General features: G+C 44.8%; 1 protein-coding gene across 1 annotated transcript; it reads left to right on the forward strand.

The window, feature by feature from the left end:
- Positions 1-45,021: 45,021 nt before the first annotated feature.
- On the forward strand, positions 45,022-93,881 carry SLC15A5 (solute carrier family 15 member 5). The gene is made up of 9 exons (XM_087722534.1): positions 45,022-45,385; positions 47,279-47,501; positions 67,482-67,651; positions 69,012-69,232; positions 69,980-70,166; positions 76,702-76,890; positions 78,868-78,999; positions 92,376-92,484; positions 93,734-93,881. The coding sequence occupies exons 1-9, from the start codon at positions 45,022-45,024 to the stop codon at positions 93,879-93,881; spliced, it is 1,743 nt and encodes a 580-aa protein (XP_087578660.1).
- Positions 93,882-144,179: the final 50,298 nt, after the last annotated feature.

Raw genomic sequence — 144,179 nt, forward strand, 5'->3', positions numbered from 1 at the left:
GGAAGCCCCCTGTTCAATTCTGAAGCTGACCCGAAGTTCAGTTCCCCCACCCACTTTTTCCTTTACCTGTCATAACCGAAAGCCCTATCAATTGTGAAGACAACTGGAAAACCCTCCCCTTGCCATAGAGTCTTCTAGTGGTGCACTGTGCTTCTCCCCCCCCCCCCCCCTGGAAGCTCCTCTCAAAATTGTGGCGCCGACCAGTGACGGAGCCGCAGCAGAGGGAGGAAAGAGCCACATGCGGCTCCAGAGCCGCAGTTTGCTGAACCCCTGGTCTAGGGTCTCCTGCTTAAACGGGGTGGGACTAGAAGACCTCCAAGGTCCCTTCCAGCTCTATTCTGATCGATTGATTGATTTGTTGGGGAGTAGTTATGGATTTCCAGAGAGGAAAAAATTGCATACTACAGGAACCAGGAGCACCACTCAGGTGACCCTGAGGACACAGATAAGCCTCCAAGTGCTTCAACAAACCTCTAAAAAGGATGGAAATGACCAGCTGTCTGCAAGGAATATAAATCCTTCCCTTCCCGCCCCCCCATCCTGTCAGAGCTGAAGAAGCTTCTTGGATGAGAAGCGAAAGTTCTTCAAAACGAAGAAGAAACAAGAAAGTCCAGTTTGCCTCCTGAAAAAGCACCTTTGGGACCTAACAGGGAGCTCTGATTGAGCTGGAAGGCAAACTTGCTGGTTGTGAAAGAGTCTTTTTCAACGTTGCAAAAGCCATCTGGTACGGTTGTTTATTCTCAATAAACAATTGGAGATTCTCAATCTTCCTGGCCGTGGTTGTCCCAAAGGTGCTTTTTCTTTTTTTCCCAAAAGGCACCTGGACTTTCTTGTTGTTTTCATTTGAAAACCATTTGTGAAACGTTTCCAAAGAACAAAAAACAACAACAACAACATGAAAATCCAGTTGCCTCTTGAAAAAAGCATCTTGCAGTTGTTTATGCAAGTTAGTGTGTTTAACCTGCCTGTCACATTTTAGTTTTGTTCATTCAAATTTGTAATTGTTGCTTGACAAATCTATTTCTATATATAAAACTGGCTGTTAACTCTGGACCCTCTGGAACAGCTCGAGCAATTTCAACCAAACTTTGTACACAGACAGATAACTTACTCTCTGGAAACTAATACTGTGGGGGTAAGACACCCCTAACACCCCTCGGGGGGTATGTTCTGCTAAAATACAGCCTGTTGTGCCTTACAGTGGCTTCTACTGTACTGCCATAAAATGGCTTCTACTGTGCAGAGCAGTGGAGTTGCCATGGTAACGGCTTCACAGTACTCCACAAAGGGGCTCCCTCTGGCAAGGGGGAAAATCCAACTGTTCTGTACTGAGAACGGTGGGTGATTGCCGAAGTAACTGAGGCAAGGACAGGAATAAAGGCTAACAAGTTTATTCCTTAACAATAACAAGCTAACAGTGGAAACCGTCTCCGAGACAGGCACAGCGCGGCTTCTCATCTGACAGCTCCCTTTCATACTCGGGGCTGTCAGATGGTAAGCCAATCAGCTGTCGGCTGTCTCCCGCCAATACACAACATGGTGAGCATGCTCAGAACGTGACACCAACGTTAGAAATTAAGGTGGTATTACTTTTCTTGATGCTTCTGGGTTATGAAGGAAAACATTTTCAGGGAACTAATTTAATTGTCACTGAAATCAGGGCTTTTCCTGTCCAATTCAGGATTAGGATAAATAAATAGCCAGAAATTGCTGGGTTATCAGATACTAGTAAATAAATAAAAATGTGTCTGCCCAGGTGAGCAGTTCATTAGAAAACAGTGGGACAATAATGATAATTCCCTTCCTTTTTTTTAAAAGAAAAGATCCTGTTTGTTGAGTTTTAGATGGGGGAACAGCCAAGATGTCAGAGAAGGAAAATCCATATAAAACAAGGTTCAGACATTTTAAACCCACGTTAATATTGGTATTGGACCTGGGTACTTGAGAGACCGCCTGCTGCCAATCACCTCCACTAGACCGATTAGATCCCACAGATTAGGCCTCCTCCGAATTCCATCCGCCGGCCAGTGTCGACTGGCGACTACCCGGAGGAGAGCCTTCTCTGTGGCTGCTCCGACCCTTTGGAACGAACTCCCCGTGGAGATTCGAACCCTCACCACCCTCCAGGCCTTCCGCAAAGCCGTTAAAACCTGGCTGGCCTGGGGCTAAAGAGCTGTTGCCCCCGTCTCGAATGGTATGACTGTTGTGTGTTTTTAAAATATGTATTGTTATGTTTCGTTTTTTTATTTTTTGTCTGTATCCCCCCTTCCCTGATTTGATTTGTTAGCCGCCCTGAGTCCCCTTCGGGGAAAAGGGCGGCATATAAATATAATGAAATGAAATTAAATGAAATAATAAAACATTTAACAAGCAGAGCCTAAAAATTAAACTCGTAAGCTACTTTCTCTCAATGACAATGTGATGTAACAGGGCAGATTGATTTAAACACGGAGCAGAGAGTGGTTTGCGTATTACTTATCCAATCTCATTGATTACACTATTGTGTAATAGTATTCTTGCTTCACCCGCTTTTAAAATTCTTTTATCTCCTCTGGCTCAGTTTCTTAGGGCAGGCCGTGACATGACTTTCAAGGCCTGTGGATTAATAAAGTTTTATATTCTTCTTTTACCCGCTTTTCAATATTTCCACTTGAACCACGTCCATGGGTGAAGGTTTGCAGAAAAGAAGAAATGTCGAGGAAAACTTCTTAAATCAACTGCCCCAAAGGCCTGGTGCCAAATAGAAAAGCAAAGTTAGAGCTCGCTATCCAGGAGGCTGTGTAGTAATCTGGTGAGATCACGAATGGATCGCTTCTATCCCCATTGCTTGATCTTGATCGGGAACATCACAGTGGCTCAGGGGCTAAGACGCTGAGCTTGTTGATGAGAAAGGTCGGCAGTTCGGTGGTTCAAATCCCTAGCGCCGCGTAACGGCGTGACCTCCCGTTACTTGTCCCAGCTCCTGCCAACCTAGCAGTTCGAAAGCATGATAAAATGCAAGTAGAAAAATAGGAACCACCTTTGGTGGGAAATTGCAAGAGCCGAGGTGGCGCAGTGGTTAGGGTGCAGTACTGCAGGCCACTTCAGCTGACTGCTATCTGCAGTTCAGCGGTTCTAATCTCACCGGCTCAAGGTTGACTCAGCCTTCCATCCTTCCGAGGTGGGTGAAATGAGGACCCAGACTGTGGGGGCGATATGCTGACTCTGTAAACCGCTTAGAGAGGGCTGAAAGCCCTATGAAGCGGTATATAAGTCTAACTGCTATTGCTATTGCTAAATTAAGGTAAGTAGAACAGCTGGGGGTGATGTGGGAGAATCCACTGTGCCATGCAATTTAGATTAGTTAGAAAGCAGGAAATCCGATGATTCTAGCTAATATAAATCACGCGTCACAGCTGATCGTCATCCAGCTGATCGTCGGAAATACCAGTTTGCTCAAACCGGTAGCATTTCACCCCTGCTTTGCAAAGAGAAAAAAAAATGCATCTATTAGCTTTCATCTGCTCGATTTTACAAACTTGCATTTAATTTAGAAATTCAATTTAAATAGAAATTCAGTGCGGCCTATGCTGGCTGAGACTTCTGGGAGTTTAAGGGCACCAGATTGGGAAGGATGTGTAATATTCCAGTTTGCCCCATGTGAGTTACATGCCTAGCCACAATTCCCTGGATTTAAGTCATGTTCCACACCGCAAAACATCATTCGGCCATAATCTATTGCTACAGCTGTCTTTCTGCAGATCTCGCTGAAAGATAAAAATGGAGGTACCCTCGGTTCTTTCACCCCCATTTTCCACCCACCCACCCACCGCTAGCTAAGCCCATTAATTAAGCAATCAGCATGACTAATCAAAACCATTTATCAAAGATTATGACTGGGTCTTTCTAATTGGATTTTAATGGGCATTTGCTCCTTGAAAAAAAAAAAAACCCTGTTCTCTGCTGATAGCATTATCTTAGATCCCCACGCATCTGCTTGTGAGAACAAAGAATTTCAGACAATTTGCCTGCGATCAAGCAGTTCCGGTGTTATCTCGCGCCCTGTCAACCTGCAATCTTAATTAAACATCATTCTCATCATATTGCTAGTTGTGACACAGTTATAGCTTTAGTAGCCTCGGTCTTTGATTCTGGGGTTTATTCAGGGATGGGCTTCAAAAAATTTAGCAAGGGGTTCTCTGCCTCGTTGCTGAGTGGGCGTGGGCATGGTGGGCATGGCCTAGTTGGCCTCCTGCACCATGGGGGAGTGGGCATTTTTACCCTCCCAAGGCTCTGGACTCCGGAGGGAGGGAGGAGGGAGAAAACAGCCTCTCCAGGCTCTGGAGGCCCTCTGGAGGCCAGAAAGAGGCCCATTTCCGGCCTTCCCAAACTTCTGGTACGTGCGTTTTTTGCCCTCCCTGAGCCTCTGTGTGTGCACTGCATTTGCCTGCGTCCAAAATGGTCTGTGTGGGGACTCCTGGGAGGGGAGGGGTGGGCAGGGCCAGCCAGGAGTGAGATTTGTGGGTTTTCTGAACTGCACAGAATCTTAGCAAGAGGTTCTCCCAGAGCCCGGCGAACCCCCAGGAGCGAACCCCTGGGTTTCTTGCAGAAATTTAGCTATGTCATTGTTCTGTTGTAAAGCCCTTAATAGCTTCAAGTTCTCTAGATACACTGACTTCAAATCCCAGATTTCCATAACCAATTTGGCCCTCCCGGAGAATTCTGGGAATTAAGGTTCTTATAGCGGTGTAAGGTTCCAGCAGTTCCAGCCGCTGAAATGCCAGAGTGACTCGAGATGAGGCTTGCAAAAAGTATGCGCTTTTATTTATGGCCATAGCAAAAGCTGGGTGACAAAACTATATTCAAAACATACGAACAAATGCATGTAAGGAATAGCCACCCCCTGCAAGAGCGGCTCGGAGTATTATATACATTTTAGGCAGATAGAAACAAAGTTTATCCAATCAGATAAAAAGATTCGTTACCAACGAAAAAATAAAAGCAGTCTTTTATTCAAGTTCCCGTCTGTGTCTACTTTATCTGCGGAGAATTCCTATAGCCTTGTGTAAGGGGGTGTGGCTGCTCCCCTTTGCCAAGTTGTTTTTCGGCAGAATGCTTTAAGGATTTATGAGCCAGGAAAACTCCCTAGTTTAGTTCCTTTATCTATGCAGCCCATGTAACAGTTCCTTCTATGTTTTCAAGAATGTCCCTAGCTTTGAAGCCAAGAATAGAAGCGAGACGCAGCAGTGAGACAACATTTACAGTCCAGAATTAAGATTCCAAAAAAAACTAATTTCAGACACTATGCAATTATATAAGCAGAAGTCAATATTGATTCATATTGCATCACGTACACCTTCAGCGGAAATAGAGAAGTGTTGTGGCCCGGCAGGAGCCACTGGAGCTGCCACCAGACTCCGACAGTGAGGGGCCCTATGAGTTGGCCCTGGAGGATGTGGAGGACCCTGGACAGGGTTCCGACTCCGAGCAGGGCGCAGAGAGACTGGTTGGCCACCAGGTGGCGCCTGAGCCTTGGATCAGTGGGGAGGAGACAAGAGAGAGCGATCCAGAAACCAACTGTGAGTTGTTCCGGGATGCACGCCATCGAAGGGTTACATCAAGAACAACTACGTAATTACAGGAGGTAATTATGCTCAGCTGATGGTCATTAAGCTCCTCTCCCAGACTATAAAAGAGACTGCTTGTGCCACGCCCTTCTTGTAGAAGTCAACGTTTGGGACTAAAGAGAAACGAACTTGGCAGGCTGGATTGCTGCCAGAGTTTGTTTGCATTGCTGCCAAGGTTTCTCGGACTTGCTGCCAAAGTCCTTATCGCTTTGTTTATTTGACTTTCAGCCACCGAGAGTCTGGACTTGCTAATTAAAGGACATTCCATTTTACGCTTGTCTCAGCTTTCGTTACTGAACGGAGGAGGGGGTCAGAACAGAGAAAATTGGCGTATCTCGTGGGCTATACCTCCATATTCACAAATAAATACAGGTAGTTCTAAACTTATGACCAATCGCTTAGTGACTGTTTAACACATCTCCCTCTGCTATTTACGACTCAATTCTGAAGTTCGGACAGCTGGCCCCTCCAGGCAGTCACATGACTGGAAGTCTGGTGCTCAATAACTGGCCGGCTTTGTGGGCATTTGCAGCATTTGAGCCATGGTGGTACAGTGGTTAGAATGCAGTACTGCAGGCTACTTCTGCCGACTGCTGGCTGCCTGCAATTTGGCAATTCAAATCTCACCAGGCTCAAGGTTGACTCAGCCTTCCATCCTTCCGAGGTGGGTAAAATGAAGATCCAGATTGTTAGGGAAAATAGATTGACTCTGTAAACTGCTTAGAGAGGGCTGTAAAGCACTGTAAAGTGGTATATAAGTCTAAGTGCTATTGCTAACCAGCCATCATGTGCCTTGATTTTCAATGGTTTTGCCAAAAACTGATATTTACATTCACTTTTTGGCAAAACTGGTCCATTTCAAACCATTGGTTAGCTTGATGACTGTGGTGTTCACTTAACAAAACCATTGTAAAAACAGTCACAAAAACCAGTTGGTCACGTGGGTGACCCCATTTATAATTGTCACAACTTACAACTGTGCTGGGCAGGCTCCATTACGGCTGTAAGTCGAGGGCTATCTGTATCACTCAGCCATTTCCTATAGGCGGAGTTCTCAGCATAAAATTTCTCTAACAACCCATTTCTTCAAAGAATGGAACTAAAGTTCTGTTTTTTTTTTTAAGGAGCAAATACATTATTTTTACTCAGCTGTTTGATTTCCTAGCCACTATAAAATCAAATGGGGCCGCGGTGGCTCAGTGGCTAGGACGCTGAGCTTTTCGATCAGAAAGGTCAGCAGTTCGGCGGTTTGAATCCCTAGCGCCAGGTAACGGAGTGAGCTCCCGTTACTTGTCCCAGCTTCTGCCAACCTTGCAGTTCGAAAGCATGTAAAAATGCAAGTAGAATATAGCAATAGCAGTGGACTTATATACCGCTTCATAGGCCTTTCAGCCCTCTCTAAGCGGTTTATAGAGAGTCAGCATATTGCCCCCAACAATCTGGGTCCTCATTTTACCCACCTCGGAAGGATGGAAGGCTGAGTCAACCCTGAGCCGGTGAGATTTGAACCGCTGAACTGCTGATCTAGCAGTAGCCTGCAGTGCTGCATTTAACCACTGCGCCACCTTAACCACTGCGCCACCTCAAGAAAAACAGGAACCCCCTTTGGTGGGAAGGTAACAGCGTTCCGTGTGCCTTCGGAATTTAATCATGCCGGCCACATGACCAGGGAGACGTCTTCGGACAGCGCTGGCTCTTCGGCTTTGAAACGGAGATGAGCACCGTCCCCTAGAGTCAGGCACGACTAGCACATATGTGCGAGGGGAACCTTTACCTTTTTGTATTGTCTTATTTATTTCCCTTCCCCTGTTTATTGTGAGCCGCCCAGAGTCCTTCGGGAGTGGGCGGCATACAAAACTAATAAACACACAACACAACTTACCTATAAAATCAAATAGATCTTGATGCCAGAGCTGATACTTTTTGCCCTGCGATTGTAAAATTTAACAAATTTGTGTTCTTGGGGGTGTTAACATTCATAAGTCCACCGTTCTTTGAACAGCCTTAAGTTTTGCAACTGTCTGGCTTGGTTGGAGACATTTACGCAGCCGGCTCTTCAGTTTCTCTCTTGCAAGCCCCGTTCGCCGGGCTCTCCTCCGTAGTGGTTCACTGATCTCATAGATTCTCATTACACACTTGCATGCACAGCCACATCTGCCCGTACAGCTCTACTTATAGACGGCCGGACACTCCGGGATGCCATAAAACAGCTCCTCCACAAACAGGGTGCTAAAGAGCAGGAGACACAGAACAGGCACAAAGGTTGGAAGATTTATCTCAGACAGCTATTAAGGTGGAATATATTAATCCATTGTACCCTGCTAGCCTCCTCCTCCTCCTCCTTCCAGGGCCCAGCAACCTCTGTAGCCAATTGAGAGTCATGATAATAATCAGAATCTGCTTAGCCAGCAAAGACAGAGATAGCTTAAAAGTGCAAGTATCTGTCTTCCCATCCTCACACACACACACACATACACACCAGCCAAAGATCCTTTTCACCCTGAACTTTTTTGCTAGCTTGCAGGAATGTGTCGTCCTTTCTCGAATAGTTACCAGGTTGACTCTTTCATAAAAGATTTCCTGCTGCCAGGTAGCATTGCTCCTAATGATTGTATGGGCCTGTGCTAGATATTAGTAGCCACGGGGGATATTAACTCTGTTCCTCCGTCCTCCCCCCCGCTTAAAAAGAAGCTCTGTGCGCTGCAAAACTGGCTTCTTTGGAACGACCGTACAAACGCTGAGCCAGAAGCACAGATTCAGCAACAGCAATAGCATTTAGTTTGATATGGGTAGTCCTTGACTTACAGCAGTTCATTTAGCGACGGTCCGAAGTTACAACAGCGTTGGGAAAAAAGTGACTTCGGCCTGTTTTTCGCCCTTACGACCGTTTCGGCATCCCCGTGGTCACGTTCAGATGGTTCGCAACTGACTCATATTTATGACGGTTGCAGTGTCCTGGGCCACGTAATCCTCTTTTGCAACCTTCTGAAGCAAGCTAAGTCCACTTAGCAACCGTCTTACTAACTTAATCCCTGTAGTGATTCACTTAACAACTCTGGTAGAGTGGAGCAAAACTCCCTTACCAAATGTCTCGCTTAGCGATAGAAATTTCGGGCTCAATTCTGGTCATACGTTGAGGACTCCTTGTATCCTGCCCCATAGTGCTTTACAGCACTCGCTGTGGATAGTTTACAATATGAGTATCGTTTGCCTATTGCCCCCAACAAACTGGGTCTTCATTTTACCAACTTCAGAAGGATGGAAGGATGGATCGTAGTCAGGATCGAGCAATAGGCTCTGGACAGAGTTTGCTTGCAAATACTGCAGATTAATTAACCGTACCACCAGGGTGCATAACATTTACACATTTTCCCATCATGCCATACTTATTTGTGCCAATATGTTTTGGGGAAGTGCACTGTCTCCTGGTGATTGGCCCAAAGTCCCCCAGTTATCTTTCAAGCTAAGGTAGGACTAGAAATCACTTTCTCCTGGTGATTGGCCCAAAGTCCCCCAGTTATCTTTCAAGCTAAGGTGGAACTAGAACTCACTGTCTCCTGGTAATTGGCCCAAAGTCCCCCAGTTATCTTTCAAGCTAAGGTAGGACTAGAAATCACTGTCTCCTGGTGATTGGCCCAAAGTCCCCCAGTTATCTTTCAAGCTAAGGTAGGACTAGAAATCACTTTCTCCTGGTGATTGGCCCAGTCCCCCAATTGTCTTTCAAGCTAAGGTGGAACTAGAACTCACTGTCTCCTGGTGATTGGCCCAAAGTCCCCCAGTTATCTTTCAAGCTAAGGCAGGACTAGAACTCATTGTCTCCTGGTGATTGGCCCAAAGTCACCCAGCTATCTTTCAAGCTAAGGTGGGACTAGAATTCACTTTCTCTACCTTGAACAGATTCATACCCTGTTTTCAATGACTTGGATATGGCTGCGTGCTCATTTATTTGTGTAAATATATCCATTAGTATGTCATCCACAAACCAACAACCGCCTTCTTCCTGAAAAACATCACACCTTCTGAGCAAGACGATCGGCTTGAGTTGCCTGTTCAGTTCATACAACGGTAGACCAAGTCCTCTCCTGTGAGTCAGCGAAGGCACAAAAATGCTTCCACTGTGTGAGAGTGTGTGTTGTAAGACTTCTTGAACTCTCAATGCAGGATTAACTAATCAGGGTAACCTTGCAAGAACATTATCTTTTCTGGGGATCTGGAGTTGAGAGGGATTATCTAAATAAATGCCAACAGATCAAGGTTTCCAAGTTGAGAAACTCGGGTAAGTATTTCAGTCCCTGGAGGATCTGTTCTCCAGGGAGAACACGTGGGTAGTAGGACTTTGGAGTGAACGAGATCTTGCAATCTGGCATTGCATCAGTGAGCTGAAAATTCCAGGTGCAGAAATATGTGTTAAGAAAACAAAATAGTAGTTAAGACATTCCAACAGGTTATGAATGACATTCCAGACATGGAGAGAGATGTTAACTCCAGAGACCCTTCGCAGTTTTATTCACCTAGTTTAAAACCCTACTCGCTCTTCTATTCTAGGGCAGTGTTTCTCAACCTTGTCAACTTGAAGATGTCTGGACTTCAACTCCCAGAATTCCCCAGCCAGCGAATGCTGGCTGGGGAATTCTGGGAGTTGAAGTCCAGACATCTTCAAGTTGACAAGGTTGAGAAACACTGTTCTAGTGTTTGGCAAAGCCATTTTCTTCTTGTATTAGCTAAACAGAGCTCCAATTTATTGGCTGGATACACCCTGTGCTTTAAGCCATGCTTTGCTTTGACCTTGGTTTCTGGCATCAATCACCATGATTGGCTTCCCATGTTAAATAAAGCCAACAAGTATGGTTTACAACTTTTATGGCTGGGTTCCAGGGGTGGGTTTCAAAATTTTTAGAACCTATTCTGTAGGTGTGGCCTGTTTTGTGGGAGTGGCTTGGTGGTCATGTGACTGGGTGGGTGTGGCTTGGTGGACGTGTGACCCGGTGGGTTATTGGAAAATGTGGTGAAACTCACTTAACAATGCTCTTGCTTAGCAACCAAAATTTTGGGCTCAATGGTGGTCATAAGTTCTCTTTCTTTCTCTCTCTCTCTCTCTCTCTCTCTCTCTCTCTCTCTCTCTCTCTCTCTCTCTCTCTCTCACTCACTCACTCTTTCTTTCCTTCCTTCCTTTTGTCTCTCTCCACCTCTTCCTTTCTTTCCTCTCTCCCACTTCCTTTTTCTTTCTTTTTTCTTTCTCTTTCTATCTTTGTCTCTCTCTTTTTTTTCTCTCCCTCTCCCTCCATTCCTTCCTTCCTTCCTTCCTTCCTTCCTTCCTTCCTTCCTTCCTTCCTTCCTTTCTTGTGTGTATCTCTTCCTTTCCTATGTGTATCTCCCTCCCTCCCTCCCTTCCTTCCTTCCTTCCTTCCTTCCTTCCTTCCTTTCTTGTGTGTATCTCTTCCTTTCCTATGTGTATCTCCCTTCCTTCCTTCCTTCCTTCCTTCCTTCCTTCCTTCCTTCCTTCCTTCCTTCCTTCCTTCCTTCCTTTTGGAACAGATTCCAAAAGGTATGCTAAATTTCATGAACCGGTTCTGGTGTACTGGTGCGAACCAGGAGAAACCCACCCCTGCTGGGTTCCCACACAGAGCAAAACTAGCATGGACAGAGGGCTGCTCTTAATAATTGTACAAAAACTGCTTTAGAAAGGGGGAAAGTACAACATAAAAATAATAGAAACGGTTCAATTAACAGTTGTAATTCCACATAGGCTAATGTAGATATTAGTCTATTAGTCTAGATGTTTACATAGGTAAAGGTTCCCCTCGCACATATGTGCTAGTCGTTCCCGACTCTAGGGGGCGGTGCTCATCTCCATTTCAAAGCCGAAGAGCCAGCGCTGTCTGAAGACGTCTGAGTGGTCATGTGGCCAGCATAACTAAATGCCAGAGGAGCATGGAACACTGTTACCTTCCCACCAAAGGTGGTTCCTATTTTTCTACTTGCATTTTTACATGCTTTCCAACTGCTAGGTTGGCAGAAGTTGGGACAAGTAACGGGAGCTCACTCCATTATGCAGCACTAGGGATTCGAACCTCCGAAATGCTGACCTTTCTGATCGACAAGATCAGCGTCTTAGCCACTGAGTCACTGTGTCCCTCCTGTTACGTGTAGGACATTGTAAAAACACATGTTATAAAGAATCATTATCTTTATTACATCTCCAATAAAATCCTCTCTTAGACAATCCTTTTTTACATAAATGTACTGGAATGCAATGAAGAACCAACGGCATAACTTTAATTGTCAGGGTTTTTTTTTCAATCTAAAAGATGGCAGGATGGCAGAACATAATTTTAATAGTTTAATTATTTCTTGGCGGCAAAAAAAACCAAGCTAGTATGGTCTTGGCTGGCCATTGGCAATTACTGGCAGAAAATAAGCCACTGAGCATGCTCCCCGTGCTTAGCAAGCGAGAACCGGATATGTGCAAAGGAGGGGCTTGGCAGTGACGTCACTGAGGTGCAAAGTTTTCCATAACTTGTCCTACTTTACTGTGGCAACCCCTGTGTGTAGCCAGAAGCCATGTGGGATTGACTTTGGAAGAAATTTTGGTTGTCCTCCTCCTCTTCCTCTTCCTCTTCTTCCGAAGAAGAAGACGAAGAAGACGAAGAAGACGAAGAAGAAGAAGAAGAAGAAGAAGAAGGAGAAGAAGAAGAAGAAGAAGAAAAAGAAAAAGAAGTAGTAGTAGTAGTAGTAGTAGTGATAGTAGTAGTAGTAGTAGTTTTACTCATCTTCTTCTCCTCTTCTTCCTCCTCCTCTTCTTCATCTTCTTCTTCTACTACTACTCCTCCACCACCACCACTTCCTCCTCTTCTTCTTCCTCCTCTCCCTTTCTCCTTCTCCCCTCTTCCTCCTCTTCTTCCACCACCACCTTCTCTGCCTCCTCTCTTCTTCCTCCTCCTCTTCCTCTCCTTCTCCTCCTCCTTCTCTTCTTCTTCCTCTCCTCTTTTTCTTCTCCCCTCCTTCTCCTCCTCCTTCTCTTCTTCTTCCACCACCACCTTCTCTGCCACCGCCTCTTCCTCCCCCTCCTCTTCCTCTCTTCCTCCTCTTCTTCTTCCTCTCCCCTTCTCCTTCTCCTCTCCTCCTCCTCCTCCTCTTCCTCCTCTTCTTCTTCTTCTTCTTCTTCCACCACCACCTTCTCCTCCTCCTCTTCTTCCTCCTCCTCCTCCTCCTCTTCCTCTCCTTCTGCCCTCCTCCTTCTCTTCTTCCTCTCCTCCTCCCCTCCTCTCCCTCTTCTTCTTTTTCCTCTTCCTCTCCTTCTCCTCCTCCTTTTCTTCTTCTTCCTCCACCTCCACCTCCTTTTCTTCCTGATCCCCCCCTCCTCCTCCTCTTCTTCCTCCTCCTCTGTCTCACGACTTCCTGAATGCTTCCCTCCAATCCTCAGCATTTTTGCTTGAAGGGGGTTTCACAGGGCAGAGGAAAAAATTGTGTAATCAACCCAGAAATGAAAGACTTTTTAAGGACAACCAGCATTGAAAGTGCATCCTTCTCCCAACTCAATATACAAAGGTGAATAATTAAAATGAAAACAAAAAATCTGATGCATCCTTTAGTCTGATTTTTTTTTCCCAGCCTTGGAAAAATAACAGATGAGTGAAAAAACACTATCTTATCTTTCTACATGCAGGAAAGGGATTTTTTTCCCTTTGAACACGATTGCAGGAATCACAGAAGCTTCGGTTCCAAACACTAAGCCAATTTACTGAAAAAGGAGATGGGTGGGGGGGGGGGGGGTTTCCTTGGGAATGTAACATTTCACTACATGGATAGGATTTCCCACATTTAAGGTTTCCCCCGTGGGATATTTTAAGGAAAAGTAGAAAAAGCGTATGCACATGCAAATACATAACAGGGCATTATTGGCTTTGAGTTTTCCTTCCATTGAGGGATTTCCATAAATAGATGCTGTGGATGCGTTTTGCAAAAATAATTCTGATCCTGTAATAGAGCAGATGAGGTACTTGGAATGAGGTCAGAAAGACTCCTTTAAGATTTACAGTTTTGGGACTGTCAGAAGCTTTATCCTCATCTCCAAGGTGCCGAGGTGGCGCAGTGGTTAGAGTGCAGTACTGCAACCACTTCTGCTGACTGCAGTTCTGCAGTTCGGCGGTTCAAATCTCACCGGCTCAAGGTTGACTCAGCCTTCCATCTTTCCGAGGTGGGTAAAATGAGGACCTAGACTGTGGGGGCGATATGCTGACTCTGTAAACCCCTTAGAGAGGGCTGAAAGCCCTATGAAGCGGTATATAAGTCTAACTGCTATTGCTATTGCTAAGAATAGTAGAAGCAACCTGAATTATGCAAACTAGAGAAACAGTAGACGATAGGCTGTTCAGAGATGGGTTTCACATAAGATTATAACCAGTTCACACCACCCCCACACGCCCACTTCATGACTTTGAGCAAAAACGGGCCCATTTATTCCCCCCCAAAATGGGCATGCATACCCTTTAGGAGGTTTGTAGAGTGCTCCTGGGAGGTGGGGGGGGGGCAAAACAAACAAAAAACGGGCCCATTTTCTTTTCAAAAAAATGGCATGCTTAGCTTTAGGAGGCTTATGGAGTGCTCCTGAGGGCTGGTGGGAGCAAAATTGAGCAAACAATGGCCCATTTTTTGCTTGTTTCTGCCTTCCCCAGCCTCCAGGAACTCTCTGAAAACCTCCTAAAGGCTCTGCACGGCCATTTTGGTGAAAGGGGCGGGGTTTCCGGGAGGCAAAAAATGCTGTATTCAGTGTATAAGACGCACCTAGATTTTCAGCCTCCTTTTTGAGGGAAAAGGTGCATCTTATACTCTGAAAAATACAGTCAATAAACTTGGTTTAAGTTTAGTACCATCTGAACTTGATATGAAGAGTATGCAGCTTTCTGGATGCTGAATTTGGACAACCGCAGTGGTGAATTTGGGTGAACACATGCCAGTCATGTTTTTCTCCTTCTTTTTGAGCTGCTGCCAGTTTCATTTCCGTCTTTTCCAGGGGCCAACCTTGGTGGAGACAGTTTAGGCATTATTTATAATTAACACAGAGCTGATTATCTCAAATGCATTTGGCCCAAGGTCAGTATAGAAATTTGGTTCGGTGGAGAGAAATGATGGATTGCTAATTACTTTGAATGAGGTCTTCCACCATGCTCACTGCTTTGCTGGGTCACTTATTATTATTACTACTTCCTACTTATCACTTATTATGTTTATATGGGAGGGGAAGGGGAAGGAAGCGGAGGTGGTGGCACTCAATTAATTCCTCCAAAGCGATTTGTATTTCTAACAGGCAACTTGACTGACAGCTGTAAAGACTGCATCTTTCACTGTTGTGCAGCATATTTACAGGTGATGTGGTTGCTGAAGATGGTCCGGAAACTTCAGTTAGTCAAAAGCGCTGCAACTATCTGGAACTGGAGACCCAGTTTTGGGAAGATTGCAATAGATTCCCTTTTTAAAAATATCCATAATAATGTTTTGAGCCTAGGCTTCCCGAGAGCATGAAGCAAACCCCTTGTCCCAACCAAACCCCCTTTTATTAATTTACTGTGAATTTTGCTCATTCACATCCAGCAAAGTCTTTCAAGGGAGGATTTACAGTCACAGACCTTATCTGGCTTGGAGAGCTGACAGGCCAATATCTGCAAAACTTGGCAAGGAGTCTCGAAGAGTCACGAACCAATTAAGCGAACTAATTGTCTCCTGCAAGCTCCACTCCCCTTTCGCTCCTCTTTTATTTCCTCTAGAAGGGGCCATTCATCGTCCACCTGTGGACTTACTCCCAAGTTGACCCCTGTTCTTTAGCTGTTCCCTTCATCTGCAACTCTGCGCATGTGCACACTGGGAACAGGCTCCAGCTGTTCATCTACCTCACTAATGTCTGACTCTGAAGGCAGCTGATAACTGGCATATGGCTCTGGCCCCCTCTCTGCCTCTGACACAGAGCCCCTCATCAGAGCCTTCCCCAGACTCCAGGTCTGGCCCATCTTCCTCCCCAACCTCCTCACTGTCGAATCTGCTGCCGCTGGCAGGCCACAACAAATAAATTCTTGCCCAGGAGAGATACCAATAGCATTTAAGTATAAGGAAGACTCACTGAATGACCCCTAGGATCATCTTCGGTGAGATGGGCAGCATGCAAGTTTGATGAATAAATAAAATAATGGTGTTTTCAATGATCTTCTACATATTACAAGGGAGGAGATTATGTGAACACCTGGAAGAAGAGGGTTGGAGGAGGCATATCATCTCATCCACGTCCCCCTAACTTCAGATGGAAAAAGAAATCTCAGTAGACCTTTTTGAGGTGTTCTCACCAGTACAATTCAGGTAAGGTTTATAGACCAAGAAGCCTATCGGTAGCCTCAGCAACCCCATTTTGGGGGGGTGGTATAACATGCGGGACTCAGTGGCTCAGTGGCTAAGATGCTGAACCTGTCGATCAGAAAGATCGGCAGTTCAGCATTTTGAATCCCTAGCGCCGCATAATTGAGTGAGCTCCCGTTACTTGTCCCAGCTTCTGCCAACCTAGCAGTTCGAAAGCACGTAAAAAATGCAAGTAGAAAAATAGGAACCACCTTCGGTGGGAAAGTAACAGTGTTCTGTGCACCTTCGGCTTTGAAACAGAGATGAGCACTGCCCCTAGTTCGAGAAATGTCTAGCATGCATGTGCGGGGGAACCTTTACCTGTAACATGCCAGTCATCTCACTACTGCATTCCGAATCAATGATAGCCTTTAACTCATCTCTAAAGGCTGCTCCATGTGCAGTTATTTAAATGCTCTTCCAACTGGTGACCAAGGCATGAATTACTGAAGCCAGAGTTTTCTTGTGGGGTTGTCACAACAGCTCCAAAGTTGAAGAGCGCTCCAAAGAGCGGTGAGCATAGTCTGTGGATCAGGAGTGGGTTCTGGCTGGCTGTACTGCCGGTTCGCTCGTGCGTGCGCTTTTGCGCGTGACCTAGATGCGCACTGTGCATGCATTAAATTAATTAATTAATTAATTAACAATTAAAATTGTTCTGCACATGCACAGAACTCCAAAACAAGATGGCAGCGGCAACTGGGGAACCAGCTCAGGGGCGTGGCAGGCCTGGGTCGCTGCCAGTTCCAACGACTCAGGCCGCCATACCTCTACCGGTTCAGCCGAACTGGTAGGAATCCATCTCTGCTGTGGGTACAAAATGCTGATGCTCCCAGAGTAGAAAGGAAAATTTTGCAAGATGACGTAACTGACCAGCTGGATGAAACCCTCAACCCCTCTACCCATAATCACATAGACACAAAGAGCTGATTATAACGTAGAATACAGGATAATAATAAGATTGGAAGGGACCTGAGAGGTCTTCTAGTCCAACTACCTGATCAAGCAGAAGATCCCAGACAATCTTGATAACCTCCAATGATGGAGGACCCACAACCTCTGGAAGCAAACGGTTCCATTCATTATTTGTTCTCACAGTCAGGAATGTTCTCCTTAATTCTAGATTGGATCCCACTTTGATAAATTTCCATCTGTTACTTCTCATTCTGCCCTCTTTGGTGATCTTCTCTGTAACAGCCCCCCAACCACTGAAAATACTTATACTAATATATTAGATATTGTACTATGTCTACCTGTAGTACGTAGTACAATGTCTAGTATATTCCTACTAACTATAATGCTCTCAAGGGTAGCTAAGTAAATTCTTTGAGGGATCTCACAAGCAAAGCCCTCACAGGGACACTCTTCGTTTGCTTTATTATTATTTGATAAATATAAAACTTTTATGTTTGCAAAACTATCCTGGGAACCATTCTGCCATATTTCATGTGCCAATTGACCGGTGAAATATTCCCAGTCAGTTCAAAGATGACTAGGGGACTGGAGGCTAAAACATATGAAGAACAGTTGCAGGAACTGGGTATGTCTAGTTTAATGAAAAGAAGGACTAAGGGAGACATGATATCAGTGTTCCAATATCTCAGGGGTTGCCACAAAGAAGAGGGAGTCAAACTATTCTCCAAGGCACCTGAGGACAGAACAAGAAGCAATGGGTGGAAACTAATCAAGGAGAGAAACAACTTAGAACTGAGGAGAAATTTCCTGACAGTTAGAACAATTAATCAGTGGAACAGCTTGCCTCCAGAAGTTGTGAATGCTCCAACACTGCAAGTCTTTAAGGAGATGTTGGATAGTATTTTGTCTGAGACGGTATAAAGTTTCCTGCCTAGGCAGGGGGTTAGACTAGAAGACCTCCAAGGTCCCTTCCAACTCTGCTATTGTATTGTATTGTAGTTAACCAGCGGAGCAGAGTGATCATATCAGGGGTGGGCTTCAAAAGTTTCAGCAACAGGTTCTCTGCCTGCTGGCTGGCTGGGCGTGGCCATGGTGGGCGTGGCCTAGTCAGCCTCCTGCACCACGGCTGGGGGGCATTTTCACCTTCCCCAGGCTCCGGAGGCTTTTCTTGAGCCTCTGGGAGGGTGAAAACTGCCTCCTGCAGGCATTTATTTATCTACCTCTCCCTCCTTGGGAAGTATTCTGTGCAGAATAGGTAACCCAAGAAATACTTTAAAAATAAGTTCCATTAATTGAAGGCACAAATTTATCCAAACTCTCCCAGACAAGGAATTCTAATCCTCTCTAGGTTTAAAAAAAAAAAAAAACCATGAAGCTGTCCTTGAGAACCATTTGTGGCACTTTGAGAAGAAGAGGCATTAAAATGGCTATTGCAAAAATGATTATCATCACGATTACTATCATTACACATCACTTCATTGACAGACCGGTGCCTGAAACATTCTGTTGAATACTAGCGCGGGAAATACGAACGCGTGTATTAAGGACTCCTTTCCTGATTGGTTCCCGGGCGGAGCCGGTTCAATCTTCACCCTGATTGGTCGAGCTACTCGACGCCCCATTGGCTCCTCGTTCAAACCCGGGGGTATAAATGTTTGGCGCGAACCACGCCACGTTGAATCGCAGTTTACTATGAGCTGAATAAAGTCACTTCCTCATACTTTCTTGTCGCGTCCTTCCCTTCGCTCCAAGATACAAAACTGGCGACGAAGGTGGGATCCCGATTCCCGCGACCACGGAGAAGAACAGCCAGCTGCCACCGCGTCTGAACCAGCTCGAACGCTATCTCAGACTGAGAACCCCGGCAGCGAACGCGAAATTTTCTCCGCCTTTCCTCTCTCTCTCTCCGCCTCCACACCACGATGGCATCGTCGCTTCCTCCTTTCGCGCCATTCGGCGTAGCCACCGGAGAATCATGGGACGGGTTCATGGAGCGGTTCGAGTGTTACCTGATCGCCTCGAAGAACCAGGCTCAGACCGACGAGGAGAAATGCAGCTTCTTCCTGTCCTGCTGTGAGCCTTCCATGTTCGCCTCTGCGAGAGCCCTGGCCGCCCCGAGGCCAGCCTACAAACTTGGGTGGGACGAGCTGATGTCCAGGCTGAGGAACCACTACGCTCCCTCACCCTCTCTATTTGCACGCCGTTTCGCTTTCCGCCGCCGAGTGCAAAAGCCCAATGAATCCATCAGCCAGTTCCTGGAGGCCTTGCGCACTGTGGCCGCCCAGTGTGATTTTGCAGACCTGGAGGAGAACCTCGCGGAGCAGTTTGTGTGCGGGGTCCGCGACATGCAATTGCGCAGCCGCATGCTCCGGAATCACAAAATCACCCTGTTGCAAGCCGTGGAGACAGCACGAGCAGCCGAACTGTCCGAACAATCCACGGCCGACATGGAACGCCTCCAGCTGAACCCCCCCCGCGCAAGCCGCCGCGGGGCCGTCCACCCAGATGCACCTCGTCGACGACCTCTCCCCTGCCGAAGACGAGGAGGAGGAGGAGGAAGAAATCGTCGGGCAGATGAGGACGCAGCCGAAGCGAAGGCCACCCCAGCAACCACCGGCGCCCGCTCAGCCAGCCGTAAACGCACCTTGCCGCGGATGCGGCGGCCGCCACAGCCGCGCAGCCTGCCCGTTCCGTTCTGCCGTCTGCCGCCGCTGCCGAGGAGAAGGGCACCTCGCCAGGGTTTGCCGGGCTCTCCTGCCAGCCCCATCGTTCATGCAGCCCAGCGACCAGCGCCAGGCATCGCAACCGCAACGCCGCCAACAGCCACGTTCCGCGAGGCGAGCTGAGGACTGCCATTCAACCTACCAGCCCTCCAGCGCCGACTGCGTGGTCTACCAGGCATCCCACGTTCCCGCTGGTAGCCGCAAGATAAGCACCGCCGTCCGACTCGAAGGTCAGCTTTGTCAAATGGAGGTGGACTCCGGGTCTTCCCGTTCTCTCCTATCTTGGGCTTTGTTTTCCCGCCTTTGTCCCGGGGTTCCCCAGAGCAGATTGCGCCCCGTCGGGGTCTCCCTCCTAGACTACCAGGGAAATGGGATTCCCACAGCTGGGATATTCCACATCCGGGTGGAATACGGGAATTTCAAGGGGAAGCTCCCAGTCCTAATCGTCAGGAACGACCTGCCCGCTCTCCTGGGGTTGGAATGGTTTCCCGCCTTGGGCCTCACCATAGAAGGGGTGCACAGGGTAGTTCCCCTCTCCGCAGATAGCGTCCTAGACGAGTTCGCGGATGTGTTCGATGGGAGATTGGGTTGTTACAAGGGCACCCCCATTTCCCTCTGCCTTGATCCCCAGGTCGCTCCCGTTAGGCTGAAGGCAGGGTCCCTTTCGCATTGAGAGCAAAGGTAGACGCTGAACTGGATAAACTTATCGAGCAGGGGGTACTCGAGCCCGTAGATCACGCCCGTTGGGAAACCCCCATAGTCCTTCCGGTCAAACCCGACGGATCGGTGAGGATATGTGCCGACTACAAGTCGACCATCAGCCCAGACCATCGTCACCCATCGCGGGGCCTTCCGTTGCCGCCGCCTACAATTCGGTGTCTCGGTTGCCCCTGGAATTTTCCAGAGCCTCATGGAGCGGTTGCTCCATGGGCTCCCAGGCGTCGTTCCCTACTTCGACGACGTCCTGGTCGCAGCCCCCAGCCACTCGGAACTCCTGAAAACACTGCGGGAGGTCCTCACACGTTTTAGGGAGGCAGGACTGAAATTAAAACGCAGCAAATGCGAAATTGCTGTTCCCAAAGTTGAGTTCTTGGGGTTCCTCATTGATGCCCAAGGCATCCACCCCACTCCTTCCAAGGTTGCCGCCATCAAAAACGCACCCGCACCCACCTCTAGGGCGGAATTACAGGCCTTCCTGGGGCTTTTAAACTTCTACGCCCCTTTTATCCCCCACAAGGCGTCACTAGCTGAGCCGCTACACCGACTACTGGACCGGTCAGCGGCCTGGAAATGGGGTAGCCGTGAAGCACACGCGTTCGCGGCTATAAAGGATATTTTAACTTCATCGGCAGTCCTAATCCAGTACAGCGATAGGATGCCTCTAATTCTGACTTGCGACGCCTCCCCCTATGGCGTAGGGGCGGTTCTGAGCCACATCCTCCCGAACGGCTCAGAAGCCCCCATAGCTTTCTATTCCCGGACACTCTCCTCCACGGAGCGGAACTACAGCCAAATCGATAAAGAGGCCCTGGCTGCAGTCTCCGGCATTAAGCGGTTCCATGACTACCTCTACGGTAGGAATTTCACCCTGGTCACGGATCACAAGCCCCTCCTGGGGCTACTGGCGGGCGACAAGCCAACTCCCCCCATTTTGTCCCCCCGCATGACTCGGTGGACGGAGTTCCTAACAGCGTATTCGTATACGCTGTTATACCGTCCGGGCAAACAGCTAGGGCACGCAGACGCTCTAAGCCGTTGCCCTCTGCCAGAGACGGACACAGCCCACGTGCCCGCGCTCTCTGTTCTGTCCATCGCCGAATCCGACCTCCCCGTCTCGGCCGCGGACGTTGCAGCCTGCACAAAGGCTGACCCCGTCCTATCTCAGGTTGCTTCATGGGTTTTGAGGGGGTGGCCCACAGAAAAGGTAGCGGAAGAATTCCGCCCATTTAAAGTGCGACAAGCCGAACTCGCCCTTCACGGGGGGTGTCTTGTCTGGGGGGATAGGGTAGTGATCCCCACAGCCCTGCGGGCACGAATCCTGCCTGCACTCCATAAAAACCACCCAGGCATAGCGCGAATGAAAGCGTTAGCCCGTAGCTATGTGTGGTGGCCCTTGCTAGATTCCGAAATCGCAGATTATGTAGGCCGATGTAGAATATGCCAAAATTCTAGGCCGAATTCCCCCACAGCCGCTCCTCGCGAGTGGGAAATCCCTAGAGGTCCATGGTCCCGTTTACATATTGATTTCGCCGGCCCCTTTCACGGCCGAAACTTTATGATAGTGGTAGATGCTTACTCTAAGTGGGTGGAGCTGGTAATCATGACCTCCACCACAGCGGAGAGTACAGTGAGGGCCCTGCGTAAGATGTTCGCTACCCATGGGTTACCGGATGTGATAGTTTCCGATAACGGGCCCCAGTTTACCTCCACCACGTTCCAAGAATTCCTGGCCGAGCAAGGAATCAGGCACGCGGCCACAGCCCCCTATCACCCAGCTAGTAATGGCCGGGCGGAGCGCGCAGTGCGCTCAGCGAAAGAAGCCTTGGGCCGCATGGGCCAGGGCGACTGGCAAGAAAGAGTGGCGGCTTACCTCTTGAGCCAGCACTCCATACCCTGCCCAACGACGAATAAAAGTCCCGCGGAGCTCTTGATGGGTAGGAGATTGCGAACACCCCTAGACAGGCTCCATCCACTTTACGCAGGGGATCTGCCGAGCAACCTGGGGGCCCTCCCTTCCCACGCGTTTAAGTTAGGGGATCCTGTATGGGCCCGCTCTTTTTCTGGGGATCCACGGTGGGTTCCCGCAACCATCACAGCCCTGACTGGCCCCTGTTCCTTCAGGGTCGGCCTGGCCGACGGAATACAATGGAGGCGCCACGTGGACCAATTAAGGCGTCGTCTTCCCGCGGAAACAGACGGCCCAAGTCCCTCAGACACCCGCTCTCAGCCGGAGCCACCGTCGTTGACTCTTTTCCCTACGGACCGTTTCCAACCGGGGAACGGGAGACAAGCCGATGCGAACTTTCCAAACAGGCGCACCTCACCCGGCTATTCCCTTCCTCGAACCCCTTATCGAGACTCTGAACCTACACCCCTACCGGACTGCACGGAGCCGCTACCGGACACTCCGGCCGCCACGGAAACACCGCCCCGGACAGATGGACTTCGGGCACGAGGCCCGGGGCCAGCGCTCTCTCACGGGACCGCACCGCAGGTTCACCGCCCCACCACAGACACGCCTCCGCCGGCGGCTTCCCCCCCGTCGACGGCCGCCGGGGAGCCACGAAGATCGGGACGAGAACGCCACCGTCCCGCCTACCTACAAGACTATGTTTGCCCTTCCTAAAGGAACTCTTTGACTGGGGGGGGAGGGGTGTTGAATACTAGCGCGGGAAATACGAACGCGTGTATTAAGGACTCCTTTCCTGATTGGTTCCCGGGCGGAGCCGGTTCAATCTTCACCCTGATTGGTCGAGCTACTCGACGCCCCATTGGCTCCTCGTTCAAACCCGGGGGTATAAATGTTTGGCGCGAACCACGCCACGTTGAATCGCAGTTTACTATGAGCTGAATAAAGTCACTTCCTCATACTTTCTTGTCGCGTCCTTCCCTTCGCTCCAAGATACAAAACATTCTCCTTCATTTGTTGTGCTCAGGGCTGACAGAACAGGCTGCGCATGGAAGGAAGGGGCAGGCAGCACAATCTACGCTTGAACAGGGAACGTACCTCGTCATTGTACATTGGTGAATGAGAATACATGATGGGGAATATGCTTATTCTCCAAGTTTTGTTGAGTGGTGTGCCATTTAAAAAGTAGGGTGTTTTTTTTAAAGGAAAGTAAATGGAATGGAAATGGAATAGCACTTAGACTTATATACTGCTTCACAGTGTTTTACAGCCCTCTCTAAGCGCTTTACAGAGTCAGCATATTTTCCCCAACAATCTGGAAGGATGGAAGGCTGAGTCAACCTTGAACCAGGAAGAATCGAACTGCCAAACTGCATCTAGCAGTCAGCTGAAGTAGCCTGCAGTACTGCACTCTAACCACTGTGCCACCTTGATTCTATATGGAATGGAATGGAATAGAATAGAATGGAATAGGGAATGGAATGGAATAGAATAGAGAATGGAATAGAATAGAATGGAATAGGGAATGGAATGAAATAGAATAGAGAATGGAATAGAATAGAATAGGAATAGGAATAGAACAGAATAGGGAATGGAATGGAATAGAATAGAATAGGGAATGGAATGGAATAGAATAGAATATGGAATGGAATATGGAATGGAATATGGAATGGAATAGAGAATGGAATGGAATAGAATAGAGAATGGAATAGAATAGGAATAGGAATAGGGAATAGAATAGAATAGAATAGAATAGAAGCTGGAAGGGACCTTGGAGGTCTTCTAGTCCAGCCCTCTGCTCAAGCAGGAGAACCTATACCAGATTAGACAAATATCACCCAGATAACCAGATTAGACAAATAACAATACAAATTGCTCATATTCACAAAAGTAATTCCTTCATGCAATGCAGAACTCTATTACAAAAAATATTTGAAAAAAAAAACAAGTTAGATTGGGCAAATTCAGGGGTGAAATCCAGCAGGTTCTGAAAAACCAGTAGCGGAATTTTTCAGTAATTCAGAGAATTGGCAAATGCCACCCCTGGCTGGCCCCAGAGCGGGTAGGGAATGGAGATTTTGCAATGTCCTTCCCCTGCCACGCCCACCAAGCCACACCATGCCCACCAAGCCATACCCACAGAACCGGTAGTAAAAAAAAATTGAATTTCACCACTGGGCAAATTGCAAATTAAAATGTATGCGTGTATGTATAAAAATCAAAGGACCTATATATTAGCTCAAATATTAGCTCAAATTTGAGTTTAAGTTTAGTAAACCAAGATTTCTGGAGAACGGAGAATTCTCTGTGGTATAACACACCTGAATATTTTCCTTATGACTTTTGTTGCTTACAATCATGTTGCGCAATGAAGTCTAATAAAGCATTCTTAAGTGAAGCAATCTTAGGAGGGTTGATTTGGGCTTGTGACTTCTGCACAGTCAGCACCTGGAAGCTTTGGCTGAGGAGAGCTTTTTCTTAATTTTGGCTCCTGCACCATGCCTGTCCTGTGGCAACTAACCCAACACAGAAAGCTAGGTGGATTTACTCCTGAATAGCTTTATTGCCATGAACTTTCTGAGAGTAGTCAAGGATTCGTGTGAGCAATTCGCTGGAGAACATTTATGTCTTAGAAAGTTCAAAAAGACCATAACTTGCCTTGTAACTAGGGTGGTAGCCATATGCTAGCAGGAGAAAAACAGAGCCGTGAGATTTATCTGTAAGGTAAAGATAAAGGTTCCCATTGCATATATGTGCTAGTCATTCTCACCTCTAGGGAGCAGTGCTCATCTCCTTTTCAAAGCCAAAAAGGCAGCGTGGTCCCAAGACGTCTCCGTGGTCATGTGGCTGGCATCACTAAACACGGAAGGCGCACAGAACGCTGTCACCTTCCCATCAAAGGTGGTTCCTATTTTTCTACTTGCATTTATACGTGCTTTTAAACTGCTAGGTTGGCAGAAGCTGGGACAAGTAACAGGAGCTCACTCTGTTATGCGGCGCTAGGGATTCAAACCGCCAAACTGCTGACCTTTCGGATCGACAAGCTCAGCATCATAGGTACTGAGCCACTGGATTAGGATTTAGGATTTATTTCATTTATATGCCGCCCTTTTCCCCGAAGGGGACCCAGGGCGGCTCACAACTCAGTCAGGGAGAGGGGTACAGACAGGGGATAAAAAGACAAACAAACAATACACAATTTAAAAACACACAACAACCATACCATTCGAGAAGGGGGGCAGAAGCTCTTTAGCCCCAGGCCTGTCGGAATAGCCAGGTTTTAAGGGCTTTGCGGAAGGCCTGGAGGGTGGTGAGGGTTCGAATCTCCACGGGGAGTTCGTTCCAGAGGGTTGGAGCAGCCACAGAGAAGGCTCTCCTCCGGGTAGTCGCCAGTCGGCATTGGCCGGCAGATGGAATTCGGAGGAGGCCTAATCTGTGGGATCTGATCGGTCTGTTGGAGGTGATTGGCAGCAGGCGGTCTCTCAAGTACCCAGGTCCAATACCATGAAGGGCTTTATAAGTGACGACTAGTGCCTTGAAGCGTATCCAAAGACCAATAGGCAGCCAGTGCAGCTCGCAGAGGATAGGTGTTACGTGGGTGAACCGAGGTGCACCCACGATCGCTCACGCCGCTGCATTCTGGACAAGCTGAAGTCTCCGAATGCTCTTCAAGGGCTGCCCCATGTAGAGCACGTTGCAGTAGTCCAGTCTAGATCCTGCATCCTATTATTATCTGTAAGACCAGCAGAAAATTCCATACCATCACGAAATGTCAAGCCTAGGATCTGAATGCAGGACAAGGAACAAGAATGGGAGGGGGGTGGTTGGCGGGAACCCCACCAAAGTCCAGAATAGTAGAATGTTTCTCATGGAATCCAAAAACCGTGTTCTTACATAGCCTCAAGTGCTAGTGCGGTTTGGTTAAGAACACAGCTGCCCTGCCTTGTCATTGCCTTGGCTCAAGTTTTCATAATTGCATTCTTAGGTTACACACCCTGCCAATATCTGGCACCTCGTTATCTTAACTGGGACTCCCTTGTTCAGACTCATTGTGACCTGAAGCTGCTGCATGTAGTAATAGTACTTAGACTTGTATAGCACTTCATAGGGCTTTATAGACCTCTCTAAGTAGTTTACGAGGGACGCGGTGGCTCAGTGGCTAAGACGCTGAGCTTGTCGATCAGAAAGGTTGACAGTTTGGCGGTTCGAATCCCTAGTGCCGTGTAACGGAGTGAGCTCCCGTTACTTGTCCCAGCTTCTGCCAACGTAGGAGTTTGAAAGCATGTAAAAATGGAAGTAGAAAAATAGGAGCCATCTTTGGTGGGAAGGTAACAGCGTTCCGTGCGCCTTCGGCATCTAGTCATGCCGGCCAAATGACCACTGAGACGTCTTTGGACAGTGCTGGCTCTTCAGCTTAGATACGGAGATGAGCACCGCCCCCTAGAGTCGGGAACGACTAGCACATCTGTGCAAGGGGAAACTTTACCTTTACCTTTAAGTGGTTTACAGAGTCAGCATATTGCTCCCAACAATCTGAGTCCTCATTTTATCGACCTCAGGAGCATAGAAGGTTGAATCAGTCTTGAGCTGGTCAGGATTGAACTCCTAGCAGTGGAACTCAGAGTTAGCCTGCAATACTGCATTCTAACCACTATGCCACTACGTTTCTTGTATTATTATTTGTACAGTGTTTGTGTGTGTGAGAGAGAGGGGGGGGAGAGAGAATGTGTTTCTGTACAATGAGGGCAGTGGTGGGTTTGAATTTTTTTTTACAACCTCTTCTGTAGGTTTGGCCTGCTTTGTGGGAGTGGCTTGCTGGTCATGTGACAGGCGTGGGAGTGGCTTGCCAGCCATGTGACTGAGTGGGTGTGGCCAACTTGTAAAATGTGGTGAAACTCACTTAACAACGCTGTTGCTTGAGAGAGAGAGAGAGAAAGAGAGGGAGGGAGGGAGGGAGAGAGGGGGGGAGAGGGAGAGGGAGAGGGAATTGTATTATCACATCTATGCTTCAAGGAACCAGCGTTCAGCCACTGATTTTCAGAATGAAGGACAGGCAGTTAATTCAAGGAGGCTTCATGTAAAGAGTTACTGAAAACTCCTATCTTTGTGCTTCCATCTAATAAATATAGGGAATCCTCCAGTTAACATCATTTAGGGACTGTTCAAAGCTACAATAGCACTGCAAAAAGTGACTCACAATTTATGGCTGCTTTTCACACTTAACAGTCGTTGCAGCATTCCCATGGTCATGTGATCAAAATTCAGATGCTTGGCAACTGGCATGTATTTGTGACAGTTGTCATGTCCTGGGGTGGGATTCAGCCAGTTCGTACCACTTCGGGAGAACCAGTTGTTAACTTTCTGAGCAGTTTGGTGGAACAGGTCGTTGGAAGAAATCATTAGGGCAGAGAACCGGTTGTTAAATTATTTGGATCCCACCACTGGCCGTGTCCCAATCATCTTTTGCAAACCTCTGACAAGCAAAATCAACGGAGAAGCAAGATTCGCCAAGCAATCATGTTACTATCTTAACAACTGCAGTGATTCCCAACTGTGGTGAGGTAGGCCATAAAATGGGGCAAAACTCACTTAACAACTGTCTTGGTTAGCATCAGAAATCTTGGGCTCAATTATTGTAAGTTGAGGACAAGCTGTATGATGTTGACAACTGCATCGTTTAGTGACAGCAGTCATCAATCCCAATTGCTTTATAACCCAAGGACTACCTAAAATGTAGTGGAATCTCCCACCCAACCATTAATTCGTGAATTCCTTATGCCAGTGCTTTGGGTTTATTTTTTCAAAAAAAAGAATGAGAAATTCTTCTATTAGCATCAATGCAGGGGGGGAAAATTCCACCTCTGTAAATGGCAACAAACTAGATTTTGGTAGTTTTCAGTGGTATCCAGGTAGATTTCTCCAAATGGTTGCCCTCTAAATGTATTGGCCTACACTTCCCACTGGAGAAGAGCCTAATGCTGGGGAAGTTTGAGGGCAAGAGAAGAAGGGGACGGCAGAGAATCAGGTGGCTGGATGGAGTCAGTAAAGCAGTTGGTGTGAGCTTAAATGGACTCCAGAGGATGATACAGGACAAGAAGGCCTGGAGGAATGTTGTCCATTGGCACGTGATGGGTCAGACACGACTTTGCAACGAACAACAACATTTCTCGGACTCCCCAGCCAACACTATGGGTGTTATAGCCCCAACCCGCCTGGAAGGCAAAAGGTAAAATGAAGGCTAAATGAATTCTATCCAGATTATTTTGCCGTCGAATCAAATGATGCAAGGATAAGCTAGCTGCCCTTGAAACCAATATTCTGTGTTAAGCCAGAGAATTTACCTGCTATCTACGTTAACTGGCAAAACTGGGTCCGTATTAAAATGTGTTGCTTCTGTGTGTTCAGAGGTGTCATTAGTAAAACCATCTACATTAGCAGCCTCTGACGGAAGGCCAATTATACTGTCAGGCTTCCCCGGAGAAAAACCAGTCAAAGACAATCAGCGTGTTTCAGAAGTGTTAAACACTTTGCAGAACTGCACATAATCAGCCTGGTGTGCAAAGAGGGGGGGGAGAGAATGGGGTAGAGGGAGGAGAAAGTAGATGTATAGTTTCTTCAGCAAAGAGAGCACGTTGGAGGCTGCTGTACCCCCAAACCCTGAACTACAGGAAACCTTTTTATTTCTGTAATGTGGATCCCCTCTACGCATGCTGCCTGCACATCAGGGGTGGGTTTCAATCGGTTCGCAGCAGTCCCTGCGAACCGGTTGGTCGGCGAACCCAGAAGTAAGTAACTTCCGGGAACGGCGAAGGGCTCACCCGCCTGCCCGCGCTCCTTACCCGGTTTTGAAGAGTTCTGCGCTTCCACGCATGCGCAGGATGCATACAGCGCCTGCGCGATCCTCGAGGAGCAGCTGGAGCATCGCACAGACGCTAGTACGCATGCGTGCGCTGCGCGCATGCACAAGGACACCACCGGCCCCGTTCCAACCAAACCGGTTGGAACGGGGCAAGAAACCCACCCCTGCTGCACATGTTGTGATGGTGCTAGGAGTTAAGCAGAGGTGGTATTCAGCCGGTTCTGACTGGTTCTGGCGAACCGGTAGCGGAAATTTTGAGTAGTTCAGAGGTGGCAAATACCACCTCTGACTGGCCCCCATCGATTCGTCTTTCTTCAGAGTCCCAGCTGATCGGCTGTGTTTTCTTCTTTTTTCTTTAAAAAAGTTTTTTTTATATATTTTTTGTTCTCTATATATACATTCACATAATTATTATTAGAGCCGAGGTGGCGCAGTGGTTAAATGCAGCACTGCAGGCTACTTCAGCTGTCTGCAGTTCTGCAGTTCGGCTGTTCAAATCTCACCGGCTCAGGGTTGATTCAGCCTTCCATCCTTCCGAGGTGGGTAAAATGAGGACCCGGATTGTTGTTGGGGGCAATATGCTGACTCTGTAAACCGCTTAGAGAGGGGGCTGAAAGCCCTATGAAGCGGTATATAAGTCTAACTGCTATTGCTATTATTATTATTACATTCATAATTTTAATACATTTTTCATTCCATTTATAGAATTGTAATATTCCATTCGGGCTGTTTTGCTTACCATCTCTCACCTATTTTGACACCACCTTCTTCTCTTTTCCTTTTCTCCCTCCCTCCCTCCCTTCTCTACTTCTTTCCTTCCTCTTTTCCCTTCCTTCCTCCCTTATCTCTTCCCTCCTCCTCTCTTCATCTTCCCCTTCCTACCTTCTCTCCTTCTCTCCCTCTCCCTTCCATTTTCCTCTCCTCCTCACTATCTTCCTTCCCTCCTCTTCTCCTCACCTCTCTTCCTTTCTCTCCCTCTGTCCCTTCCCTACTTTCTTCTTTCCTCCTCTCATTTCCCTTCCTTCTTCCCTTACCTCTCCCCTACTTCTCTCTACCTCTTCCCATTCTTCCCCTCTCTCTTTCTCTGCTTCTCCCTTCCCTCTTCCTTTCCTCACCTTCTCTCTTCCTTCCCTCCTTTTCCTCTCTTCCTCTCTTCCTTTCTTTTTCTATTGCTGCAGGTATCTCTTCCAGCTTTTAATTTCTATTTTCTTGGGGTGGTATTTCCACAAACCCAAAAATCTTTGTATATCATTTCTTGTGTTTTTTTAAAAAAAATAATATTTTCCTTTTTTGGTCAGACAAAAACAGACAACAAGTAACACATAGAACCTTCTTCAATCACGTACAGCATGTCGTTTGGTTGTAAAGTTTTTGTGCATCACTTCCATAGTCCTCACTTTCAAATGTATGTAAGATCACAAATTATCAACTCATTTCAAATAAATTCTCGTATCATCAATCCAGTATATTATAAAAAAAATATTATAATTATTAAACATTCATTTGACTATAAATTGCTGTTACATCCTTTTATATGAAGTATCCTAAATTTGAGATAAAACTATATAATAGCATTCCATTCAATAACATTTCATCTTTCTAACATATTCTAAATAAAAATTGATTATATTTAATAACAAATACTTTTAAGTCTACTCTCGTAGTCCTCATTTGCAATTTGTATAAAATTTCATATCCTCAAACTAGTACCAATATATGTATTATTATCAATATTACTCATTTATATGACTATATATAATACTCTAAATTTAACTAAGTTTGACTTAATTTTTATTATAAACTTTCACTACATCAATCTGTATCTTTCCAGTAGTAGTGCAGTTTTATATCTCGTGTCATTTATGGAATTAATATTCTGGTTGTTTTCTTAGTGGGTCTTTTATGGACTTCTTTTCGCAGCTTGTTGCTCATTGTATATCTTATAAGCACTCGAAACCTTCCATCTGTTCCTTTCATCAACTTATCTTTGGTTATCACCGATGTTTCAGTGAAGATTTTTCTCCTTACTTCCATCAAAGGACTGCCCAGTGGCAGAAATATCGACTGCGATTTTGGAGCTCCAAGATCGCACGTCGTATCGTTGCTACATCAGCTCTCAGAAGGCTGGGTCTTCTTCTGTTGCCCTGAACAGGAGAACGGAGCTGGAAAGCAGGTTAATGGGGTAGGGAGGGAATGTGGATTTTGCAGTATCTTCCCCTGGAGTGGAATGGAAATGGAGTTTTTGCAGTATCCTTCCCCCAGGAGTGTGGAGGGAATGGAGATTTTACAGTGTCCTTTCCCCAGGAGTGGGGTGGGAATGGGGATTTTTCACTATCCTTCCCCCAGGAGTGGGGAGGGAATGGGGATTTTACACTATCCTTCCCCCAGGAGTGGGGAGGGAATGGAGATTTTACAGTATCCTTTTCCTGGAGTGGGGTGGGAAATGGAGATGTTACAGTATCCTTCCCCTGGAGTGGAATAGAAATGAAGTTTTGCAGTATCCTTCCCCCAGGAGTGGGGAGGGAATGGAGTTTTTGCAGTGTCCTTCCCCCAGGAGTGGGGAGGGAATGGGGATTTTGCAGTATCCTTTTCCTGGAGTGGGGTTGGAAATGGAGATGTTACAGTATCCTTCCCCTGGAGTGGAATGGAAATGGAGTTTTTGCAGTATCCTTCCCCCAGGAGAGGGGAGGGAATGGAGTTTTTGCAGTATCCTTCCCCCAGGAGTGGGGAGGGAATGAAGTTTTTGCAGTATCCTTCCCCAGGAGTGGGGAAGGAATGAGGATTTTGCAGTATCCTTCCCCAGCCACTCCAACCAAGCCAGACTACACCTACCAAGTCATGCCCACAAAACTGGTAGTAAAACTTTTTGAATCCCAGCACTGGAGTTAAGGATTGCAAGGCTGCATCTGGAGACAAAGCAGCGAGCTACATCTACACCTTCCAGCTGATATCAGTTCAATTACAGAGGCATCATGTTCCCCCTATGAAGCATATTTCTCAATAACAAACCATATCAGAGAGCCTGAATGGCTTGAAACCAACTCATTTTCACCCCATTTCTCCTTGGGAAAGATAATGGCTAGATAGAGAACCGTTAATCTCATTTGAGAACACAGAAGAATACATTACTCTAAAATTGACTTAAAGTTGAGTCGTAATTCCTATTTAAACTACATCTTTATAAAATGTGTATCCGAAATCCACTGTGGGGAAGAACACCATTTATTATGTGAAGTAACTTTAAAAATAACAGAATTAGAGTCAGGAGAATTCAGGAAGAAACTGTGACAGCTCCCCCCCCCCCCCCCAGAAAGACGTGATAGTACTGCTTTATACAGTACTGCACTAGTGAGGCTACACTTGGAATATTGAGAACAATTTTAGTTGCCACAATGCAAACAAAATGTTCAGATCTTAGAAGGTTTGCAGAGAAGAGCAACAAAGATGATTAAGGTTCTGGAGGTTAAATCATATAATGGACAGTTGAGAGAGCTAAGCATGTTTGGCCTATCAAAGGCAAGGATTAGGGAGGACATGATAACTGTTATTGGAAGCAATGTCCATCTGGGTTCAGTCCCAAGTGGGAAGGAAACATGGAAGCATGGAGAATGCTTGCAAAGTTGGTTTAATGGTGGACAGGACCACATGGTTTGAGATCCTGGGCAAAAAAAGAACACGGAGTGGAAAGATAGATATATTTATACACTATCTTCGGCCCTGCCTTAGAGTTTCCTGTTCCTGTACAAGAAATGTATTTCATTGGCTGTCAGACTCCCAGGGGGTGGGGCTCTTAGCCAGTGGTGAGATTCAATTTTTTTACTACCAGTTATGGGCATAGCTTGGTGGGTGTGGCATGGCATGGCTTAGTGGGTGTGGCAGGGGAAGGATACTGTAAAATCCCTAATCATACTGTAAAATCCCCAATCCCTCCCCACTCCAGGGGAAGGATACTGTAAAATCCCCATTCCGACCCCACTGCAAGGGAAGGATATTGTAAAATTTCCATTCCCTCCCCACTCCAGGGGAAGGATACTGCAAAATCCCCATTCTCTCCCGATCAACCGGGACTCGGGAGGCAGAGAATAGATGGGGGCGGGGGCCAGTCAGAGGTGGTATTTACCAGTTCTCTGAACTACTCGAAATTTCCGCTACCGGTTCTCCAGAACTGGTCAGAACCTACTGAATGCCACTCTGGTCTTAGCTAACTTTGTAGGCTGTCTGTGTCTGAGGCTTGGTTGAGCTTTGCTGGGTGACGTAATCTTCCCAGGTGCCACGTGGTGAGATGGGTAGAGGGCTAATCCTATCATGTCCTGAGGGCCATGTCTTAATCCCATCACCCTGGGGTTGAAGGAGAGGGGTAGGGAGCTGCAGAGAGCTGCTTTGTCTTTAAAACGTGTTTCTCCTTTTCTCATCCAGATATAATATAAAAAAGGCAGATATAATATTCGGCCTTTTTAATATTTCCTAGAATATTTCATTCTCCTAGGAGGGGGGTGGGTGCTACACTGTCTTCCTATACTTGACAGGTTGTCACAGAGAAGAGGAGATTGTCCAAGGCACCAGAGAGCAGGACGAGAAGCAATGGATGTAAGCTTGTCAAAGAGAGATCCAAAGTAAGGAGAAGATTCCTGCAGTAAGAACAAACATTCAATGGAATAGTTTGGCTCCGGAAATTATGGAGGTTTTCAAAAACAGACTGGACAACCATTTAACCAGGATAATATAAGGTCTTCTGCCTTGAGCAGGGGGTTGGACTAGGAGACCTCCAAGGTCCTTTCCAGCCCTATGATTTTATGTTCTAAACATATTCCTAGTCTGGCTATTTATCCCTCACCCAACTCACCCCAAGCATTTTAGGAACATTTCTCTCAAACAGACAGAATCTCTTTGTGTTTTGTTCATTCAAACACTTTTTGAACACAAACAAATATAAGGTAAAGGTTCCTCTTGCACATATGTGCTAGTCATTCCCAACTCTAGGGGGCGGTGCTCATCTCCGTTTCAAAGCCAAAGAACCAGCACTGTCCCAAGACGTCTCCGTGGTCATGTAGCCGGCATGACTAAAAGCCGAAGGCGCACGGAACGCTGTTACCTTCCCATCAAAGGTAGTTCCTATTTTTCTACTTGCAGTTTTACATGCTTTCAAACTGCTAGGTTGGCAGAAACTAGGACAAGTAACGGGAAGTCACTCCGTTATGCAGCACTAGGGATTCGAACCTCCGAACTGCTGACCTTTCTGATCTACAAGGTCAGCGTCTTAGCCTCTGAGCCACCCCATCAACAAAAATATATACACATAAACACACATATATACACATAAGTGGACTATCACTCATCCACATATCAATAGCTACTTCTAAAAATGGACTCAATCCAGCAACATTAATTGTAACAGAATTCAGATTCGTTTGAGTTTGCAGCCACAGTGACAGCTGGAGAACCTCTTCTGAAATCAAGTGTCTTTGGACAGAGACATGCTTCTTTTGACAAAACACCAAAGAACATCACACTGAGATGCAATTTGGTAGGGTTTTACAGAGGTCATTGTTTAATCACCTGGTCAAGATAGTAGAGAGAATTCTGTAAACAACTTTTAGCACATAGCCTTAGCCCAGGAAGAATGGATATTTTCCAGACAAAGCTCTGATCAGCATATCTGGGAGGTGAAATAGAGAGAAACAGTGGGATTGTCACAACTCTGTAGCAGGGGTGAAATTCTCTTCAGTCTGCTACCAGTTCGCTTCGCATGCACATGCGTGCCAAACGAGCGCTTTGGCACACCACAGGCGCTAAGAAGCATTTTCTGAGTCTGTGACGGTAAGTAGAACAGTGAGGGGGGGAGAACAGCTGTGCCATGCGATTTACATTCGCTAGAAAGCACAATTTCCTGCTTTCTAGCGAATGTAAATCGTGCAGCACAGCCGATTATCACATAGCTGATCGTCGAAACTTTTTAAAAAAAAATTAAAGCATTTTTTTACTACCGAACCCGTAGCATTTCACCTCTGCTCTGTAGCAGACAAACCCTTCAGTCTATCATATCCTTAACTCCAGGAATATAAAATGTGCGTGGATGCATAGATTTGTCCATGAGAGTTCAGTGTATTTAATATTCTCTAAACTCTACCTTTGCTTTTCCACCAAGATGCTTGCGACTTTCCTGACCTTATGTTCAGCTTCACAGCCATCCTGTAAAATGGATTAAGTTGAAAGATACTTTAAGTCTGGCTGAAAATCAATTAGTGAGTTCTGCTGATGAGCAGGGACTAGAAGCTGGCTCCCTAGATATTCTTTTGCAGAAATTGATGTTCTTTCTACTACCTCATAAAGGCCTCTTGCAAGTAGTTGGATTACAGAAACTTGGATAGACAACTGCAAAATTGTTTCTAAAATTCTAGCTTACGTGATGATTTTCTCCTAGGGAGAATCGCATTTGAAAGCATTCTCTGCCCAGAGAGTTTGCACACAGACTGCTTCAACCTCCCCACCCCCATCCTCCCAAAAGCATTCAGAGAAAAGTCAATTTTCAGTGGAGAAGAAAGTTCCACTTTTATCAGAAACTAGTTGATAACCCAGTGTTGCCTGGGTATTTATTTATAGGGGGGAAATATCCAGACCAAACATAATTTCTAATGTTGGATTTTCCCCCTTACCAGTGGTAGCTCCTTGTGGAGTACTGTGAAACCATTACCATGGCAACTCCACTGCACTGTACAAGAAGCCATTTTATGGCAGTACAATAGAAGCCATTTTAAGGCACAACAGGCTGTATCTTAACAGAACACACACCCTGAGGGGCGTTAGCGGTGTCTTACCCCCACAGTATTTGTTTCCAGAGAGTAAGTCATCTGTGTACCAAGTTTGGTTGAAATTGCTCGAGGCATTCTAGAGTTATACACACACATACACACACACACACACACACACACATTTATATATATAGAGAGAGATCAATTGCTCTTCCTGCACTGTGCAATAGTGTTTGCCTAAGGAGGGACTAGAAGTCACTGTCTCCTAGTTTCTAGCCTGGTGCCTTAAACCTCCACACCAAAGTGGGTCTCAAAGGGGTATTACGCCTTTGTTCCTACTCAATGGTACAACAGCTGTGTTCAAGCTGGTAGATTCAAGAAATGGAACAAGAATATAATTCATTCCCATATCTACCCATGAACTGACACCATGTCAAAAATGTTACATTTATAGTACTATATTGGATAGTACCTCTATCGAGAAATGGATACCCTAATGTTATGTCCTAGCCTCGGAGACATGGCTTCATCTCCAAGGCTCGCCATTGGTTGAGACGTGCCCGTGTGCCAGAGCGGGAGAGTCACCGTTCTCTGATTGGCTAACCGCGGGTCTGCCTGCATATAAATTGCTGTCAAGTGGGAACTGTTCTTTATCTTGGGTTCTGGAGTTGCTGTTTTGTTAGCTGTTTAATAAAGCCTTGTTAGCCGAGCCCTGCCTTGCCTCAGTCATTGCCACCCATCGAATTTAATACCTAACTTTCCTGAGGTTGCTGAGTTATAGCTCTCTGCATCTCTCACTGACCCCACTAAATTTTATTTATTTATTTATTTTGTCAAGCATGTATAAGATAACAGATATACGTATAAACCTGATTATGAATACAGGAAATGGATACGAATAAGTGGGGACAGTAGGACAGGGAGGGTAGGCATGTTGGGGTGCTTATGCCCGCCCCCTTACCGACCTCTCAGGAATGGGGGTGAGGTCGACAGAAGACTTTCTAAAGTTAAAGTTAAGGGGGTTTGGGGATGAAACCACAGAGTCAGGTTGAAACCACATTCCAGGTGTTGACCACTCTGTTGCTGAAGTCGTATTTTCTGCAATCAAGTTTGGAGCAGTTTACCTTAAGTTGGTATCTATGGTATGCTCGTGTATTGTTGCGATTAAAGTTGAAGTAGTCATTGACAGGTAGGATGTTGTAGCGGATGATTTCGCATACAATGCTTAGGTCAGAACGAAGGCGGTGTAATTCTAAGTTGTCTAAGCCCAAAATTTCAAGCCTGGTGGTACAAGGTATTCTGTTGTGAGCAGGGGAGTGGAGGGCTCTTCTCGTGAAATGTCTCTAGACTCGCTCAATTGTATTAATGTCCTATATGCAGTGCGGGTTCCAGACAGATAAGTTGTAATCGAGAATATGTCTAACAAAGGTTTTATATGCCCTAATTTGCAATACAATATTATCGGAGAAGAAACTTTGCAAAATTAGGTTAACAACTCTTAATGCCTTTTTGGCAATGCTGTTACGGTGATCTCTGGCACTTAGATCATTAGAAATGAGTACTCCAGGGTCCTTGACAGAGTGAGGCACATCCTCACTCTGTCATAAATGTTTCATAAATGAAACTTCTCTGTTCGGCAACATGTGGAAGGCTCAGATTCCCTATCCCAATGTTATCTACTCAATAGCAATCCAGGAGTTTTTCTGCTCACTGTAATCTGTATGTAATGTAATCTCCATGTAATCTGCTCACTGAGCTAACAACTCCTAGGCAGCACAGGTACGTAAGGCTTATTGCTAGAGATTGCTAAGGGTAAAAAACAGCAATTAAGTTAGTGAATATTGTAAAAGACTCAATTAAAGTTTTGAACTATCTTCATTGTCTAGCAGCATCTCCCTAAACTTTTAGATTGAGTCTTCCTCAACTTCAGCTAAAGAAGCCATACACCAAATCTGGAACTATTTAGCAGAGCATGTTTACCATGGAAATATAGTTAAAGAGATTTTTTTTCTCTCCACCCTAATCAAGGGATGCGATGGCTCAGTGGCTAAGACGCTGCGCTTGTCGATCAGAAAAGTCAGCAGTTTGATGGTTTGAATCCCTAGCGCTGCATAACGGAGTGAGCTCCGATTACTTGTCCCAGCTTCTGCCAACCTGGCAGTTCGAAAGCATGTAAAAATGCAATTAGAAAAATAGAAACCACCTTTGGTGGGAAGGTAACAGTGCTCCATGCACCTTTGGCGTTGAGTCATGCCAGCCACATTACCACGGAGACGTCTTTGGACAGTGCTGGCTCTTCAGCTTTGAAACAGAGATGAGCACCACCCCCTCGAGTTGGGAACGACTAGCACATATGTGCGAGGGGAACCTTTGCCTTTAATCATGGTTATTCTACATTACTAGCAATGAGCAGCTAGAAACAAACCTAAGTAAATTAATGTTTTATTTGTAAGAAGTTTGTGATATGAGAGAGAGGGGGGGGAGAGAGAGAGAGAGAGAGAGAGAAAGAGAGAGAGAGAGAGAGAGAGAGACCACACACTGTACTTTTTTAGTAGATAAGAGGATGGAGAAGAACCTTGAGTACTTTCTCCCATTTACAATTTGTCATAAGGTTTTTTAAAAAGTAATCTTTCCAGATGATAAAGCTGGGTCTAATTTGCCCATTAGTGAAAACAATGTCATAAAGAATATCTGCCGACTGCCCAATATAAAACTCCACCATGCATCATGAAAAATAATCGCAATGCAATTACCTCTGAATTATAGAAACATCAAATAGGTGCAAGTAAGACAAGAACTTAAGAATATATGAAAAACTGCCTGCCACAGATATAATGTATATGTTTGCTTTGAAGCTAAAGAAGAAGGCGATAGAGAAGGAGAAATAAAAGTAGAACAACAATCAGATGCCAATAAAGAGCATAATGGAACCTTTCATTGTATCTTGCAAGATAATAAAATAATGGCCGAACATTGATATGTGCCAACACTTTACTAGTATAGCATGCATGCATGCATGCATACATACATACATACATACATACATACATACATACATACATAGGGTGTGCTCATCATGCTTGCCATCGGTTATCTTTTTTATGTTCTGTTGATTTTATTGTAATTTCTTTAATTATTGTTAGCTTTCCAGGGTCATTGAGAGTTGGGTGAGACATTTAATAAGTGCAGCAGCTGCCAAAAAAGCCAACACAGTTCTAGGCTGCATAAACAGAGGGATAGAATCAAGATCACGTGAAGTGTTAATACCACTTTATAATGCCTTGGTAAGGCCACACTTGGAATACAGCATCCAGTTTTGGTCACCACGATGTAAAAAAGATGTGGAGACTCTAGAAAGAGTGAGCAACAAAGATGATTAGGGGACTGGAGGTTAAAACATACGAGAAACGGTTGCAGGAACTGGGTATGTATAGTTTAATGAAAAGAAGGACTAGGGGAGGCATGATAGCAGTGTTCCAATATCTCAGGGGTTGCCACAAAGAAGAGGGAGTCAAACTATTCTCCAAAGCACCTGCAGGCAGAACAAGAAGCAATGGGTGGAAACTAATCAAGGAGAGAAGCAACTTAGAACTGAGGCGAAATTTCCTGACAGTTAGAACAATGAATCAGTGAAACAGCTTGCCTCCAGAAATTGTGAATGCCCCAACATTGGAAGTCTTTAAGAAGATGTTGGATAGCCATTTGTCTGAAACGGTATAGGGTTTCCTGCCTAGGCAGGAGGTTGGACTGGAAGACCTCCAAGGTCCCTTCCAACTCTGCTATTGTATTGTGATAAATTATTACAGATGGTTGTCATTTCATGGCTATTCATTCAGTGACCATTCAGAAGTGCAAGAGGAGTTGAGAGCCGAGGTGGCGCAGTGGTTAGGGTGCAGTACTGCAGGCCACTTCAGCTGACTGTTATCTGCAGTTCGGCGGTTCAAATCTCACCGGCTCAAGGTTGACTCAGCCTTCCATCCTTCCGATGTGGGTGAAATGAGGACCCAGACTGTGGGGGCGATATGCTGACTCTGTAAACCGCTTAGAGAGGACTGAAAGCCCTATGAAGCGGTATATAAGTCTAACTGCTATTGCTGCATCCCTGTGGTCACCTGATCACCATTTGCAACCTTCACGGTCAGCTTCCCACAAGCAAAATCATTGGGAAGCAGGCAGGAGGTCATGAATGACGATCAAATGATCTGATGACCTAATGACCATAATTAATAATAGCAACCAGAACTGCTGCCACTGCTGTTGAAACATGTCATGGTCATGTGACATCCTGCTTTATGGCTGCATTGCTTAGTGACCATTGCCAATCACAATCATTAAGCAAGAAGTTACCTCTATTATTTGGGCTGTGGTAGCTCAGTGGCTAAGACGCTGAGCTTGTCGATCAGAAAGGTCGGCAGTTCGGCGGTTCGAATCCCTAGCGCCGCATAATGGAGTGAGCTCCTGTTATTTGTCCCGGCTTCTGCCAACCTAGCAGTTTGAAAGCATGTAAAAATACAAGTAGAAAAATAGGGACCACCTTTGATGCGAAGGTAACAGCGTTCCATGCGCCTTTGGCATTTAGTCATGCCGGCCACATGACCAGGGAGACGTCTTCGGACAGCGCTGGCTCTTCGTCTTTGAAACGGAGATGAGCTCCGCCCCCTAGAGTTGGGAACGACTAGCACATATGTGTGAGGGAAACCTTACCTGTATTATTGTTGGTCACACAGCCAGATTTTTAGACTGGATTTGGCATTTTTCACCCTCTATTGAGCCTTTCCCAAGGTCCTCGGGTAGACAAATCTTGTTTGAAGGGTCTTTGATGCTTTCTGAGCTTGCTTGTTTTCTTGTAGACGTTTCATTACCCTAACTTGGTAACATCATCAGTGTTAGTAAGGAATGCAGTTTGCTATCAATTTATATTCTGGTGTCTTGCCTTTCTATGTGGGTGGGGACGGCCTTAGGAATTCTTTGGTTGGGCTGTTTACTGCTGGCTCTTTGGCAGTTCCTTGAGGTATTGCTTACTTGATTGTTGGCCTGAAGTTGGGTTCCACCACAAAACCGCGTTCGACTAAAGCGTGCTCGACGAAACCGCGTAGCTGACGTCATCACAGCGCGACGAAAAAAGCACGTTGTAAACGCTAAAGCTAAAATTAACCCCTAAACCTAAACCTAACCCCCCTAAACCTAATCCTAATCCTAAACCTAACCCTAAACTTAACCCTTAACCTAACCCTAAACCTAACCCTAAACCTAACCCTAAACCTAACCCTAAACCTAATCCTAACCCTTAACCTAACCCTAAACCTAAACTTAACCCTTAACCTAACCCTAAACCTAACCCTAAACCTAACCCTAAACCTAACCCTAAACCTAATCCTAAACCTAACCCTAACCCTAACCCTAACCCTTAACCTAACCCTAACCCTAACCCTAACCCTTACCTTAATTTGAATCGGCTTGCTTTCAAAGCGCTATTTAAAGCACCCTTTTTTTCCGTGGTTGCTGTTGTCGCCCTGCTGATGACATCAGCGACGCGGTTTAATCGGGCGCGCTTTAGTGGAGCGCGGTTTTGTCGTGCCACGTGAAGTTGACCTTAGAGTTAATCTTTGCTGATTACTGGTGGATTACTGGTAGATTACTGTTGTTTGATGGTGTTATAAAGTAAAGCTTCTTTTTGCAATTGATTGATGGAAATATTGTCAATGTCCGGCATTGTTCAAATGGTGCTCTAATTGTTTTGTGATTGCACCCAAGGCGCTTATCACTATTGGTACTATCTTTGCTTTCTTTTGCCATTGTACTTCTATTTGCAACATTGGTGATTTTCTATTATGGTTCATCCAATCAGCCCAGTGCTGGGTTCCGGATCCCGGTATGGTTGGAACAGGCTCGCCATCGCCCACATGGATGCGCACCATGCGCATGCATCGTATCAGCCAGCGACGCCTCCGCAAGCGTCCGCGACATTCCAGCTGCTCATGCACAGAAGCTCCAAAGGCTCCAAAGGACAGGTAAGGAGCTCGGGCGGGCAGGTGGTCCCTCCGGAGCACCATACCGGAACTGTACCCTGTGCTCCGGGCAGGCTCCGGTACACTCGTACCGGGCCATACTGCCTGCAACCCACCACTGAATCGGCCATATGTTTAGGCTGGATTTGACGTTTTTTATCTACCTATCAAGTTCTTCCCAAAGACTTGGGATAGGGAGTTTGTTGTTGTTTTGAGAGCATTAAAGGTATTATATGTTATATGGCCGTGGTCATACAATATGCTAACATAGAGCATAGAATAATAGAGTTGGAAGGAACTTTGGAGATCTTCTAGTCCAATGGCTAAACTCACAAAACAACAAGGCAACCTGAAGCAATCCTATTACGTCCTCCAGTAATCAGAAAGGAACTTTATATAGTGCAGACATCTTCATTGCCCTGTTTCCACACCTTTCCCCCTCTTAGTTTACACCAAACTTCCAAGAATATTACACAACACCTGAAAACCTTGTTCCTGGAAACACAATAAATCATGCAAAGAGATTCTGAGTTACAGAGTGTCTTAACTACCGGTCCAAATTATTTAAAAACACCCATGCTCTAAATCTGAAAATTCCCTTTGGTTGAATGCTTTTGCTTTCTAATATTCCAACTATCTACTGCAGTCTTCCACAATATTTTGTAGTAGTGTCGTCTATAGAACATTTCCTTCTGTTGACTTAAATAGGCTAAATGTGTAAAATGCAAATTCTTGGGGAACTAAGTGACTCTCCCTCTTTGATGACTGTGCTGTGACCTTTGCATATTTATCTAAAAGTGTGTCGTGTTGTGACCAACGGGATCTACTTGCAAGTAAGTGGTCATTAGATTTCTCCCATGGAGCTAAGTGTCTCCAGGGTTGGGCCTCAGAACATGCTACAGAACTGAAGGCTCAGCAGTTGGCCACAGACGAGGACGGGCAGGTAAGTTAACACTAACTGTTCTTAATTGAATTGGATTGTCATCTCTACCATCCCAGAATAGATTTGCTGGCTGGCAGTAATGGGAACTGTTACCTAGGAAGAGTTGAGCAGCTTGGAGTAGACTGCTTGCAACATTAAGAGTAGAAGTTATCCAGGCACATTTGTGTGATTGATAAACTGGGTTATAAATCAAACACAGAAATCAGTCAGTTTGGTGGGATTCACAGTACTCTAAACAAAAACCGAACAAGCTACCTTAATATATATTTTTAGCCATAATCGGATAAACAAGTGAGCAGGTTGAGTTTATTATTCAAAAAGTGTTAACTTTATGAAAAACCATCACCCGGAGTTTACAAATATTCTTTGCACAAAATACAAGAGTTTAAATGCCTAGCATTTAGTTTTAAGGTTATAGTTCAAATTAATTCCAGCTGAAGCACAAATCAAAGATGAAAAAAAAAAGATGAGATGTGTGTTTTTCTCACAGGAAGAAGTCTCGTTCATAAGAGGGGATGCAGATTAAGAGGCTGTCTTGCAGATTATTCAATCTATTTTAGCATAAAATAAATTTACCAGGTTTGTGAAAAGAAGTTGAAGAAGAGATGTGTTGTTGGTTTTTTAAAAAAACAACTGTTTAATTTAGCCAGCCTTTTTGATTTGTAAATCATGGTTTGTCTTTTTACCCACATCTGTATGCTGCCTATGCTTTGCATTACTGGCTGCATTATCATTTAGCTTGTTGCACAAACCCCCTGGCCTATGCAGTGGACTAATTTATGGCTTAATAGGTTGTGTGTACCCAGCCAATTATGGTTTATTTTAAAAAAAAAAAAACATGGTTCCCTAAGCAAGTTTTTAAAATGTGAATTCAGAACACAGTGTTTCCAGTATGATGGCTAGGAACTGTGAACCTGTTGTCTTGTTTCACCTTAACTGAAGTTTGCTTGCTTTCTTGTAATAAATAGACAAAATGAATGATGTGAAATGTTGCAAACAGGTAACGTCTCTGCAGTGGTTTTTTTTCTTAATCTTGGCTACTCTAAAATGTTTGGACTTCAAAGGCTCAAAATTCCCTAGCTAGAATACTGGCTAAGGAATTCTGGGAGTTGAAGTCCGTACATCATAAAGAGGCCTAGGCTGAGAAACTGCTTTAAATATTAATGCATAGAAAAAAGCCTTAACTTTTTGGCCATCAGGGACCGTTTCTATGGAGGCTGGTTTTTCCACAGGGGGGCAGGGGGTGGGCATCGTTTCATGCACTGCCAGGATCCTGCACATGTGCAGATTGGGCCTTCTTCAATTGTGCGGCCTGGTTCTGTTTCTACTGCAGACTGACACCATTGATTTTACCTATAAGATATTTTTTTTCTGGAAACCTCGCAAACCGGGTTGAGATTAGAACAAAGTTGCAAGAAAGAAATATGTATATATTTTGGTTTGGAGATATCCCAGGTGATTTTCTTCATGGCTTCCAAACTTTTCATTAGCCCTTTGCAATTATTTGGAAGAAGGTTTGTTGATGAAGATCCTACTTACTACCCTTAAATCTAGCGGAATATAGTTTTCCCCCCACCCACCTCCTAATTAACTTTCTTATCTGAATTTAACTAAGAAAATAGCAAAATGTAATAACGATAAGCTGTTGTTCATCCTGTAATGTGTATCCATCACATCTTTATCTGTTTACTTCCAGTTTCATTCGTGGCTGCTTAATTAAAGCATCGGAATATTAGCCTCATGTTATTTTCTCAATCCTAAGACTTGAATTTTGCGGAGGTATTTTATCTGTAACAGACAGATAAAGTTTGCTGCACATTGTATTGGATTCACATAATTTTAATCGGCAGTTGTGGTCTGGAGGTAGGTGGAAAAGAGGGCACAGATCATGTTTGCCACCTAAAAAGCTAATTAAACAGGGATGGTTTTTTTTGGGGGGGGGGGGGTTGTTTTGCTTTGTTTTTTTACAAAAGTTGCGCCGTCCACTAAAATTAATACCAATGTTTTGAATCTGGTTTTTTTAAACAGATTGAAAATAGGACTCGCTCTGAAAATTGTGGCCGAGGATGGAATCTTACACAAATCTCTCACTTAGGTGTTAATTATAGAAGAGGGTAAACCGAAGCACACACATACACATAGACACGCACACACACACACACAGACACACAGACACACACGTTCCGTTGCTCACTGCAACCTTCAAGTCATGCCTCTCGTAGATTTAAGACTCCGGCAGGACGAACAGCTTCTAAATCATGTTTCCAAGATTGAAAGAAGACCAGCCAATGCTCCCCTTGGCCTGGCTAGTTCAAAGTTTGAGAAAGAATTCCAGGCGATGGTTTGCTTACTCCTGGTGGAACTGTGCGAAAAATTTACTTTCTACGGCATCGTCTGCAACATGATTCTTTTCTGCACCATCAAGCTTGGCTATCACAACTACGAAGCCGCCATGCTCAATGTTTGCTTTGCTGGGGCCTGTACAGTGGCCCCAGTTTTGATGGGCTGGCTTGCTGAGCATCCAGTGGGACGGATCAGACTGGTGTATCTGTGCGCCGTGCTACATTTTATCGGTAGGTATCACTTTTGGGGGGGCACCTTATGGTAGCTGGCGGGTTATTTCCAAATGTAGATGGTGTGCAAATGAGGGCTTTGTAAAACCTGAATGTTTCTGTACCAAATTGAGACATTTTGAGAAATGGGCGTGTGCTATATTTTGAAATGGTATGTATGGCCTGTTTTTAATTTTTTTTTTTACATTTTGTTTGGAACATGCATTGCATTCATGCTATGACAGTCATCTAGACCATAATGGATGAAACTAATGAAACTAACTGGCCTTGAGACAACAAGATTTATCAAGTTTGAGGAAATCCAAACTGAGGTCAGATTAAGCAACAGCTCCCAGGGGCATTTTTTTTAAAAAAATAGAATGGCAGGTTGCCTCAGCTGGATGGCTGCTTGGAAGTGTGCTACCTATTGACATTAAAAAGGACAAAGCTTTGTTAGGTAAGTTCCCCGTTGGAAGAGCGAGTACGTTCAGCGAAGCGTTGTGAGAGCTGTGTTGGAGAACACACAAACCAGCATACAGAGACACTGCAGTTTAAATAGGCTTTTACTTTCGAGGAAATAGAGGTATCAGAGTCCATCAAACAGTCCAAGTCATACACGGATAAGACAGTCAGTCATCAACGTCTCTCAATAAAGGGATAATCCAAATAACATACTCCAGTATCATATAATCAGTTCAGTATTCAAAGTTTGCTAGCAGTTGCAAAACTTACAATAGCTCACGGCACTTCCAGCTTCCAAAAACACTCAGATCAGATCAGCCCAGCATCTAACAAACAGAGACCTACAGTCGTTCTGGCTCCCTCTTATGGCCGATTTAGGAAAACAGCAACCAATCACATTTTACAGTATGATTTAAAGAAACAGGTACAACATTGTTACATGGTTTATATATTGCCAACCCAACCATTAAGTTTATATTCCTAACAAGCTTCAACTGAGATAATTGAGTAAATTGTATCTTCTGATTGGCAAAGTCTACTCTGGCAACCATTTTGTTAATGCCTAACCTCATTTGAAATGCAGATAGTCCTCGACTTACGACCATATTTGGTATCATTGGCTTCCCCCCATTGACTTTTCTTGTCAAAAGTTGGCTGGTAAGTTTACAAATGACAAATCACATGATCCTGGGGATGTAAATTGTAAATGTGTAAATACATGCTGGTTACCAAATGCCCAAATTTTAATCACACGGCCGTGGAGATGCTGCCACAATCGTAAGTGCGTAAATAACTTTTTTCAGGGTTCCACCACAAAACCACGCTCGACTAAACCGCATCCGACTAAACCGCGTCGCTGACGTCATCAACAGGGCAACAACAGCGTGGAGACAGAAGCACGCTGTAAACCCTAAACCTAAAATTAACCCCTAAACCTAAACCTAACCCCCCTAAACCTAATCCTAAACCTAACCCTAAACCTAATCCTAACCCTTAACCTAACCCTAAACCTAACCCTAACCCTTAACCTAACCCTAACCCTAACCCTAACCCTTAACCTAACCCTAAACCTAACCCTAAAGCTAACCCTAAACCTAACCCTTACCTTAAGTTGAATCGGCTTGCTTTCAAAGCGCTATTTAAAGCGCCCTTCTTTCTCCGCGCTGGCTGTTGTCGCCCTGTTGATGACATCAGCGACGCGGTTTAATCGGGCGCGGCTTAGTCGAGCGCGGTTTTGACGGGTCACGTTTTTTCAGTGTCATAACTTTGAATGGTCTCTAAACAAATGGTTGTAACTCAAGGGTTGTCTTAATTCTTTTATAGGAGTCACCATGACCTGCTCCCAAAAATTATGAGGCCCCCTTACCATTTGAAAAAGTCTATGTTTCGTCAAAACGTCCTAAGATGACATGTCTGTTTTATGCTTTCAGATGTTCCTCTTTCTTTCTGCAGGTACAGCCTTGTTACCTGTGGTGGCCTTCCCTTTTGAGGATTTTTTCATAGATAAGCACTACGTCCTCCACACTTTGGCTAAAAAGAAGCAGGAAGCCCTCTTCTACGTTGCGTTGTTGGTCACCTGCCTTGGCTCTGGGGGAATAAGAGCCATTGTGTGTCCTATAAGTGTTTACAACCCCGAGGAACATGGACCAAAAGAGCTTCTGTCCTTCTTCAACTGGTCAGTGCCATTTGCAGGTGATACAAATGGTCAACTGTGGGAACGGGTATCATTTTGGAAAAATCTGAAAGTGGTTTGTTTGTTGCAAGCTGTGCCAAGATTTCACTTTTGCGTTTAATTATCAAAGAGGGTAAATACCATGTTTCCCCAAAAATAAGACAGGGTTTTTTATTCTTTTGACCCCCAAAATAAGTGCTTGGCCTTATTTTTGGGGAGGTCTTATTTTTGAAGTGCAGGAGATGGCGAGCGTGGTCATCTCATGGCTACTGCTGCGTTGCAATATTTTCAGGGAGGGCTTATTTTTGGGGGAGGGCTTATTTTGGCCCATGCGCTGAAAAGCCCGATTGGGCTTATTATCCAGGGAGGTCTTATTTTGGGGAAAACAGGGTAGTAAGGTCCAATGATCGCTGATGAGCCGATTTATCACAGAATCCTAGATTTAGAAAGACCCTCAAAGGTCATCTAGTACAAATTCAGGTTCCTTTAAAGCACTTTAGACAGGTCTGTTTGAAGATCTCCAATAATGAATGCCGTGGTGGCTTAGAGGTGAAGACACTCGCCTCCCATTCAGAAGGTTGAGAGTTCAAGCCTAAATAGCGGCAGAGGTTTCTCTATCAGGGCACAGTAAAGAGAAAATATCTGCTGTGAACTCTGCATGGCATCAGGAAGGGCATCTGGCCAGTAAACGCCCAGCTCCATCTAGTTGCCCCAACTCTACCCCGAATTAAGAGATTACAGGGTCATAAAAAGGGAGGGTTTTTGGGGGTTGAAGTTCTCCAAAGAAGGACATATCACTTCATAAGACAAGGTTTTCCACTGTTGACAGGTCTTATCGTGAGAAAGTTCCTCCTAATAACCTAACCTGGAATTTCTCGGGCAGAAGAGAAGAGATCCACTCCCCCTCTATATAAAGGCCTTTAGATTTCTGAAAACTCTATATTTCCCTTCGGTCTTCTCTGCTGCAAAGTAAGCAGGCCCACTTCTCTCTCTCCTCCTTTTCAACATCTCCATGAAATCATGGGGTCAACTGCCAGTTTGGGATTCGGTACCTTGAGTACACAGGGGATGCGATGGCTCAGTGGCTAAGACGCTGAACTTGTCTATCAGAAAGGTCGGAGGTTCTAATCCCTGGTGCAGTGATGGTGAACCTTTTTTGGCTCGCGTGCCAAAAGTGGGGGGAGTGCAGGGGGGCCGTGTGCCACACCCATAATGCTAATGCTCCACCCCCATTTTTGACGTGCTTTTTTCACCCTCCCCAGACTCCAGAGGCTTTATAGGAGCATGGGTAGGGTGAAAACAGCCCCCCCGGAGGCTCTCTGGAGGCTTCAGGGAAGCTCCAGAGCACGAAAAACCAGCCCTGTGGGCAAACCGGAAGTTCAGGAATGGACTTCCAGTTTGCTCGTACGGCCGGTTTTGGCCCTCCAGAGCCTTCAGGAGGCTTCCCTGAAGGCTTCAGAAGGCAAAAAACGACCATACGAGCAAATCGGAAATGACTTCCAGTTTTTCTGTAGGGGCGTTTTTCGTCCTCCGGAGCCTTCAGGGGCCTTCAGGAGGCTTCCCTGAAGGCTCCGGAGGGCTAAAAACGGCCCTAAAACCGGAAGTCACTGGCCAGCGCGTGCATGCTGGCCAGCTAACAGGGCAATGCCTCATGTGCCCTGACAAATGGCTCAGCGTGCCAACTGTGGCACGTATGCCAAAGGTTCGCCATCATGCCCCTAGTGCCATGTAACGGAATGAGCTCCCATTACTTTGATCTTTTGATCTTCTAGAACACTCAGATTCTTTTCACATGTACTCCTGCTTGGATCAGTCTCCCCTCTGATCTTAGCACAATTTTAATTGCAAAGTTAAGGCTCAGACACCGCAGATGACTGTTATCTTCATACTTTGTTTTACACTGAAACAAAAATTTAAAAACCCCACAAGTGCAATAAACAGAAAAAAGAGATAGAAAGCCCCATGGTTAGCAGAGCTCAATCATATATTTAGTACAAAATGGGTGGTTGGCTGGATACGTTTAGCTGTGACCGAAACCTTAACAGAGTAATTCCGGTTAATTGGAGAACATTTACTTTTAAAGTTCTAAAATGTTTTATTGCAAGTCAGAGCATTTGAAGGAAATTCAGCTGGGGAGCGTCTGTGCTTTCTTCTCTGCAGAGAGACTGGTGAAAAGAATGTTTGTAGGAGAGAACTGAGCTATTAAATCACATCTATGATTTTCCTAGCAAAGGTGTATATCTATTTTTGGAAACGGAGGAGTTACTGAAAAAGAGAATAGCCAAGGCAATGCTTGTTTGAGAAAAGGTGGGAAAAAGGAAGATGAAGAATTGCCTAAAAGTGGAACTGAGAACAACTTGCAAGGGAAAGGAAAAGAAATAGAAGGACTAGGGGAGACATGATAGCAGTGTTCCAACATCTCAGGGACTTCCACAAAGAAGAGGGAATCAAGCTATTCTCCAAAGCGCCTATTGCCCCCCCTTCTTTGTGGCACCCCCCTCAAAACCCTGTTTTGTGACCTGCCTATCACACTCTTGGGCAAAGCATGTGAGCCATTTCCTCCTTTCAGTTGTCCACAAAAGTACATCTATAGTATGTAGATGCAGATAATAAAGTTGAAAAAAAAGGTGAACAACATTTTTACAGAACTATAGATACGTTGAGGCTGGTTGAAGCCGGGCATGACAAGGAGTGGCTGGGAGGGGAGGGGCCAGGTGTGGCGCCCCTCGACGTGAGTGATGTCGAGTTGGTCACGCCCACCCAGTCACATGACCAGCAAGTCACGCCCATCAAGTCATGTCCAGAGAACCAGTAGCAAAAAAAAAATTGAACCCCACCATTGATCCTGAGGGCAGGACAAGAAGCAATGGGTGGAAACTAAACAAGTAGAGAAGCAACTTAGAACTAAGGAGAAATTTCCTGACAGTGAGTACAATTAATCAGTGGAACAACTTGCCTCCAGAAGTTGTGAATGTTCCAACACTGGAAGTTTTTTTAGAAGATGTTGGCTAACCATTTGTCTGAAGTGGTGTGGGGTTTCCTGCCTAGGCTGGGGGTTGGACTAGAAGACCTCCAAGGTCCCTCCCAACTCTGTTATTCTATTCTATTATATTATACTCTACTCTACTCTACTCCAGTGTTTCTCAACCTTGGCAACTTGAAGATGTCCGGACTTCAACTCCCAGAATTCCCCAGCCAGCGAATGCTGGCTAGGGAATTCCGGGAGTTGAAGTCCGGACATCTTCAAGTTGCCAAGGTTGAGAAACACTGCTCTGCTCTACTCTACTCTACTCTACTCTACTCTACTCTACTCTACTCTACTCTACTCTACTCTACTCTACTCTACCCTACCCTACCCTACTCTACCCTACCCTACCCTACCCTACCCAACCCTACCCTACTCTAAATATTGGATGCACCCTTCAGTAAAGTTTGCAGTTATTGAGTTCATGAATAGCAATAGCAGTTAGACTTATATACCGCTTCATAGGGCTTTCAGCCCTCTCTAAGCGGTTTACAGAGTCAGCATATTGCCCCCAACAATCCGGGTCCTCATTTCACCCACCTCGGAAGGATAGAAGGCTGAGTCAACCTTGAGCCGGTGAGATTTGAACCGCCGAACTGCAGATAGCAGTCAGCTGAAGTGGCCTGCAATACTGCACTCTAACCACTGCGCCACCTTGGCTCTGAATGTTAATTAACGTCTGGGCCAAGGAAAAGAAATAGGAGTTTCTATAACTGTATACCCATCCTTGTTTTTCTGGCTTGGATAAGTTGGAAACAGCCCAGGTTTTTCTTTTTTTAAAAAAAGAGAGATTTACTCATTTGAGCAGGAAGCCTGAAGATCCTCCCTAACTGGGAAAAGTACCTTTCTTCTCTTCAAAGGTCTGGGCGCTAATGAGGATCTTTATTTATTTTTATCTCCCTTCATTAGGAGTCTTGTTAGCAAAGCCAAGTTCTCACTTCAGAATAGCCTCTCAGGATATTGTTGGGGTGTAAACCAAAAACTCCTTTTCTTTTTCTTTCTTGGGTGTTGTTTTTTTTAAGCAGACAAATCGGATGCGACTGGATAATTTTTCATCAGTGTGGGAGATAGCAATTGAGGTGACCAGATGTGGTGCCAACAGCAGGTCTGAAATAGCAACTTCAACATCAGAAAAAAGTTTCACAATAGAAGAATAACAGAATAACAGAGTTGGAAGGGACCTTGGAGGTCTTCTAGTCCAACCCCCTGCTCAAGCAGGAAACCCTATCACCATTTCAGACAAGAGGTTGTCCAATCTCTTCTTTAAAACTTCCAGTGTTGGAGCATTCACAACTTCTGGAAGCGAATCTTTCCACTGGTGAATTGTTTTAACTGTCAGAAAGTCCTTCTTAGTTTTAGCTTGCTTCTCTCCTTGATTAGCTTCCACCCATTGCTACTTGTCCTGCCTTCAGTTGCTTTGGAGAATAGTTTGACTCCCTCTTCTTTGTGGCAGCCCCTGAGATATTGGAACCCTGCTACCATGTCACCCCTACTCAGGAGTGTGTTTCTCGCCCCGTTCCAACCGGTTCGGTTGGAACGGGGCCGGCGGCGTCCTCGTGCACGCGCGCAGTGCACGCATGCGTACTAGCGTCTGTGCGATGGTCCAGCTGCTCCTGGAGGATCGCGCAGGCGCTGTATGCGTCCTGCGCATGCGTGGAAGCGCAGAACTCGTCAAAACTGGGTAAGAAACGCGGGCGGGCGGGTGGACCCTTCGGCATTCCCGGAAGTTACTTACTTCCGGGTTCGGCGACCAACTGGTTCGCGGGGACCGCCACGAACCGCCTGAAACCCACCTCTGCCCCTACTCCTTCTTTTCATCAAACTAGACACACTCAGTTTCTGCAGTGTTGCCCAGGATTGAACTGTGGGGTCCTTGTTGCTCCCTGACCTTCGTTGTTTTGCTGCAGACATTTCATTACCCAGCTAGGTAACATCTCTGATAACGCTACCTAGTTGGTAATGAAACACTTGCAAGAAAACATCCAAGCTTAGAGAGCATCCTGGACCCCCACAAAGTAGACATTGTAAAACCGATAGTCTGGTCTTCTTTTTGGATTTAAACAGGAAGGTAAAAGTCAGCATTGATGTTATTTGGTAGCAATGTCTTAAGCAACATCTGCAATTCCACACATGTAAACATGGAGGAGAGAAATTATTCACATAAGACAATTGAGTAATAGAATAACAGAGTTGGAAGGGACCTTGGAGGTCTTCTAGTCCAACCCCCTGCTCAAGCAGGAAATCCTATAACCATTTCAGACAAATGGTTGTCTAATCTCAAATACCTCCAGTGTCAGAGCATTCAGAACTTCTGGAGGCAAGTTGTTCCACTGATTAATGGTTGTAACTCTCAGGAAATTTCCCCTTAGTTCTAAGTTGCTTCTCTCCTTGATTAATTTCCACCCATTGCTTCCTGCCTTCAGGTGCTTTGGAGATTTCTTTCTGGCAGCCCTTCAGATATTGAGCCCACTGTACATGCTTGTAAAGGCTGATGGCTGACTGTTTTGTTTGAGATGTATGTTTTGCACCAGTTTCAGAAATGGAGTGGTGTCACAAAGGAAATTTCTCCCCTCAGGTATAGATTCTCCTTTAACAAAATCCAGGAGATCATCTCAATAACATGGGGAAAAGAGCATTCCATTCCTACTGTAGTTTGAGATATGACCCAGTCTCATCACCATCTTTACCATGGTGAATTTGGGAGAAGAGCACAGAAACTTAGAAAATGTGCTCTATTGACGCCTGAATACATTTTATTATTGAGAATTAAAACTTCAATGAGAATGTGCTACTTTTTATTTCCTTGGAGAATGGTTTTACTGGGTTTAGCTTCTTTATTCCCCTCCACCAGCCCTCCCAATTACTTTGACATATCTCCTTTGGAAGAAATCCGTTCCTAAATATTGCAGCTGTACCGAAGGGAAAAAATATTGTTTGATTCTTCCCAGCAAATTCTTCCTCCTTGACCTACGCAAAAGAAAGAGAACGAAAGAGAAAAGGCTTCCTTTTTAAAAATTCAATACTGGGTTTTAATCCTTAATTAGCAACATCATTTTGATTAAATAAGACTCCAGAGAATTAAGGCTGAAGATCCATCTAAATGGTTGCTCGGGAGAATTTATTGTACTGCAGTCCTAGTAATTCAGGAGAAGGTGGGTTATTTAATCAAAGTGACATTTCCTAGCGTTGATTACAAAAGAAAAGATTAATTTTTATAAAATAGATCCTTGAGGTAATCCGAACAGGGTGTTGTAAGAGTTTAGGCTAGTTGGAGAAAGTCAGGTGAGAAAATGAATTTATGTAAGGATGGATGGGTGGGTAGGTGAGAGGGAGGGAAGGAAGGAGGGAGGGAAGGAAGGAAGGAAATGATTGTTGATGGATGGAAAAAGGAAGACAGGAAGCAAAGAGGATGGATGGATGGATGGGAGGGAAGGAGGGAGGGAGGATGGAGGAAAGGAAGGAAGGAGAGAGGGAGAGAAGAAAGGAAAGGGAGGGAGGGAAGGAAGGAAGGCAAAGATTGTTGATGGATGGAAAAAAGGAAGACAGGAAACATAGGGGATGGATGGATGGGAGGGAAGGAGGGAGGGAGGGAGGGAGGGAGGGAGGGAGGGAAGGAAGGAAGGAAGGAAGGAAGGAAGGAAGGAAGGAAGGAAGGAAGGAAGGAAGGAAGGAAGGAAAGAAAGAAAATACTGTTGTAATACAGGTAGTCCTTGACTTATAACCACAATTGAGACCAGAACCTCTGTGGCTACATAATGCAATCATTAAGTGAGTTCTGCCCAATTTTATGGCCTTTTCTCTGTGGTCATTAAGCAAATCTCACAAAGCAAATCCAGTTTCCCCCCACTGACTCTGCTTGTTGGAAGCACCTTGGGAAGGCCAAAAATGGCGATCATGCAACCCCAGGATGCTGCAATTGTCGTAAATACATGCCAATTGCCAAGGCTCCAAATTATGGTCACATAGCTGCAGGGACATTCTTCGGAATCGTAAGTGCAAGGACCAGTTGTAAGTCACTTTTTTTCAGCACCTTCATAATTTTGAAGAGTTGTTAAATGAATGGTCATAAGTTGAGAACCATCGGTATTATTTTTTATTCTTTTGGTGCTTTGAGTCAGTGTTGGCTCCCAGTGGCTGCTGGGATTTTTCATACTTATTGCCATTGCTGCTGCTTCCTAGGTTTGAGAGAGAGTAAGTGGCCCAAAGTCACTCAGCTGGTTTTGTGCCTAAATTGGGACTAGAAATCATGGTCTCCGGATAGCTAACCTGGTACCTTAATCACTATTGTCTCTCTTCATAGTAATAGAATTAGCCAAATACAGCTATATCATTGATCCCCATCCCTTGTTGCTTGAAGTAATCTCTCCCTGACTCTATAGTTCAGGGCTGTGAAACTCACGGCCCGCAGGACACATGCGTCACATGCTGGCCAGCCCCACGCCTGGTTTAGTGAAGGTTTAGTGAAAGTCCCGATAGGTCACGTGATGTCGCCGTGACAATGCGAGTTTGACACCCCTGCTATAGTTGTTGATTTGCATCTCTTACATTAGGTGTCAGGGTTCCAAATAGCATCCAAAATTAAATCATAGTCCAAGGCAAAGTACTCCTCAATGTTCCAATTTATTAAGAGAGACATGTTGGCACATCTGGGAAAACCCAAATCTGAAAACTTCCTGGGTTTTTCCAACCAGTTGAAAGTTCATGATCATGTCCCCACACCCACAAGTCCATCACATGGTCCAATCTCCCACTGCCACGCTGGCAATTCCACCCATCCAGTTCCGGTCAGGCTCAGAGGTGTAGAGACCAAAAGATGACCTTGATTTCTAGAAAGGAATTTTATTTTGACAACAACACATTCTACTCCTTACTATTCCCCCTCTCAATTCCCCGCTAATGAAACAGCATAGTAAAATAAGAGAGAGTGTGGCAGGCCAAAGATCCAGGAAGGAATATGACTGCAGGCCTGACATTAGGGTTCAAAAGGGACAGTCCACCAAAATCTCTTCTGTGGCTCCTGGAACCCTTCTCTATTTTGGGTGGCCCTCTCAATTGAGGTCTCTTTTGCATTTTGGAAGGCGTGGCAAATGCTTGCATTATGTTCATTATGTTCAAACCCCCTTATCAAAATAGTCCTTCACCCTGCCCTTCTTGCATTATTCCCCTGAAACTGGCCTGGGGAGTCAGGTTCACCAACAAATGCGCGCCCGACAAAAGTGTGCCGACAAAACCGCGGCGAGAAAACCGCGACATCGAAATCGCGCCCACAAAAGCACGCCGACAAATGCGCGCCGACAAAAGTGCGCCTTCAACAAGCAACGCGAAAACAACATAATAACCCTAACCCTTACCCTTACCTTAACCCTAATCGCGCTTTCGTCGGCGCAGTTTTGTCGGCGCGGTTTTGTCGGCGGGCTTTCGCTGGCGCGGTTTTGTCGGCGCGGTTTTGTTGGGTCACGGGGGAGTCATATTGCCCCAAATATGGAGATAGCATATGGCAGTGATGGCAAACCTTTTTGGCACCGAGTGCCCAAACCAGATTGCAGGCGCACTGGAGTACCGGAAACCAGTAGACCAGATGGCCCGGGTGCATACGTATGCCATCTACCTGTTCTTTGGGTTTCTGGCATGCACATGTATGCCAGCCAGCTGGTCTTTGCATGGATTGGAGAGCCAGAAAACCAAAGACTAGGTTTTATGGAACTCAGTAGCCTCGAAATGCATAGAATTATATTTCAGAAGTTCCCGAAAGTTATTGGAATAGCAGTCCAATAGACTGTGTCTGAAAGGAACCAGGTTAGGGAGAGCCGAGTTCAAGAAAGGTTAGGTTAGCTTCTCAGCTGGTCTTTGGGTTTCTGGCGCTCTGGCGCACGCAAAGACCAGCTGGCAATGGCGCGCGTGCCAGTGGTGGGATTCAGCCAGCCCGCACCTACGCAGGAGAACCGGTTGTTAACTTTCTAAGCAGTTCGGAGAACCGGTGGTTGGAAGAAATCTCCTTTTGTTTTCTTCCACTTTACAGGGCTAATCCTGCAAGGGAGGCAGGAGGGAAACATCCTGGTGTTGTTTCTAGCCTAATCTTTATTGCCCTGCTTCCAGAAACTGCCTCTCCAGTTAACCCTTGTTACATTGTATCAGCTAAGGCGAAGCGCCCATCCACGTGGGTGACGTTAAGTTGGCCATGCCCACCCAGTCACATGACCACCAAGTCACACCTACCCAGCTGGTCATTAGGGGAGAGAACCGGTTGTTAAATTATTTTGACTCCCACCACTGGCGCGTGCCCACAGAGAGGGCTCTGCAGTCGACCTCTGGCATGCATGCTATAGGTTTCGCCATCATGGGCATATGGTCCCTAAACCTGTTAGTTCCACATGGACCTATGCTCCATGAAAGTATACAAACTCTCTTTAAAGCCATCCCCATTACTTGGCCATAAGTATGTCTTGGGTAATGAATTCCACAGATTAATTATATGCCGCGTTGAGAAGTATTGCACCTAAATCTATTTCCAGTCAGTTTCATTGGCCATAAATGATGTAGGTTTATTTAGGGAAGACCATCTCTCCGCAAACCATTTACAGAGCTTTGTCATCCTTCCTCGGAGCTGATTAGTTAAAAACATAAGGAAAGGAGAAGTAGAAGAGAAGAAGGGTGAAAAAAACACAAGCTCAGGCACCTCTTCTTTAAAGGGCTATTTCTTAGGACAGTGTTGGAGAACCTTTGTGGCACCGAGTGCCCTATGCACATGCGTGTTGGAAACCGAAAGAGCAGCTGCCCGGGGCGCATGCACACAGGGGGAATATGATATTTCAGTTTTTGGCACGTGCATGCACACCTGCCAGCTGGTCTTTGCGTGTGCATGCTTGCCAGAAACCAGAAGACCGGGGGGTTGGTGCGCATGCCTGCACTGGAAATCAGAAGATCATCTTCCCGGTGCGCGTATGCACACCGGCGGCTGCTCTTCTGGTTTACGGCACTCCCATGCACGTGAAGACCAGCTGCCCTGTGCACCAGAACCCGGAAGAGCAACAGGCAACGGCTCACGTGCCCAGAGAGATGGCTCCACGTGCAACCTCCGTCACGCATGCCATAGGTTCGGCATCACAGGATGACAAAATGTAAGGAAGAAGCCTCCGGAGTACAAAAAACCCCGGCCCTATGGGCAAACCAGAAGTTCGGGAACGGACTTCTGGTTTGCTTGTAGGGCCAGTTTTAGCCCTCCGGAGCCTTTGGGAACCCTTCTAAAAGCTCCTGAACGCTCCGGAGGGCTAAAATCGGCCCTACGAGCAACCCGGAAGTGACTTCTGGTTTGCTCGTAGTGTCATTTTTTGCCCTCTGGAGTCTTCAGGGAAGCCTCCTGGCAGCCCCTGAAGGCTCTGGAGGACTATAACCAGCCCTACGAGCAAACCAGAAGTCTGTTCCTGAACTTCCGGTTTGCCCATAGGGCTGGTTTTTCGCACTCCGGAGGCTTCAGGGAAGCGTCTGAAGCCTCTAGAGGGCCTCCGTGGGGGGAAGGGGAGGATGTTTTTGCCCTCCCCAGCCTCCTATAAAGCCTCTGGAGCTTGGGGAGGGCGAAAAAAGCACACCAAAAATGGGGAGCACTGGTCATGTACGCATGCATACTGGGGTCGTCTGCAAAACATGGGTGTGGCACGCCTGCGCATGAGCCCCCTGCGCTCCCCCCGCTTTTGGCACGTGAGCCAAAAAAGTTGCACCATCACTGTTATAGGGTTTCCTGCCTGAGCAGGAAATACTAGAAGACTTCCAATGTACCTTCCAACTCTGTTGTACTGTTATATTCTGTTAAAACGCCATCACGCATGATAGTTTAGTGCAGGGGCCTGCAACCTTAAACACTCAAAGAGTCACAAAGGTCCTAACCAGAAGCCCCCCACTCAATTCTGGAGCTGACCGGAAGTCCGGTTCCCCCACCAGAGAGTCTCCTCCTAGTACGGCATCCTTTCTCCTCTATCTGTCCTAACCGAAAGCCCTATCAATTGTGTAGCCGACCGGCATCAGGGAGCTGCAGCAGAGGGATGAAAGAGCCACATGCGGCTCCAGAGCTGCAGGTTGCTGACCCCTGGTTTAGTGCAATCAGGGAATCTAACCGTTGTGTATTTTTTCCTTCCCTTCCTTTAACCAGGCAGTACCACTGGCACTTTCCCCCCTCTTCTTTTATTTCTGGAAGGTGTGTGTGTGTGTGTGTGTGTGTGTGTGTGTGTGTGTGTGTGTCTAAATGAGAGGAAGGAGCGATGAAGATCCAGCCTATGTTGAATTTGACTTTTTAGAAAATGTGTAATTGCTTTGAGTTTTGGGGGCCCCTGCACTGCAAGGCACTATTAATCTAACTTCCTGTCTTCTGAGGTCCCTATTCTGGGTATACCTTAATTGCTCACAGCTTCACTTGGAGACATCATTATTTCCTTCTAACCAAGCAACAACCAGATAATAGCTGGGATGTGAATATATATGATATTAATTGGAACAAAAGAAGCCCCCTGTTAGGAAATGGGAGTGGATCAAATGTTTAGCTAGCGGGAAATCAACAGTTCTAAAAAAGTTGCACTTTGTGTGTGAGTTGCTAGTTTACTCCCTCAATCTGGTACCCAATAGAGATTCCTTATGGCCTACCTTCGCAAATGGATTTGTGTGTATGTGAGTGTGTTTTGTAACACTACAACTGTTAGATTGCAAATTGGTAGCGGATAAATGGAAAATCAGTAGAAATCAGCAGCGGTTGAATGCGTAAGTTGAGTACAGTCTTGTTAAAAGAAACTAGACACTCAGTTGTTCCATTCTGTTTTTTTTTTTCTGACTATAGCTGGTCCTTGGTTTATGGCCATAATTGGGCCCAACATTTCTGTTGCTAAGTGAGATAGTTTTAAAGTGTGTTTTTCCCAATTTTACAGCCTTTTTGGCCACGGTTGTTAAGTGAATCACTGCATTTGTTAAATTAGTTGACATGGTTGTTAAGTGAATCTGACTTCCCCATTGCGTTTGCTTGTCAGAAGGTGGCAAAAGGTGAGGACATGACCCTGGGATCAAGGGTGGGTTCCTGCCGGTTCAAACCTCTTCTATAAAACTACCATACCATTTAGAATCAGTTCCAGCTCCCTCCCCCCGGCCCATCGGCACCACGTTTGCCCCGCCCACGGCTCACTGATTGGCTGGCTCACCAATCGCCCCACCCACCTCTAAGAGTCCTATCTAAACCTTAAAGTCTTACAGCTGTCAAGTTTGAACATCCCTGGGCTTTTTTTTTCTAAAGGGTTAGGGCTGCAAGGGTCTTGTAACTTGACAGCTTTAAGACTTGCGTTCTTCAAATGCCAGTTCCTGAGCCAACATTTTGGTTTCTAAGCAAGAACGTTGTTAAGCGAGTTTCACCACATTTTACAAGTTGGCCATGCTCAGCCGGTCACATGACTAGCAAGCCACTCCCACTCAGTCACATGGCTGGCCAGCCACCCACCCAGTCACATGGCCAGCAAGCCACTCCCCCAAAGCAGGCCACACCTACAGAAGAGGTTCTAAAAAAATTTGAAACCCACCACTGCCTGGGACACTGCAACCGTCATAAATATGAGTCAGTTACCAAATGTCTCAATTTTGATCATGTGACCATGGGGATGCTGCAAGGGTCATCAATGTGAAAAATGGTCATAAGTCACTTTTTTCAGTGCTGTTGTTATTTCAAACGGTCACTAAACGCACTGCTGCAAATCAAAGACTATCTGTAATCATTCTGGATTGTCTCCCTTTGAGATCTGTTCACTTTATTCTGATTTGAATTCTAAACTAAAAAAGGGAAGCCAGTATCCATTTAAAAAAAAAAAACAACCCTCTTTGAAAATTGAAGTGGAGAGTCAGACTAATGTTTCTCAGTCTGGATGACTTTAAGATGGATGCCAGCTGGGGGATTCTGGGAGTTGAAGTCCACCCATCTTAAAGGGGCCAAGGTTGAAAAACACCATGTACTTTCTTCAGGATGTAGGACTGTAAATGCTTTGGAACAAAGATCATTTTTTTCAAATTTTATTTTATTTATTTATTTGTATTTATTAGGTTGTCAAACACGTACAAGATAGCAGATATGAACATGGACATGAACGAAGGAAATGAATACAAATAAATGGGGACAGTAGGACAGGGACGGAAGCAGGGGTGGGTTCCTGCCAGTTCTCACCTCTTCTATAGAAGAGGTTCCATAAATCTACAGTGCCGTTTAGAACCGGTTCCAGCTCCCTCCCCCTGCCCGTCCGCACATCATCCAGATGAAGAACGAGAGGAGGAATCCTGGGAGTTGAAGTCCACAAGTCTTAAAGCTGTCAGGTTTGAACACTCCTGGGATTTTTTTTTCTAAAGGGTTAGGGGTGCAAGGGTCTTGTAACTTGACAGCTTTAAGACTTGCGTGCTTCAAATGCCAGAGTTTCTGAGCCAACATTTTGGTTGCTAAGCAAGAGTGTTGTTAAGTGATTGTCACCACATTTTACAGGTTGGCCACGCCCGCGTAGTCACATGGCTAGAAAGCCACTCCCACGCTGTCACATGGCTGGAAAGCCACTCCCCCAAAGCAGGCCACACCTACAGAAGAGGTTCTAAAAAATTTGAAACCCACCACTAGACAGAAGGCACACTGGTGCGCTTATGCATGCCCCTTTTATGGACCTCTTAGGAATGGGGTGAGGTCCATGGTAGACAGTTTAAGGTTGAAGCTGTGAGGGTTAGAGGATGTAGCAACGGAGTCGGGTAGAGTATTCCAGGCGTTGACCACTCTGTTGCTGAAGTCGTATTTTCTGCAATCGAGTTTGGAGCGGTTTACCTTGAGTTTGTATCGATTGTGTTTGCCCGTGTATTATTGAGGTTGAAGCTGAAGTAGTCATTGACAGGTAGGGTTGTAGCAGACATTTTTTTTAAGTTTTTATTTTTAGACAGACATAGACAAACAAAATATAAAACATAAAGCCATCTTCAATTACATGCAGTGTGTCGACTGGTTACAAGGTTTTTGTGCATCCTTTCCATAGTCATCATTTACAATTTATGTGAAATCACATATTATCAAGTCAAATATATACGTATATCTTATTATCATTGTACCATATTTATTTAACTATCACTATTATTCCTTCATTTTAAATGAGATATTCTAGATATTGGATTCATTTATATTATAACAATTCATTACATCATCTTAAATCTATCAAATAATAATATATCTTTGTGTTATATTCTGTATCATTCTATTATTCTTGTATTTATAACATTCTCTAACATCTTTCATTTCCATGTTTTTTTATCTAACCACTGATAAAATAAATCCCATACCTTATAAAATTGTTTATCTTCCTGTTCTCTAATTTCAAATGTCAATGTACTCATTTCTTGAAGATTTCTTGTACCCCTGAAGAGCATTCGGAGACTTCAACTTGTCCAGAATGCAGCCGCGCGAGCGATTGTGGGTGTACCTCGATACACCCACGTTACACCTATCCTCCGCGAGCTGCACTGGCTTCCAATCGGTCTCCAGATACGCTTCAAGGTGCTAGTTATTACTTATAAATCCCTTCATGGTATTGGACCTGGGTACTTGAGAGACCGCCTGCTGCCAATTACCTCCCAAAGACCCATTAGATCGCACAGGGTTGGCCTCCTCCGGGTTCCGTCTACTAGCCTCAGGGAAAAGGGCGGCCTACAAATGCAAATAAACCTAGCCAATGCCATCTGGCTACGACCCGGGGGAGGGCCTTCTCTGTTGCAGCTCCGGCCCTCTGGAACGAACTCCCTGCGGAGATTCGGACCCTCACCTCTCTCCTGGCTTTCCGAAAAGCCGTTAAGACCTGGCTGTGTCGGCAGGCCTGGGGTTGATGAGCTCCCTTCCCCTCTCGACAGGTGTGGTTGTTGGTCATTTTAAACGTTTATTTTGTATTTGCATGTTCCCCTTCCTGTTGGAGTTGTTCGCCGCCCTGAGTCCCTTTCAGGGAATAGGGCAGCATATAAATAAAATGAAACTTCAAATTTCAGCACATTCCATTATTTTATGAATAACTTCCTCCTGCGTTGGTATTTTCTCATTTTTCTAATTTTTAGCAAGTACAATTCTAGCTGCTGTTAACACATTTATAATCAAATATTTCAATTCTTCAGACAATTTTGTGTACTATACTTAGGTCTTACTACAGGAGGCACAGTTCCAGATTATCCTTTTTGATTCTGGCACACAACATTTTTTGTAGCCGTTTATATTATTTTTCTTTTACCACCTTCTCTTCCATGGTTAGTGAATTTTCAATTTCTGTTGTTGCCAAGGGTGGATATACTAATCAAGATACTAAATGAAAGAGCACTTACTTGTGCTGCTGTGGGCCTAAAATACATGTGTAACAATTCAATGTGTTAATGCTTATCTGAGCTACTCATTCCCCATTATCTGTAAGTAGAAATATTCGGTGAGTTAACAAATCCCTATCTTTGCGAGATTGAAAGTTTGAGCAAATTCATCCATAATCTGAGAGGGAAAAGTTGTGATTCCTCATATCATAGTATATAAATCTGCCCTACGTGAAACCCACACCTCTGGGACAATCTGGAGTTGCATTTACGTGTAAACTGAGGAGGCCCCAAAGAGTGATAACTCAAGAAGAGGACAGAATCTATGCATGCAGATGGACTTAGATTCAATTTATGACTTCTCCAGGTAAAACTGGGAAATGCCCTCCTCTGAAACTTTGTCCTTTTTGCCAATTTATGTGAACAGCATAAAGGTACACAAATTGTAACTTTTCACAAAGTAGATTTCCAGTGTCCTAGCCACTCTGCAGATTTATATTGCATCATTATTTCTTCTGTGTGGATTGCCCCGCTACACACACACACACACACACACACACACACACACACACACCAAGAATTCTACAGGTGTGTATTCAAACCCCCAAATATGTACTCAGAAAGTAGTCCTATTGAACAGGTTGGATTCCAAGTTCAGCACGTCAAGAATCACTGGTTAGACAAATCCAATGAGGACACGCAAAGTCCAGGAAAGCAATCCACGAGTCAAAACGGGTCAGGATAGATTGGCATGAGGATACAAGGGCTGCACTACTGTCACCTATTTAACCCCATCCCAAGGACTTGAGTGAACACGGCACATTGCTCCAGCAACACTCAAGTCCTTGCGATGGGGTTAAATAGACGACGTTAGTGCAGCTCTTCACGAGAGGTGAGGTTGCCTCCTCACAAGTAGTCTACCTGATAGATGTTGTGCCTGCCACCTCTCCACTGTACGTGTCCTTTGATCGGGAGGAGATGTGGACACGACCTCCTCTTCATTGATAATGGGCGGCACCTCCTGGCCAATTTGCTACAGCTGTGGCTTGCCTCACTCAGCTTCAGCCAGTCACTCATCTGATAGACAAGGGGTGTCAAACTCGATTTCATTGAGGGCCGCATCAGAGCATTTGCATGCTTTCAGGCTGCTACGTTGGCAAGCGTTGGGGCAAGTAATGGAAGCTCACACCGTCACACGGTGCTTGGGTCTCAAACCCAAGCTGTCAGCTTTCTAGCTGGCAATCCCAACATTTTTCAAGAGCCGTGGTGGCGCAGTGGTTAGAATGCAGTACTGCAGGCTACTCTTGCTGACTGCCGGCTGCCTGCAATTTGGCAGTTCATATCTCATCAAGCTCAAGGGTGACTCAGCCTTCCATCCTTCTGGGGTGGGTAAAATGAGGACCCAGATTGTTGGAGGGCAATAATGCTGACTCTGTAATGTTTAGAGAGGGCTGTAAAGCACTGTGAAGTGGTATGTAAGTCTAAAATGCTATGCTAACCGCTGAGCCATCATGCCCCCTGGGAGCTCAAGTGGTGGGCATTTTTAAGAAAAGACTGGACAACTAATTGTCCAGCCTTGGGCTGAGGGTTGGACTAAAAGACCTCCAAGGTCGCTTATGATTTTATGAGGGTGAAGGTTTGTTCTCTGAGCTTCTGGGTTGCTTTCCAAACATTTTGTTACCAATCTAGGTAATATCTTCCCTAGAATTTAGGGGATGTCAGTGTCAATGATCTTCTGTTTACAGGGGTTTCAGGTGTGAGTGTGCCAAGTGAGGTTCTTATGATGGATCAAGCGTGAGTCATCAGTCAGTCTTTTGATGGGTCTTGTGATAAGGAGATTACCTCAGGTCCGGGTCATTGAGAGGGGAGCTGCTGGAGGGACTTGCTTGAAGGTCGGTTGAGGGAGCTTGGTTGAGGGTCAGTGCCAGTGGTGGGTTCCGGATCCCGTTCCAACTGGTATGGATGGAACGGGCCTGGCGGTGTCCACATGGATGCGTGCAACAGGTGTGCACACTCGCGCAGTGCGCGCATGCATCTTAGTGCCTCCGCGACGTTCCAGCTGCTCAGTGCTAAAGACTTAAAAGAGCGGTAAGGAGCTTGGGCGGGCGGATGGGCCCTCCAGAGTACCGTACCGGAATGGTATCCGGTGCTCCGGGCAGGCTCCGGTAGTCCCGTATCAGGGCGTACTGTCTGCAACCCACCACTGGTCGGTGCTGTCTCTGGTTGACTGTGTGGTTGATTGGGATTCTGAGGGGTTCATAAGCTGGTTGTAGGTCAATGTCTGTTGTTGGAATTGCTTTTGGAGTGCCAGGCTTCAATGAACTCATGAGTGTGGCGAGTGATAGTGCGGCTGATGATTTTTGTGTTGCCCCAATTGAAGTGGTACTGTTTGGTGTCAGTATGGGTAAAGATTAAGGCAGTGGTGGCTAACCTTTTTTGTCCTTGTGTGCAACAATGCTCCCGCATGTGCCCACACCCATAATGTAATGCATGCATGACACTTCCCCCATATGCCTCGCCCCCTGCACGTACATGCATGACCCCCCCCTTCCCCCCCATGCATGTGCGTGTAATCCTCCACCCCATTTTGTGCCTAGCAGGCCTCCCTGAAACCTCCTGGGACCAAAAATAGGGTGCCAGCAGAAAGGGGCTACACACACACACACGTAGCCCGTTTTGGGCCTAACAGGCCTTCCTGAAGCCTCCTGGGACCAAAAATGGGGCCGGGGGGATGCAGCACCCCCCCACTGCCCCCACGCATGTGTGCATGACCCTCCCAGTCCACCCCACATACACACATATCATCCACATGCATGGTACCAACCCAAAAATCAGCTGGTTGGCAGGAGGCTCGCGGACATGCACGGTGGAACTTAACTGTGGCACAGCTGGTGTGCCCGCAGAAAGGCACGCATTTCACAGGTTTGCCATCACGAGATTAAGAATTTGCAATCATGGCTTTGACTACCTGCCGCTGTTCATGGATCCTGGTTTTTACTTGACGTGGAGTTTGTCCCAAGTAGAATTGGTCGCAGTGATTACAAGTTGATTTTATTTCTACTGCTCAATTCACCCCAGTTGGATCTATCATTATTCCATTCCTCAACTGCTGTCTGTATTCTCTTTGGCCCATTAGGCAGCTATGTGGCTCTGACTCAGCCACTGCCATTCTGCTCTAACAAGATGAAAGATAGTTTAGTTCAGTGTTAATACCCACCGGGGGATTCCCCCAGTCGCTCGTCTTCCAGCATACAAAGATTCTGTCTTGACCTTTTGGCGTCCCTGAAATGCTCTTGATCTAAAATTACTGGGGTTTTAAAAACCACTTTTGAATTATGTCTGTCATTGTGATAAAAAGAAAAAAGAAAGAAATCCAACCGAGGTCCAGTGAAGGCCACCTGGCAAAAATCCTTGGTGGAGAAATTGTCATGTGAAAATTGTAGTGGGCTTGTTCCCGCCAGGATGGAATAGGGAATACAGGTGGCCCTCGACTTACAACCACAATGGAGCCCCAAATGTATGTTGTTGTGAGGAATTTGTTAAGTGAGTTTCCTCCGTTTTGCAACTTTCCTCGTCTCATTTGTTAAGTGAATCACTGCAGCTCTTCAATTAGTAACATGTGTCTGGGTTCCAAATAGCATCCTCAAGAAAATAAGAATCCAAGGCTAAAGATAACTCAAAGTTCCAATTTATTAGAAGAGCCATGTTGGCACATCTGGGAAAACCCAAATCTGAAAGTTTGCAGGTTTTCCCCACCAGGTTGAAAGTTCAAGACCCTGCCCCAGCATCCACATGTCCATCACATGGTCCAATCAGTCACTGTCCCAAAGAAGATTCCTCCCAGTGACACCCTTCCAGGTGCCGGGGTGAGATGACCTTGATTCTCTGAGAAGGAATGTTGTTATGACTACAAAGCTCCCATGCTCTATACTAGGGATGGCTAACCTTTTTGTTGTTGGGTGCCAAAAATGCAAGTGCAGCTGTGCGATAGCACATGTGTGCACCCATAATACAAAGCGCCCCCCCTACATACACATGTGCGCACAACACCCCCACACTCCCATCACATGCGCGCCACACTGTTCATCTCCAAACTGAGCTTGGTACTTCCTCTGTGAAAACAGCCTCCCCCAGCTCCCCGGAGGCCCTCTGGAAGCCAGAAACAGATTGTTTCCGAATTCCCGGTAGGCCTGTTTTTCGCCCTCCATAGACTCCGGAGGCTTTCCTGAAGCCTGGGGAGGGTGAAAAAGGCTTCGCCCAGCCCTTTGGAAGGCCAAAAATCAGCTGGCCAGCTCACGTACCGGCAGATATGGCTCCGCGTGCCATGAGGTTCGCCATGAGGGCTCTATACAATCCCCCCTCCCAGTTTCCCACAGTATAATATGTGGCAAGCTTGAGGCCAACTGTAAAGGATGGCTTCCAAGCTTGACAACATGGTTGTTAAGTAAATCTGGCTTCCCCATTGATCACAAAAGGGGATCACGTGATCCCGGGATCCTGCAGAGCATCGGCTTGGGTTTATCGTATTCAGAATTGCACTGCGGTTTCCATTTTTGAAAGGAACCAGCTACTTCTCACACATTTTTTCATTTGTCTCTGAAAATAATGATTGTTGCCATTTCCTCTTACAGGTTTTATTGGTTGGTCAGTCTCAGTTCAGCCATTGTCTTCATCAGCATTTCATACATCCAGCAGTCGGTGGCTCAAAATCTGGGTTTTCTTATTCCGTTCGTTTCCGTCTTGATGGGACTGATCACAATTCACATGGCACGTAGTGAAATGATTTATCAGCCCCCCAGAGGTAAGCAGTTACATGATATGCATCATTAAATCAATACAATGCAATGCAATGCAATGCAATGCAATGCAATGCAATGCAATGCAATGCAATGCAATGCAATGCAATACAATACAATACAATACAATACAATACAATAGCTCTCTTCAGCCCCCAGGACTGGCCCGTGTTCCTCCCCAACCTCCCCAAGGCCACACTTGGAATACGGCATTCAGTTTTGGTTGCCAAGATGTAAAGTTGACACTCTAAAAAAGAGTGCAGAGAAGAGCAACAAAGATGATTAGGGGATTGGAGGCCAAAACATATGAAGAATGGTTGCAGGAACTGGGTTTGTCTAGTTTAATAGAAAGAAGGACTAGGGAAGACATGATAGCAGTGTTCCAATATCTCAGGGGCTACCACAAAGAAGAGGGAGTCAAGCTATTCTCCAAGGCACCTGAAGGCAGGACAAGAAGCAATGGGTGGAAACTAATCAAGGAAAGTAGCAATTTAGAACTGAGGAGAAATTTCCTGACAGTTAGAAGAATTAATAAGTGGAACCACTTGCCTCCAGAAGTTGTGAATGCTCCAAACACTGGAAGTTTTTAAGAAGATGTTGGATAACCATTTGTCTGAAATGGTATGGGGTTTCCTGTCTTGAAGGGGGTTGGGCTAGATGACCTCCAAGGTCCCTTCCAACTCTATTATTCTATTCTATTCCTCATTGTCCAATTCTGCTGCCAGCTCCACTGGCGGGCCATAACAAGCTACTCCCATTTCTAAATAGCTGAATTTAAAACCTTGTTTTAGCTGCTTCCAATCAGATGACTTGGCTAGAATTCTCTCTCAAGACAATAATTCAAGTCCATAAGTGACCTTAAAGAAATTGCCAAGTTCTATTTTAAAGACCTCTCTCTCTCTCTCTCTCTTTCTCTCTCTCTCTCCCTCCCTCTTTTTCATATGTGAGCCCAGCATATCTCAAGCAAGGCAATGTCTTTGTTCGGCTATAATTTTGACAATTGGCAGTTGACCAAAGATTGAGGTAGGGTTGGGGAGAATCATCTAGAGTGCCATATAGCCTTTTAAACGACTGTAATTAAGTAGCATAGATTAACTCAAGGTCAGAGGAGAACACGGGAGCCAAGATTTAAAGGGGAAAAGTTACAAAGGTAGGAAAGGAATATTGCTTATAAAACATACTTTAGTCAATTCCTACAGTTTTGTTCCAACATTCCAGGCCACTAGAGCCACAAACCCTGACCTAGTTTCTTTACCAGTTGAAATCGGCCAAAACTTTCAGAGAAGAATGCCGACTGCTATAGCAGCAGATTCAGTCTTGTAAAATCTGTGTTGTAGATTATTAACTCCCCTGTCTTGTCCTTAGGTAGCTGCCTGTTGACCGTCTGTGGCATAATCATCAATGCACTGAAGGTGTGTTGCGTACAATGCCGCTATTTCAGTGGGAACGTGGCCAACTGGCTGGACCACGCCAAGGAAAACTATGGAGGCCACTACACCGAAACACAAGTGGAAAACACAAAATTGCTCATCCGTCTCTTTCCTTTATTTGCCTTCCAGGTCCTTTATAGATCGTGTGTTATGCAGGTGAGTTAATTTCTGTATTTTTCGGAGTATAAGATGCACAGGAGTATAAGACCCACCAAGGTTTTGAAGAGGCAAATTTTTAAAAAAAGTTTTTGCACTCTGCAAACCTCCCCAAAATGGCCCGTTTTTCGTGAAAACAGGCCTGTCCCCCCCCCAAAGGCATGAATAGCCTTTAGGGGGCTTGCAGAGTGCTTTTGGGGGGGGCAAAAACAAGCAAAAAGCAGTCCATTTTTTGTGAAAACGGACCCATTTTTTTGCAAAAAAAAGGGGGGGAGGGCATGGATAGTCTTTAGGAAGCATATAGAGTGCTCCTGGGGGCTGCGGGGGGGTTAAAATTGAGCATAAAATGGCCCATTTTTTTCTCATTTCTGCCCTCCCCAGCCCCCAGGAGCTCTCTAAAAGCCTCCTAAAGGCTCTACACGGCCATTTTGGTGAAGGGGCAGAGTTTCAGGAGGCAAAAAATGCTGTATTCAGTGTATATGACACACCCAGATTTTCAGTCTCTTTTTTGTGGGAAAAAGGGGCGTCTTATACTCGGAAAAATACGTTATGCTTTTGTTTCAAATTCGATTCCGTTTGGTTCAGATGCACACTCTTGTCTCTTTAATTTTAGCATGCAACACATATCCCTTCAAAAATGGAGGTAAACAACAAACAGAAATAAAACCCCTTTATTTTCTTTCTTTTCCATGAGTGGAAGGAAGTTGGATCACCAACCAGACTAAAGCATTTCTCTTTGCTATTCAGATCCCATCCGGATATAATATACAGGCAATGAATTCCAATCTGAATTTGAATGGATTCCTTTTGCCGATCGCTGCCATGAATTTAATAAGCATCTTGCCATTTTTAATTCTGGCGCCCCTTCTGGAGTGTGTCAATGCTTGTTTAATGAACGCCAAAACAAGTGGATGGTATCCAATGATCTGTATTGGTGAGTACTAAAAAAAAATGGTGCAAATTATTACCGGTAGTCCTCGATTTACGGCCACAGTCAAACCAGAATTTACTGTTACTAAGCAAGACAGTTGTTAAGTGAGTTTTGCCCCAATTTACAATCTTTCTTGCCACAATGTTTAAGTGAATCTGGTTTCTTCATTGACATTGCTTATCAGAGGGCCACAAAATGTGATCACATGACCCTGGGACAATGCAATTGTCATATATATATATATCCACATACCTACCTACCTACCTACCTACCTACCTACCTACCTACCTACCTACCTACCTACCTACCTACCTACCTACATACATACATACATACATACATATATATATATATATATATATATATATATATATATATATATAGTGTGTGTGTGTGTGTGTGTGTGTGTGTGTGTGTGTGTGCGTGCGTGCGTGTGTGTGTGTGTGTGAAATATCACTCACTCATCATGAAATCTCCAGAATTGTAAAGCCTACAAACTTGAAATTTGGCACAAATTTTGTAGCTGTGCATCATTAGGGGAGCTTCATTATTAAATAGCTTCTGGTAGTTAAATAATGTATTTAACGCATTAAGAAAGTATTACGATGTTTTTATTTATTGAGCATTTCATTTGGTCAACTTTTTTAAAGCGCTCGTGGCCATTTGTTAAGTAGCCTATGGTGTGCAGAAATATCGCTTCACTTTATACTATTGTTTGCAAATTCAAAATAGAATAATCCACGTAACAAGGTGCCCTTTTTATGGCCCAAAGCCAGCAATAAAACATTCAGAAGTTAATTACAATCTCATAAATCAAATCAGGGTCTTATGTGAAACCAATTGATATATGAAGTCCCAAACCCAGAGTTCCCCTTCCACACATGCATAACATTACCATCAAAACTCATAGGAGAAATCTTTTGACTGAGCAGGGATCCCAGACTGGATAGAGATAGTAAAAGGTCAGAAATCAAATCTGCAATGCCCGGGCAGATGCAAAATTAAAACAAGGGACTTCAGCATCTGTCCACGTAGGTGACAGCACCTTGAAAGCTAAAGGAAATTGGCTAAGCAGGTTCAGATCCAGCTAAGCTTTTGAAAAGCAACCATTAGGAATCCCAGAGGTGCTTTTTCCAGAGCCAACTGGACTGTGTTTTCCCTTGAAGACGTTTCGCTGCTCATCCAAGAAGCTCAGAACTGAAGAAGCCAGAACTGTGGTCATATGGCCAGCCCCATGACCACAGAGACGTCTTCGGATAGTGCTGGCTCTTCGGCTTTGAAACGGAGATGAGCACCGCCCCCTAGAGTCGGGAACAGCTAGCACATATGTGTGAGGGGAACCTTTACCTTATTCATCTCCAAAAAAGATGAATACTCCAAAGCAGTATTCATCTCCAAAGCCAAAGAACTGGCGTTGTCTGGAGATATTTCGACAGTCATGTGGCTGGCATGACATCACGGTACAGCACAGAGCGTACGGCAGAACACGGAAAGCTTCTACCTTCCTGCATGCTTATATGCAGTACATATTCATCATCTTGCATTGGCATACTTTCCAACTGCTAGGTTGGCAGGAGATGGGACAGGTCATGGTAGCTCGCTCTGTCCCATGTCTTGTATTGCCAAGCTATTTGGTGATCTAAGACTCAGCGTCTTTACCACTGAGACACAGCATCCAATGGTGGGTTCCGGATCCCATCGCAACCGGTATGCTGCGACGGGGCCGGGCGTCCACCATGTGCATCCACCACTTGCGCATCACCACCCTGCGATGCTCCAGCTGCTTGGTGGAGTGTCACGCAGGCGCCATACCCTGCGTTCGCATGTGCCAATGGCCCGGTTGGGTCAAATACAGGTAAGGAACGTAGGTGGGTGGGTGGGCCCTCCAAAGCACCGTGCCAGAACAGTACCGGCAGGCACCCAGCAGGCACTGGTATGCCCATACCAGGGTGTACGGGCTGTAACCCACCACTGACAATGTCCCTCTGAAAAGACAAATGCAAAACAGGCATTAAACTGTTCAGCTTTTTCCATCACCATGTTGCTATCTTCTCCAACCATCAGCCCTGACCTGTGTTTGGTATTCATTGCAAGACTCAGTCCTGATCTTCTCCATTCAGATTTGTATTTGTATTTGTATTTATTTGTCTTGTATGCCGCCCACTCCTGAAGGACTCCGGGCAGCTCACAATAGACAAGGGAAGGGGGAGGACTAGACAAAGACAACACTTTAAAAACAAAACCGCAACATTCACAATTTCCGCTGGGCTGGATGTTTCACAGGCCCCCCGGCCTGCTGGAGCAGCCAGGACTTGGTGGCTTTGCGGAAAGCTGGGAGGGTCGTAAGGGTCCAGATCTTGACAGGGAGATCATTCCAGAGGGCTGGAGCTGCAACAGAGAAGGCTCTCCCCCGGCGGGTCACCAGCTGACATTGGCTGGCGGATGGAATCCGGAGGAGACCTAACCTGTGAGATCTGATCGGTCTATGGGAGGTAATCGGCAGGAGGCGGTCTCTCAGGTACCCAGGTCCGATGCCATGTAGGGCTTTATAGGTAGCGACCAGCACCTTGAAGTGGATTCGGAGACTAATGGGTAGCCAGGGTAGCTCACGGAGGATAGGTGTGATGTGGGTGTACCTGGGTGCACCCACAATCGCTCGCGCTGCTGCGTTCTGGACTAACTGAAGTCTTCGAACACTCTTCAAGGGCAGCCCCATGTAGAGCGCATTACAATAATTTGAGGTCACAAGGGCGTGAGTGACTGTCTGAAGGGCCTCCCGATCCAGGTAGGGTCACAATTGGTGCACCAGGCGAACCTGGGCAAAGGTCCCCCTGGTCACAGCCGACAAATGATGTTCTAAAGTCAGCTGGGGATCCAGGAGGACTCCCAAATTGCGAACCCTCTCTGAGGGGCATATAATTTCACCCCCCAGCCTGAGAGATGGAATAGTTGGCCAATCTTTGGGAGGGAACATCAGAAGCCATTTGGGCTATTTCCTGAAATCCTGCTTTTGGGATATGCCCCTCTTCGCTCATTTCCAGCTGTGGTATTGGCTACTTGTAAAGTAGAACAGCAGCTCCCAATTTCTGCTTTGGAGATGACTTCCTGTTTGATTGAACTGGACCTTTGGAGTGCTCACCCTGCTTGAGCTGCCTCCCATCCTGCAGTGCATCTTAGTTAGAAATCAACATTTCCCGTATCCCTCCGTTTAATTTGGCAAGCACGTAGCATGTGGCACAGCTAGTGCCGAAAAGACAGGAAATATTAATCTGACTAGAATTAGCCTAATTAAGTTTGTTGTTAAGCTTTGCGCAAAGTAGAAGCACATGAAACAGCAGGTGGCAATTACTCAGGATTTAAAATAAAATAATGTCTCAGCTGAGCTGCAGAAAAGAAGATTTGGATAATGATGCTGACAATTCTTTCAGTTACATGTTGGCCTAGAGCAGGGGTGTCAAACTCAATTTCATTGAGGGCTGCATCAAGGCTGTGGTTGACCTAAGGGGGGGGGCGGGGGGGCATGGTCGACTCGGTAGGCATGGTCGACTGGCTGGGTGTGGCTGGCAGCAGATTCAGTGGTTGGGGAGGAACATGGGCCAGTCCTGGAGTCTGGGGAAGGCTCAAACGAGGGCTCTGCATCGCAGGCAGAGAGGGGACCAAGCCCATCTGGTAGTATTTGCTGCCTCTGGAGTCTGATATCGGCGAGGAAGAAGAACAGCGGGAGCCTGTTCCCAGTGTGCGCATGCGCAGAGCTGCCAGAAGGCAAGAACAATTAAGAAAACAGGGTCGACTTGGGAGTAAGGCTTGGAGATGACTGGCCCCTCCCATAAGACATAAAAGAGAAGCGAACGGGACATGAGCTTTTGCAGGAAGCAATTAGTTCATCTGGTCGGTTGAAGCTTTGAAAAGTTCTGTTTGACTCTGTGCTGAGTTTGGCCTTGCTCTGCATTTCGCAATTAGGTCTCTGGCAGCGTTTCAAGGGAGACAAGGTGGGTGTTTAGCAACATTCCCCTGAAAGACTGTGGCAACTCGAGCAGACATCTGTCGGAACCTTCACAGACTGTTTGTGAAGCCTTGCGCACTGATAATAATTTACAACTGTATAAATAAAAGAAGCTTTTTAGGACCAAGATTGTGATTGATGCTTTATCCAGAAGCCTAGGTCAGAACAGAAGCGACGCTGGCTGGCCCCTTACATTTTCCAGGGCAGCCCCGCGGGCAAGATCCAAACACATTGCGGGCCGGATCTGGCCCTCGGGCCTTGAGTTTGACACCCCTGGCTTAGACTCTAATGGCACTGCAAACGTTTGAAAGATTTAGTGTTTCACTTGGTGTCACAGAAGAGATATCGGATGTCCAGATTCTTCTTTCTCTGGTCTCATTGCAGTGGTGGGTTTCAAAAATTGTTCGAACCTACTCTGTGGGTGTGGCCTCCTTTGTGGGAGTGGCTTGCCGGCCATGTGACTGGATGGGAGTGGCTTGCCGCCCATGTGACCAGATATGAAAATGCCGACGACACTTGTCAGAACCACCTTAAATTACCTCACACACAGCACTGGCATGCATAAGAATATGATGTAAACTTGTTTTTTAAAAGGCATCTTTGGTTTGCGTTAAAACAACTTCAACACACGCAATGTTCTGATTGCACCACAAACGCAGTAGTCATCCTTACCTTTCACAGAGGCCCTGAGTTTTATAAATATGAGCATGATAGTGTAGAATAATCATATCCAAGGACCAGTGGTGGGTTTCAAAAAAGTTTGGAACCTGCTTTCTGTGTTCACTGGTGGAACCCCTTCTAACCGATTCGGTAGATTTGATGAACTGGTTCTACCGAATAGGTGCAAACTGGTAGGAACCCACCTCTGTCTCATTGGTAGGGTACACGGAGTAATTTATAAGTGTGCATGAATGAGATGCTGCAGGCTGGTGTTTCTCAAATAGCAATGCTGGCTGGGGAATTCTGGGAGTTGAAGTCCACGGATATTGTCGAGATTGACAATATACCTCGATGTACAGCCAGATTTGAGTCCCAGATGACTGTTGCTAAACGACACATTTGTTCAGTGAGTTATGCCCCATTTTACGACTTTTCTTGCCACGGTTGTTAAGTGGATCACCACAATTGTTAAGTTAGCCACACGGTTGTTAAGGGAGTCTGGCTCTCCCGTTGCATGTGCTCGTCAGAAGGTCACAAAAGGGGGTCACATGAAAAAACCCCAGGACATTGCAATCGTCACTAATATGAATCAGCTGCCAAGCGTCTGAATTTTGATCACATGACCATGGAGATGCCACAACAGTTGTACCTGTGAAAAGAAATGGTCATCAATCATTTTTGTGAGTGTCATCGAAACTTCAATTGGTCTCTAAATGAACTTTTGTAAGTCGAGAACTACCTGTACAAAATGGCAGAATGTACATTCCTTTCTTAAAAGGATGAGTGCATGGCTAAAAGCAGAGATGGTCCTGGAATGGCTGCTGTCTGAATTAAATAGAAACATCCGTGGAAACCTGTCCATGTTGAAACCCACATGTGTGTAGCGAAGTGCAAAACACCTGTTCCTGTTAGTCTACCCTGAATGTGCTACTTGGAAAATAATTCCATGGTTGTAACCTTTATTCTAGAGGCCTAAAATAACGCGTTGCACTAGCCTAAAATGATATTTTAATTCATAATCTTAACATATAATGGGTGGAGCTAAAATAATTGGAGTGAGAGGGATGGGAAAGGGCTGGAAAAGGCAGGGACGATAGACGTCAAAAAACAAGAGGGAGAAGATGAGTTTGCGGAATCAAATCTAGGTCAATCACTGGGACCTTCTTCCAAGCTTTTGAATTCGTGCTGGAGCCCATTCTCAACATCTCTGTCAACTTCTCATTCTGATGAATGGGAAGTTCCTTGAGTATGGGCTCCAGTACAAGTTTGAAAGCTCAGAAGACTAAACCTTTGGTCCCAGTGACCAAATCAGATTGGATCTGGCAACATTATCCTGAGACACGTTTATCTGCCTTCTCATTCATAAGCAGAGGTAGTATTCACCCAGTTCAGACCAGTTCACCCCAAAATCGTGGGTGGCCCTCCCGCCCCACCCCCAAGTTCTATGTCATCCTACTTAGGCATGTTTTGAGGCCGGGAGCATGCATGGAAGGGGCAGGCGCGAACTTGCATGGTGAACCGGTAGTAACAAAATGTGAAACTCACCGGTGTCATAAGATGAGTTTGTTGGCAGATGATCTCATAAATTGGCAACTTGGCCCTTTTATGACTTGTGGACTTCAACTCCCAGAATTCCTGAGCTCACCCCTGAGTTCTAGAAGAAGAGTCTTCGAAACCTGTAAATGCAATGATGATTTAAAAACTTGAGGTCTAGAAAACCAGGCCTCTCTCTTTTCCCCATGAAAGTTTTGGGGAAATGTTTTGGAATTTTTAAAAGGTCAGTTTTCACGGAGCATGGTATGCGCAATTTTTATTACACTTTACAAAGTATATATTTCTATCCAAAATTAATTGTTCTTTGTGTTTGACGCTCAGTTGTAGGTAACACCTCTGCAACTCTTTCCATGGCGGTTGCTGGTTTCTTTGAGCTACGTCGGAAGCATTTCCCTCTGGTTGAACAGACTCTTTTCGGAAAAGCTCTCCTTGTTTCTTCCATGCCGTGTCTCCATCTGGCTCCACAATACCTCTTGCTTGGCGTAGCAGAAACTCTGGTGACACCTACCTGTAAGAGCCCTTTTTTTCTGTTCCATTTCCTCATCTTCACATCGACTGATTTAAACTCAGAATGACGCTCTGTTTTGACCAGGGACTGTTGAGGGATTTTTTTACTGTTCTCCTCACCCTGGTGTAGAAAGTTAGCACCCACCCGTCTCCTAAAAAAATGAAATATTTTGAGAAATATTAAAAAGGCAGAATATTATATTTCTCTGGATGATCAAAGAATAGAGTAGAGTAGAGTAGAATAGAATAGAAACAGAAACACAAACAGAAACAGAAAAAGAAACAAATAATGGAATGGAATAGAATAGAATAGAATACAATAGAATAGAATAGGGAAGGGAAGGGAAGAGAAGGGAATAGAGAAGGGAAATGAATGGAATAGAAATAGAAATGGAAACAAATAATGGAATGGAATGGAATGGAATGGAATAGAATAGAATAGAATAGAATTAAAACAGAAACAAATAATGGAATGGAATGGAATGGAATGGAATAGAATAGAATAGAATTAAAACAGAAACAAATAATGGAACGGAACGGAACAGAACAGAACAGGACAGAATAGAATTAAAACAGAAACAAATAATGGATTGGAATGGAATAGAATAGAATAGAATTAAAACAGAAACAAATAATGGAATGGAATGGAATGTAAGGAAAGGAAAGGAAAGGAAAGGAAAGGAAAGAAAAACAGGAAAGGAAAGGAATAGAATTAAACAAACAAATAATGGAATGGAATAGAATAGAATAGAATAGAAGAATAGAATAGAATAGAATAGAATTCTTTATTGGCCAAGTGTGATTGGACACACAAGGAATTTGTCTTTGGTGCAGATGCTCTCAGTGTACCTAAAAAGACAAGATATATTCGTCAAGAATCATAAGGTACAATGATAGTCATAGGGTACAAATAAGCAATCAGGAAACAATATCAATATAAATTGTGAGGATACAAGCAACAAAGACAGTCTTGCAGTCATAAGTGGGATGAGATGGGTGATAGGAACCATGAGAAGGCTAGTAATCCAGTGAATGGTTTGACAGTGGTGAGGGAATTAGTTGTTTAGCTGAGTGATGGCGTTCGGGGAAAAACTGTCCTTGTGTCTAGTTGTCTTGGTGTACAGTGCTCTTTTGAGGGTAGGAGTTGAAACAATTTATATCCAGGATGTGAGGGGTCTGTAAATATTTTCACAGCCCTCTTTTTGACTCCTGCAGTGTACAGGTCCTCAATGGAAGGCAGGTTGGCAGTAATTGTTTTTTTCAGCAGTTCTGGTTATCCTCTGAAGTCTGTGTCTGTCTTATTGGGTTGCAGAACCAAACCAGACAGTTATAGAGGTGCAGATGACAGACTCAATGATTCTTCTGTAGAACTGTGTCAGCATCTCCTTGGGCAGTTTCAGAGAACATTTCCCTGCCCCCAGCAGATGTTTGGTGCCAATTAAGAAAGACTAAGCCAGCCTATCTACAAGACAAAAGATCTTCAGCTCCAGGATGATGGGATTATCCTTCAGGGCAAAGCCATTCAGCCACAATAGGAATTGCCCAACAAGCCCCTTCAAGCTGCATGGAGATTCCTGGGAAGGGCAGGATGGAGTGGGCGTGGCCAGCCAGTCCTTGCAACTACCAGTGAAGCAGATGTAAAATTAGTATCCAGTTTGAACCGATCTGAACCGGCTGAATCAGGGGTGAAATTCAGCAAGTTCTGGAAATTTTAAGTAGTTCGGAGAACCGGCAAATATCACCTCTTGCTGACCCCAGACTGGAGTGGGAATGGAGATTTTGCAGTATCCTTCCCCTCCCAGGCCCACCAAGCCATGCCCACAGAACCGGTAGTAAAAAAAAATTGAATTTCACCACTGGGCTGAATCCCACCCCTGCTTCCTTTCCATCTCCCAATCCACCTCCCTAACCACTAGTCTGTCTCTCTCCATCCTTAGGATAGTTCTTCTTCATAATTATTTTTCCTCTTCCATTGCAAAGGTGTCTTCATCACATTCCGATTTCTGCCAGGCCAAATTCGTGGGGTTGCCATGCAAATCTTGACTTTCTTCAATGGAGCTGGTTGCATCATGGGTGCCTTCCTTATCCAAACAACTTACATTGGCTCACAAGGTAAAGCCCATAAATTTCCCATATATTTAGTCTCTGTCCTGATCTCAATAGCCTTTTCCACTTTTTTTCCTATTGTTTTCTTACATGGGGGATTGCCCTTTAATGAATCCTAAGTGCTTCGTTATAAAGAAACAGATCAGTTCCCATTCGCTTGAGTTAGGGGCATATTGTCATGAGATCTTTTCGGGAGCTCTCTATGTGTCCAACTTTCTTTAGTTTCTGTTCCTATCCATTCTGCACGCGGTAATGGTTATCAGTCCCCATGCAAATATTTTGTAGCATTTATAGCAATAGCACTTAGACTTCATGGTGCTTTAAGCCCTCTCTATGCTCTTTAACGGGACACAGTGGCTCAGTGGCTAAGATGCTGAGCTTGTTGATCAGAAAGGTCGGCAATTTGGCGGTTCGAATCCCTAATGCTGCATAACAGAGTGAGCTCCCGTTACTTGTCCCAGTTTCTGCCAACCTAGCAGTTTGAAAGCATGCCAAAAAAATGCAAGTAGAAAAATAGGAATCACCTTTGGTGGGAAGGTAACAGTGTTCTGTGTGCCTTTGGCATTTAGTCATGCCGGCCACATGACCACGGAGACATCTTCGGACAGCACTGGCTGTTGGGCTTTGAAACGGAGACGAGCAGAGTCAACATATTACCCCCAACAATCTGAATTCTTGTTTTACTGAGCACAGAAAGGATGGAAGGCTGAGTCAACCTTGAGCCAGTGAGAATCGAATTACTGACAATCGGCAGAGTAGCTTGCAATACTGCATTCTAACCACTGAGCCACCACAGGTCCTGAACAATTTATGCTTGTATGATTTAACTGGAGCACAAACATGTCAAAATATTTCAAGTTCTGGTAGCGTTTTAGGACCGCCAAGACTCGCTTGCTTGAGAGATGGGCGACCATGTGAATGTGACGAGTAAATCATAAATAAAATTATCCTCTACACCAGTGATGGCTAACCTTTTTCTGAAGGTGTGCCAAAAATGTGCATGCGCGTACTATTGGGAGTGCACACATACCCACCCACCCGTGCATGTGCGCGCAACCCCCCATGTGTGTGTGTGTGGGGAGTTTTCATCCTCCGAAGGCTTTCCTGAAGCCTGGGGAGGGCCAAAAACAGCCCAACCATTCAACCGGAAGTTTGGGACAAACTTCCAGTTGACCCATTTGATTGATGGCTGAGAGAGGGACTTGAACCTGGTTCTCCTTAGTGCTAGACAAGCATTTTAACCACTACACCGCATTGTCTGTATTTGTAATCAACCCTTAATTACTGCTCATCACCAAAGACCAACTCTATCTCTCAAATCAAATTGGGAAAATGTTCAAAACCTTCCACATTATTTTTCTGTCCTCTTTCGCATTTTCCATCTCTTTTATCTTCTTCTATTGGCTGCCTAGCTGATTGTCCCATTATGAAAGGAATAAGATTAATAATCATAGGATGACCATCAGATGTGAATGTTCAATAAAATTCCTACAATAATCTGTTGGTCATTCACCCCAAAAAAAAATGTTTTCTGCAGCCAAAATGAAGACAGGTGGTTTTTCCTTACTTCTTTTCGAAGTAGCATCGGACCTGGGTACCTGAGAGACCGCCTCCTGCCGATTACCTCTCTCAGACCAATTAGATCGCACAGGTTAGGTCTCCTCCGGATTCCATCTGCCAGCCAATGTCGGCTGGTGACTCCCCGGGGGAGAGCCTTCTCTGTTGCAGCTCTGGCCCTCTGGAACGAGCTCCCTGTTGAGATCCGGATCCTTACTACCCTCCCAGCCTTCCGCAAAGCCACCAAGTCCTGGCTGTTCCAGCAGGCGGGGGGGGGGGGGGCTCAGAAGCATCTACCTCCACGGAAATTGTGAATGTTGGTTTTGTTTTTAATATGTTGTCTTTGTCTCGTTTCCCCCCTTTCCCTTGTCTTTTGTGAGCCGCCCGGAGCCGCCCGGAGTCATCCGGGAGTGGGCGGCATACAAGACAAGACAAATAAATAAATAAATAGCTATTCTTATCAACCATTGACCTATTGACCATTGACATCCATTAGAAATGCGTAGCAAAGTCTAAGAACCTGCAATGAATTGATTTTTTTTTTCATGATTAAGATGGGTCACTAATCTATGGCTGTATGCCTCATAATATAATGAATCATTCCAATTTTGAAAGGTAGAATAATTAATAGGAGCTGTTACAGAACTTTTTAAAAAAAATTCTCCTCTGAAAATGAATTAAAAGCCCTTACATTACACTCCCAGAGCATAGGGTGGGCAGAAGGTTTTTTTTTTAAATGCATTTCAGCTTTTTTTTAAAAAAAATGTTTGTGCCAATATTTTTTCCTGGAATGACTTGTATTAAGCACATAAGATGATCCATTTCTAAAATTGTTATAAATAAATATAATCTCTTTAAGAGCAGATTGGGCAACTGTTTGTCTGAAATGGGATCTCCTGTTTGATCAGGGGTTGGAGTAGGACCTCCAAGGACATTTCCAACTCTGTTATTCTATTCTATTCTATATTCTATTCTATTCTATTCTATATTCTATTCTATTCTATTCTATTCTATTCTATTCTAAATATTGGATACACCCTTCAGTAAAGTTTGCAGTTATCGAGTTCATGAATTTCTATTCTATTCTATTCTATTCTATTCTATTCTATTCTATTCTATTCTATTCAGTTATTCTGTTAATACTTTTAAAAGGACAACATAGAATGCAGTCAAAACAAGAAATAAACACAAAATCAACCACAGCAAAAAATTCCAGTGGAATTTTTTTTTTTTAAAAAAGCAAACTTTTGTTTAAAATAGTCTGGTTTATCCTAGAAAATCCTGAAATAAAATTTCAAAACAACGCAATTTAGATCATTGTTAAATGCAAATAGGAATAGAAAAAATATTCTTATTAAAGACACAGAGCTTGTCAGCTGAGCTTGTTATTGGCTTGTCAAAGAGGTGGTATTCAGCAGGTTCTGACCAGAACCAGTAGCGGAAATTTTGAGTAGTTCAGAGAACTGGCAAATACCACCTCTGACTGCACACACACACACACACACACACCAATCTATTTTCTGCCTCCCGAGTCCCAACTGAAATGGGGATTTTGCAGTAAACTTCCCTTGGAGTGGGGAGGGAATGATGATTTTACAGTATCCTTCTCCTGCCACGCCCATCAGGCCACACCCACCAAGCCATGCCACATGCACCAAGCCACACCTACAGAACCGGTAATAAAAAAAATTGAATCCCACCACTGCCTTGTCACCAATAAATGTGTACTGGTATGTCCTAAAGGTTGTGGCCAAAACCTGGATCACCCCAATAGCAGTGAAAATACGCTGAAGTTTAAAAAGATAAAGGATTTGGACAAAAATTAATAGATGTTTAAAGTCTTGAAGAGTTAAAATGTCTTCATCTGATATAGAAAGGATAGCACACTAATAATCTAAATCACACTATACAAACTATTCCACATTACTAGCAGTACGTGAAGATAATCTACAAATAAGTGTTGGTCCATGAAGGGTGTATATCCTTTTTTCAATTACCTCTTTTAGCTGTATAAGCCCACCTTTATTTTGTACAATTCAAGGGCAGTTGTAGAAAATCAAGCAGAGCTGGGGGTGGAGTGAAGAGTGGGATCAGCCTGGAATCATTACATTCTCACAAATGTTCTATGTCCAACCCCTCTTGACTTCTCTTGACCCCTATCTCTTGCTCATATAGTGCTGACCGTTAGTTGATGGAATCCTTTTGTATAGGCATGAGCAATACATCAGCTTGACTGGAACTTAACATGTGGTCTGCATTCTTCATACCTGACAGCAACGCACATAATGCACCTGCCTATTTTCTCCGCAGCATCAACACTTCAAGGTAGTTTGGGCTGAGTAAGAGTGACTGGTCCAAAGTCATCCATTTAGATTGTGTGCTAAGAGCAAAATAGAACGGCCATCCTCCTAGTTTGTACCGTGTTTCCCCTAAAATAGGACCCACCCCAAAAAGAAGCCCTATCATTTTTTGAATGCATGCGCTCAAATTAAGCCCTACTCCCAAAATGAGCGCTAATTAAGACCCCACCCACCCCGAGGTGCAGGGGCTGAGGCAAGACGCACAGGTAAAAAATAAGCCAGGGAGGGCATGGGAGTGTAGACTGCCTTATTTACCAGGCCTTGCACACCCTTACACCAGTAATGGTATTGTATTCTCTTCACCACCGGTTCGGTAGCAGGAGCACGTCTGGACATGAGTGATGACATCAGGGTGGGTGGGCGGAGCTTGTGCTGTCACCACAACCGGTTCGCCTGAACCAGTGCAAACCGGCAGCATACTACCTCTGGCTGACACCGGCCTGGCCTTCTTCTGCAGCCCACTTCTTCTGTGGCTGCTTGCCACCATTTGCACATATTACCCCAGCTTCCATTTTGCCATCAGAGCCTTCCGGAAAACCCTCTACAGCCGATAACAGAGCTCCGAATCTGGACCCGGTCTTATTTTCGGAGAAACACAGTAGCTTCTCAAGCAGACAATCCTGCTTGAAGAAAAAAGCTTTTTGTTTTGTTTTGTTTTGCAACCTGTGTAAATCAATTAAGGAGAGGAAATGTCTTTCTTTCCTAAATATATGCCTGTTTTGCATAACATATTCTACTTTTCCCATAAATAAGAGACACTACTGTCATCTTCTGGAGCTTTGTCTCCGCCGAAATTCTTATGCGAAATTCTGGAAGTTGTTCACCGTCAAGTTGCAATTACAACATAACTTCGTCAACCGTTGTAAGAATAAGAAATTTTTCAATTTTTTTTTAAAGAAAAGGGTGTGTGTGGAATCTAGATTTTGTGCTTGAGAGAGGATTCTGTGATTTTAAAATAAACATGTATATAAACGAGATCTCATTTTCTGTTTAAAGTGTTCTCTCTTTAAAATGTTTTCAGCCATGACAGCAACGAGAGGTATTTTGATTTCATTCACCTAATTTTTTCTCATATATTTATGGTTAGTATTAATTTCTCTTAAGTACAGGGCATACTCAACTTGTGACCGATTGTTTAGCGACCATTCGAAATTCCAATAGATTTATCTCTGGGGGTTACTTATGACCCAGATTTAAAATTCTGACGGTCATCCCCCCCAAACACATAGTCATATGATCCAGGGGTGGGTTCTGTCCGGAACTACTGCCAGTTTGCTCCTGTGCATGCTTTTTGCTCGCGCGCATGCGCAGTGCAATTAAAATTGTTCTGAGCATATGCAGAACTGAAAAACAAGATGGCGGCACCAACGGCGCTGACCAGGGAACTGGTTTGGGAGCGTGGCAGGCCTGGGTTCCAGCGATCCAGGCTGCCAAATCACTACTGGTTCAGCCGAACCGGTCCGAACTGGTAGGAACCCACCAGTGGTGGGTTGCAGGTAGTACGCCCTGGTACGGGCGTACTGGAGCCTGCCCGGAGCACCGGATACCTCTCCAGTACAGTGCTCCGGAGGGCCTACCTGCCTGCGCTCCTTATCTGTCTTTAAAGTCTTTGGCGCTTCTGTGCACACGCATGGCACGTACAGTGCCTGCGCGACACTCTGCCAAGCAGCTGGAGCATCGCGGAGGAATCGCTGGACAGCAAGACGCATGCGCGTGTCCACGTGGAACCCAGCACTGGAACCCACCACTGATGTGATCTCACTTCAAATCTTTGCTGACTTGAGGCCCTTTTACAGCATTCTGCAGCTACATGATCATATTTTATGACGGTTTTGCTGAAAACCAGAATTTACCTCAGGTTTTTGGCAAACCCGCACCCAGAGCAAATCATTGATTTCCTTCACAACCACGGCATTTGCTTAACAACTGTGGATTCACTTAACGGCTGTTGCAAAACAAGGTCATAAAGTGCCCCTTTACGACCAACATGATCTAGGGCCATGATGGGTAGGCTCCATTATGGTCATAACTTGAGGATTGCCTATAGCAGTGTTTCTCAACCTAGGCAACTTGAAGATGTCCGGACTTCAACTCCCAGAATTCCCCAGCCAGCATTCGCTGGCTGGGGAATTCTGGGAGTTGAAGTCCGGACATCTTCAAGTTGCCAAGGTTGAAAAACACTGGCCTATAGAACAAATGTGCCACAGTCTTCCTACAGAAAAGAGAACTATTCTACCCAGGAGCTATCTCGATATACTTTTCAAAAAAAATTTATCGGTGCTCACTTTATAGTCTGTGTGTGTGTGTGTGTGAGTGAGTGTGTGTGTGACAATCACATTTGAGAAATGGGCATAGATTAGGGATGGGCAATTTTTCAAACCAAGATCCGTGCGACAATGATGACATAAGTAACAAGCATGTAATCTTTGCCTCCTTTTTGTGGGGGCGGGCGAGCGAAACAAAATATAGGCAGTCCTCGGTGTACGACTGCAAGTGAGCCCGAAAACATTCGTTAAGTGAATTTTGCCTTTTTTACGAGCTTTCTTGCAACAGTTTTTAAATGAATCACTGCGGTTGTTAAGTTAGTAACAAGGTTGTTAAATGAATCTGGCTTCCCCGTTGACTTTGCTTATCAGAAGGTCGCAAAAGAGGATCGCATGACCCCAGGTGACCATGGGGTTACTGCAGAGATGGGTTCCTACCAGTTCGGTGTTACCGGTAGGGGAAATGGTGACTGGGTCTCCGAACCAGTAGGGATGGCATGCTCACCACACACCCCAAACTGGTTTCCCCGGTTGGTCCAACACCGTTTTTTTTATGTTTTGCACATGCGCAGACCTATTTATAGGCAACTGCACATGCATGCACACTGAACCAGCAGTAATGCTGGACGAAACGTACCCCTGGGTTGCTGCAAGAGTCATAAGCTTGAAAAATGGTCATAAGTTGCTTTTTTCAATGACGACGTAACTTCAAACAGTCGCTAAAAGAGCAGTTGTAAGTCGAAGGTTATCTGTAGTAAATTGTTCTGCCCATAACTCGCAATGTCATCTTGGGCTGCTTTGATGGGCCATAAAATGGCATCTTGGGCCTTGTGTAGCCTACAGATATCCACCTCCAGAATATAGTTAGAATTGTCAACGTTTCGGCTTCTTCCTTTAAATAAAAAAAAGATGTTCTATGTAGTAAACAATTGGTATAGTTACTCTCCTTCCCCGAAGACTATTTTATCTTCATTTTTACTTTGGCTGCAGTGAGCTAGTCACATTTAGGAAATCAAGGTTGCCACGGATTTGATTTATTTATTTTTTAGATTTATGGGCTGACAAATCAAAAAGACTGGAGGTGGGATTACCAAGCTCCAGTAAAAACAACATAAAGGATAACGATATCAACCTTTTCACCTTAGCATAGCAGTGAAAGTTGACCCAGGTTAACAATATTACTGGAGCTTCAGTTTCTCCTTTTCTTCCCCCCACTCAATTTTTGGAATCCTTCATGGCGATGTGAAAAAAAAATCCTGTCATCGTCAGCTCGTTCCTTAAAGCTGCTGCGGAAACCTGATAGAGCAAAAGTTGCTATGGTTAAAAGCGGTCAATAAATTATCGCAAAACTCCTCCTCCAAGGAGCCCCAAGTGTAATTGAGATGATCAGATTAGTTCTATTGTTGTCAAAGAAAACTTGATTAACCATCCCGTGTGGTTCCCCAGGAGTAGAGTGCAATTTGAGGCAGTATTTTACCTTAACTCTCAGCTTAGTGACAATGCGTGGATTATATTTATATTCAGAGTTTTTAGGTGAAGCAGAGGTGAAGTCTATAGCAGTGGTGGCTAACCTTTTTCGAAACAGGAACGCCCGGGCCGGAGCACCGAAATAGAATAGAATAGAATAGAATTTTATTATTTGTAGGCCGCCCTTCTCCGGGAGGACTCAGGGCGGCGAACAATTCAAGGGGGAAAAAGGGGAACATAAAAAAACAAAATACAAATAATAAAAGTAAACAACAGTCGCACAACCATACATGTCGAGAGGGGAGGGAACTCATCACCCCCAGGCCTGCCGGCAAAGCCAGGTTTTGACGGCTTTTCGGAAGGCCTGGAGAGAGGTGAGGGTCCGAATCCCTGCGGGGAGTTCATTCCAGAGGGCCGGAGCTGCCACAGAGAAGGCCCTCCCCTGGGTAATAGCCCGGTGGCATTGGCTGGTAGATGGCACCCGGAGGAGGCCAACCCTGTGAGATCTAATGGGTCTGTGGGAGGTAATTGGCAGCAGGCGGTCTCTCAAGTACCCAGATCCAATACCATGACCCGGAAGAGAACAGCTGACCAGTGCCGCGTGCGTGCAATGGCCAACTTCACTTTTGGGTTCCATCATGCACATGTGTGCAGGCCAGGTGGTCTTTGTGCATGCGCGCGACGGAACCCAGAAAAGAGCAGCTGGCCACGTGCACTTGCTCACCATTGCTAGCTGCACTTCTGGGTTCCGTCACGCGCATGTGTGAAGACCAACTGGACATGGGCATGACGTAACTCGGAAGAGATCAGCTGGCCGCAGGCGCATGCACACAATGGAACCCAGAAGTGCAGCTGGTGACGGCACCCGTGCTACCCCTGGCATGCATGCCATAGGTTTGCCATCACGGGTCTTTAGCCTTGTTTTTATGAATGGAAGAACCTGTTCTTTTAAATTCTCTTCTCTGTTGTGGTGAATGTGAGTCTTCCATTAAGGGAGGGGTGTGGGAATATCTTGGTATCTTACAGGTAGGCCTCATTTAGTGACTACCTCATTTAGCAACCATTTGCAATAATAACGGGCGTGTGTTTGTGTGAAAAAGTAACTTTGTGACCAATCCTTGCATTTAAGACCTTTGGATAGCTATATAAATGTGCTTAATAAATAAACCAAAGGAAAGTGATTGCTTCACTTAACGATATTAAATAGCTTTTATTTTTTGCTTTTATCTGAGTGAGTGATTGCATTCTGGGGTCCTAACCCATAAAAAGTTAACCATGTTTTAGTCCTGGTGAAATTAACAAGAAAACGTAGATGGAACTATTTTGTATCCCATTATTTTTCAAATCAATTTGACCAGTATGAATTTTGTATTGAGATTTTAGTACAGAAACAAATTTCACCAATGCTATATCATGCTTTTATGCATAGAGAAGAACTTCCTTTCAATCTGATTTCTAAGAAGTGGTTCTAATTTATAACAGTCTGGCCCATTTATTGGCCCTGAATTAATTTTGAATCCAAATATTCCAGTCCCCACATAGGGACAGAAGTTAGAAGTTCCAATACTTAAACCAGGTTTCTTAACTTAAAGAGGTGTGGACTTTAACTCCCAGAATTCCCTTGCCAGCATGGGATTCTGGGAGTTGAAGTTCAGATATCTTCAAGTTGCTAAGGTTGAGAAACATGTAATCATTATTTGCAATCAGTGTGGGATTCAATTTTTTTTACTACAGATTCTGTGGGCGTGGCTTTGTGGGGCATGGCTTTGTGGGCGTGGCAGGGGAAGGATACTGCAAAATCCCCATTCCCTCCCCACCCCACTAACCTGCTTTCCAGCTTTGTTCTCCTGTTCAGGGCAACAAAAGAAGATCAGCTGGGAGGTAGTGGGGGGCGGGGCCAGCCTACTTGCCAGTTCTCCGAACTACTCAAAATTTCTGCTAACAGTTCTCCAGAACCTGTCAGAACTGGCTGGATACCACCTCTGATTTGCATCCAGTAGTAGCATCTTGTTCATCCAGAGTTGTGTTATACTAGCAGAAGTGGATAAGATATTCACTTAGAGGCTTAAGTGAGACTAATCGCTTTTTAAAAATCACATCTCTGAAAGATAGTGTGAATATGATAAAATAAGACTTTTTTAGAAGTTTGACGAGTGCAAACAGATGACAAGTGACAGTGATATTTTCAGTACACATTGAGGAAGCTGGTTACGAAAGACTCTTGTGCATCCCTTGACATTTTAATGAGATATATAATGCATCTTATTCCCACCATCCCTCGCCGTTGTTTCACTCACTCACTCACACACACACATACACACAGTTATAGAAGTAACTTTTCCCAAAGTTGTGGTGTGAACTCATATACTGTGATTTGGGTTGGTTGCTAAGAGTGAAGGAATTTGGTCTGAAGCAATTCATTATTGTATAGATAACAACCTGAAGCCACAGCTTCTAGTTCTTTAGCTGGTGTTGGCCTTCATACACACTGACTTCTTCCCAGCAACCTAAATGTTGAAATATATTATTAATACTAGCTGGATACCTCTGCTTCGCGACAAAACTATCGTGATCAGGCAATGCAGGAGAAATCTGGCTCGCTCCGGTTCAATTCGTTGGCTCAGTCGTGGTTGGTGATTGAAACACATAAGGGAATATCGCTCCTGCCGCCTTGAGTCCGGAAGCAGTTCCATAGGTTGAAGGCATAGACATTTTGGTGAGGTACCGACGTTTAGTACTGTAAGAAGCCCCAGACAGCTCCTGAGTGAAGGAGTGCAATATCTGCCAGTTTGAGGTAACAGAATGTGAGGCAACTGGCAGTTGGAACAGAGTTCTTTTCAGGTGGGGAGGGGGAGTAGAATTACTTAGCCTCAGAGCGTGTTAATTACTGTATAATGATCTGATGGTCATTTCAAAAAATGCTTTCTTAACAAGCGCCTAGAAACCAAGAGGAACATACATACCAAATTTCAAGTTTGTAGGCTTTACAGTTCTGGAGATTTTGTGATGATGAGTGCGTGGTTCTTGGTTTTTATATAGGAGATACTGTATATAGATGATTCCTTCTAATTCACATGGTAGTGGAATTTTACTAGTTCCTCATAAAAGCCTAGCCCAGAGCTTTCTTCCAGTATATCATGATAGTGGTAATTGAGAGGTGGGATGTCTATTCTCAGTTATCCAGATCGTGGTTGTCCCAAAGATGCTTTTTCAAAAGGCAACTGGACTTCCTTGGTTTTTTCCCCCTATAAAGGCGTTTCGCTTCTCATCCAAGAAGCTTCTTCAGTTCAGTTCATTCCCTGTCCATTTTGCAAAGCACGTATGATAAAAAGAACCCAATTAGTTAAGAGTAAATGAGTTAATATTAAGTTAATATTAAATAATAAACATTAATATTATTAAACTTTAATGGTATCCCTAACCTTAAATTATTAAATTTAATATTCATAAATTAATATTAGTTAATAGGAAATTAACAATGAGAAGACAGATGCTTAAGCATCCAAAAAGGCATATAAAACTTAGAGGCTTTGATAAGGAAGACTGAATTTTTGAGGTTTTTAGACTTAAGGAAAAAGATAAAAAAAGAATGATTTCACTGTAGGCAGTCTTAAACTAAAGGGGGAAATTTAAGACTATAAATCTAACAATCTGTGGAAAGTAGAGCCAAGGAATAAAAAGAAAGTGGCTTGTTTGAGAGCTGTGCTTATACAATGCCTCTAGGATTCAAGTGGATAAATGCTGAAAGAATTGAGGCTGCTGGAGCTAAATCTCCACCAGAAGCGTGAGCGAGAGACTCAAAAATGCACAGTAGTCCTTGATTTACATCCATTCATTAAATGACCATTCAAAGTTAAAACAGCAGCACTGTAAAAAAAGAATGACTAATGACCATTTTTCACATTTAGAATGAGCCGCAGTAGCGCAGTGGTTAGAGTGCAGTACTGCAGCAGAGGTGGGTTGTTCCCGGATTGGGTGAACCAGTAGTGGCAGTGGCGGGAGGCTCCGCCCACCCTCCACCCACCCACCCAGAGGCTTTTGCGCATGTGCAGAAGTGTCACCCGCGAGCGCAAGCGAGCACGAACGAATCGGTAGTGCTGGGATTTGCAACCCACCTCTGTACTGCAGGCTACTTCTACTGACTGCCAACTGACTGCAATTTGGCAGTTCAAATCTCACTAGGCCAGTGGTGGGTTCCGGATCCTGGTGCAACCGGTACGGCGCAACACGGTACGGCGTTCATCACATGAACGCACACAGTGTGCACACTTGCAGCGTGCACCTGCGTCTTTACCTCTTGAAATGCCTCTGCGAGCCTCTGTGACATTCCAGCTGCTCGGCAGAGCGCTGCACAGGTGCTATGCGCTCTGTGCGCAGAATCCCCAAAGACCTCAAATACAGGTAAGGAACTCGGGCGAGTGGGCCTTCCAGAGCAATGTACCGGAACGGTTCTTGGTGCTCCAGGCAGGCATCGGTATGCCCGTACTGGGGCATACCACCTGCAACCCACCGCTGCACCAGGCTCAAGGTTGACTCAGCCTTCCCTCCTTCCAAGGTGGATAAAATGAAGACCCAAATTGTTGGGGGCAATAGGCTGACTCTGTAAACCGCTTAGAGAAGTCTGTAAAAGCACAATGGAATGGTATATAAGTCTAAGTGCCATTGCTACAAGCATTGCAGCATCCCCGGGATCATGCAATCAAAATTCAGACGCTTAGCAACTGGCTCATATTCATGACAGTTGCGGTGTCCCAGGGTCACGCAATCCCCTTTTGTGAACTTCTGATAAGCGAAGCCAATAGGGAAGGCAGATTGGTACTCACTTGGCAACTGCAGTGATTCATTTAACAACGGTGGCAACAAAGGTCGTAAAACGGGGTAAAACTCATTTAAGAACTGTCTCACTTAGCAACAAAGCAAACTTTGTGCTCAAAGTTTGCAAATGGAGGACTACTTGCATGTGAAATCTCTTCCCTCCCCCCAAAAAGGGGGTCTCTGATTTCATTTGGCTCTGATTCCACCCATCATATATGGGTAGACCTCATACAGAGGACCCCAAACAGAGCCAAAATTTCCATTGCTAAACAAGGCAGGTCCAAAGCATGAATGACAATGAAGGAAGCATCTCAGAAAGGATCCAATTTAGTTTTCTGGAATTTAAAGGTAGGAAGGTGAGAAGCATTTTCAGACCTGCAAGATTCCGTTACTGTAACTTTTACCAGAAAAGTAGGATTAGTAGCATTATATTAATGATTTTAAGGAGCGCTGTGCTGAAGCTAAAATAGGCAGCATGGGATATCACCACAGTTGGCAAAACTCCGTTCCTTTTTCTTGAATTGTGGCATGATGTAGGTACATTAAGATTCCCGGAGGTTTAATAAATCTGTGTTACTGTTTTAAGGTGGTTGTTTCTTTTTAAGGGAGAGGGAGGGAAATGGACTATTGAAAATTGCCACGTTGCTGCTGAATTTGGCAGGGCCATCCTAAGGAGCTTTAAGAATGTCAAAAATGAATTGGGGGGGGAAGGCTCATGAAGGCTCTCAGCTGCCCACTACATCTTAGACTAAGAAGGCAATCATACGGAAACTGACCCATAATCCATAACAGAACAATAATTCTGCAGTTATGGGACTGGGCCAGAAAACCCCATTGCAAGCAGAGCTTGGCAATCCTTTCCTTGTATTTTGGATTTTTCACTTAATTTATGTATATTTCTTTTCCTCCATCCTTCTAGGTGAGTGGTTTCCAAACGTTCTAAATGAGGGTAAATTTGAGAGATTTTTCTTCTTCTTGGCCTCATTAATGATTGTGAACATTTTAGGCTTCTGGACCATTTCACACAAGTAAGTCCTTAGCTTTTCAGCTCTTGGTATCTTAATCTTTTATAGAACAAATAAATAAATTGAAGCAATATCCTCCTACGGTGACTTTAAATGGTTCCTGTGCAGATATCAACTAGTAAATCTGAGATTACAGGTAGTCCTTGACTTATGACCACAATTGATAAGTGAGACTGTTGTTAAGGGAGCTTTGCCCCATTTCACGACCTTTTCTGCCAGAGTTGTTAAGGGAATCACTGCAGTTGTTAAGTTAGTAACCCGCTTAATTGAATCTGGCTTCCCCATTGACTTCGCTGGTCAGAAAGGCTCAAAAGGGGGCCACGTGACCCACCCACCCCCCAGGACACCGCAACAGTCATAAATATGAATCAGTTGCCATGGCTGAATGGTTGTAAGTGTGAGTCACTTTTTTCCAGTGGCGTTGTAATTTTGAACAGTAATTTTTGGTTTCTTGTCCATAAAATATTCTTCCATGGTCTAGAAACTGCGGAGTCTGATGGTGTGGGGTTCCTTGCTTAGCTTTCGGAAGTGAAACTTTCTCAAAAAAGGGTAGTTCTATCAGAAATGAGGCTTACATTGGAAAAACATAAAGTTGTCCAGGCTGGTTCAGGGGTGGGCTGCTGGGGGTTTGGGAGAACCTCTAGTTAATATTCTGTGCAGTTCGGAGAACTCCCAAATCCCACCACTGGCTGGCCATGCCCACCCCTCCCCTCCCAGGAATCCCCATGCAGCCCATTTTGGATGCAGGTAAGTGCAGGGCGCGTGCAGAGGCTCGAGGAGGGTGAAAAAACGGACTAACCGGAAGTTTGCGAAGGCTGGAAATGGGCCCATTTATGGCCTCTGGAACCTGGGGAGGCCATTTTCACCCTCCCGGAGGCTCGAAAAAAATCTCCGGAGCCCGGGCAGGGCATAAATGCCACACACCCTCCGCCATTGTGCAGGAGGCCGACTAGGCCACGCCCATCATGGCCACGCCCACCCAGCAACCGGGCAGAGAACCCCTTGCTAAAAACTTTGAACCCCACCCCTGCTGGGGGTTGATAGGTGACTTCACCTCCCACTCTTAAAACTTTCTTTTGACAGACAACTTTATCCTTCTATAAAAAGAATCTGGCCAAGGATGACATCCTTGTTTTGATTTAGCAACTCTCTGATTCCCCCGCCCTTCCTTATATTAGACTTTGAAGACCTTAAGCATATCCTTATGTTTTATAGCACTGCAAAAGAGGTTTAATTTATTTTTGCTTTGCAGATATAATAATCTCCAGGAAGACTACGATGAAGGATTCAGAGGGAGCCTTCTTCAGGAGCAGCTTTTACAGCATGAGAAATCACTTAAATTTTATGATAGCATCCTAGTTTGCCCCTCTTCCTTATCCCGGATGGAAACTCTCCTGTGAACTTATCCTCTGAAAACGACCGGCTGAGAACTTGATCTACTCTGTCTTCAGACTATTGCCTGTCAGATTTTAATGATGTGTTCCTTCCTTTGTTTATGGATTGACTTAGCAATAGGGGATCGTAGTTTGTCTTTTTCATGTCTGCTGCTCCCTGTGAAAATTAATTCTATAAGTTCAGGACTTAACACCTGAATGATTCTAAATCCATGCATCTCATTCGCTTTCCTATCGCCGAGAGCCTCATGGGTGACAAAGCCTTTTAAATAAGGCACCTTGATTATTATTTTTTTCTAATCTCATGCTCCATATCTAGTACGGCTACCAGATTTGGTTTGCAAAAATCCACATGTTGGCATCACAGCGTTACAGTCGTCTTCTTTCTCTTTGCTGCCATGTAGTGGCCATCTGGATTTTTGCAGGTTGTGCTTGGTAGTTCCGTATATAGAGCATGGGTGGGGAGCTATGGCCCCTTTTATGATTTGTGGACTTCAAATCCCAGAATTTCTGAACCAGCCTCTGGAATTTGGGGAGTTGAAGTCCACAAGTCATAAAATGGGGGCTATAGCTCCACACCCCTGATGTAGAGATATACCTCTCTCTAAAGGAAAAGTTGTACAGTCCGAGTTATATGAAACTTTATTAGATCCAATGTCGTTTTAGAATGAACTCGTAAGATTTCTTATAACTCTCACTGTACAACTTTCCCTTCGAAAGACTATTTTTTGGAGGACAGATATAGCACTTAATGAAGGGAAAAGAGAAGACAGCCACTTCTGGATTCCTGGAGCAGAAGGAGAAGAGTCTTATTCCCTTTGTATATATTCCATCAGCCTGGAATGTATCAATATCTCAGTCCATCTCAGAGTGACAAAGGCAAAAAAAAAGATGTATATCTAGCTAATGTTCAAGTAAATAAGTGTTTAATTAATACACTAGTACAGTGATTCCCAAACTTGGCAACTTTAAGACTTGTGGACTGGCTGGAGAATTCTGGGAGTTGAAGTCCACAAGTCTTAAAGTTGCCAAGTTTGGGAACCACTGCACTAGTACATTCTCATCAGTGGTGGGATTCCAAATATTTTCCTACTGGTTCTATGGGGCGCACTTTGCACCTGTGCCTAATGCACACTTTCCACCCGCACACACCACTCAAAGAATTCCCAGGTGAGCTGAGCTGTTTTTTTATTTAGCTCAGTTAAGGCGCAACAATCCGCTCTGCCGCACGAAGCTAAAAATCAAGGGAATATAAGACAGGGAACGATGGGGGTGGGAGGGTGAAGCCAACCAGAGGTGGTATTTGCTGGTTCTCCAAGCTACACAAAGTTTCTGCTACCGGTTCGCCCGAACCAGCCCGAACCGGCTGAATACCAACTCTGATTCTCACGAGTTATTTACAAGAACCAAGTCCGGCTAATGCATGAAATCTTTGAAAGATCTTTTCTAAAGCTCAACAGTTTTGCTTTGGATGGCACTCTGAGAAAATCGCGAGGATCCCAAGGTTTCTAATCCAGCTACGACCTACAGCTTTTATGCTTCTCCTGAACTTTGGGGTCTACCCTTAATGTTAACATCTTGGCTTTGATTCTTGGGCTGACGTTAAACTCTGCCTGCTACTAGATTCTCTGTTCAAACTCTACGAATTCATCTTATACCGCTTACCGATTCGGCTGCTAGTGATTGAACACCTGCATATCTGCAATCGTTCCTGACTCACCTGGCAGCCACCTGCTGGATAAAAAGCAAGAAAATTGACCATGAACAATGGTTGTCAGCAGTGTGCAGCAACAAGTGTGGAATAATGTATGGAACGATTTAGCTTGAGACTCCAAATTTAGCACTTAGCCATTCTTTGTTTGCTGACGTCAAGTTTAGCCATAAGGAGAGGAGAATGTATTTGTACTAGCAAAGCAGCAAGAAGGAGAAAGGGTTACTAGGTCTGGGCTGTAAACCCTCCCCCTTTCAGTAAATTGTGATGAAGACATGAACTTTACCACCAACAATATACTGTGAACAATCCTTGTTTGTCATGTATTCTTTATTGGTTTGCTTGTTTCTTTCATGGGTAACTAAAGTTCTGGTAACTTTCAACAAAGTTGCTTCTGATAAAATTGAAGGGGTGAGAACCAGATAGCTTATATTCTCTTCTTTCCCTTTCTTACACCTCTACCTGTATACTTTGCAAGCACGCTCTAATAATAATGGGTTTGGAACAGGGATGGGTTCCTGCTTCTATTACTACCGGTTTGCTCAGGGGCCCGTTGCGGGGGCGCATGCGCAGTAGTAAAAAAATTGCTTCAAACCACTCAATCATCACAAAATTTCCATAATGGTAAAGACTACAAACTTGAAATTTGGCACACATGTTCCTATGGGCTTGTAGGTGCTCACTAAGAAAGGAGTTCTACTCCCCCTCCCCACCTGAAAGGATCTCTGTTCCAACTGCCAGTTGCCTCACATTCCGTTACCTCAGTTCAAAATGGCAGACATTCCACTCCTTCACTCAGGAGCGGTCTGGGGCTCCTTACAGTATTAAATGTCGGTACCTCACCAAAATCTCTACGCCTTCCACCTATGGAACTGCTTCCGGACTCAAGGCGGCGGACGTGATATTCCCTTATGTGTTTCAATCACTGACCACCACTGAGCCAACGGATTGTGAATCAAATTTCTCCTGCATAGCCTGATCACATTGTTTCATCACGAAGCACGGGTATCCAGCTATATACACCGAAAAAGATTGGTTCATTTGTTGACTTGATAGGAGTCACTCTGGGAATTTTCATGACAATCCTCACACTTCATTCAACACAACAGTACTAGATGGACCTCCCTAACAGTTCTTCCCTTCCATTGATTGGGTTAGGTAAAAACAGACCTGGGTATTTTATGGTCCATGGGACACATTCAGCTGTCTGACATCAACGGGGGGGCAGGAGGGCAGTGGTGATGGGCATTAGTGGTGTTGGTGAGCAGAGTGTTAGCAGAGGTGGGCTGCTGGGGGTTCACACGGATTCGGGCTATCCTCTAGGATTCTGCCTGGTTCAGCGAACCCCCAAATGCCACCCCTGGCTGGATCTACCCACTATGCCCCTCCCAGAAGTCTCCACATGGCCCGTTCATCATTCAAAATAAGTGCAGGGCCTGCGCGGAGGCTCAGGGAGGGTGAAAAATGGGCCTATTGGAGGTTCTGGAAGTCTGGAAATGGGCCGTTTCCGGTCTCTGGAGGGCCTCCAAAGGCTGGGGGAAGCAGTTTTTGCCCTCCCGGAGGCTTAAAGAAAGCTTCCAGAGCCTGGGGAGGGTGAAAAATGCCCCCCACACACACTGTGTTGCAGAAGGCCAGCTAGGCCACGCCCACCATGGCCACACCCACCCAGGAAGTGGGCAGCGAACCCTTTGCTGGAACTTTTTAAGTCCACCCCTTGGTGTCAGTGGGAGAAAGGCCTCAGCGGCTCTCCAGTCCCTCATGTGGCCCTTGGGAATATTAATTGCCCATGTCTGGATTAGATTGATTAGACCAAGGATGTCCAACCTTGGCAGCTTAACAACCTGTGGACTTCAATTGCCAGAATTCCTTAGTCCACTATGCTGGCTGGTGAATTCAGGGAGTTGAAGTCTGCGAGTCTTAACAGTTGCCAAAGTTGGACATTCATGGATTAGACCATCTTTAGATCAGATTTGACTGCTTAGCTCGTCCTTCTTGGGTCTACAGCAGCGTTCTTTCCCAACCGGTCTTGAAGGAGTTAAACATACTGGAAGGTAGATGTAAGCCAGGTGACTTCATTTTAGGGTTTTTTCAAACGTGAATAATTTCAGGACTACAAGGCAAGACAAACCACGTGGGGCATTGTTTCAGGTAGACAAGGGAGAAAGTGGGGGGAGTAGCGGGAGAGGGGGTTCAGTGCAGGGATTAAGCTATCCATCTGTTCAGTTTGCACTGGTGATGAAGCACATGCTCTCCATTGCAATGAGATGTGTTAAAAGAGCATTTTTCATTTCCACTGCCTAGCAACAAAGTCATTCAGCACCTGCAATAGTTTAAACATTAAGCATAATTGGCTTTGCTTGACATAAATCTGTAGTTTTGTAAATAAGAACAGGATAGTCCTATCGTCATACCAATTAGCTGAAAGGAATGCTTGCTTTACAGATGCCTGCTGCTTTTGGAGAAGAGAGATGGAGTCTCTCTCTCTCTCTCTCTCTCTCTCTCTCTCTCTCTCTCTCTCTCTCTCTCTCTCTCTCTCTCTCTCTCTCTCTCTCTGTCTCTCTCTCTCTCTCTCTCTCTCTCTCTCTCTCTAATTCCATGCTGTTCCATCACAAAAGGCAATCATAAATTGATTTATATCTAAAATTATAGAAACAGCACAATGCTATAATAAAATTTGACAGAGGTATAGCACTCATGCAACCTGCTAACCAAATAGTAATCCGCGAATCTAGAGGTTAAGACACTGAGCTTGTCAACAGGAAAGTCAGCAGTTCGAGACCCAAGCACCACGTGAATGGGGTGAGCTCCCATCCTTACCCCCTGCTTCTGCCCACCTCACAGTTTGAAAGCATGCAAATGAGAGTATACAAACAGGTACCACTTCGGTGGGAAGGTAACAGTGTTCCGTGTGCCTCAGCATATAGAGGTGCTGGCCACATGAACATGGAAATGTCATTAGGCAATGCAGGGTCTCTCAGCTAAGAAACAGGGATCAGCACTGCCTCATCCCAATTAGTCAGAATCTTCCAAAAGATTCCAAAAGATTTCCAAGACCAGCCCCAAATACAATATATATTTGAGGAAAATACACTACAGGAATCCAATCTTTTGAGGAAACGTTGGGTTTGGTGAACTAGTCCAAACTGGTTAAAAAAAACCACCCATCTCCTTGAAATTACATGTATCTCTGGGGAAACAGTATCAGACCAAGAAAGATCTCAAAATGCACAATGGCTCTTTCCTAACAATACAATCAATTGAAAGCCAGCGTATTCCATTCCTTTCTGTGCTTTCTTATTCTTTTGAGTTGTCAATTTCAGTTGCAAAATGAAGACTTGCAAAACTGCAAGTCCTTTTGATATAATCCCAATTCAGGGAATGTGCATTTTTGAATAAGGATATGCATTTCCCAGCATGAGGTTCTTCTCCAGTGAGTCCTTCCTTCTCATTAGGTGGCCAAAGTATTTGTGTTTCGTCTTCAGGACCTGGCCTTCTAAAGAACAGTCAGGGTTGACCTCCTCTAGGACTGACCGGGTTGATCGAGTCCCCTGGACTGCAAAGTGATCAAACCGGTCAGTTCTAGAAGAGATCAACCTTGACTGTTCTTTAGAAGGTCAGAACCTGAAGATGAAACTCAAGAATGGAGGCCTTTGAACTGTGGTGCTGGAGAAGATTCCTGCAAGTCCCTTGGACTGCAAGGCGATCAAAGCGGTCAGTCCTAGAGGAGATCAACCCTGACTGCTCTTTAGAAGGCCAGATCCTGAAGATGAAACTCAAGTACTTTGGCCACCTAATGAGAAGAAGGAAGGACTCACTGGAGAAGAGCCTCATGCTAGGAAAGATTGAGGGCAAAAGAAGAAGGGGACGACAGAGAATGAGGTGGCTGGATGGAGTCACCGAAGCAGTAGGCAGGAGCTTAAATGGACTCCAGAGGATGGCAGAGGACAGGAAGGCCTGGAGGAACATTGTCCATGGGGTCGCAATGGGTCGGACATGACTTCGCAACTCACAACAACAAGAGGTCAAGGACTACCTCTAAATTCACAGCAGTTTTGAGTCTCTCACTCATGCTTGTGGTGGCAATGTAGCACCAGCAGCCTCATTTTATATAGGTTGGGCAAAGCTGTTGTAAGGGGAACGTCACTTCCGCAAAACGTTTTTGCCAAACAGACCAGTGGTGGGTTTCAAAAATTGTTCGAACCTACTCTGTGGGTGTGGCCTCCTTTGTGGGAGTGGCTTGCCATCCATGTGACCGGATGGGAGTGGCTTGCCGCCCATGTGACCGGATATGAAGATGCCGACAACACTTGTCAGAACCACCTTAAATTACCTCACACACAGCACTGGCATGCATAAGAATATGATGTAAACTTGTTTTTTAAAAGGCATCTTTGGTTTGCGTTAAAACAACTTCAACACACGCAATGTTCTGATTGCACCACAAGTTCAGTAGTCATCCTTACCTTTCACAGAGGCACTGAGCTTTATAAATATGAGCATGATAGTGTAGAATAATCATATCCAAGGACGGGTGGTGGGTTTCAAAAAAATTTGGAATCTCTTCTGTAGGTGTGGCCTGCTTTCCGGGTCCACTGGTGGAACCTCTTCTAACCGGTTCGCTAGATTTGATGAACCGGTTCTACCGAATAGGTGCGAACTGGTAGGAACCCACCTCTGAAACAGACACTTCAAAAGTGCTGCTTTGTGAAGTAACACTTTCCCTCGTCTGCTTTAAAGGGTGAAAGGAAGCAGCTGTGACTCTTTGCTTAGAGATTATGCCTCGTGTTTCCAGCAGACATGGAGAATTTCGTGGCAGGCATATGGAAGCCTCTTCAGAACTTTCCAGTTGGCGGGAAATCTTTGGATTTTACCACTGTTCCATGGGATGAACATCGTAATCGAGCTGCCAGATCTGCGGAGGGTGGAAACCTCTGGCAATTTAAAGCGCATTAAATAGCAATTTCGCTCCTCACCCAGATTTCGAACCATCCACCTCTTCCTCAATTTCAAACGCTCGCCTCGACTCTGTCCTTCTAAATAGGTGAGCTTAATGGCATATTAAGACTGTTCCACGATTGCCGGGTTTATTCTAAAGTCTCGAAGAGGTCTCACCATAGCAAATACGGCGCGAATGCTAACGTCCACGCAAAACCAATAGTACCGTTATCCTATTTGTCCTTCAGTTACTACGTTAGCCAGAAGAGGCAGGGCAAATTATAATCAGCACACTGGTTGATGTACCACCAGAATCTTGGCGCTGTCGTTTTGAACCAACCCATAAATTCACCTCTAAAAACATATTGCATGCCAAAACAATGCAAAACAAAGCAATATTGTATGCCAAAACAACTAGTCACAGAGACAGGTTTTCCTCTTGTGCCATCACTCTGTCGAACGCTGAATTTCCACAATTCTGACTGATGACTAAGTATATTTATCCATGTAGTATTACTTTTATCCTTCTCATCTGTTCTTCTACCTTCTCGTATTAGTATCATTATTATGATTATTATTACTTGGTTCTTTTGCATGTACACTGAGAACTTGTTCACTGGAGACAAATTCCTTGTGTGTCTAATCACCCTTTGGCAATAAAACCTATTCTGTTCTATTCTATTCTGCTCTGCTCTGCTCTGCTCTATTTCTGTTTTTATTTGTATTTTATCAAATATTAACCAATACCCTGGCATTGCCCGGGTATTTATTAATAGGGGGGAAATGTCCGGACCAAATGTAATTTCTAATGTTGGATTTTCCCACTTACCAGAGGGAGCCCCTTATGGAGTACTGCAAAGCCATTACCATGGCAACGCCACTGCCTGCACAGCAGAAGCCATTTTACAGCAGTACAGTAGAAGCCATTTTAAGGCACAACAGGCTGTATCTTAACAGAACATACACTCCCAAGGGGCTTTAGGGCTGTCTTACCCCCACAATATTTTTTTCCAGAGAGTAAGTCATGTGTGTACCACGTTTGGTTGAAATTGCTATAGGCGTTTCAGAGTTATGCTGGAACATACACACACAGCTATTTATATACAGATAGAGATAGAGATAGAGATGATATAGATATAGATATAGATATAGATATAGATATAGATATAGATATAGATATAGATATAGATATAGATATAGATATAGATATAGATATAGATATAGATATAGATATAGATATAGATATAGATGATATAGATGATATAGATATAGATATAGATATAGATATAGATATAGATATAGATATAGATATAGATATAGATATAGATATAGATATAGATATAGATATAGATATAGATATAGATATAGATATAGATATAGATATAGACATAGACATAGACATAGACATAGACATAGACATAGACATAGACATAGACATAGACGATACAGATACAGATACAGATACAGATACAGATACAGATAGATAAAGATATAGATATAGATCCTGGTGATCTAATGGTCATATCTAAATCCTACATTCTTTCTGTAGCAGGGCTCATCTGGATAAATATTTACTTTTTAAAAAAGTATTCATCAGGCTTTTTCTCTATTAGGTAGATCATATCCTATCTTTCACAAACCGATCTTTCTTTTTAAATCACAGTCATTTTAAGCTCTCGTGATTGATAAATTGCCTAACTACAATAGGTCATCATAAGTGTTGGGCAAATTCTAAATATGCATAAGTTCTTTTCCTCACATTGCTGTTATAGTTCTCTAACAAAGTACACCTTCTCCAGGTAGTACAGACAACAATGATGCAATTCAGATAGTCCTCAACTTACAACCACAATTGGGATCTGAATTTCTGTTATTAAGCAAGGCAGTTGTTAAGACAGTTTTGCCTGATTTTATAACCACTTTTTGCCACGGTTCTTAAGCGAGTTGTTGCATTTGCTAAGCGAATCATGCAGTCATTAAGTCAATCCAGTTTTCTCCCATTGACTTTGCATGTCAGAAACAGGCTGGAAAGGTCACAGATGGGGATCATGTAATCCTGGGCATCATGCAACCATCATAAACATATGCCGTTTGCTAAGTGCTCGAATGTTGATCATGAGTTTGTGAAGATACTGCGACAATCGTAAGTGTGAAGACTGGTTGTAAGTCCATTTTATTCAGCCGTAACTTTGAATGATTGCTAAATGAAAGGTCCTAAGTTGAGAACTAACTGTAGATGGGTAGCAAGAAGAAATTATTCTCAAGAAGCTGATAGAGAAATAGATACAAACCTGAAATGTATTTGAATATAAGTATCTCTGGTTGGTAGTTGGGCTGTTGGTCCATTGTCAATTCAAAATGTACTGGCTTCCTGGGCGGGACTTACTGATGGTAGCAGCTAAACACAGCTGCTCCCGTATTACCAGTGGCGTTATCTGTTAAGATGATCATCCATCAGACATCTGACAGACACCTTCCTCTTCGGGAAAAGAAGGGAAAGGAGAGAAGTTTTGTCAAGCAAATGCCTTTCTGATCTTTGCAGCTTTTGTGTCTGTGAAGAGAAGGGGGAGCAGCTGAAGGCAGAACTGCTCCGCGCTGGAAATCTCCGGCTGCCTGGCAGCCCCAAGTAAGATTCCCTCCCACTCAGTTCAAAGATTGATTTATCTGATTCCAAAACGAGCAGAATTCGTATGCGAGATCATTAATTGTCTATTTAAATCTAGCTTCTTTGCTACAAAATCCTCTTCCGTTACTTTACCTACTTAAAGAAGTGTCTAAAATGGCGACGAGCCAGTTGAATTGCTGACTAATATTGTTTATCTAATTAAACGGAGTCTCAAAACATTGTCAATTCAAAATGTACTGACGACGTCTCCTCGTATGGTGACAAATTGTTTGCAACCAAATTGCCAAGCTGGGAGCTCAGACCAACAGCCCAGATACAAACTTGTATATTTAAATATAGGGCAAGTATAGCTTCTAGCTACAACCGTCACCCCTTGATTTATTATTAAAATTTATTTATTTATTATTAAAACTTGTATGCCGCCCACTCTTGGAAGACTCAGGGCGGCTTACAAATAAGAAGGGGGGGGGATATAAAAAAATAAAAAACAACAATTAAAAATTCAGGAACATTCATAACTTAGGATGGGGCTGGATGAATCAACAGCCCCAGGCCTGCCGGAACAGCCAGGTCTTAGTCGCTTCACGGAAGGCCGGAAGGGTAGTAAGGGTCCGGATCTCAACGGGGAGATTATTGATTATTAGAAAGTAGCATTTTTAACAGGCAGCGCTGGGGTGTTTTCAAGGCATCAAAAATGTGCAGGACTACCTCATTTTTTAAGAAGGCAAACCTTCCGTTTCATCCTTAGCATCTTCTCCATTCCTACGCTAACTCAACTTACCTGAAGGTGAGTTGCTACAAAAGAAGCATTGTTCTCCCTTCTTATTTTTGTTGAGGGGGATATGAAGAGGGAATGACAGCTGCATACCTATGTTTGATTTAAACAAATAATTGCAAAAGCAAAGGTAAGATCCGTGCCATTCTAACAAACGAATCTGACTCATGGGGATTTTTTTTTTAAATCATTAAAGAAAAGAAAGAAAGAAAGAAACAGTTCCATCGCGAGTCCCAATTTAAATTCCACATCAAACTCCCCGACACAGATTGGGAGTTAAATCTCCGAGCTTCTGGTGCGGGTCTCTGGCAGGTCACCCAAATCCAGTCACTCAAACATTTTGTTAGTGCTTCTCCTGCACTTACGTAAGTGATGCTGTTTGACACCTCAGAGACAATTTCTCGTGTTAGATGGGTTGCAAACGAGCACATGGTCCAGAATAATTAACAGTAGCACTTCAGTCCTTTTTCTGACAGAGTTGTGTTTCTTGTGTATTTTGTGCTGGTCTGTCTACTTAGCTGTAGCCAACCATGCCTGAAAGACAAGGAAGACAGAAGATGGACAAGAGTGTCATTGATCAAACCTCTTTTGCTGTAATTAGAAATGTACAGGGAATAAATTATTCTCACACTCAAGCTGTCCAGCCTTGTACAAATAATAACACAACTCAAGGAAGCAATCTGTTCCTAGGGAGGGTGGACAGAATTTGCAACAAAACGTTTTTCTACTGCCTGATTAGCTTTCCTGGAGCTTATGAGATAAAATTTGCTCTGTCGATAGAATCCAAAATAATAGAATTGTTCCTAGTTTCTTTTTTTTAAAAAAAACTCATGGAAACTAGACAATTTCATCGATAAATGATCACAGATCTCTAACGTTTCATTTGGTCTCCATAAAATTAGTGGATTTGAGAGCATTCAAGTGGGTTGTTGAACTAAAGGAATAACAAAACAACTCGATAACAACGGGAATGATTGCGCTTTTCAAATATTCTATCAATGTCTTGATTTTATCCGGATACAGAATTTGCATTACCTTCGGGAAATTGCTTTCATACGTTTATTTGGGAAAAGAGCTAAGCAAATTTTGGTTGTTCCTCATTCCACCTATTTGAAGTCATTTGAAAAAGGTGGGGTGTTATTTTTTTATGCCGTAGGAAATTCAAGAGCCCCTAAAAATCCTAAGGCTCGGGGTTTTTTTGTTCTTGAAATGTTTTAAATAAGACTCTGCCTTTTAAATGTACTTCTCCTGGTTGTATTGAAACGCAGCCCAAGGTCTCTCTGAGCAGGCCAAGAAAATAACAAGGATTTTGCAGGGTTGATTTAAACCCGGTAGATTTCCAGAAAGCAACACATAAAATGATTCAAAAGATGAGCTTTTTTGGAACCGGAAAGTTGCCTTGACACATTTATTAAATTTCCAGACATGCGTTCACGACTTCTCGCTTCCCTTTCCATTCCCTTGCCTTTTTAACTTTGTATTTCTAACAACGGATTGCAGTTGTGCTGGAAAAAATAGAACATAGCAAGCAAGCAGATTACAACATTGTTTCGCCTGCACTTTTGAAGGTTTTTCCTGCACCTGTTTCGGATTTTATTTCCTAATCTTGACTTTCAACAAAGTTGTTTAGGAAACAGTTGCATGTGAATAATGTTGGAAAATAACACAATCCTTGGCATGTACGGGTGCCCCCTATATGGATTTAATATATGAAATATCTCTAGATACAGTTATTGATTTATATCATTTATACAAAACAATTCAGTCCGAAATTTCTATTGCTAAGCAAGACAGTCGTTAAGTGAGTTTGGCCTCATTTTACCACCTTGCTTGTCACAATGGCTAAGTAAACCACTGCACTTGTTCGTAATATGGTTGTTAAGTGAATCTGGCTTCCCCATAGACTTTGTGAGCAGGTCGCCAAAGGTGATCACATGACCCCGGGAAACTGCAACTGACATAAATACATGCCAGTTGCTGTGGCCAAATTCTGATCATGTGACCATAGAAATGCCGCAACGATTGTAAGTATGAAAAACAGTCATAAGACTTTTTTTTTTCAGTGCCCTTGTAAGTTCAAACGTTCATTAAACAAATGAACATTAAACAAATCAAGGATTACCTGTATAGTCGTATATATATATATACACTAGACATGGTGGTGCAGTGGTTAGAATGCAGTATTGCAGGCTAATTCTGCTGACTGCTGGCTGTCAGCAGTTTGAGTCTCACCGACTCAGAGGTGGGTTTCTACCGGTACGGTATGGTACGGTTTGGCCGAATAGGTAGCAATTCTGGCGGACACAAGACCATACTGGTTCTATCCTTGGCGGCGCCATCTTGATTTTCTGTTCTGCACATGTGCAGAACAATCTTCACTAAAATAATGTAATTTTTGTAATGCCGTGCGCATGCACAGACCATTTTAAGTGTAAATGATTACATGCGCGGAGGACAAACCGTTTCGGGTTCCAAACCGGAAGTAATGGTGGCAGGAACCTACCCCCGCACCAGCTCAAGATTGACTCAGCCTTCCATCCTCCCCAGGTCAGCAAAATGAGGGCCCAGATTGTTGGAGGCAGTAGGCTGACTCTGTAAAACCGCTTAGAGGGAGCTGTGAAGCGGTATAGAAGTGTAAGTGCAATTGCTATCTGCATATATTTCCAATTTCTTATAAAAACTGGGTCCCCAAGGTGCCAAGCGGTTAATAGTCCCTTATCCTGATTCAAGACGAACAGGCAAAGGCAGAGAGAAAAAGAATGAAAGAGAAAACGGAACATTTGTGGACAGCAAATCATATCCACTGATATAGGAAGTCATAGAGTCACTAGATGATGTTTCACGAACGTCTCAAACTGTACCTCTTGTGCCTTTTCTGAAAAGAGCTTTTTCCAAAGACCTTCGAAATGTTTTCAATAAGAAACCAAGCCAGAACTAAAGTTCACTTCTTGGATGAGAAGAGAAATGTTTTGAAAAGGGGGTGGGGGAAAAACCCCAAAAGTCCAGTTGCATTTTGTAAAAAGCACTTTTGAGACAGCCATGATCTGGATCAGGGATAGGTCACTGCCGGCTTGCAACCCAGTTACTGCTGGTTTGCAACCTGCGCACGCAATGTGCGTGCACGCCCCAGACACGTATTGCACGTGCGTGCAATGTAAATTGTTCTGTGCACATGCACAGAACAATTTATAGTGAACTGTGCACACGCAGTCAGTAAAATTAAAAATGGCTGCGACCAAGCGGCAGCGAGAGAACCAGTTCAGGGGCGTGTCAGACCTGAGTCGCTGCCAGTTCTGTGACCCAGGCCTGAATTCCGCTACCGGTTCGGCCGAACTGGGCCGAACTGACAGCAATCCACCTCTGATCTGGATGGTTAAACATTTCCAAAGACCTCCTGTGCCTTGGTACTACTATTTGTCACTTTCACTTGAGTTCCAAATGCCTACAAAATACAAGTAGTCCTTGACTTACAACCATTCATTTAATGACCATTTGAAATTACAATTCCACTGAAAAAAGTGACTTACAACAGTGGTGGGTTTCAGATGCCGTTGCAACCGGTACAGTTGCAATGGGGCCCGGCGCCCACCACATGAATGGGCGCAGTGTGTGCATGCATTGTTACCTCTTGTGATTCCTCCACAAGCTTCGGCGATACTCCAGCTGCTCGGCAGAGCATAGCGCAGGCGCTGTGTGCTCCGTGTGTGTGCACGGAAGTGCCGAAGAGCTCAAATATAGGGAAGGAGCTCGGGCAGGCAGTTGGGCCCTCAAATATAGGGAAGGAGCTCGGGCAGGCACTGGTACTGCCCGTACCAGGGCATATTGCCTGCAACCAATTTATAACCAATGCTCACATTTGTGGCTATTGTAGCATCGCCATAATCACAGGTTCAAAATTCAGGTGCTTGGTAACTGAGATACAATGGTTGCAGTGTCCCAGGGCTTTGTGATCCTTGGTAGTTCCCTGATGAGGGTATTGTTTTCTGCTTGGTTTTTGTCTGGTGTTAATCCCTGCTTATCTAGGTATAGACTACTGGAGAAGATGTAAAAGCTGCAAAAACAGGAGGCTGGCTTAGACAGGCATTTGATCTGATCTGATCCATCATTTCTCCTGTTGTTGTTTTTTCCTCCTCAAATAATTTAGCACACTTGTGAGAATCTCATGTCCTTCCTATGTCTTGCTTCTTGACAGCAACAGAAAAGCAATCCTCAAATGTAACACATGTTCTCTTCTATTACCGTTCCCCCATTGCCCGATTTTCCTTTTACTTTTCTTATTCCCCCCCCCACCTTGAAATATTACTTGATTGTGCATTCATTATAAAGACGAGGAAAGGCAATGATTAAACGAAAAACATATTTGGAATGCAGAGTTCATTTCAACCCATTTGGTTTTGTTGCACACAAATTAGATTTGCATTGCAACCTGCACAGCAGGAATTCCACTTGAAATCAAAGACAGATTCTTTTATGGGATTAGAAAGAAATATCTCCCGGAATGGAGAGAGCACCTTATTTTTTGTGTATAAAGATAGCACCCAAAATGAATAATGATCGTTTTTGTTATTCTATCCAGCTGTTGTAATTCTCTCCCTCCTGCAATTAAAAGAATTGAGGATCCTTTTCGTTACTTGGTTCGTGTTGACAAAACCAAACCAAAATTAAGATTCTTTCTTTTTCATAAATAGCTGATGATAACCTGACCTTATTTGAATTGTAATTGTAAATAGCTGGGAGCAAAACCGCGCAGGGTGAAATCATTTCAAGTGGCAATGTTAAATCACTTGTTTTGAAAACAGCCACTAGTTCAAACAGTTCCTGAAATGACGCCCCTATTTTTACAATTCAGATACAGCTTTGCAGCGATGCTTTCCTTTTACAAATGAGGCCTTCGCATATTTCTCCCTGTCTCCATTTCAGCAGCGTACACCTAGTGCAGGGGTGTCAAACTCAAGGCCCAGAGGCTGGATCCGGCCCGCAGGGTGCTTAGATCTGCCCTGCGGCCCTGCCCTAGAAACAGCTGTTGGAAGAAATGTCCTTCTGGGTTCAGTTCCAAGTGGGGAAAAAGACAATGGAAACATGGAGGCTGCTTGGAAAGATGGTTTAATGGTGGACAGGATCACATGGCTTGAGCTCCTGAACAGAAAAGAGGGATCACGTGCTTCCAGATGTTGGGTGAAGAAGAAAAAGAGAGCAGGATACTGAACATCTCTGGTTTTATGCCCTCTCTGGCTCTTGATCTTGTATTCAGATTGGTTGTGGGACTCTCATGGGGCCATGCAGGGGCAACTCTTTGGGTTGCATTTTGAGTCCATGTTGGTTGAGCATTGCTTCTTCCCAAGTGCCCTGTGGTGAGATGGGTAAGGAGCTAATGCTATCATGCCTTAATCCCATCACCCTGGAGCCAAGGCGGGGGGAAGATCTTTGTTATATAGAATAGACTGGTTCAGGCATTTTAACAGCCCATTGACAAAGATGGGGGCTATTAAGAGTGAGTCTGTTTCCTGTCTAAAACATGACTCTCCATTTCTGATCTAGGGAAATATAATATTCTGCCTTTTCAATATTTCCCAAGATATTTCATTTTTCTAGGGGGGCGGTGTTGACTTCCTGCACAGCGAAGGACTGGGGTGCGGTGCCTCTGCCAGCAAAAATGGAGTTCAGAAGGGCATTGTGTGGCTGTCCCGAGCTCTGTTTTTTGTTGGCAGAGTGTTGTAGGAAGCTGCCTTCTTTTGAAGCCATTTTTCGCCCTCCAGAGGCTTCCGGAGTGCGAAAAACCAGGCCTATCGGCAAAATGGAAGTTCAGGAGCATACTTCCGGTTTGCTCGTAGGGCCAGTTTTAGTCCTCCGGAGCCTTCAGGGGCCTTCAAGAGGCTCTGGAGAGCAAAAAACGACCCCACGAGCAAACTGGAAGTGACTTCCAGTTTGTCCGTAAGGCCGTTTTTCGTCCTCCAGAGCCTTCAGGGGCCTCGGAGGGATAAAACCGGCCCTACAAGCAACCGGAAGTACATTCCCGAACTTCTGGTTGCCTATAGGGCCAGTTTTTCATGCTCCGGAGGGCCTCCAGGGGGGTAGGGAGGCTGTTTTTGCCCTCCCCAGGGCTCCTATGAAGCCTCTGAAGTCTGGGGAGGGCGAAAAAAAGCACACCAAAAAATGGGGAGAGAGCGTTGGTCGTGTGGGCATGCGCGCTGGGGTCGTGCGCATAGCATTGTGGGTGTGGCACGCCCATGCATGATTCCCCTGCGCTTCCTCCCACTTTTGGCATGCGAGCCACAAAAGGTTCACCATCACTGACTTAGAAGGATAAGGTACTGTTGAAAACGCGAAGAAGAAAACACGAGGAAGGAATCCACTTAAAAGAACTAGAGATGCCAGACCGAGCTATATATCCCACTTGAGATCGGCTTGCAGTTTAGAAAACTCTCTTTCTCAAACCAGGGCAAAACAATCCCTGCATTGTCCTGTTCATCTTATTGATAAAAAAAAAGAAAGCAAGGATGTTCTCTCGTTATAGCCTCTTTTATGCCTCTTATGCATACACTTTATCACCGTTATTGTAGATAAGCAGGAGAGAGGCATTTGTAAGGCCATAACACGTTGATCAATATTGATACTCACATTAGAAAGCCAGAGATAAGAGCTGCCTCCCCACAGACCAGAGGACTGTTATACATTGTCGTCTTATATACTTGTCCCGCCTAAGAGGTGAATCAGGTAAGTTAAGAGAGAAGTTCGTTTGCTTGCTTTTTCTGCCACTGGTGGTAGATTTATCTGATCTTTATAGGTATTATGTACTCAGCTTAATATGAATTAAGTGAGGCGAAATATTCAGGAACAACAGCTTTATTGGTTAACAACAACTCGCTCGTCAGAACAGAACAGAGAACTCTGGTTTGACAGCTATTTACAGTGCCGCTGTCAAACCGGCAACCAATCAGAACAACGCTGGCTCCAGCTGACGACGCCTACACGTTCCAGCCAATCCTGTTCACCCGCCAGTGCTGATTGACAACTTGCGGTTGCCATGGTTCAGACACAACAATAGGCGGTCCTCGACTTACGAACACAATGACTTATGGCTGGTCTCAACATTTCTGTGACCATGTGATCAAAATTCAGGCCCTGGACAACTGGTATGCATTTATGACAGTTGCAGCACCCCGGGGTGACAATTATTATTGTATATAATCATGGTGGCGAACCTATGGCACCCATGGCCGAAATGGCATGTGAAGCCATCTCGCCTGGCATGTGAAGTGTCGCCCGTTCCTCGTCCGGGTTTCTGGTGTGCATGCGTGTGTGACAATCGGCTGGACTTTGTGCGTGTGGCAGTGCCAGAAACTGGAAGAGCTGGTCTTCCGTTTTCCGGTGTAAGCATGAGCGCTGGCCAGCTGGTGGTCATGTGCACAGTCATGCCAGTAACCAGAAGTGTCGCTGGCTGGTGCACCTGTGCCTGCTGGAAACCAGAAGTGCATTTCCTGACACGCACATACTCCCTGCAGCTCCTCTTCCGGGTTGCATCCCAGGCTAGTGCGCACCAGGGGTGGGTTCCTGCCAGTTCTAACCTCTTCTATAGAAGAGTTCCACAAATCTACAGTGCCATTTAGAACCGGTTCCAGCTCCCTCCCCACTCCCACCGCACATCATCAAGATGAAGAGCGAGAGGAGGAATTCTGGGAGTTGAAGTCCACAAGTCTTAAAGCTGTCAAGTTTAAACACCCCTGTGGTTTTTCTTTTCTGAAGGGTTAGGGGTGCAAGGGTCTTGTAACTTGACAACTTTAAGACTGGCGCGCTTCAAATGCCAGAGTTCCTCAGCCAACATTTTGGTTGCTAAGCAAGAGCGTTGTTAAGTGAGTTTCACCACATTTTACAAGTTGGCCACGCCCACCCAGTCACATGACTGCCAAGCCACTCCCACTTGATCACATGGCTGGCAAGCCACTCCCACCCAATCACATGGCCAGCAAGCCACTCCCACAAAGCAGGCCACACCTACAGAAGAGGTTCTAAAAAATTTTGAAACCCACCACTGGCGCGCACGCTCCCTTTTTAACATTCGGTGCCGAAAAGGTTTGCCATCACTGATATATAACCTTCCCAACTGGCTTCCAACACGTAAAGTCAATGGAGGACGCTGGATTCGCTTAACAATGGTGTGACTCGCTCAACATGTGTGAGGTTCGCTTAACAATTGCGGTGATTCGCTTAAACAACCCTGACCCAAAAAAAAAGTTGTAAAATTGGCCGTGACTAATTTAACAATTGTTTCATTTGGCAGTTCCTATCCCAACTGTGATCGTAAGTAACTACATACTCCAGCTTTACAAAGTGTTGAGCTACTGCTCCCATCAGCCCTGGCCCTTCAGTTCTTGGGTGCTGTGAAACAGGACACATGATGGTTTGCTGGATTGGGGAAATCATTGCTTGAATTCTATTAGAGCAGGGGTGTCAAACTGAAGGCCTGGGGACCAGATCCGGTCCATGGGGTGCTTAGATCTGGCCTGCTGGGCCCAGGGGTGGGTTTCAACCGGTTCGCGGCAGTTCTCGCGAACCGGTTGGTCGGCGAACCCGGAAGTAAGTAACTTCCGGGAACAGTGAAGGGCCCACCCGCCCGCCCGCACTCCTTACCCGGTTTTGACGAGTTCTGCGCTTCTACGCATGCGCAGGACGCATACAGCGCCTGCACGATCCTCCAGGAGCAGCTGGAGCATCGCACAGACGCTAGTACGCATGCGTGCACTGCGCGCGTGCACGAGGACGCCGCCGGCCCCGTTCCAACTGAACCGGTTGGAACGGGGCGAGAAACCCACCCCTGGCTGGGCCGCTCTGGAAACAGCAAAGGACTGGCCTGCGATGCCTCTGCCAGTGAAAACGGAGCTTGCGAGGACCGCCTGGCGCCCTCCTGAGCTCTGTTGTCACTGGAAGAGGGTTGCAGGATGCCGTCGCAGCTGAAAACGGAGCTTGGGAGGCCGTTTTCACTGGCAGAGCGCTCGGGCCACCATAGGCGCCCCCAACATGAGCGACATCAAGGTAGCCACGCCCACCTTGGCCATGTCCACCCAGCCCCTTGAAGTGAAACACAACCCTGATTTGGCCCTCAATGAAATTGAGTTTGACACCCCTGTATTAGAGAATATGTCTCTGCGATAGGAAGCCGATTTCTGCCCGTAAATTGTTCTGCATGCTTTGTCTGCCTTCAGTGAGTGTTCAGTGAGGAAAATAAATCCTGTTTTTGTAGAACCTTTTCACATTCTGATCGACTGTTCGTTTGATCACGCTCCCCTCTCTTTGCTGCTTACTCCCAATGTAATTTTTTCCTCCACTGGTTTTTCTTCATTGCAGTTAATGGCCCAGTAAACACAACTGTGTGGAAACACCCAAAGATGATATTCCCAAATATTAATTCATGGTTTGAATGTATGCATCCATCAGATTCTTTTTCAAGCACTGAATCGTAGTTTGCCTGAAGCACCCTACTATGGGTAAATTCTGGGATTCTTAGTCTGGTTTTGAAAAAAAAAAAACACTTGGGAAGGCAGAGGGGGTTAACACCGCCTTCAATCATCTACTAATTACTTATTAAGCAAATGTATAAGGCCGCCAAACTCACACGCAGGTGACTCCAGGTAGTTTACAACATTAAAATCCTCAACATTAAAGCCATACTCCCCCACACACTCTATACATGGCAGCAGCAACACAATTAAACGAACCTCTTGATTGGCTCTGTTTCTGGCATGCTGACAAAACCTCATGGAAAAGAATAACAGAATAATAGAGTTGGAAGGGACCTTGGAGGTCTTCTAGTCCAACCCCCTGCTTAGGCAGGAAACCCTAAACCACTTCAGACAAAGGGTTATGCAACATCTTCTTAAAGACTTCCAGTGTTGGGGCATTCACAACTTCTGGAGGCAAGCTGTTCCACTGATTAATTGTTCTAACTGTCAGGAAATTTCTCCTCAGTTCTAAGTTGCTTCTCTCCTTCATTAGTTTTCATCCATTGCTTCTTGTCTCCTACCCTCAGGTGCCTTGGAGAATAGTTTGACTCCCTCTTCTTTGTGGCAACCCCTGAGATATTGGAAAACTGCTATCATGTCTCCCATAGTCCTTCTTTTCATTAAACTAGACCAGTGGTGGGTTCAGGGTGGTACGGCCCGGTACGGGCATAGCGGTGGTTGCTGGGAGCAGCGGCCACCGTACTGGAACAGTGTCGATGGGCCCTCCCGCCGGCCGACGTTCCTTACCTCTATTTAAGGAAAATGGTTACTTGAGCACTTGTGCTTAATGTTACTTTGCTGTTTTAGTATTTATTTCCCCAGTTCGCATTTTAGAGATGGCCTCCTGATTTTGAACCCGATTCCTTGCGTGCATTTCTCTGTGTGTGTGTGTGTGTGTTCCACACACACATCCATCCCCATCAAACATCCAAGGGATGACATTTCCCCTCGACTGTTTTGGCTGCAACAGTGCCTGATGGGTCGAAGCCATTTTCCATCTGAAAAGGAATAAGGGAAGAGCCAGCAGTGTCAACATAAATTGAGTTAGAGCTGAGATCAAAAACCCCTCAAAGTAAATCCATTGGGATCTTGCTTTTGCTCTCCTGCACACAGGGAGATGGGGAAGCAGGAAGGGAAAGAGACTTGCTGAAGAAGAGTGGATCCATTTTGCGATATCCCTTTGATGAACACATTTTGAGCACCTATCATATTTTATTTAATTTTATGGCTGACCTTTATTGAGGGGAGGGGGAGAGAGAGAGAGAGAGAGACCCCTTTCTTTCCCCTGCCCATAAAGCCATAACGTTCCCTAAAGTTTTATGATGCCTCTGAGCTCAGAGGAAAATTCTTCAGCTAATTTTTGTTCTTATGTACACTTTGCCCTTTTCAATCAGTGAATTTGCATGGGGGGGGGGGAAACACTTGGCTCGTTTTCCTGATCGGTGTACATTTCTTAGAACAGCTGAATCGATGTTACACTCCCAGCATGAACAAAACACCAGTGTGATCATACAGGACAGGAAAAGCTTCCCCTTTAAAATGGCCCATGTTTTTCTCACACAAAACCAGCCCGTGCGATACAGGTAGTCCTCAACATAACTGACAAGGTTCCAAATAGCATCCAAAAGTAAATCAGAGTCCAAGGCAAAGTATTGCTCAAAGTTCCAATTTATTAAGAGAGCCATGTTGGCCCAGCTGGGAAAATCCGAATCTGAAAGCTTCCCGGTTTTCCCAACGTATTTGAAAGTTCAAGATCTTGTCTCCATACCCACAAGTCCATCACATGGTCCAATCTTCCACTACCGTGCTGGCAGTTCCACCCATCCAGTTCCGGTCAGGTGCAGAGGTGCAGAGACAAAGGATAGCAATATAGCAATAGCAGTAGACTTATATACCGCTTCATAGGGCTTTCAGCCCTCTCTAAGCGGTTTACAGAGAGTCAGCATATTGCCCTCAACAATCTGGGTCCTCATTTTACCCACCTCGGAAGGATGGAAGGCTGAGTCAACCCTGAGCCGGTGAGATTAGAACCGCTGAACTGCTGATCTAGCAGTAGCCTGCAGTGCTGCATTTAACCACTGCGCCACCTCGGATGACCTTGGCTTTCTAGGAAGTATTTTGTTATGGCTACGTAGTATGCAACTCCTTACAATCCCCCCTCCCATTTCCCTACAATAGAAAATGCAGAATAATAGAAAGTGTGGCAGGCCAAAGATCCAAAAGAAAAGATGGCTGCAGGCCTGACAAAGACCATCATTGCGCCCAAAATTACTGTTGCTAAGCAAGACAGCGGTGAAGTGAATTTTGCCCCATCTTACGACTTTTCTTGGCTCAGTCGTTGAGGGAATCACGTCAGCTGTTAAGTCAGTAACAAGGCTGTTAGCAATAGCATTTAGACATATATGTCTCTTCATCGTGTTTTACAGACTCAGCATGTTGTCCCCAACAATCTGGGTCCTCATTTTACTGACCTCAGAAGGATGGAAGCAGGGGTGGGCTTCAGAATTTTTAGCAAGGGGTTCTCTGCCCGGTTGCTGGGTGGGCGTGCCTAGTCAGCTCCTGGCAGGGGGCGTAGTTTGCCCTCCCTGGGCTCAAGAGGCTTTTTCTGAGCCTCCGGGAGGGCAAAAACGGCCTCTCTAGGATCTGGAGGCCAGAAATGAGACCGTTTCCAGCCTTCCCAAACTTCCAATAGGCCTGTTCTTTGCCCTGCACTTACCTGCATCCAAAATGGGCCGCGTGGGGACTCCTGGGAAGCGAGGGGTGGGCGGGGCCAGCCAGGAGTAGGATTTGGGGGTTCTCCGAACTGCACAGAATCTTAGCTAGAGGTTCTCCTGAACCACTGTGATGGAAGGGTAAACTGTGAGCCGGTCAGGATCAAACTGCTGACAGTGAGCAAAGTCAGCTTGCAATATTGCATTCTAAGCACTGCACAATCACGACTCCTGTTAAGTGAATCTGACTTTGCTTGTCAGAAGGTTGTAAAAGATGACCACATGACACCCGGACACTGCAACCAATTGCCAAGCATCTGGATTTTGATCATGTAGCCATGGAGATGCTGCAACAGTCGTAACTGTGGAAAAACGGTCATAAGTCACTGTTTCCAGCGCTGTTGTAACTTTGAACGGTCTCTAAATACAATACAATACAATACAATACAATACAATACAATACAATACAATACAATACAATACAATACAATACAATACAATACAATACAATAGCAGAGTTGGAAGGGACCTTGGAGGTTTTCTAGTCCAACCCCCTTCCTAGGCAGGAAACCCTATACCGTTTCAAACAAATGGCTATCCAACATCTTCTTAAAGACTTCCAGTGTTGGGGCATTCACAGCTTCTGGAGGCAAGAAATTCCACTGGTTAATTGTTCTCACTGTCAGGAAATTTCTCCTTAGTTCTAAGTTGCTTCTCTCCTTGATTAGTTTCCACCCATTGCTTCTTGTCTCCTATCCTCAGGTGCGTTGGAGAATAGTTTGACTCCCTCTTCTTTGTGGCAACCCCTGAGATATTGGAACACTGCTACCATGTCTCCCCTAGTCCTTCTTTTCATTAAACTAGACATACCCAGTTCCTACAACTGTTCTTCATATGTTTTAGTCTCCAGTCCCCTAATCATCTTTGTTGCTCTTCTCTGCACTCTTTCCAGCCTGGTTGTAAATCAAAGACTGCATATAATCCAATATGACTACCATTCCTATATCACAGCTTGCCAATTGCATTTTTGTGATGCACAATTCAAGAGGCCACCTGGCTTACAGTTTGTGCAATGGCAGTCTATTACTGCTATTTAGAAATAAACGCTCCAGAATTCAGTGAGACTTTATTCCCAAGATCCAAATGAAGTTAAGATGATGGTAAAGAACGGTACGAGCAATCCTTGGAGGAAGTTTATAGGAGGAATGTAATAAATTATATTAGAACCACTTTGAAGTTCCCAGGAGGACAAGTTATAATTCAATGTGATGCAATGCAGTGCATCCGTTCAATAATTTATTTCAAGTCTGCCAAGGGCAAGGAACAAAATTAAGACCAAGGATCAGATTCTTTCCCCATTCTTCTTATGTAGACCATATGATGTCACAGAGGTGGAAGCCAAAACTTAATTCTCATCCCCCATTCATGACGTCCAGTTTCAAGGTCTCCAGGGGGTGGGGTGCTCAACCCATAGCTTTGGTCCTCTCAACTACATCAGATCAGAGGTGGGTTGCTCCTGGCTCGGCTCCACCCACCCACCTAGAAGCGTTGCGCGCACAAGAGCAAACCGGTAGTAAAATAAAAATGGAAACCCACCTGGTGATGGGTTTCAAAAGTTTTTAGAACCTCTTCTGTAGGTGTGGCCTGCTTTGTGGGAGTGGCTTGCCAGCCATGTGACTAGTTGGGAGTGGCTTGCCAGCCATGTGACTGGTTGGGAGTGGCTTGCCGGCCATGTGACTGGGTGGATATGGCCAACGTGTAAAATGTGGTGAAACTCACTTAACAACGCTCTTGCTTAACAACCAAAATGTTAGTTCAGAAACTCCGGCATTTGAAGCATGCAAGTCTTAAAGCTGTCAAGTTACAAGACCCTTGCACCCCTAACCCTTTAGGGAAAAAACCCCAGGGGAGTTCAAACTTGACAGCTTTAAGACTTGTGTGCTTCACCTCCCAGAATTCCTCCTCTCACTCTTCATCTTGATGATGTGTGGATGGGTGGGGGAAGGGAGCTGGAACTGGTTCTAAACGGCACTATAGATTTGGGGAACCTCTTCTATAGAAGAGGTTAGAACTGGTAGAAACCCACCCCTGAACCCACCACTGTATCAGATGTTCACCCTTTAGGAACGGTATGGTCAACTGTCTATGGAGATTCTCAGTCATCCAGGTCACGGTTGTCCCAAAGGTGCTTCCTCCCCCGCTACTCCCAAGAGGCAACTGGACTTTCTGAAGACTTTTTCTCTGAAGACTTTTCGCTTCTCATCCAAGAGGCTTCTTCAGCTCTGACTGGGTTAATGGGGAATGATCGATTGAGACTTTGACTAATTTGCAGGCCTTCCAGCTGGACCATCTGCAAGTATCTGCAACTATCCAGTTAAGCCTGTCCTGGATCTTCCCTACATGGAGGAGGCATAGGGCAGAGGTCCCAAATCCCCAGTCCATGGACCAGCACTGGTCCGCAGCATGCCAGAAATCAGTGCGTGCAAACAAGAGAAGCCACAACGACAGGTTGCAGGCAGCACATGGAACCATGCCCTTTTCGCTCCACTGAAAAATTTCTCTCCGCGGAACCAGTCCCTGATACCCAAAAGGTAGAGGGTCGATGGCGTAGGGCAATCAAGAAAAGCTGTTTGCAGACTGTCCAGGGGTGAAGATGATGTTATCCATTCAGTCATGTCCAGCTCTTGGTGATTCTAAGGGCCAGGTCTCTCCACATCTTCTGATCTTGCACACCATTTCTTTGAGTTGTTCTATGCTCTGCCTGGTGTCAGCCTTGATGTGTTCTTTCGCAGCCTGGTTTCCTTTTACTGCTACCTCTTCCGAACAGTGGAGTAGAGTGGAGTGGAGTACAGCGATAGCCTTGAAGAAGGGATTGAAAAACCATTAAATAAACACTGCTCTGAAAGAGAGTAGCGGGTGAGCAAGAAACTCAAGCTTGGCCCATCTTGATTCTCTTTAGCATTAGAGGATGAAGAAAATAACTATGACTGGTTTTCAAGATTCTACAGTATAGGGCTGAGATCCAGTAGTATTTATGGAGTCTGTGGCTTGATATAACCTACATTGAAGGACCAAAAGGTGCCTGCAAACCAAGCAATAAAGATCTGAGCTTTTTCAGTCTTCTCTCTTTGGCAAAAGTAGGTATCTAAAATGAAAAGCCACTTAATCAGGGGTGAAATCCAGCAGGTTCTGACAGGTTCTGGAGAACTGGTAGTAGAAATTTTGGGTAGTTCGGAGAACCGGCAAATGCCACCTCTGGCTGGCCCCAGAGTAAGATGGGAATGGAGATTTTGCAGTATCCTTCCCCTGGAATGGGGATGGAGTGGAGATTTTGCAGTATCCTTTCCCTGGAATGGGGAGGGAATGGGGATTTTACAGTCTTTCCCCTGGAATGGAGATGGAATGGGGATTTTGCAGTATCCTTCTCCTGGAATGGGGATGGAGCGGAGATTTTGCAGTATCCTTCCCCTGGAGTGGGGAGGGAACGGGGATTCTGCAGTATCCTTCCCCTGGAATGGGGAGGGAATGGAGATTTTGCAGTATCCTTCCCCGGGAGCGGGGAGGGAATGGAGATTTTGCAGTATCCTTTCCCTGGAATGGGGATGGAATGGAGATTTTGCAGTATCCTTTCCCTGGAATGGGGAGGGAATGGAAATTTTGCAGTATCCTTCCCCTGAAGTGAGGTGGGAATGGAGATTTTGCAGTATCCTTCCCCTGGAGTGAGGTGGGAATGGAAATTTTGCAATATCCTTCCCGGGGAGTGGGGAGGGAATGGAAATTTTGCAATATCCTTCCCTGTGAGTGGGGAGGGAATAGAGATTTTGCAGTATCCTTCCCCTACCACACCCACCAAGCCATATCCACAGAAACAGTAATAAAAAAAATTGAATTTCACCACTGCACTTAATTCAGGTTGACGGGGAAATTCTGCGATTGGAAGTCTTCATTTCTGAAAGTTGCTGTGGCTGTGGAACACTGGTCCGGAACATGCCTAACAAGAAATGCTCTTTTTTTTTTTAAAGAAAAAGTGAAACTAGCATTTAATAGACTAACAGAAGGGGCCTTGGAGGTCTTCTAATCCAACCGTCTACTCAAGGGGGACACCCTGTACAAGTAGCCCTTGGCTTACAATCACAATTGAGCCCAAAACGTCTGTTGCTAAGTGAAACTGTTGTTAAGTGAGCTTTGACCCATTTTACAACCTTTCCTGCCACAGTTGTTTCAGTGAATCACCACACCTTAAGTTAGCAACACGGTTCTTAAGTGAATCTGGCTTCCTCATTGACTTTGCTTGTCAGAAGGTCACAAAAGGGGAAATCGCACAATCCGGGGTCACTGGAACCATCATAAATATGAACCGGTTCCCAAACATCTGGATTTTGATGGCGCAATGATGGGGATACTGAAACCATCTGAAGCGTGAAAAATGGCTATAGGTCTTTTTTTTCCCTCGGTACTGTGGTGAATTTGAACAGTCACTAAACAAACTGTTGTAAGTTGAGGACTACCTGTTTAAGACAAAGGGTTGTCCAATTGTCCACTTCAAGGAAAATACCATCACCCAGCCTTCTCCCTGGCATGAAGCTTGGCTTTGATACAGAGCGAGTTTCCCCTTCTCTCAGCTGAAAGTGATACGACGTTATTTCCTCCTTGCTGCATTCTGCCGAATTTACAAACATGGAAGCCGCCTCCTGACATCTCTATGCGTCCATCCAGCATCTACCTAATTTCTTTGAGGGCCGCATCAGTATTATGTTTGACTTCATGAGGCCCAGGGTGGGCATGGCCAGCTGAACATCACTTGTGTTGTGGTCCACCGGCAATCTGCAAAGCTGGCAGCAGATTCAGACAGTGAGGAGGTCGGGAGGGAACATGGGCCAGTCCTGGAGTCTGGAGAAGGCTCTGATGAGGGCTCTGTGTCAGAGGCAGAGAAGGGGCCAGAGCCATCTGACAGTTATCAGCTGCCTTCTGAATCAGACATCAGTGAGACAGACAAACAGGTGGAGCCTGTTCCCAATGTGTGCGCATGTGCAGAATTGCCAAACAAAGGGAACAGTTAAAGAACAGGGGTCGACTTGGGAGTAAGGCCACAGGTGGACGATGAATGGCCCCTCCCAGGGGAAATGAAAGAGGAGCGAAAGGGGAGTGGAGCTTGCAGGAGACCATTAGTTCGCTTAATTGGTTTGTGACTCTCTGAGACTCCTTGCCAAGTTTTGCAGATATCAGCCTGGCAGCTCTCCAAGCCAGATAAGGTCTGTGACTGTAAATCCTCCCTGGAAAGACTTTGCTGGATGTGGATGAGCAGGATTCACCGTCAATTAATAAAATGATTTTTTTGTTGGGATAAGAAGTTTGTTTCATGCTCTTGGGAAGCCTCGGTCAGAACAATGCCAGGGCAAATAAGAGGGAGGTAAGGGATCTCTTTTCCTATTACCAAACTTCATTGTCAAGCACCTTTTTTTTTTCCTTTCCAAAAACCTGAAATCTGCCTGTGTCAGGGGAGGAGAGTGATTATATGCTTTGATCAAGGCAAGTGCTAAATAAAGTAGAGAGGCAGAGAAGGGGGTTATAAATAACAGCAACATATGCATCAAGAGCTCCCCAAGTCGTGGGGGGGGGGTTAGAATTATCACAGACGCCACCTGTGCTGTGTGCTAATGTGACTTTTCTTTATTCCAGGCATCTGTTTTTAAAAAGCAGCTGTGGGTTTAGTACCACATCGGAAGTTTAATAAGGTACCTGTATTTAGTGACATTGTTATTTACCTTCCTGCTTCCTTACTTTTAGTATATTTGCAAATATATATATATATTTTGGAATGGAGCTAAAATGCAGAACATCCAGAAACTAAACTGATATGGGGGGGGGGGAAATCCCACTATGAAAAATGTATGATTTATATTATAATATTGGATGCAAAAGACAAAAAGAAAAACAGATTTTCACTGTCCAAACTTGTCCATAATCAACTGCAGGAGGGATTTACTTATAATACAAAAATTGTAGAAGTTGCACAAGCATTGGAGGAAAAGATTTAAAGAGAATATGATAACCACAGAATGAATTCAAGAACTCAAGAATGGACATTGAAAGTTACAAACCTAGCTGAGATGGCTAAAATATCGGCATATCTTAAAGACCACTCAAATGAGAGATATAAACGAGACTGGAAAAAATGGATTGACTATACACAAAACAAATACGGGACTAAGAAACTCCAGATAGCCTATGCTTAAGATTACGAATAATCTAAATTGTTCAAAGTTTGTGCAACAGGAAGAAGCTGAGTTCAACGCTGAGATGTTATTGACTTTCTTTTTTTTATTTCCTTTGTCTTAATATATTTTAGACTGTGTTTGCCAAAAATCTACACCGTGTACGGGCTCTGGGAAGTCGGGGGGGGAAGGGAGGTGGGGTCTTAGGGGGGAGGGGGGGGATATATAGTATGTGTTAGATTTTAAAGTAACGTGATTGCACTTGTATACTGTTGCTTTTTAATTCCAGTGTTAAAATAGGACAAGCTGAATATATTATTAGATAGTAGAAATACACCGAAGGGAGGAGTAGAGGGATAGAAGAAAGAGGGGTAGAGAGGGTGGGAGAGAGGATTGGAGGGAGAGTGAGAAGGAAGGGAGGGAGTGTATCGGGAGAGAGGAGTGGTAGAGGGGGAGGGGAAGTAGGGTAGAGGGGAATGATGGAGGGAAGATGGAAAGTTGGAGGGGGGCGAAAGAAAGGGTGTATGGAGGGTCGAAGAGGTACATTGGGTTTCTATTTTGGGGGGTATTGTTGACAAGAGGAATGGCTGTGTTTATTGTTTAATGTTATATGGCCCCGGTTATGCACAGTATATAGGTGACTGTACAAAAATGAAAATGGAAAATAAAAACACATTTAAAAGAATGAATTCAAGAGAATTCATCACACCATTTACAAGTTATTTCCACTATATGATTTCTTTCAAAAAATAATTATGTGGCTTTTCTATAGGTAGAAAAGGGCCACAACTGAAGCAAGTCCCACGACAGTGGGACACTGCAACGGTCATTGAACCAGTTGCCAAGCATCCAAATTTTGATCATGTGACCATGGTGCAATGATTTTGAAGTGTAAAAACTGGTTTGTTAAACGTATACAAGATAGCAGGTATAAGTATAAACGTGGACATGAACAAAGGAAATGAGTACAAATAAATGGGGCCAGTAGTACAGGGATGGTAGGCACGCTGCTGCACTTATGCACGCCCTCTTTACGGACCTCTTAGGAATGGGGTGAGGTCCACAGTAGACAATTTAAGGTTGAAGCCGGGAGGGTTTTGAGGATGTAACAACAGAGTCAGATAGAGCATTCCAGGCGTTGACCACTCTGTTGCTGAAGTAACATTTTCTGCAATCAAGTTTGGAGCAATTTATCTTGAGTTTCTATCTATTGTTTGCCCATGTATTATTGAGGTTGAAGCTGAAGTAGTCATTGACAGGCAAGATGTTATAGCAGACAATTTTGTGTACTATGCTTAGATTGAACCGTAGGCAGCGCAGTTCCAGATTGACCAGCCCAAAATTTCAAGCCTGGTGGCATAAGGGATTCTATTGTGAGTAGAGGAGTGGAAGACTCTTCTTGTGAAATACCGCTGGACCCGTTCAATTGTATTAATGTCCGATATACAGTCTGGATTCCAGGCAGACGAGCTGTATTTGAGAATTGGTCTAGCAAAGGTATTGGATGCCCTAGTTTGCAGTGCAATGTTACCGGAGAAAAAGCTTTGCAAAATTAGGTTAACAACTCTTAATGCCTTTTTGGCAATGCTGTTACAGTGAGCTCTGGGGCTTAGATCATCTGAGATGAGTACTCTAAGGTCCTTGACAGAGTGAGGGTTGTCTATGAGGTTGTATCTGCCGTGAGTGTCATTGTAACTTTGGTCCTAAATGAATGGTTGTAAGTCCTGCACCTCGTCTTCTACAGAGTAAACCAGAGGTGGGTTCCTACCACTTCGCACCTATTCGGTAGAACTGGTTCGTCAAATCTACTGAACCGATTAGAAGAGATTCCACCAGTGGACCGGAAAGCAGGCCACACCTACAGAAGAAGTTCCAAATTTTTTTGAAACCCACCACTGGTCCTTGCATATGATTATTCAACACTATCATGCTCATATTTATAAAACTCAGGGCCTCTGTGAAAGGTAAGGATGACTACTGCGTTTGTGGTGCAATCAGAACATTGCGTGTGTTGAAGTTGTTTTAACGCAAACCAAAGATGCCTTAAAAAAAACCAAGTTTACATCATATTCTTATGCATGCCAGTGCTGTGGGTGAGGTAATTTAAGGTGGTTCTGACAAGTGTCGTCAGCATCTTCATATCCGGTCACATGGGCGGCAAGCCACTCCCATCCAGTCACATGGGTGGCAAGCCACTCCCACAAAGGAGGTCACACCCACAGAGTAGATTCGAACAATTTTTGAAACCCACAAATACTTTCAGATTTGAGGGCCCAGGTAGAGCTTTCAGCCAATCAATGGTCCCTTTACTGTCTTCTCTTCAAAGTTGCCAGTTGCCGAATAACAACTTCTAATTGTCTCAAAGGTGCTTTCTCTGAAGGAAATTGGACTGTTGTTTTCTTGAGGAAGAAGAACAACATGTTTCATTTCTCATCCAAGTAATGTCATTAGCTGTGATGGAGGGAAGGAAATGGAAAGATAGGTTCAACTGTCAGTACCCATCATCACAACTGATGAAACGTTTTGTTCTTCTTCCTCAAGGGAAAAAAAAACAAAGTCCAGTTGCCTTTTGAAAAAGCACCTTTGAGACAACTACGACCCGGATGACAGAATCTCCACAGAAAGAGCTTCTAATGGTCTCCACAGGTCCTTCCTTCTTGTCACAAACAGAGAGCAATTTTTTGGATTCTGCACACTCCCCATAAATTTGACAATAGGCATCAGTGTGCAGATGACGATGGGTTTGCAACGGTGGCGAAGGAGAAATGACAATCGAAAGTACTAGCAAACTTCTGAGAAGCCTAAAATGGCTTCAGTGGTCCATGCCTAGGACCATATTCTAGTCATATCAGCCTAGAATAATAGAATAACAGAGTTGGAAGGGACCTCGGAGGTCTTCTAGTCCAACCCTCTGCTTAGGCAGGAAATCCTACACCACTTGGTATAGATAAATGGTTATCCAACATCTTCTTAAAAGCTTCCAGTGTTGGAGTATTCACAGCTTCTGGAGGCAAGTTGTTCCACTTATTAATTCTTCTAACTGTCAGGAAATTTCTCCTTAATTCTAAGTTGCTTCTCTCCTTAATTAGTTTCCACCTATTTCTTCTTGTCCTGCCTTCAGGTGCCTTGGAGAATAGCTTGACTCCCTCTTCTTTGTGGCAACCCTTGAGATATTGGAATGCTGCTATCAGGTCTCCCCTAGTCCTTCTTTTCATTAAACTAGACTACCCAGTTCCTGCAACCATTCTTATGTTTTAGTCTCCAGTCCCCTAATCATCTTTGTTGCTCTTCTCTGCACTCTTTCCAGCCTGACAGATGACAGATGACAGATGACAGATGACAGCCTGACAGATGAAATTGTGCTTTCCAGTTGGATCTGAAATGCTATAGTGTTCCTTTTCCTCGTAACCTGGATTAGATGAAATGTCAGCTCTCCCCCCACCACCACCACCCTGTCTCTGAGGGCTATTGAGGTATATGGAGTCACGCAAGGACATCAGTCATATATGTTATATTACGCATACCGGAGCTTTGAGACATTTCTGTTTCTTATTTCTTCAGGAAGTTAGAAAATTATGCACTCTGGGTTTGAGGGTTTGCTGCTGGCTTTTTGATAACAAAACCATGACATGCTTTGAAGGATATAGAACAGGGGTGTCAAACTCAAAACCTACGGGCCGAGGTGGCGCAGTGGTTAGGGTGCAGTACTACAGGCCACTTCAGCTGACTGCTATCTGCAGTTCAGCGGTTCTAATCTCACTGGCTCAAGGTTGACTCAGCCTTCCATCCTTCCGAGGTGGGTGAAATGAAGACCCAGACTGTGGGGGTGATATGCTGACTCTGTAAACCACTTAGAGAGGGCTGAAAGCCCTATGAAGCGGTATATACGTCTAACTGCTATTGCTATTGCTATCTGGCCCATGGGGTGCTTAAACCTGCCCTGCATGGCCAGCCTGGAAATATCAAAAGGACCGGCCCACAGTGCCTCTGCCAGCCAAAATGGGCTAGGTGGGGGCCTTGTGGGGTCTCCGCGCAACCCATTTTTGGGTGGCAGAGTGCTGCTGGAGGCCAGGGAAGCCATCTTCCACCTATCCCCTCCCCACCGGCCCACAGAGAACTACAATGCTGATCCAGCCCTCAAAGAAATCTAGTTTAAAGGTTTGAATAGATAGACAAAGCAAGGAGATTTTTAGTTGGGGAATTCTAATTGATCAACTTACCTGGTTCTAATATAGTTTGAAACCCTGCAAGTAGCAAAATAATCGAAATTTGGAATGAATTACATTGTTTAAGATTTACAGATAATGGGAAGCTGTGTTAACGTGATGGGTTTATTGACCCTTTTTGTTTCTTTCTTCTTTTTGTGTGTGAGTGTGGGTGTTTCTTTTTTGTTTCTTATTTTTTATTTTCTATTATTTTTCCTTTTTCTTTTTGGCTTCATTTTTATCTTATTTTCTTAATTTTAAAGTTAGCTGACCTTATTATACTCAAATGCTTGTTAAAGAACTATGCCGGGCATGGGACCTGCGAAGCCGTAAGGGGGTTAGGGAGGGGGGATTATAGAGGGGAGGGGGGAGGGGGGAATTACAGTTTCAATCCTTAGAACAATAAGAATTCACTTGTATACTGTGGCTCGTTTTTCTTTTTTTTTTTCTTTTTTTCTTTCTCTACTTTTATTGTAAAAAACAAATTGAATTGTATGAATACACCAAAGTGAGGAGAAGAGGGAAAGAGAAGGGAGAAGTAAAGAGGGAGTGAGAGGGAATGTGAGGAGGGTGAAATGGAGGGAGGGGGAGATGTCTGAGGGGGTAGGGAAGTAGGAGGGGAATGCTGGAGGGGTGAAAGGAAAGTTGGAGGGGGAGAGGAGAGGGTGTATGGGGGAATGAAGTGTTATGTGGGGTTTTTTTTTTTGTTTTTTTTTTTTTTCCTTTTTTCTTTTTTTTATGCACAGTATATAAGTGATTGTATAAAATGAAAATGAAAATGTTTAAGAATTAAAAATTTTAAATAAATAAAAGAAATCTAGTTTGACACCCTTGGTCTAGAATCATGATGGTGAACCTGTGGCACATGTGCCAGAGGTGGCACACAAAGCCCTCGCCAGCTGCCCTTCCGGTTTCCGATGCGTACATGAGTGACAGCCAGCTGGTCTTTGCGCATGCCAGAAACCCAAAGACCAGCTGCTTGGCATGCATGCGTGCATGGGAAACCAGAAGACCAGCTGGACGGCAGGTGCATATGCGCCAGCCAGTTCTTCTTTGGGTTTCAGAGCTCCGACGTATGCGCATTCCTGGTTTCGGCACTTGGTGCTGAAATGGTTCCCCATCAGTGGTCTAGAACTATTAACTTTTAGGTTATGGATTATATATGACTGTTATTTTTAATTGTGGTATATGTTGAATATAGTCACAAATCGCACTAAACTGCGAAGGATGGTTTACAAATCACAGCTGTTTGGTTTGTGGGTGTCAACCACGGAATGCGGGTTTGACATGCTAAGTGTAGCTTCTTCAGAAAAAAATATGATTTGAAACTCGTTCTACCTTTTTTTTTTAATCTTGGACCAAACAAACCAACATTGGCAGCCTGTTGGAAGAAATGCCATCTGGGTTCAGTTCCAAGTGGGGAAAAAGACCCTGGATTCATGGAGGTTGCTTGGAAAAAAGGTTTATTGATGAACAGGATCACATGGTTTGAAATCCTGGGCAAAAAGGGCAGAGATGCTGAGAGTGCCCTGGGTTTTATGCCCTCTCTGGGCTTTTGAATTTGAGCTTGTGTTCTGATTGGTTGTCAGACTCCCATGGGGCCATACAGGGACAGCTCTGTAGGCTATCCTGAGTCCTAAGCTTGGTTGACTCTTGCTGGGCGGTGATATAATGAAAGGGCTTTGTGCAATTCCTACTACGGCTCTGCCTGAAGGAGGTAGATCTTTGTTATGTAGAATAGACTGGCCCAGGCCTTAATGGCCCATTGACAAAGGGGGGGGTTGAGTTTCTGCCTCCCTTTTAGGGGAAATATTCTGCCCTTTTAATATTTCCTAAAATACCTCATTTTTCTAGGAGAGGGGTGGCTGCTGACTTCCTACAAGCCCTTCGAGGGGGCCTTTCCAAGATGCATTTCCTGCTTCAAACAAATCCTTATTCTGTTTTGTTATCACAGAGATGGCAAAGCAGGCTTTCGGCCTATTAAACATTCACCCGAAAAGCCAAACCACGACCCTCCCGGCTCTGTAATTAGTCTGCCATTAGAGATGGGTTGAGCACGATGGCAGCCGTGGAGGTGACCAGGGGAAGAAGAAGGGAACAAAACAATCGGGGCGTAAAGCAGAGATTTGATGAAGAAGGTGGTGAAGTGGGGGGGGGGGAGAGAACCAACCTCTTTTCTCTCTTAATTGGCTTTTTAAGTGTTCTTTCTTCCCTTCAGACTCTCCAGATTGACTCACACCTAGGGGACTACGAGAGGGGGGGGGGCGCGAGTTGCAAGGAGGAAAAACACACCCATTTAGAGCTGAGTCAGACCTCTTAGCAGGCTGTCAGAGTCTGGAGCCTTTCACAACAGTGTTAACCTTTGGAATACAAACTGTCTTTAATGCAGTTACAAGGGAAAGGACGAAGAAGAAGATCGGAGCGCTGCCTCTGGAAAGCTGGTGGATGTTACTCCCCGGAGATTAGATAATCAGAGCCGAGGCATTTACATTTGCAGTGTGTGTGTGTGTGTGTGTGTGTGTGTGTGTGTGTGTGTAGTGTGTGTGTGTGTGTGTGTGCTTTTGGGGGTATGTCCATGCATGCATGAACACCAGTGGTGGGATTCAAAATGTTTTACTACCGGTTCTGTGGGCGTGGCTTGGTGGACGTGGTGTCGCTTGGTGGGTGTGGCAAGGGAAGGATACTACAAAATCCCCATTTGCTCCCCACCCAACCTAACCTGCTTTCCAGCTCTGTTCTCCTGTGCAGGGCAACAGAAGAAGACCCAGCTAATCAGCTGGGACTCAGGAGGTAGAGAATAGATGGGGGCGGGGCCAGCCAGAGATGGTATTTACCGGTTCTCTGAACTACTCAAAATTTCTACTACCGGTTTTCCAGAATTGGTTAGAACCTGCTGAAGACCACCACTGGCAAGGATACTGTAAATCTCCATTCCCTCCCCACTCAAGGGGAAGGTTACTGCAAAATCCACATTCCCTCCCGATCAGCTGGGACTCGGGAGGCAGAGAATAGATGGGGGTGGGGCCAGCCAGAGATGGTATTTACCGCTTTTCCAAACTACTCAAACTTCCCGCTACCGGTTCTCCAGAACTGGTCAGAACCAACTGAATACCACCTCTGATGCACACAACGCCCTTGCTTAGCAACCAAAATTTTGGCTCAGAAACTCTGGCATTTGAAGCACGCAAGTCTTAAAGCTGTCAAGTTACAAGACCCTTGCACCCCTGACCCTTTAGGGGAAAAAAACTCCAGGGGTGTTCAAACTTGACAGCTTTAAGACTTGTGGACTTCAACTCCCAGAATTCCTCCTCTCACTCTTCATCTTGATGATGTGTGGACGGGCGGGGGGAGGGAGCTGGAACCGTGTGTAGTGCGACCAATTAGATCACATAGATTAGGCCTCCTCCGAGTTCCATCTGCCAGTCAGTGCTGACTGGCAACTACACGGAGGAGAGCCTTTTCAGTAGTAGCTCCGACCCTTTGGAACGATCTCCCCGTGGAGATTCGTATCCTCACCACCATCCAGACCTTCTGCACAGCCCTTAAGACCTGGCTAGCCTGTCAGGCCTGGGGACAAAGATAATTGCCCCCACCCGAATGATGAATGAATGTTGCTTACTATTTTACTTCTATGTATTGTTTGTGTCTATTGTCTGTATCCCCCCTCCCTTCATTTTATGTAAGCCGCCCTGAGTCCCCTCAGGGAAAAGGGCAGCCTATAAGTATTAATAAATACTAAATACTAAATACTAACCGGTTCTAAACGGCACTATGGATTTGTGGAACCTCTTCTATAGAAGAGGTTAGAACTGGCAGGAACCCACTCCTGCTCCCACCCCTTACTGGCCTATCTCAGCTTAGTCACGCGGCAGAGCAGACTGCTACGCCTCAGCTGTTTTCCTCCCCAGCAGCAATGCGGAAGGCAAATTTTCTCCAAGCTGTGCATGCACGCATGCGTCTGGCGCATCCGCGCATGAAGCGAGCATGCACAAAGCGCGCAATCACCAACCCGGTTGTTAAACCAATACGATCCCACCACTGCTCATAAATATGAATCAATGGCCAAGCATCTGAATTTTGAGCATGGAGAGGCTGCCACGGTCGTAAGTGTGAAAAACAGCCATAAGTCACTTTTTTTCAGTAACTTTGAATGGTCCTTAAATGAACTGTTGTTAAGTCGAGGACTACCTCGTATTCAGGATCTCCATGTGAAAATGTACGTTTCCAACAATGCTTCCAGAGTTTCAAACCCAGCTTGAGATTCAGCTGGGATGTTTCTGAAGATGTAAACAAGGCAGGCGATTTTTCTTGGCTACCAAATAAAAGTGATTTGCTGTTGAACTTTTAAGCTTTTCCAGTCAAGCTTAATGTCTGGGGTGTGAATTTCCTCATCATCCGTTGAGCCATTCATTCTGCTCAGGATTACACAGAGCCATTTTCCGTACTTTCCGAAAGGAAAACAAGCTATCCATGCTTTTAAAAGAATAAACACCCCGGGGCCATCACACAGCTGTTCTCTTCCAGCAAACTATGTTGATTTCCAGCCAACATCTGATTCTTGACTTACAACAGTTCACTTAGAGACTATTTGAAGTTACAACAGCACTGAAAAAAGTGACTTATGGCCATTTTTCACACTTATGACCGTTGCAGCATTCCTGCCAGTTCTACCCTCTTCTATAGAAGAGGTTCCACAAATCCACAGTGCCGTTTAGAACCGGTTCCAGCTCCCTCCCTCCGCCCGTCCGCACATCATCAAGATGAAGAGCGAGAGGAGGAATTCTGGGAGTTGAAGTCCACAAGTCTTAAAGCTGTCAAGTTTGAACACCCCTGGGTTTTTTTTTCTAAAGGGTTAGGGGTGCAAGGGTCTTGTAACTTCCCAGCTTTAAGACTTGCCTGCTTCAAATGCCAGAGTTTCTGAGCCAACGTTTTGGTTGCTAAGCAAGAGCATTGTTAAGTGAGTTTCACCACATTTTGCAAGTTGGCCACGCCCACCCAGTCACATGACTGGCAAGCCCCTCCCACCCAGTCACATGGCTGGCAAGCCACTCCCACCCAGTCACATGGATGGCAAGCCACTCCCACAAAGCAGGCCATACCTACAGAAGAGGTTCTAAAAAATTTTGAAACCCACCATTGACAGCAGTCATGTGATATTCATTTGGATGCTTGACAACTGACTCACATTTATGACGGTTGCAGTGTCCCAGGATCTTGTGGTCCCCTTTTGCAACCTGCCGGCAAGCAAAGTCAACAGGAAAGCCAATAACAAGTGGTGTTACCCAATTTACAACTGCAGTGATTCACTTCACAAATGTGGCGAGAAAAGTTGTAAAATGGGGCCTATGAGCCACGGTGGCGCAGTGGTTAGAATGCAGTACTGCAGGCTACTTCTGCGGACTGCCGGCTGACTGCAATTTGGCAGTTCAAATCTCACCAGCCTCGAGGTTGACTCAGCCTTTCATCCTTCCAGGGTGGGTCAAATGAGGACCCAGATTATTGTGGGCCAGAGGCTGACTCTGTAAACTGCTTCGAGGGGGCTATAAAGCACTGTGTGGTATATAAGTCTTAGTGCTATTGCTGTAACTCACTTAACAAATGTCTTACTTAGCAATGTTGCTAAATGTGCAGCTCAATTGTGGCCGTTAAGTTGAGAAGTCCCTGTACAGTGAGACCTGTTAGCCAGCAAAATGGGCTAATCTTTTGGGGATTGTATCCTAGGAATCGTCACGATGCAGCCTTTTGCAAATGGACCTCCAGGAAATGTGAACACAATGTCTATTTCCTGGGGGGGGGTCAGATTCTTCACTACTGTACTTTATTTCTCTTTTCCAATATCTGTCTCTGTTTCTCAGCAAAGGGATGTCATGATGGGAAATGGCTGGCTAAGGAAGCAGGGATCTTCCTAAGTAGTTCTTGATGATCTCTACTTTGGACAAGAGTGCTAAAATCTAAAACCATCTATTAATTTGAACTCGACGGCACATGATTATCAAACAACCTTCTCTGAGATTTTTCCTTTCTCCCATCCCTCTTCCCAGCTCTATTATTTTACTTGCTTGGCTGTAACACTGTTATAGCACCATCTAGTGTCCAAACGTGTATTTTACCCATTCATATATATGGCTACTGAAATACAGGTAGTCCTGGACTTACGACAGTTCATTTAGTGACCGTTCAAAGTTACAAAAGTGACTTATGACTGCTTTTCACACTTAAGACTGTTGCAGCACCCCCATGGTCCCGTGATTTTCATTCAGATGCTTGGCAACTGACTCACATTTATGACGGTTGAAGCGTCCTGGAGGTTTTTTTTTTACAGAAAACCAGCCCTTGCTTCAAGCTTTCAGCAAAACCATGGCCATAACAAATCACTGGTTTGCTTAAGGACCACAGTGTTTGCTTAATGACCGTTGCGTTCGGTCAGAAACCATGGGGTTCGTTTTACAATTCCTGTGGCAAAAAAATGTCATCATGTCATAAAATCAAGTTGGTTGTGTGATTGACCCATTTTACTATGGTTACTATTTACAGCCATAATGGGCAGGCTTCATTGCCTACGTAAACTGAAGGATAGAATCAAGATCACATGAAGTGTTAATACCACTTTATAATGTCTTGGTAAGGCCACACTTGGAATACTGCATTCAGTTTTGGTCTCCACGATGTAAAAAAGATGTGGAGACTCTAGAAAGAGTGCAGAGAAGAGCAACAAAGATGATTAGGGGGCTGGAGACTAAAACATATGAAGAACGGTTGCAGGAACTGGGTATGTCTAGTTTAATGAAAAGAAGGACTAGGAGAGACATGATAGCAGTGTTCAAATATCTCAGGGGTTGCCACAAAGAAGAGGGAGTCAAACTATTCTCCAGAGCACCTGAGGGCAGGACAAGAAGCAATGGGTAGAAACTAATCAAGGGGAGAAGCAACTTAGAAGTGAGGAGAAATTTCCTGCCAATCAGAACAATTAATCAATGGAACAACTTGCCTCCATAAGTTGTGAATGCTCTAACACTGGAAGTTTTTAAGAAGATGTTGGATAACCATTTGTCTGAAGTGGTGTAAGGTTTTCTACCTGAGCAGGGGGTTGGACTAGTAGACCTCCAAGGCCCCTTCCAACTCTGTTATTATATTCTATTTTCTTATATCGTCCCTATCACACATCTCCTCCCACTTATGACTGCAGGACTGTAACTTTGTTGCTTGTATCATTACAATTTATATTGATTGTTTCCTAGTATGACTTGACTGCTTATTTGTACCCTATGACAATCATTAAGTGTTGTACCTTATGATTCTTGACTAATCGATCTTGTATTTTTATATACACTGAGAGCATCTGCACCAAAGACAAATTCCTTGTGTGTCCAGTCACATTTGGCCAATAAAGAATTCTATTCTATTCTATTCTATTCTATTCTATTCTATTCTATTCTATTCCACTCCACTCCACTCCACTCCACTCCACTCTACTCCATTCCACTCCACTCCATTCTCCATTGTATTGTATTGTATTGCATTGCATTGCATTCTATTCTATTCTACTCTACTCTACCCTATCCTACTCTACTCCACTTCACTCCACTCCACTCCATTCCATTCCACTCCACTCCACTCCCTTCTCCATTGTATTGTATTGTATTGTATTGTATTGTATTGTATTGCATTGCATTGCATTGCATTGCATTCTATTCTATTCTACTCTACCCTATCCTACTCTACTCCACTCCACTCCACTCCATTCCACTTCACTCCAATCCATTCTCCATTGTATTGTATTGTATTGTATTGCATCGCATCGCATCGCATCGCATAGTATACCATAGCATTCTATTCTACTCTACTCTACTGTACTGTACTCTACCCTACCCTACCCTACCCTACCCTACCCTAGTCTAGTCTACTCCACTCCACGCCATTCCATTCTCCATTGTATTATATTGTATTGTATTGTATTGTATTGTATTGTATTGTATTGTACTGCACTGCACTACACTGCACTGCATTCTGTTCTGTTCCGTTCCGTTCTATTCTATCCTATCCTATCCTATCCTATCCTATCCTATCCTATCCTATCCTACCTTACCCTACCCTACCCTACCCAACCCAACCCAACCCCACCCCACTCCATTCCATTCTCTATTGCATTGCATTCTATTCTATTCATTGCGGTTGTAACTCGGGGATGATCTGCTCCATGAGTGAATCCTGGCATTTCTAGATGAGCCCAGCTCTTCTGATTCAATCAAGCTCTGAGCTCATGGAGAACTGACTACCAATGTCAAGTGCCTAATGACTCCTTCCAATCAATAAATTTGTACTGAGTCTTATTAGTCAGATTTATTGCAAGAGAAAAGGGGTTAGGTTAGAATACTTAGAACTCGATCCAAGGACTTTAACCCCTATTTATTATTGAGAATGTTAAAGACCTCTTGGGTGCCTTTGATCTTCTTCCCAATTGCCCCTTGATACAGCAGAGATGCTGCTACTCATTTATCTGATAGGAAGAAAGGAATTTACATCTGCTGTAATCTTGCAATGTTTTGCAAATATTCATCCTCATTCCCAGGCTCAGAAGAGTCCACTGAAGCCAAACATCCGTGATTCTCCTTAGTCAATAGCTGAGCATGAAGAACTGTAATCCAGCTATCGCTCAGCTGTTATCCTCCAATATTTCAGAGAATATTGAAATATAAGCAAAGAGCCACAGAGCTGGATGGAAGCTTAGCAGTCATCTAAGTGAGCCGCGGTGGCACAGTGGTTAGAGTGCAGTCCTGCAGGCTATTTCTGCTGACTGCCGGCTGCCTCCAATTTGGTAGTTCGAATATCACCAGGCTCAAGGTTGACTCAGCCCTCCATCCTTCCGAGGTGGGTAAAATGAGGACCCAGATTGTTGGGGACAATAGGTTGACTCTGTAAACTGGTTAGAGAGGGCTGGAAAGAACTGTGAAGTGATATATAAGTCTAAGTGCTATTGCTATTATGAGACACATAATTCAGGTGGGCATTTAAAGATCTTAACTTGAGCTGCGGTGGTGCAGTGGTTAGAGTGCAGTCCTGCGGGCTATGTCTGTTGATCACCGGCTGCCAGCAGTTTGGCAGATCGAATCTCGCCAGGCTCAAGGTTGACTCAGCCTTCCATCCTTTCGAGGTGGGTAAAATGAGGACCCAGATTGTTGGGGACAATAGACTGACTCTGTAAACTGCTTAGGGAGGGCTGGAAAGCACTGTGAAGTGGTATATAAGTCTAAGTGCTATTGCTATTATGAGACACATAATTCAGGTGGGCATTTAAAGATCTTAACTTGAGCTGCGGTGGTTAGAGTGCAGTACTGCAGGCTACTTCTGCTGACTGCCGGCTGCCTCCAATTTGGTAGTTCGAATATCACCAGGCTCAAGGTTGACTCAGCCCTCCATCCTTCCGAGGTGGGTAAAATGAGGGCCCAGATTGTTGGGTGGCAAGAGGCTGACTCTGTAAACCGCTTAGAGAGGGCTGGAAAGCACTATGAAGCAGTATATAAGACTAAGTGCTATTGCTATTGCTAATTCAGTCTCTAAGCTCAGTGTGGAATCCCATGGAGCTCTGTTGCTCAACATGGGTAAATTTTATGATCTGGGCTTCAACTGCATAGTTGAAACTGTAGTTTCAACTAGTTTGTAGTCAACTTTAAATGTGTAGACTTCAATTCCCAGAATTCCTTAGCCAGCATCATCCTCATCTTTTAACGACCCCCAATATCCCTTGCGGGTTAGGGTGTAGCTTTAAAGCAGGGTGATTTTGCCCCTAAAACAGCCTTGTTTTAACAAGAGACATTAGAGAGGATGCTGGGAAGGACACTGTAGATTGTTTATTTATTTAAAATCCCGCTTTTATTATTTTTGTCAATAAATCAAGGTGGCAAATACAGGTAGTCCTCGACTTACAATAATTCATTTAGTGGCCATTCGAATTTACAACCGCACTGAAAAAAAGGGACTTACGGCTTTTTTTCATACTTATGTCCATTGCCGCATCCTCGTGGACATGTGATCAAAATTCAGGAGCTTGGCAATTGATTCATATTTATGACGGTCGCAATGTCCTGGGGTCATGTGGTCACTTTTTGAGACTTTCTGACAAACAAAGTCAATGGGGAAGCCAGATTCATTTAACAACTGTGTTACTAACTTAACAACTTCAGTGATTTCCCTTAAGAACTGTGGTTGTAAAATGGGGCAAAATTCGCTTAACAATTGTCTCGCTTGGCAACAGAACTTTTGGGCTCCAATGTGGTTGTAAGTCAAGGACTCCCTGTATACACAATACCTCTTCCTCCTCCATAACAACCCTGTGAGGTGAGTTGGGCTAAGAGAGAGCGACTGGCCCAAAGTCACCCAGCTGGCTTTAAGCCAAAAGCAGGACTAGAATTCCCTGTCTCCTAGTTTCTAGCCTAGTGTCTTAACTACTAGACTAAAGTGTCTCTTTGGTTATTATTGGAATAAGTTCCTCTGGGAGAAGATATTCTTTCAAATAACCAAACTGTAAGAGTGAGGTTGGAGAAAGCTTGACTCTTCCAAAGATCACTTACAAGTCTGAAATTCTTTGAGTGCCAGAGTTGTTCTTTTGAGCCCAATCTATGAGCCTGAATATGTTCTGGATCTCTGGCAGAGAATTTCCTTCCCAAAACATCACGAGCAACAATAGTTTATTTTTTTTTAAAGGTTAAAAATGTCCTGTAAAAAAATAATAATAAACCGTTGGATTCTTTTTCTGTGGCGGTGTTGGTGACTGTTTTTCCAGACGTGCGTGTTGCCATAAATATGGAGCGCTGCGTTCTCCTTACCATTTTATTATAACTTCTCTAGCAGGCTGTAATCTGTTTACAAAGAACATGAATCAGACCGGTAAAAAATAATTGGGGTGCATGTGTATTATAGTAAAGCTGTCGAAAAGTTCTCCTTGGTAATGAAAAGCTTTGTTGTTATGACAATTGCATTATCTATCTCCTCTTTTGAAGGTGCTTGCGGCGTTCTGTGCAATCGGCAAAAAGGAGGGGGGGGGGAAACGAAAAAAAGAAAAGCCCAGCAGGAATAATTAAAACAAATGGCAAATGAAGGGAACGAAGGGAACATCTGCAATGACAGATCTCTGACAGAAAGCTTTCAAGCCACACATGTGAAGTGACAAACTTCAAACAGGATGGTGTATGTATGTGATGTGTACCTGCAACCCCCCTTCGCGCATACAACTCGTCACGGAGGACTTTGCAACTCACCAGCTGCCACGGCGGACGAACGGCGTCCCACAGTCAGGTCCCTGGCCCAGAGGAGGGGTCCCCTTTCTGCTTTCTCATTCAATCCATCAGGAGGGGCGCAGGATGCCACAGCCACTTTTGGTGACTGAAGCCGGAGAATTTTTTCATCATGCCTTATTCTCTTTCAAGAACCACCCATGCTGTTCTTATCACAAGAAGTCCTGCGAAAAGAAGAAGAAGAAGAAAGAAAGAAGCACAGCGGGGAAATGGGGGAAACCGAGACCCCTGCCGGATAGCTCTGCCTTACGGACAGACCTTTGGAGTGGAAATGCAGGACTGGGTTTGGAAGAGAACAAAGCATGATGGGATTGATGTCAGAACCTAATTGGTCCATGGGAGGTGATATGGAAGATGCAGCTGGTACAAAGACAAGTGTGTCCATGAGTGGCATACAAGATCACTCGTGGGCTGCTGTATTTATCAAACAAGATACCATTTAGGTCTCGGGCACAATTAGGAGGAAAAGCAGACAATTGTTCCTGTTAAAAAAAGAATAGAATAGAATAGGATAGGATAGGATAGGATAGGATAGGATAGGATGGGATGGGATGGGATGGGATGGGATGGGATGGGATGGGATGGGATGGGATGGGATGGGATGGGATGGAATAGAATAGAGTAGAGTAGAGTAGAATAGAATAGAATAGAATAGAGTAGAATAGAATAGAATAGAATAGAGTAGAATAGAATAGAATAGAATAACAGAGATGGAAGGGTCCTCGGAGGTCTTCTAGTCCAACCCCCTGCTCAGGCAGGAAACCCTATATCACTTCAGACAAATGGCTATCCAACATCTTCTTAAAGACTTCCAGTGTTGGGGCATTCACAACTTCTGGAGGCAATTTCTGTTCCACTGATTAATTGTTCTAACTGTCAGGAAATTTCTCCTCAGTTCTAAGTTGCTTCTCTCCTTGATTAGTTTCCACCCATTGCTTCTTCTCCTGCCCTCGGGTGCCTTGGGGAATAGTTTGACTCCCTCTTCTTTGTGGCAACCCCTGAGATATTGGAACCCTGTTATCATGTCTCCCCCTAGTCCTTCTTTTCATTCAACTAGACATACCCAGTTCCAGCAACTGTTGTTTGTATGCTTTAGCCTCCAGTCCCCTAAATGGTGTTTAGGATTGGAGAGCACTTGCTAAATGGAAGGATATATATATTTTCCTTCACCCTTAGCATACTTAGCTATGGAAATGATAACCGCTATGCATTTATAACAGAATAACAGAGTTGAAAGGGATCTTGGAGGTCTTCTAGTCCAATCCCCTGGTCAAGTAGGAAACCATTTACCATTTCAGCCATTTGTCTTTGTGTTAATTTCCACTCTAGAAGTATAGGGATCATAACCCCAGGAATATCCCAATCAATATATCTTCCACAATTTGCAATTCTCAATATTCCTACCGCAGAGTTTTTCAAACTGCCACTGGGGGTTTGTGAGAGACTAAACTCACTTCTCACAAGTTCACCCAAACTCAGCCAACAGCATCCATAAAAAAAATGCTCTAAGCCTTTGAACAAAAAAGGTATTCTCCGTGTTCTCTCCCCATGCTTTGTCTCTTGATTAGGAGTCCACACATATGAAGTGACAAATTTCATATGGGATGATGTATGCATGTTATGTCTCCCTGCACACACACACTCCTCGTGCATACAACTTGTTACAGAGAACTGCACCACTCAGCAGCTGCATTATCACACAGTCAGGTCCCCAGTACAGAGAATGTTTCCTCTTTCGAATAGAATAGAATAGAATAGAATAGAATAGAATAGAATAGAATAGAATAGAGCAGAGCAGAGTAGAGTAGAGTAGAGTAGAGTGTAGAGCAGAGCAGAGCGGAATAAGGAATAGGAATAGGAATGGAATGGAATGGAATAAGAATAGGAATAAGGATAGGATGGGATGGGATGGGATGGGATGGGATGGGATGGGATGGGATGGGATGGGATGGGATGGGATAGGATAGGATAGGATAGGATAGGATAGGATAGGATAGGATAGGATAGGATAGGGAATAGAAATAGGAATAGGAATAGGAATGGAGTAGAGTAGAGCAGAGCAGAGCAGAGCAAAATATGGAATGGAATAGGAATAGGAATAAGGATAGGATAGGATAGGATAGGGAATAGAAAAGGAATAGGAATAGGAATGGAATGGAACAGAATAGAATAGAGCAGAGCAGAACAGAGCAGAGCAGAATAAGGAATAGGAATAGAAATAGGAAATAGTAATGGAATGAAATGAAATGGAATGGAATGGAATGGAATATGCAATGGAATAAGAATAAGGCTAGGCTAGGCTAGGATAGGATAGGCTAGGATAGGATAGGATGGGGAATAGAAATAGAAGTAGGAATGGAATAGAATATAATAGAGCAGAACGCAACAGAGCAGAGCAGAGCAGAATAAGGAATAGGAATAGGAATGGAATGAAATGGAATGGAATATGGAATGGAATAGGAATAAGGATAGGATAGGATAGGGAATAGAAATAGGAATAGGAATGGAATAGAGCAGAATAAGGAATAGGAATGGAATGAAATGGAATATGGAATGGGATAGGAATAAGGATAGGATAGGGAATAGGAATAGGAATAGGAATAGGAATAGGAATAGGAAGAGAAGAGAAGAGAAGAGAAGAGAAGAGAAGAGAAGAGAAGAGAAGAGAAGAGAGAGAGAAGAGAAGAGAGAGAAGAGAAGAGAAGATAGAACAACAGAACAGAAAAGAATAGAACAGGAAATGAATAGAATCCTTTATTGTCACTTTGAATGTACACTAATGAGCATACATTAAAATGAAATTACATTGCATACTTTCTCATTCAATCCATCAGGAAGGGCAAAATATACTACAGACATCCTTGGTGACTGAAGCCAAGAAGTTGTTTATCGTGCCTTATTCTCTTTCAAGAACCACCCAACTTGGAGGGGACCCAAAACTGGATCCCACACATTTCTTTACAAATTTAAAATCAGCACAAGTCTCTTTCTACTCCATCCTCTCTTTTCACGCGAGGTCATTTGCAGATACGGAAACGCTGCCTAGGTAGCAGTTGCAGTTTTGATCTCCAGTGCATTCAAATATGTTTCAAGTCCCTTCCCCCCCCCCAGCGAATATTTGGGGCTCATTAAAACTGGACCAGTTTATCTACAAGACAATTAGACCTTCAGCTCCAGGGTGATAGGATTAAGACATGACCCACTCAGGACACAATAGGATTGGCCCTTTATCCATCTAGCAGTAGGACTCACTGCATTGCGAAATCACCTGGGGAAATTACATCAGCCCAAGGTTCCACCAAACTTGATTCAGACAAACATGACTCCACATGGGAGTCTGATTACAGCAACCAATAGAATACATGTTCTTGCCACAGGAACAGGAAGCTCAAGGGCAAGGGCCAAGAGAGGATATAAAAAACCTTCACTCTCCACTCCATGTGGTCAGCTACCCAGAATCACACATGCTTGGTGGTACTTCTGCTTCGCCATTAAACCATCTTTCCAATCAGCCTCCATGTTTCCAGCGTCTTTCTCCCCACTTGGAACTAAACCAGATGGATATTTCTTCCCAAGACCAGAATTCCCAAACTGAGGCATCACTTACTGGCTTATGCTGAAAGAAAAATCCCAATGGCTTCCTCCTCGTGCTGCAAAAATACATTTCAAAGCTCTCAGGGAAAAATAGAAAAACCATTTAGAAAAAGCCAAGACTACTTTCAGGGTGGCTGGGAGGTTAATCTTCCATTCCTAGTGATTGAATGTTGGGTTAAATCAGTGGCTTCCCTGTGACTTCTGTCCCTGCTTTGAGATAGCCATCTAGGCTGTAATTACCCGAAATGCCCTAACCTTATTTTAAATTTCCTGAAAGAAGAAAACTTACCCTTGTTTCTTCCAGCATTGGAAAAACAAAGCTGAAGAAGGCATAGTACAGTGATGGCTAGCCTTTTTGTCGTTGTGTGCAGAAAGTGCATGTGTGCGTGCATGACAGCCCTCGTGTGCGCCCGCAACCATAATCCAATGCATGTGCAAGCCCGCTACACCCCCCAACCGCCTGTGCATGAACACATGGACCCCCATGTTCCCCCCCCCCATGCAAGCGCCCCTCCGCACATTCCATTTTAGCTTCTAAGTTGGAGCAGGAGGCCTCCCAGGCCCAACCCAGCTTTACGGCACATGCACGCACACCTCTCACCAGCCAGCTGGTGTTCGGGTCTCTGCCATGCATGCCCAGGGGCAGGGCACATGTGGGGAACACACATGCGCAGGAGGTGCTTGCATCGCATTTTGGAACCTTATTAGGTAAGCTCCTCGTTGGGAGAGCGAGTACGTTCGGCGAAGCGTTGTGAGAGTGTTGTTGGAGAACACACAAACCAGCATACAGAGACACTGCAGTTTAAATAGGCTTTTACTTTCGTGGAAATAGAGGTATCAGACTCCATCAAACAGTCCAAGTCATACATAGATAAGACAGTCAGTCATCAATGTCTTTCAGTTAAGGGATAATCCAAACAACATAGTCCAGTATCATATAATCAGTTCAGTACTCAAAGTTTGCTTGCAGTTGCAAAAACTTACAATAGCTCACGGCACTTCTAACAGCCAGCTTCCAAAACACTCACATCAGGTCAGACCAGCATCTAACAAAACATGAGCTAACAGTCTTTCTGGCTCCCTCTTATGGCCGATTGAGAAAACAGCAACCAATCACATTTACAGCGTGATTTAAAGAAACAGGTACAACATTGTTATATGATTTATATATTGCCAACCCAACCGTTAGATTATATTCCTAACAGACCTCATGTGTCCCTCCCCCTCCATGCCCTGTTTTGGACCTGGAATGCATCCTGCATTAACCTGGAAGCCAAAATGGGGCACAAGGGCACTGCGTGAGGCCCCCAAATGCAATGCGAGCAACCCCCCGCACATGCGCCCCCATGTATTCATGCACACGTCCCCCGCATGCGCCTCCCAACCCGAAGACCAGGTGGCTCACAGGAGGCACGTGTGCATATGCAATGGAGCTGGGCTGAGCATGCCCGAAGAGAGGGCTCTGCACGCCACCTGTGGCATGCGTGCCATAGGTTTAACCATCACAGGTATAGTATATTCTGGCTCCCTTGTTCAAGCCAAATGTTAACAACTGAAAAGGACTCAGGGGAAAGAAGGAAAGATGACCCCCCCCCCTAAAAAAACCCACCAAATTATAACAAATATCAGAAAAGAAAGTTTAATGGCTGTCGGAACAGGTTCAGTTCAAATAAAGGGCTGATCATGTTCCAGCTTGTATCCTATTGTTTGATAATTGCTTAATGGGTTGAGAGACAATGATCAAGTGATAAACGACCCATGATAGCAGTTATACATCCTCAAGTTATTGAGTAATAGCTGCAATTACCACATGGGAAAGAGCCTAAATTAGGGAAGGAGGGAGAGCTATCTCACAGCCATGCTGAGTTTAAGGTTTAAGCCAAACCAACCACACAGATGCTTAATAAATACACATATGTCAGTTGGTTTGTAAAGCTGAAATAAAGTTCATTTTAGAGATCTGGGGATGAAAAGTGAAAGCCATCCTTTCTTTACCCTATCTCCCCAAATTCTCCTTTCTGCACAAGCCTGGGACTTGTCTGGAGGCAACTTCTGTTCCACTGATTAATTGTTCTGACTGTCAGGAAATTTCTCCTCAGTACTAAGTTGCTTCTCTCCTTGATTAGTTTCCACCCATTGCTTCTTGTCCTGCCCTCTGGTGCTTTGGAGAATAGCTTGACTCCCACTTTTTTGTGGCAACCCCTGAGATATTGGAACATTGCTATCGTGTCACCCCTAGTCCTTCATATGGATCTAACATATGTGTAACGTTCCCGTGGTTCGCCCATGAGGCCAATGTTGAGAAAAGACAAGACACAACCTTTCTGGAGCGACGACCCAGATTGGGGGTCTGAGAGCCCCTTTTATTGAGATAGGACAAAGGCAGGAGGAGCAATAGCATGTGAGTAAAAACAGCCTGTAAAAGTACAATTTCTAATCTACTGCTCAGTCTATATATGGTCAAATCCTGGACGTCAATGGGAGGGCACATCTCAGAATGTTATGTTATGCACTATCAGGACGTTATGGCATTTTAGGAGTTTGTTTTCTCCTGTATGATTCAGCGTGGCTCTGCAGGCCCTGGATGAACTGGGTCATGGGGGACACACACCTACACAAGGAACTATATTACAACACATATGGATCTATCATCAGCACTAGAAGGAATCTTACCCCTGAAAAAGTATGAAAGAATTCCATTTTCCTTGAGACCTTCAGAGAAGTCATGTACTCAAGTCCTTTTG

The sequence above is a fragment of the Thamnophis sirtalis genome, unplaced genomic scaffold (assembly GCF_051295495.1).
Source record: "Thamnophis sirtalis isolate CommonGarterSnake01/CBP01778 unplaced genomic scaffold, rThaSir2_p1.2 scaffold_9, whole genome shotgun sequence".
Classification (NCBI taxonomy): domain Eukaryota; kingdom Metazoa; phylum Chordata; class Lepidosauria; order Squamata; family Natricidae; genus Thamnophis; species Thamnophis sirtalis.

Bases quoted from the DNA above. Each gene is read 5' to 3' on its own strand.
- SLC15A5 (XM_087722534.1), top strand. From the start codon at position 45,022: ATGCCTCTCGTAGATTTAAGACTCCGGCAGGACGAACAGCTTCTAAAT. The intron at 45,386-47,278 runs GTAGGTATCACT...TTCTTTCTGCAG, and splicing joins CGCCGTGCTACATTTTATCG to GTACAGCCTTGTTACCTGTG. The intron at 70,167-76,701 runs GTGAGTACTAAA...TTTGACGCTCAG, and splicing joins GTATCCAATGATCTGTATTG to TTGTAGGTAACACCTCTGCA.